The 112,044-nt window shown below is 37.3% G+C and overlaps 2 protein-coding genes across 9 annotated transcripts; both read right to left on the bottom strand.

The window, feature by feature from the left end:
- Nucleotides 1-12,461: 12,461 nt before the first annotated feature.
- LOC124103983 (probable G-protein coupled receptor 141) lies at nucleotides 12,462-25,676 on the bottom strand. 2 transcript variants are annotated; one of them, XR_006855341.2, is made up of 4 exons: nucleotides 25,358-25,676; nucleotides 24,321-24,437; nucleotides 18,734-22,885; nucleotides 12,462-16,154 (listed from the first exon to the last, which is right to left on the bottom strand). XR_006855341.2 is itself a non-coding variant. In XM_046460651.2 (3 exons), exon 3 carries the CDS (start codon nucleotides 22,851-22,853, stop codon nucleotides 21,966-21,968), a length of 888 nt encoding a protein of 295 aa, XP_046316607.1. In that variant the 5' UTR covers nucleotides 22,854-22,885; nucleotides 24,321-24,437; nucleotides 25,358-25,676; the 3' UTR covers nucleotides 12,462-21,965. The 2 variants fall into 2 exon arrangements, 1 of the variants encoding a protein (XP_046316607.1); XM_046460651.2 differs by having other exon boundaries at nucleotides 12,462-22,885.
- Nucleotides 25,677-50,408: 24,732 nt separating this feature from the next.
- Gpr141 (G protein-coupled receptor 141) lies at nucleotides 50,409-109,762 on the bottom strand. 7 transcript variants are annotated; one of them, XM_046460623.2, is made up of 6 exons: nucleotides 109,487-109,762; nucleotides 102,644-102,760; nucleotides 101,382-101,434; nucleotides 84,385-84,520; nucleotides 68,468-68,579; nucleotides 50,409-54,222 (listed from the first exon to the last, which is right to left on the bottom strand). In XM_046460623.2, the coding sequence occupies exon 6, from the start codon at nucleotides 54,206-54,208 to the stop codon at nucleotides 53,291-53,293; it is 918 nt and encodes a 305-aa protein (XP_046316579.1). In that variant the 5' UTR covers nucleotides 54,209-54,222; nucleotides 68,468-68,579; nucleotides 84,385-84,520; nucleotides 101,382-101,434; nucleotides 102,644-102,760; nucleotides 109,487-109,762; the 3' UTR covers nucleotides 50,409-53,290. The 7 variants fall into 7 exon arrangements, with proteins under 7 accessions (XP_046316579.1, XP_046316580.1, XP_046316578.1 ...); XM_046460624.2 differs by having other exon boundaries at nucleotides 102,644-102,676; XM_046460622.2 differs by lacking the exon at nucleotides 84,385-84,520.
- Between the last annotated feature and the right edge of the window lie 2,282 nt (nucleotides 109,763-112,044).

The following is a 112,044-nucleotide window of genomic DNA, read 5'->3' as shown; positions in this document are numbered from 1 at the left end:
AAGGGGGATTTTTGTGAAGGACAATAAACTGAGACATCCTGCATTAGTATTCTAAGCTTGCACCTTAAATTGCATGCATGTTAATAGGTTATACACATATTTCTCTGTCTTTTTGTTTGTTTGTTTGGTACTGGGGATTGAACTCAAGGGCACTCCACCACTAAGCCACATCCCCAGGCTTATTTTGTATTTTATTTAGAGATGGGGTCTCACTGAGTTACTTAATGCCTCACCTTTTCTGAGGCTGGCTTTGAACTTACTATCCTTCTGCTTCAACCTCCAGAGCAGCTGGGATTACAGGATGGCGTGGTTATGCCTGCTTGTGGCCTGCAGTAGGGTGAGAGGGAAGAGGACCAAACTCATCCTTTTGTAAGGAACCCAGTCAAGTGTTACCTAGTGATAATTAACCACACCTGTGATGACAGCATTACTCCTTCTGAGGTTGGACCCTCGTGGTATAGCTGCCCGTCAACACCATTGCTTTGGAGCTGAACTTTCCAACACATGAACTTTGGGGGATGCATTTAAATTACAGCACATGTAATGTCTGTTTCCAATGTTAACATCATGGTAGTTATGGAGACATTTGTAAATATCAGTTTTCATGCACATCTATTTCTTTACCGGTAGTTGTTTCAAAAAGCAGTAATTTTCTCAGTGTTTTAAAACATCACTCTAATTTTGAAGGGAAAGATAACGGTGATTATTTTTTCAAATAGACCACATAGATAGCAAAAGACTGACAATCTTACGTACTCAAATTTAAAACACTTTCTGCAAAACAAAAACAAACCTTGCCATGAAATAAACTCTAAAAACTATGTGGGACCAAATATTTTTGTAGTCATTCTCTACTTTGGTCTGGGTGTTTGCTCCCTTCTAAGTACATGTTGAAACTCAATCCCCTAAGTCTCATATTAATGGTATTTGGAGATGGGACCTTTGGCATATAATTAGGAATAGATGAGGTCAAGAGGTTGGGACCCCCGTTGTAGTATTAGTTGCTTTATTGGAAGAGGAAGAGAAACCCAAGCTGGCACACTGACTATGTCTCATTCTGTGGTGCTTTCCTACCTTTTGAGTCATGAGCTAAATGAATCTCTAATCTTTATAAATTTCCAAGTCTCAGAATTGAGTTATAGCAACAGAAAATGGAATATGCTCTTTATCCCATATGAAATATTGTAAACTTTCTAGTGTTTTAAGATTATGTTTTTAATGAAATTAACAGCTTGGATGTACTGTGACATATGTATAGGATAAGTTCATCTCCACTAGCCTGACTTGCTCACAACCTGAAGTACTGTAGTGGCTCTTGGCCAACTCTAGTTAGAATCCATTAGCTAAAGACAATATATGCTGTCCTATAACTATGGGACCCAATTGTTTTGAGTTTTTTTAGAGTGATATCTCAATCTATTAGCATTATTTAAGAATGGTAAATGGATCTAGAATTTCTACCTCTTGGTTTTGCTGGTGGCAGGGATGAAGAGGGAAACAGGGTTTAATGGTCAAGGCTATCACATAGCTAGGATGTGCCTCTGTGACTATGTCCCTGTGAGAGACACCCAACAGACCTTGGCTTCCTGGTACTTTTGCACACATGTGTGGCTGAAGAGCTAGAGACTGAGTATATTTTCTGTGACCCAGAAATTGGAGGACAAAGACACCATTGAAAAATTACTGATAATGTATATCAAGAAACACTAATAAAGAAGAATGTCTTTCTCATGTTTCTGATAAGCTTATAAACAAAATTAGAAATATCTAAGTTGTTCTTCCTGTAACTTCACAGATTAGTTTGCATACCTGGGAAAATTGTGGATCATACACTGGATCAAACTGCATAAAAAATTGAAATATCCAGGAAATATCTAGACTAGAGGCAGAGATTTTCATATAATTGGCATATAAGGAAAATAGCAGTAGAGGAATGGCCAAAGAAAGTGTGTAGTTTGAAATAGTGAGTGTTCAGGAGAGTATACAAGGAATATTGACATTCAGGAGTGGATAGAAGAAGTGAAGCTCATGAAGGAAAATGAGAAGGAATACCCCCCCAAAAAAACATCGAAAGAACAAAGAAAGATGATGTCCTAGAAATCAAAGAATGAGGTGATGTTAAGGCAGCAAATATCAATAGTTGTCAAGTGCTACCGAGTGGCCCAGTGAAACAAGGTGTGACCAGATAAAATGTGGATCATGTGGACTTAGTAGCAAAGATGTCAGTGTTGCTGTCATCACAGAGTTTTCTGTGGAGTGGTCCTGCAAAGTCCCTTGAGGAGAGAATGTAGAAACAGGAAGTGGAGATGTAGAGAATCAAGAGATCTTCCTAGAAGCTTAGGGGAGGAGAACGGTAAGAAGAGAAGGGACGGTTGCTGCAGGGATGCAGGTGATGGAGGGCTTGTCTATCTTTTTTTTTAACAAGGTTAAAGAAATTTGACTATACTGCATTTGACCAGTGATTTAACCATCAGGAGAACAAAGTTGAAGTAATAGGAGGTGGGAGGGCCCAGGTAGAGGGGATGTCCTGAGATAAGAGGAGACTGCTTATAAACAGTGCCAGATAAAAATGGTATCTCCAATCATTTCAAACTTCCTTAGAAATAAATCTACACATTTCTTCTCTATTTAGAACCCTCCATTTTCAAGTTCCTTTCTATTCTATAATGCTTCTATATGTATATATCTTTATATATTTTACTTTATGTATGTATACTAGTTTTATATTTATATCATTTCACTAGAAAAACAATGTCATTAGTAGAAAGAGATCATCTGGACTTGATTCAAGTAAGAGTTCAGATTTCTCCTTTTTTTTTCTTCTTTGTATAGGAGAAAAATCTTAGAAAATCAATCAGCTTACTTTTTTATTCATTTACTTACCATTAAATATTTATCAGGCAACAAGGCATTATTCTAGAACTTGAAAACACAGAAATAAATATCATTTTGCTTTTTTCCTCCATGATATCTCTCTCTCTCTCTCTCTCTCTCTCTCTCTCTCTCTCTCTCTCTCTCTCTCTCTCATAGTTTGCCAAGTGAAAAGCACCATGAAGGAGGCAGAGCTGGGAGGCTGCGAGCTGGGTTACCAGGGGAGTTGGTTAAGGAGGTTCATATCTCCATTTGGAGATAGGAAAGGAGAATCCTGGAATTTGGGCCCATAGCTTTTGCAACAGATAAATAGGAGTAATTAATGACTTTGTTCATTCTTCATAAGGACTGCAGGTTAGAGTAGAAGGTGATAATATAGAACTCAGCCTGATGCATAGACTAAGGAAGTTGAAGACAAAGGAAGCACCAGGAGAAAGCACTTGAAAGTTCTAGAATATGCTCAAAGAAACACCCGGGAGAAAACATTATGTGCAACCTCATAGAGGGATAGAAGACCTGATGTGTAAAGGGACCTGTGAGCACGATGAAGTGAAAGACCCACGTGAGGTCATGTGAGTCAGAAAGGCAAGCTGAGACTGCAACACAGGAGTCACCTACAAAATCTACCATTCTTGGTATATGACCATGCTTGATGTCTTGTCATCCTGGTCGGCCTTCAGCAAGAGCTCTGTTGCATCAGTCTAGCAGAAATTCCTTTTGCCCTTGACATTTCCTCATGACAATTTTCCCTCCAATGCCTGCCAGCCCAACTGTGTGCCTGGACTATGAATTCCCACTTGTCCTTGTTGTAGTTGAGCCCAATCTCTCTCCCTGCACCCATAGCAATAATTCCCCTTGAGCAGTCTTCCTTACCATCTTTAACGGTTGCCATTGAATAACCATTTTCGTTAACATCATGAATAAGACATGTAAAAGGAGGATCCAATCTGGAGGGATGCTCATGAGTTCAGGATTTTAAGGATAGCAAGACAAAAGGAAAAAATCATCACTATGATTGACAGTTAAACCAGGATTATTATAACCCACAGATAGGATGATTACCTGAGGAACAAATAATAAAGAAAAATATCTTCTTCTGTAATGAGGTTTGGATCCACATTTATCCTACATGATGAGTAATCTGTGAATAAAGATTATTAATTCAAGGAAGTTTTTTAGTTAATCTGCCCCCCAACTCATTTTCAATGAAATATTTATATACTGTTGTGACCTTGGGAAAGTTTCCTATTTTTCTCTAAGGTGTTTGATCAAGGTTTATAATAAAACTTAGAGACTTATGAGAAGATTCAATGATTTACATTATGTAAAAGGTTTAGAGAACCTCTTTATTGTCATGCAGAGATATAATGTTAAAACATTTTCATTAGTATTTCTGTGTGGAATAGATATATATTCTATCTAAACTTGCAAAAGTATCATTTCACAAAAAATTTTTGTATCACTGTTAAGTAAAAATAGAATAGAGATGGGGAAGAAAGAATGCAGGGGAGATGGGTGTAGACATGGGGAAGGGAGAAGAATTACACAGTTAAAATTTTTTCAGATGATAGATGCAGGTATCCACTTATACTGATGATTCATTGATTGATTTCTAAGAGAGCAAAACAAAATATGATTACTGCATCTGTATTTAGGTCATCTTAACATCATTATGTCATCTGAAACAAATTGCTCAGTCCACAGAATAAGAAAGGTCATGAATACTTATGGCATGTTGTTACACATTTAAATTCCTGTGATCCTGGTCCAGACGTAGTAACAGGACTGAATCCACTTTCCCACCTGAAACCATTTTAAAAAAGACAAAATAGAGGTGACAATGATTTTCAAGACATTGAATAGACATCAAGTAAAAAGGGACAGTGATAAGGAAAGATAGTAACTAGATGGGATAAAAGCTACCTTGTCAAAGTTTCCAGTTTGCAGACTCAGGAAAGGGAACCCAGACAGAACCAGAAAGAACAGTTCCTTGAGAAGGTCAAGATGAATGTCTAGACAGCTAAAATTTGCAGATCAGACTAACAAAAAGTAGAATGGAGAGAGAAGAACAGAGAACTACCAGCATTTACTGAGCCCCCATCCTCCTACCTGCAACTCAGGTGTTCAGCTGAGTACTGATTATTCTGGGTAAAGAAGAATATGAGAGGATTAATAGAAATGCAGAACATTCTAAAAGCTTTGGAAATAGTACATATTCCCACTAGACAGATTGAAGAAATTAATCTATGGGGTGTTGAGTAGTGTGTTCAAGACAATCTTGGCTGAATATTGAAGACTAAATATCCCATGATGGACACTGATGTGTCGTGCCTAGGAAGTCTTAAAGAAAACACTTGAAATCATCAAACTGCATTCCATGAGAAAGTATCATAATATTTATACAAAATACAAAATACCCAATATCCGATCAGGTAAAATTTACAATGAATGGTATTCAATTAAAAATTGACAGTTATGTGAGAGAATAGGAAAGTATGACTCATGCAGACAATAAATATCAACCAATAAAAACTAGTAAAAAAAAAAAGTGACATAGATACTAGAATTAACCAGTAAGGAAATTGCTATAGCTTGGATCTTTAATGTCCTCCAGGGCCCATGTATTAAAGGTTTTACTTCTAAATCATGGTGTGGTTCCTAGATATAGTCGTGAAAAAAAAATGAAAACAGGGACTGTATGTTAAAATAAACATTTTACAAATAATAGATTATTGCAACTTTTATTTGTCAATTAAAAATAAATTTTTAAAAAAGAAAATAGTGACTCAGATACTTGTAGACAGATGCTCACTATAGCATTATTCACCAATTAAAAGATGGAAATAATCTGAGAGTCCATTAAGTTTTGATTGAATAAACTTGTGGTATGTTCATACAATGCAATATTCAGCCACAAGAAGGAATGAAGTTCTGATATATACCACAATCCGGATAAACCTCGAGATCAGATACAAAAAGACAAGTATTATGCAATTACACTTATAGGAATTATCAAGAATAGATTTCATGGAGACAGAAAGTAGATTACAGCATATCAGTGGCTATGGAGGAGAGGGAAATTGGAAGTTACTGTGTAATGTTTGCAGTTTTGAACTGGGCTGTTGAAAAGGTTTTTTAAATAGGTAGTGGTGACAGTTGGACCACATTGTGAATATAATAAATGCCACTTAAATACATATTTTAAAATCATTAAAATGGCCAGGCACAGTGGTGCATGCCTGTGATCTCAGCAACTCAGGAGACTGAGGCAGGAGTTCAAGGCCAGCCTCAGCAACTTAGTGATGCCCTCCAACTTAATTAGACCCTGCCTCAAAATAAAAAAAATATAAAAATAAAAATGGCTGGTGACGTAGCTCAGTGTAAAGTGCCCCTGGGTTTAATCCCCAGTACCTCCCCCCAATCATTAAAATGGCATATATATATATTATACATATATTACCATGATTGAAAGAAAAAGAGAATCATATCAGTGACCTGAAGAAGAACTTCAATGAATTTGTAATTAGAGTCTTCAAAGAAGGGTTAAAATTCAGAAAAAGTTTTCTAAATGTAATAAAAGGTATAAATCCACAGTTCCACACAGTTCATGAACCACAAACACAGAAGATATGAATAGAACAACCCCAAGTTACTTCTGATCAAATTTCTCCACACCATAGACAAAGGTAAAATCTTCAAAGTAGCAGAAGAAAATAAGAAATATCATACACAGAGGACAAAGATAAGAATGTCAATATATTTCTTATCCAAAAAAATGTAAGTGTTGGTACAGTGCTTACCTAGAACATATGAGGTACAAGTTTCAATCCCCAGCACTCCAAAACACACAACAAACAACAGCAAAAAACAACAGAAAGAAAGAAAAATATAATAACATAAGTGAGAAAATAGAGGAGCAACACCTTTAAAGTACTAGATTAAAAGAAGCATCAATATAGAAATCTTTTTATTTTTCTCATCATTTATTAAGATAAATTTTATTGTGTATATTTGCAGTTTACAACATGGTCCAGTACACAAGTCGGTAGTAAAATAGTTACGATAGCACAGAAAATTTATCTATCATCTTACATTATTACTTATTTTTGGTGACAAGAGCAGCTAAAAATCTACTTATTTAACAAAAATCCCTAATGCAATGCAAGTTTTTTAACTCTAATTCTCATGTTATACCTTAAATAACAAATGTTTAGAGAATATCAGTGTGCATGATGGATCTCCTGTGTTCTACACTATCATTTTCTTACTAATTATTTTTGATAACTTTCATGTAATCATGTTTGTCTTTATTTTATCCTTATCTCCATATCTTGGATATATTTTCAGGAATTTCAGTTATTCCTTTATGAAATTTTCAATATGGTCTTGATCACTGAAAAACAAAAATTTTGGATGCTTAATCTTTGAGATGGGTCAGCTTATATTTCATTGCTGTCTATTTCTATACCATGAATAACCATGAAGTTTTGACTTTCTTTTTGTTCTTGTCTTAGAAGTAACTACTTCAGTAAAGAATTTTCTAAACATGGAGGTTTGCCAATAATTTTCTCTGGGCTTCTCTGCCCAGAAAAGCTGACCTGTTCAACTCTGTCTAGAAATCAAACAGAACTACATCAACATACTCCCTGGCCTTCTGGCTTCTGATTAATTCAGCACAACACTGAAAGATTAGAGGAGCGAATAAGTGTATTATTGTGGTGTTTATCCCACAATCTATTTTCTGCAGCATAGCCTAGGATGGCTGTGCTTTTCAATCTCAGGTCATGGGTCTTTCAAAGCTGCCCTCTTCATATTACTACCTTTTCCAGCCTCTGGAACCTTTAATTTCTGTTGTCATCTTAGGTCTCTAGATAGTGGAAGTGCTGCAGTTCGTAGCCATGGAGTGTTTTACTACTGTTTGTGCCTTCCCTAGGTTGTTCCCACCCCTTTGCAACTAGTATCTTATCATTGAATTAACCTCATGTGTGTGGTCCATCCTTCTCTTGATGGGACCTTGACTGTAGAGTAGCTGGATATGCTGGAACCAGTTGGCTCCCCCTCCCTAAGTCTGAAGTATTCAAGAATCCAGATATAGTAGTATTAATAAAATAGGAAAATAGTTCATCTTCCTTATAATTTCTTACAGTTGGATGATCTAAGAATGACCATAAGTGTATAGAATTTATTTAAATATTGTACTTGCTTTCAAGTGACAAAATAAATGGTTGGAAGGAAAAGAAAATTACCAGGGATCAGTAAATCAAAATATAATCCTTGATATGGATAATACTCCACCCCAAAATATCCATTTTTATCATCATGTATAGTGAAAGATACTCTCCCAAGCCACCACCTGGCCAAATTATGAGGGCATTGGTGTTCTCTGCTATCTGCATCTTCCTTTCCAGGCAAAAGGCTCATAAACAGACAACTGTTATCTGAGAACAGAATTCCAGATTTCATAATCCAAAACCCCCAGTCAGTGTCTGGTTTCATTCTTTGCTAGCTTAAAGTATGTCTTGATTTCTAATCCGAGGTTAAACATATAGATCAAGTAAGACCCATTCCTTACTCTCAAGTATCTTATGGCATTGGGATTGGGATGTATAAGAAAGAATCATACACAGATGAATAATTATAAGCCAGTTTGACAAGGGCAACAATAGAGCTTGCCTATATGTATGAATATGTTTGCCAGGTATCTGATAGCAATGTCTGACATGTTTTCTTGTACTTTCTTAATGGTCAATTTTTTAAAAAATTTCATTATGTGCTAAAGGTTTTGGAATGAAAAAAAAAATTCTAAGAGAAATACTGAAAGTATTCCATGCAAAGATGGAATGAACCCACAGATAGTCCATGGGAATGGGAAAGGAGGTCCTGACAGAAGAAGTTAAATGAGCTAAGAAGTCTGTGTATGCTGAAGAGCTGAGAAGTAATAAACATTCAGGGTCTAAAACAACTCATGTTTTGAACCTGATCTCAACTGAACTGATAAGATTTCACCAAATGCATTGCCAGCTGTTCTCTGGACTTGAGCACCTTGCTATGTGTGACCACCCCATCTGCCCCAATACTTTCTTTCAGTGGTTGATGCCCTGAATGTGGATTTTTAAGAATAGCTGCTAATGTGTCAGCATTTGGTAATCTGGAACTTGAATAGGGAGGGTAAAAAGAATAAAAAGAAAAGGAAATTGGCAGTGAGAAAAACCTTTGATAAAAATAAGAAACTAATGGAGGAAAATCTTCAAGAAGAAGCAATAAGATCCAGGTACAGGAGACTGGATCCCTGCAAAGTATTTCCAGCTTTGATGAAAAAGAAAAGCTACAGAATACATTCTTGCAAGATTCCAAACCAATCTTTTTGTTGTTGTTGTTTGTTTGTTTTTCTTTTGGGGTATTATCATCACTAATATCATCATTGTTGCCAACTTATGTTTAATATTTACCCTGGTGATATTCAAATGTTCTAGCATTCTGAGGTCATGCTTTTGTACTCCAATCATTTATTCAGTGATTCCGTCCCATCTCAAATATTTCCAAAAGTTTTCCAAAATTTAGAATTTCCTGGCACCTTTTTCTCTGAGCTCCAGTCAGCAGAATACCTGTTATGTTGTCCTATGGCGCCAGTTAGCTCTCCATTCTACTTTCCTCTGTTGCATTCATTCACCCAAAAAACCAATAACCCAAGTGTTTTGTAATGTTGAGATGAACTCCAAACACTTATGTAATTTGCTCTGTGCATGTTTTGTTGTAAGAAGAACATGGAGTGTAATCCTTCTTCTTACAAAAATATTAATCACATATTATCCAAACACATGTGTGAGTTATTTGCCTCACATACTGAACGTCAAAACACATAAGCCTAGAACTGACAGACACATTGAGTAGCCCAGAGATACTCTCTGCCAGCCTTTGAACTGTTCTCTGAAGCCCTGTCTGTCAACACAGGCACCACTGGAAGGGTGGAGGGACCTTCTCTCTCTCTTTGTGGGTCTCCTCCTGTTGGTCAAACCATCTCTCTCAGCAGCCTTTTCTAGAAAGGTCTGCCACACTTCAGTTAGTCTCCACATCAACAAAAGCCTGCTTCCATCCACATTGTACAACTAGGCTTTGATCTTTGGACTCTAGAAGAAATTGGAATTCACTCACTCACTATCTGCCTAATGCATTTAGTGTGTCTTCTATAGAATTATTCCCTGTGAGATTTAGCCCAGTTCTGCCATTCTTTGAGCAAGATGAAGAAAAACAAAATAATCTTCTTGTATGGCAATACACTCTATAATTCATCATTATCCTATTTTAACCATACAAAAACACTAAAAAAATGCTAGGCCAAAGTTTTGATATTAATAAAGGGTAAAACACAACACAGCACATAACAAAAGACAGATTAAATAAAATGTCTGAGGACTTCAAGTTTCGAGTTACAGGTAAGGAGCTTGGAAGTTGCCATACTGTCTTAACATGAAAGAAGCTGAACAAAACAAAACAAAACATAGCAATTGTTCTTAGATCTGTAAAAGAAATAAGGTCACAGGTGAAACTACTGCCCACCAAATTAGAGGTGTAGATAGGCAGATACAGAAAAATCACAACTTACTTAAGCAGAAACTCATAAAAACCTCCAGAGGAAATCATAGGAAGCCAGGAGAAAATTCTGACCTGCCTTTGACAAACTCATGGAGGCTCAGGTAGACAAATCCAAGCATTTTGGAAAGCCTTTAGGCTTCTGTGAGGTTTACCCACAGAAGTTTGGTCAGTTTATATATATATATATATATATATATATATATATATATATATATATATATCAGAGAGAAATCCCCTTGGGCTTCCCCCAAGGGAAGGGGAAAAGAAAACATTTTGAAATACATTAGAGCATTCTCTTCTTGATAAATTTTGCTCTCAGGTGAAACTGTTTAATTAGAGCCTTGTCTTTGCCCATGTCCTCTTGCTGGTCAAGAGGGTTTGTCACAGGAAATCAGGGAGTTGAAACTCCAAACCTCTGTTCTTGTGTTCTGATGAAAGAAGATTTAAAGTCAGACACCCAAGGTCATGCAAGAGGACTTTATTAGAAGTGAAAGTAATGTGAAAATAAAGTAAAAGTGAGGCTTAAGCAAAAGCATGCTCAAGGGAGAGAGTAGGCTGTCTCCAAGCAGAGAATAACAAAGGAGGCAATGCTATCTCCAGTTTTATTTGATGTTTGATGTTTACCAGGAGAACTGGGGAACACCTTTTGTACTCTTTGCCAGTCAGGTGTTCAACTCCTCCTTCATGTTGGGTGGTGGAGATTTTGATCTTAGTGGTCCTCTCTGGAGCTGTCATGGTAGCCATCCTATTTAGGGGACCTTCATCTACAATTCAGTCCCATGTTAATGTGGGCACTGGGGTCCATCGCTGGTCAGAAGTTATCTTAGTGCTCCTTCACCGCTAAAGGAATCTTCCATCCCAGACTTGGAGACACTTACAGCCATTATCCCTAGCTTTATGTCAACATCAATGGATGCTGTCAAGAGTTAGTCCTATTAATCCTTTCCTCTTGACATATATTCCAATTAGCTCCTTTTGTGTCTGATTATTTTCTACTAATTAACTACTACCCTTTGCTTTTCCATCTACTTTGGAAGTAGTTTAAAGAAGAACCCTAAAGTACTTTCCAAGAACCCTTGTGACCTTTCCTGCATTTCACTGCTCATTGCTAGCTACTACCTAAAAGCTCTATGGAGCTAGGTCTGACAGAACCATAGTAACTTCAGGGAAGGGAAATAATTCTAATCCACTCAGGCTAATCCACTAATCCACTCAGCTTCAGTAAGTTATCCTCATCTTGCCACACATATGGGGGAGGGGAACAAACTGAGAAGCATGTATGAAGTTCAGGGCACAGGCTCACTAAAAGGCTGAGACTTAATTGTAGGACTAGAGAATGCTTCCCCTCCACCACCCCTTATGAATTCATTACTAAAGGCCCATCTGTAGTCATTTCTTTTACCCACTATATCATGTTCAGCTATTGAGACAAAATTGCAAGACGTGCTCAATGGCAGTTAGAAGATACAAAGCAAGCATTACAGTTAGACTCGGACATGGCAAGGTTGTTGGATGATCAGACCAGGATTTTAAACAGCTATGAATAATATGCTACTCCCTAATGAAGAAACTAAACAATGTGCAAGAACATATGGGCAGTGTAAGCAGACACAGAGAAATTCTAAGGAAGAAACAAAAATGAAACAAATAACAACAAAATGCTAGAGATAAAAAATATTGTAACAGAAATAAAAATTGCTTTTGATGGGCTTATTACAAGACTGGATGTAGCTGAGGAAACAATCTCTGAGGCTGCAAATATTTCAATCAATTTTTATGGAACTACTGGACATCCACGTGCAAAATAAATAAGTAAATAAATAAATAAACCTAGAGTCAAATATCATTCACAACATTTACCTCCAAATTTATTACAGGACTAAATGTAAAGCATGGAAATATAAACCTCCTAAAATTTGCACAGAAAAAAATCTGGGTGACCTTGGGTTTTGTGGTGACTGTTTAAAGACAATGGCAACAGAGCATGATCCATAAAATAATCAGCAAACTGAGTTTTATTAAAATTAGAAATTTCTGCACTAGGAAATATACTGTGAAGAGAATAAAAAGACAAAGGGTGAGATAAAGTATTTATAAAAGAGATAGCTAATAAATTATCCAAAATATACATAGAATATTTCAAACTCAACAATAAGAATATATACAACCCAATTTAGGAACTGGGCTAAAAATGTTAACAGACACCTCACCAAATAAGATATTCAGTTGGCAAATAAGCATATGAAAAGAAGTTCCACATCCCTTTATCAGGAAATCAAAATTCAAATAACAAGAAATATCACTACTGAGCCTATTACAGTGGCCAAAATTCAGAATACTGACCACAGGAAGTCCCATTCAGAGCCTTTCGGAATGCAATACAGACACTTTGGAAGACAGTTTGACAATTTCTTATAAAATAATACATAGTTTTACCCTGTGATCCAGCAATCCCCCTATTGGTATTTACCCAACATAGTTGAAAACTTATGTCCAAAAAAAAAAACCTGTATAGTTGCCTTATTCAAAATTGCCAGAACTTGGAAGCAAATTCTTCTGTGAGTGAATACATAAACTCTGGTTCTAGACAGTGGAAATTATTCAATACTAAAAAGAACTAAAACAGGTCATGAAAAGATATGGAGGAAATTCAAATGTATATTACCAAGTGAAAGAAGCCAATCTGACAAGGCTTCATACTGCAGGATTCCAGATATTCTAGGAAAGGCAAAACTATGGAGACTGTAAAAAGATCAGTGGTTGTGATAATGAAGATAAAATGGTAACTATATTCTCAGCTTTGTGCTTTCACATGAGACAATTTCAGGCAAGATATGAAACTTAGGAAAAGTACAGCAAAGTTATTAGAAGGGGAAGAAGTGGAGGAAGCACCTTCAGGAAGAGAGTGAGTCTTCTCAGAAAGGAGGGTGACAATTCACTTTGTGTTTACTGGGGTAGGAGGGAAATTACTAGAAGGTCCAACCCAAGTATCATATCTCAGCTCTGTATTGACAGATTACATTAGCTAACAACCTAAAAGGCAATTCTTGTTTGTTTCCACCTGGCTGACAGGTCCTAATTAGAACTGGTTTTACAGAATTTATGGTAGGTGGGCTTCAGTCTCAATTATGCTGTCTGCCTAGGTCTGGGAATCTCTGGTCTCTGTTGTCTATGCAGGGTCTAGCTTAATATTTCTTAGCAATTATGCTCTTTGAGCAAACATAGCTGAATTTATCCTCCTCCTCTTGTAAGAGAACAGTTTATAGGGTTGAGATCAATCAAGAGGCCTGAAATAGCTATCTTGTCAGGTCTTGAATATCACTGAGGCAGAGCTGTTCATTAACTGATTTGCTTTGTACTGAGTATTTTCTTAAACTCCTGACCCATTGTTGATGTCTAGATGATATCTAAGAATTGCCAAAGGGTCATGGAGAGAAGGATGGCAGGTGTAGCACAGAGGATTTTTAGAGCAAAACTGTTCTGTCTGAGGCCATAATAGTGAATACATGTCCCTATACATTTGTTAAAATGCATAGAATGTACAACACCAAGAATGAATTCTAATGCAAACTATGGACTTTGGGGACTAATGATGTGCTAGTATAGGTCCCTTGATGGTAATAAATGTATCACTGGTGGGGAAATTGATAGCAGGGGATGCTGTGAAGATACTTTCCACTCATTTCTTATGTACCTGAAACTCCTGTCAAAAACTGTCAGTACATAAAAAAGTAAAATATATGACATCCAATAAATATTTGACCTCCCATGAGCCATTGATCCTTTCTGTCTCATAGATGTCATTTCCCCCAGGTCTATCTTTTTGCAGCCTCCTCTTTGCCTGCTAAACTCCCCCAGCTCTTCTTTTCTCTGAGTCCCTGAATCCCGTCTGAAACAATACCCAAACTCCTACAATTTTCAACTCCCCCCATGTAGACCAGCAGAGGAATTAAATCTGCTTTCTAAATCATAAAATTTTATCAAGATGCTTTCCTAAACCAAGAGCAGTTTTATCTCTTGTGAGAAAAACCTTGAGAAAGAATACCATCATTGCTGGAATGGTGTCTTAGGACCATGGGTTTCAGATTATGTCATCATCTATCCTTATCATTTAAAGATTAGTGTACATCCCCATTATATATTTGCTTATTCATAGTTTATACTCATACACGTTTGATCACCCACTCATGTAATATTGATAACAACCTAACTAGTTTATTTTTATAAAACATAAATAGAAATAAATTTCTTGTACTACTCTTTTTGCATCCCAATAAATTATTATTTTTCAAACTCTCATTCTCCATGCAACAGATGCATGATATTGACCATATGGCACATTGTGATTCAGGTCCTACATCTTTTCTCCTACTACAATTTTTCTCTCTTTCAAGTAATCTGTATGACAGTTCTGACTAATAGGCTCAGTGGAGAATCATATGGAAGTAGAAACTCTAAAGCCAGTTACCAGACACATATTCATTCGTAATAATCGTTGTATTTTCTCTGCCCTCCCCAAATCCAAAATGAGTTGAAAGCAATTTTTTATAAAATTACAATTTAATGGGATTTTATGAAAAAATAATTTAAAGAGGAGAATGGTACCCATTACATAAACTAAGCTCTGTGGAAATGCTAGTATTCAAAACAGAGTACTCAGGGGTTTGAGAAAGGGTTTAAGTAGATGCCACATTTTTTGCAATAAAGTATTGGCCAAGAGAATCTTGCCACAGCACTGCTATTTGTTAGAAAGAAACTGAGATGAGAATAAGGAGGCACTGGAATCACAAACCTCCTGCCAGGTTCTTCAGTGCTCTGACATGATGTTGTTTTGGGTAAAATGGAAGCCTATGGTCTTTCACTCAGGAGAATGGGAACGAGCTGGTGAGTCCACTTTAAGATCTGTATAAAATGCTGTTTAACTTCATCCAGCACTAAATTGATATTACTACAGACACCTCCACCTCCTCTCCCTATCTCATTATTTCTTTGAATATATTGGCATTCAAGATGGCTTTGTGGAAAGGGGAAGAGGACAGTTGAGTTGGGTAGGGCAAGCAAATGGACAGGATGGAACTGGTTCTCTTCCCCCACGTTGTCTCAAGGAATGGAATTGAATGGATTTGAGCTCCTATGAAGGACCAGTTAGTTTCTTTACAGGAAATGGTTATACCAACTGTTACTATTACTACTCAGTGGGATGGAGGGTATGGATAGGCTCTGCTGTTCAGTGCTCCACAAGTGTTCAGAGCCAAATTGGTAGGAAAATAGGTTTTATTCAAAGCCAGCTTTGAAGGAAGACAAAAGAAACTTTTTGTTTCAAAATTTCCATCTTTGGAGGCTCTGAGAGCTGGAAAAACTTACGAGTAGTAGCAAACCAGGACAAAAAGCACGAAATATACTTATGCAGATTTAGTCAGCCTGTGGTAGACAGGCAAGAGGAAGGGGCGATTTGCTTCCTTGGTGTCCTCCAGCCCAGGGTAGGCAGCTGTTCAACCTGAAGAAGTTGTCCATGATTTCAAAAGGACTCTTAATTTCAGTCTGTTTCAACAGAATCCCATCGATGATAAACTGAAGCATAAAATGTAACTCGATGGATAAACTTCATGAAGATGCTCTTCTCAGAGGTGTGGGCAGGAATAGGGAAGTCATCAGGGACATGATGTGTCCAGAGACTAGCACATCAAGGTCTGAAGAGATGGAGAGAACAAACTGTTGGTATTAACAGGACCCAGTGAGAGCTGGGCCACCATCAGGGGTTGTTGTTTGGAAAGGATGCAAGACATACCTGAACTGGGAAGGAGAAGAGAATAACATCTCAACTTCACTTCTTTCTCTAAATGTTATCTCCTGAGAATAACTCCCAGGAGCCAAAACCAACAAGAAGCCAAGTGGCAAGAAAGTCCATAACAGAGATGTTCGGGTTTAGATAAGACACTGGGAGAAGATTTATAAGTGAAATGACTGGGTTATGATAGGTTTAATCTAATCAGTGCATTGATTCCCTGATAAAGATTGAGTGGGAGGTGACTGTAGGCAGGTAGGTTGTGGCTGGAGGAGGTGGGTTTTTGGGACTTTGGGAATGAGCTTTTGGGGTTTATATTTTGTCCACTGTGTGGGAAGCTCTCTCTCCCCTCTCTGTTTCCTGAAGTGGTGTCCTTAGCTGCTTTCCTCTGCCACACTCTTCTCTCATGATGTTCTGTCTCAACTCTTGCTCAAAAGAATGGAGTTGGTTACCTATTGACTAAGATTGACTAAGACCTCTGAAAACTGTGAGCTCCCAAATAAACTTTTACTCCTCTAAATTTTTCTTGTCAGGTCTTTTGATCACAGCAGAAAAAAAAAAAAAAAACCTGACTGGCATAGGAGCCAGCCTACTGACTGCTCAGAGCAGGACAGAGCAGGGAAGTATGGAGAACAGATGTGGTGGGGCAAATGGAGCAACACAAATGGTTGGAAAAAGCGTAATCAGAAACATTCAAAACCATTTGTCAAGAGGCTTGATGACATTTTACACATGGAATAGAGGCCAAAAGCTAACAGAACTCTGTGAGACTCTTGGCCCAAGCAGAACTGCTTTGGGGCTCATCCAAGGAAGTACTGCTTGAATTTGGAAAGGAGACCATTTATTCAGTCTCTTCTTGGAACCCAGCAGTGATCTAGTGTCACAAGAACCACAAACACTGGGAGAATAAAAGACATTTAGGTATGGACATCAGAGATCTTGTGCCATTTTGTAGGATAATAAATTACCAATTATGAGTTTGAGCAAAGAAGGCAGGACAGGGCAGATCTACATGTGGCTACAGCTGTCCATCTGGTAGGTGGACTCACAGGAGGAAGCATTTCTGTCCCTTGGTTCTATGGGCCTGGATCAATTATAAATTTGTTAATAAAAACATGTATGGGGGCTGAGGCTGGGGCTCAGTGGTAGCGCACTTTCCTGGCATGTGTGAGGCACTGGGTTCAATCCTCAGCATCACGTATAAATAAATAAAAGGTCTATCAACAGCTAAAAAATGTTTTTAAAAAATGCACACATTTTTATTCAATCAAAGGCCTATTAATATCTGAGATATCCATCTTCAATATTTTTTTAGAGAGAGAGAGAATCTTTTTTTTTTTTTGTAGGTGGACACAACACAATGCCTTTATTTTTATGTGGTGCTGAGAATCGAACCCAGGTCCTGCCCATGCTAGGTGAGCATTCTACCGCTGAGCCGCAATCCCAGCCCCATCTTCAATATTATTAAAGTATTTGTTTGTATTTAACTGAGTAATATGTGTTGGTACCTGGGAATTAAATATGCACGTAGGTAAGAGAGATTACCTGATATGGAAATCACACAGATTGGGTCAAAGAAAATTAAAGGTAGGATTCCTCAGGGGGATGTAGTCTGAAAATTTTCCCCAAGGAAGGACCACCCTTAAAGTCAGTACTTATTTCTAGTACAGAACTCACGGACAGATCAGGGATGTTAGTAGGATGCAGAAACAAGTAGGCAGAAGTAGGAACAAAGTTTTGCTGGAAAATACAAGCTAAACCATCCCAGAATGCTGAAGGGCACCTGATCCTGCAGTATTCTATCCCTTGTCCTCTTCCCAGTATCTCCAACAAGCACAGTAAGAATGATAAAAATCGACTTCTAGAGTCTTTGATACACACTGGGACATTGTCAATTTGTACCTTATATAACCCAATATAATTTTCATGTCAGCTCTCTAAGTAGGTTCTACTCCCATTGCACAGGGGAGAAAATGAATATCAGAAAGATTAAAGGGCCAGCATCCTATAAGGAAAGGATCCTGAGACCCACCTCTAAATAATCTCTGGATGATCTGTATCTATATTGTCTAATACAGTGGCCATGAGCTATGTATGGCTATTGAAATACAACTTCTGAGAATTAGAATGTGCTACAAGCATTAAATACACACTGGATTGAAAATCTTCTCATGAATAAAATAATGCGAAGTATCCCACCAAAAAGTTTCGTATTGACTATATCTTTAAATGGTAATATTTTTTAATAAAATGGGTTAAATAAATTATAATCTTAAATTTAATTTAACAGTTTCTAATTTTTAAATATGGCAACTAGAAAATTTTAAATTATATATGTGGTAATTATTAATTGCTATATAATTATCCCTAGAATAAACCATTTCATTATATCTTATAATCTTAGGATCGGGAATTTAGATACGATGGAGTGGGCAATTTTTCTGCACCATGTGATATGGACTGAGGTCACTTGGTGATATTCACCTGACAGCAAGGTTGGAATGGAGAGTCCAAGACAGCTTCGTTCATATAGCTAATGCTTTGGCTGGAAGACTGGTCTTATCTGGCTCTTCCCCTCTTCTCCATGTAGTCTCCTCTCCAGGTAATCTCTCCAACAGACTTCTTCTATGGTAATTCAGGCTCCAAAATCCAGTGTTCACAAAACAGAATATGAAAGTTGACAATCTCTTAAAGCCTGTGCCTGGCATGTGTGAGGCACTGGGTTCGATCCTCAGCATCACGTATATTTTTAGCCTGCTACAAAATCACTGAAAGAGCATGTTAAACCACATGTTTAGGCCTCACACCTCGAATTTCTGAATCAGTGCGTCTCAGGTGGGACTTGAGAATTTGCATTTCAATAAGGTTCTATGGTATGAATGTGTTCCCTCAAATGGATAGAGATATATTTCCAATGCAATAGTTGGAAGTTGGGGCCTAAAAATAAATGATTAGATCATGAGGATTCTATCCTCATGAGTGTACTAATGTTATTATCATAAAAGTGGGTTAGTTATCTTGAGAGTGGGCTTATTAGAAAAGCAAATATGGCCTTCTCTTTCTCTCACATTCTCTCTTGCCTTTTTGCCTTCTTCCATGAAATGATGGAGCAAGAAGACTTCACCAAATGCTGATATCTTGATGTTGTATTTCCCAACATCCATAATTCTGACAAGCAAATTTCTTTTCTTTATAAATTACTTAGTCTGTGGTACTCTGCTATAACAACAAAGAGTAATACACAAGATCATAGGTGCTGCTCATAGTCAGGAACCACACATGGAAATCCAATAGCCAATATTTCAACATAATTAACAATTCTATCTCACCCCTAACGGTTCCTCTTGCAATATTTACCCCAAGGTATACCCATGTATTCTCATGTATACCCACTCCTTCTCATCCAGGATAAAAATAAAGATTCTAATACAATCACAGACACACTTCTGACTGCATCAGAGAACAGGCAAGCATGTGTTCATTATTACCAACAACAGAAGCAGATGGAGACTAGCAAGTGGGTTGTAAATGTCAGGCACAGGGTTTTATGTAGCAGTCTTCTACAACCTAAATAATTGGTTTATCATTTTACTTTTCTATTTCTGCATAAAATAGCATATTATCCCAAAACATAAAGTCTTAAAACAAGCATTCATTATCTCATAGTTCCAAGTCATCCATCTAGAAGCAGCTTAGCCAAGTGGTGGGGTTCAGGATCTCTCTTGAGGCAGTAAGCAATGTGCTAACCAGTGCTGCTGTCATCTTGAGGCTCAACAGGAGAGGATTTACTTCTGTGCTCACTCCATGCCCACTCAGAAGATCTGTTTCCAAGTTCATTCTCATGACTGTTAAGAGACCTCAATTCTTTGCCACCTGGGCTTCTCCATAGGCCTGATTCGTGGCATGGCGTCCCTCCTGAATGAAGCAATCCAAGAGAGAGAAAGAGAGACAGAGTGCCCAAGATGGAAGCTGCAGCTTTTTTACAACCTAACATTGGATATAACATCCATTTCTCTGCTTTATTCCATTCACAAGTCAATGAAGGAGGAGAAGACTATATAAGAATATGAATATTAGAAGACATGGATCATTGGAGGCCCTTTAAGGGACTGCATATGACATTAAAAATAAACTCATGGACTCCAGTATATGAGGAAGTTGAGCACTGAATAAGTCAATTGCAGTTCATCTTGAGATTAGTGCTTAAGGCACACTATATCCCTTAGAAACATTGATTAAATGCAACTCAAGTACACTGCTGTTTATCTTGTTCTATGACAACAGAATTATGAAATAGCTCTACTATAATATTTGAAGTATAATGATTACATTAATAATAATGGCAATTTCTTATAGGCTAGAATAGTAATAAGCATTCATTTAATTATTGATTTAATAATAAAGTATAAGGTCAACATTGATCAATAACATCTTAGGATTTCAAAATATACTGCTATATGGATCAACATTTTGTGTAATTTGAGAAACTATATTAAAATTTTCTTGCTAAAAGATGTCATGGAATTAGGAAAGAGGAGTAATATCATTCTGAGACCCACATGCCAGGCATTCTTCCAATATTTAACACATGTTGTTACATTGTTCAGCTTCATCAGAACCCTACAACACTAAAAACAGGACAGAGATTATAAATATCTCACCCAAAGGTTCATGGTTACTAAACACAGCTTTGTCCTGTATCTTAGGGCTTTATTTAGCTATATGGTTCATTAAATATAGTCTCAAAGATAACATCACTAGTAGTGCATGTCAATTTCTATATCATACAGGTAGAATTCAAGTTGATTGTCTTGGTTGTTTTTATTGAGCTTCTCTGATACCAGTGTTAATTTTAATTATGTAACGCTACTTTGTTGTACGGGGTGCCTTGAGAAATCATACAAAAAGTCCCATGGTCTCAAAGGTTTGAACTAGTCTGTGGGCATGCTTTGACTAAGTCCGGTTTCTTCTTGCCTTTTCATATTTCATTTCCTTCTTAATGGATTCATGTTTTGGAAGGTAGATCTGGGGAGTAGCCTCAACTTACAGAGTTTCTACTATGTCTGCATCTGCATTGACCCACATCAATTCCAGTCATTCCTCTAAATCTCTTGACTACTGTCTTTGAGCTAAGGCTTTCCTCGGAATACCAAAGCCTGTAGCTTTACTGGCAATCAGTAATTTTCAAGAGGCATCTATCACAAGTTGAATAAATTAAGATTTTTCTAAAGCCCAATTTAACTGCAGAAAAAAAAATTTTTAAATAAAATAAAATTATACGTCAAAAAAAAAGAATAAAGCCCAATTTAACTATTGAGTTCCTACTTTCAAGTTCTCTGGATCTTAAAGAATAGAAATGGAGGGAAAGAGCATTGTAGCAAGTGCAAATATCTGGAGAGTACTACCACCTGACCTTAGCTGAAGTCAGTATTACATTGGGAAAAAAAAAAGGATAGTGTGGTCAATTTGTATTGTGCTAAAAGATTGAACACGCACTATAGTAAATGTGGGCCTGATAATTGTTCTTTCAAGAAAGGAGAATAATCAATCCTTATTATTTTTTTGTAGAAAACCAATGTTGATAAAGAGCAATCTAAATTTGATGTGTAAGAGCAAGGAGCTTGAAAAATCTTGAAATCACAGCAATACCAGTCAACTAAAACAATTTTGTCACCCTATGGGGAGACTGATTACAAAGCAAGTGACATAGGAAGGTTTAGTGGATAACTCCACCTATAAAACACAGCATGTCCAGGCAACAGACAGTCGTTAAAGCAATACAAATTTCATTGTAAAGAACTAACTTAGAATCTTCTCTCCCTGAATAATTTTGAATAAAGTATACCCGGAATGCATGGTGGGGTATGAAACAGATGAGTATTACTAGGAGAAAGAAAAAACTCTTAATTTGGGCTCTATATTCTTGATGGGCCCACATGTCAGGCCAGAGAGCCTTCACCAGCTGAAGGATGACAGCCATCTGTATCAAAAAAAGGATGACAACCGTTGTCATCATAATGACAATCATAGAGTAGTTCATGATAATGATTTGCCTGCAGCTGAGATCTCTGTAGAACTCAAAGCATCTCTGTTTTTCTGAGTAACTTGGATCTGTGCCATATTGTAAAAAAAATATTGGCAAAAAAATAAGGCTACCCACCATCCAAATAATTATGCTTAAGACTACTGCATGGTACTTTTGTAATTGTTGTGTCTGGAGTTTTTTAAAATAGATGAGTAATCGGAATATAACAATAACTATATAGAAAAGAAAGGAGAAGTACATATGCCAGTATATGATGCTGCTAACCACTCGGCAGGCAAAGGTTCCCAGCTCCCAGATGACTGACAGGTAATAGCTGAGGCGGAACGGAAGGCTGACCAGGAGGATAGAGTGCAGCACCATGATATTGAAGATGATGGTGGCAATCACTGACTGACTATTCCTCTTGAACATCATGCATGACATTATAACTGTTCCAATAGTGCCTCCCAGTAAAACCACGCTGTAGAGTGTTATCAGAATCGTCCTGCAATATGCATCACAGTGGTCGAGGTCCATGTTTGAGACATTTGGCAAAGCAGTTGTATTGATCATCTCCATGTTTTGTCACGATGAACTTAGATCATAATTGCCTAAATCAAAGTTTAACAAAATTATGATGTATATACAAAAACTATTCAACAACTGAGCATTAATAGTACTGAATTTGGCAATCTCAGACAACTATTTACTAGCCCCAAATTTTGTACCAAAAACATATTGTCAGAGATTCTGCCTAATAATTTAAACATATTGAAGGAACAGAATCCAGCGAAATAAAATAACAAAATTACGTTTGTTTGAATGTGAACTTCAGAGCTGTGCACCTAGGTATTCTATAAACAGCTATGTGTATCCACACATGCAAAATTTAAGTTAGGGTCAAAGATCTTAGTAATTAAAATAAAGTTTACATATATATACATATCATGTATATCTATATCTATTTATATCTATATAGAGTTTTGTTCTTTTGTTTTTTTGGAACCAGGGATTAAGCCCAGAGGTGCTTTACCACTGAGCCACATTCACAGCCCTTTTTTATTTTTATTTTTATTTTCTATGTTGCTTAGGGCCTTGCCAAGTTGCTGAGGCTGGCTTTGAACTCATGATTCTCCTGTCTCAGTCTTCTGAGCCACTGGGATTACAGATGTGTGCCACCATGCCTGGCTCAAAATAATTTTAAAAGTCGAAACTAATACAATTCTTGATGAACAAAATAGCAAAGTTTAAAATCAAAGGAGTATCAGTGCACACCTAGTATGCATTCAGATCAGATTTATAAAGATCATCCTTCCTGCCATCACACTAATTTGGGGTGATGTGGAGAAAAACTGATTTGGGTTAATGTAGAGAAAATCCACATAAATCATGTGTAATTGTTGTAAGAAAATGTATCAGAAAGTATTTTAGAGTGTTTTCTGTGAGCAGCTTTTGATCCAGGAGAAGTTAATATATATATATATATTTCCTACATCCCTTTCTTCTTCTTAAACCTGATCTTTTCTTGAACTGCTATGTGACATGTTGGTAAAATGCTGGAGTTTGAAGATGGATCTGCTTAGTTTTTATTTAAGTTTTGCTGGTGTAAGGATTTAAGGAGCAGTGATCTTGCAGCAAGCAGTACAGAGCACTGGTAATCTGCCATCTTTGCACATAAGGGCCAATTCTGCCATTAGGTGCTAAAGGACAGGGCACGAGTCACTGTGGCTTCATGTAGCTTTAGCTGTGACAATGCTGTACTCCCAGCATTAGAATGTTCTTCAGAAATCCCATGAGTCAGTGTGTTTGAGACAATTTTAAATTTGAAAAAAAAAGAAAAAGAAAATAACAAAACAAAATAAGAACCAAATAAATATTATGATTCTGAAGGTGAAACAAGATGAAGGCATTTTTTACCTCTTTCTCCTTTTTGCAAGTAGGGACAGGTACAGTTAGGTTATAGAAAAATCATAACTGCATTCATAAGTATTTAATAAATCTCTGGCAATTAAAAAAAGAAAGAAAAAAAAAACAACTTTTCCAGACCTTAGTTCTGAGAGTATGAGTCACAGACATCAACAGCTCAAACTTCTCTCTTTGGAAGATCCATGTCATTTCCTCATGTATCTTCAGCACGCATGGCCAGAGGCAGAGTTTAATCATCTGTGTTTGAGTGAAAAGTTACTCCACAGAGCAAATCTCAACATAGTAAATCTTCTTGGAGTGAATAATTAATTTTTTGTTTATACAAACATCATTAGATCTAGTAAATGTCATACCTACAAGAATATTTTATTGTACTTTAAAACATAATGACAACTTCAATTTAAATTTCATATGTTAAAAAATATGCATTTTTAAAGAAGTGCATACAGATAAAACAGGATGTTTATAAGATTTTTTGGAAAGCAATAATTCTAATTAAATTTTAAAACAACAAAAATACTAATTTACTTTATTAAATTTTGGTCATCTGAAAGTCTAAACAAACAAGACATAAGTTTGAAATTATTTAAAAACAATGAGAGCCTAGATTATTGATCAGTTCCATAGTTTAAATAGACACACCTGCTAAGACAGTGTGCTATTTGAAAACAGGTAGCACTGCCACTTACCAACTGGCTAATAATGGGACAGATATTTAACTGGACGGTTATTACAATGGAAGTGATAGTACTTACTTTGTAAGATTTTTATGAAAATTTAGGTTGCATCATCTATAAAGAAACTTAGATTTTCTGACATATTACTTGTTGTCAAAAATGTCAACATCATATGTCCCTTTACAACATATACAAGGATATTTCATAAACATAGCACACAAGGAACATTATTTTTTTAGATGTGTCTCTAAGTGATCTTACAGATATTTAATTCATGGAGATAAGTTCACAGGAAAGAGAAAAGTGTGACGGTCATTTCTCTTTTTCTTTGAGATCTTACCTTTGCAATCACACTGAACCTCTTAACCTTATTCTTCAAAAGTTCATAATTCTAGTGGTTTTTTTCCTCACTAAACCCAAATATGGAAATTTCTAGATAGGCAATCTATCCACAAATTAATAGCTACCCAAATTACTTACTTGCTCTTTTTCTTTTATGACTTGCTTCTGGTGGAAGGCTCAAGGCACTGTGGCCTGCTGTGATCTACAGCCGGACAGTCAGTAAGGGCAGTTTGCTAGAACCAAGACTCCAGTAACCATAGCAGTCCTGGGATAAATGACGATGAGGGTATAGCTCAAGCTTAAGACTGAGGATGCACAAAGTTTAACAGCCAAAATGGAGAGCCCAGATAAGCCATCTGAGCCACAAACGGATGTTTATCTCTATAGTTAGAGGTGAAGCAGATTCAGAATTACTCCTATCAGTAAAAACTTTCATTTTCACTACTGTAGATGTATTTGCAAAAATTTCCCTCATTAAAATGAACCACTTAAAGGGATTTTTCCAATGTTGTTTCTCATCCTACTTTCATGTGCTACCCAAAATGGTCACATTCAGAATAAGAATGGTATGAGGAAGTACTTCCTGGGTGACTTTCATATTCTCAGAGTAAGCTCAAAATATTTGTACCTCTTACTTCCAATTCACAAAAGTTCCTTTTTCTCCTTGTATGGGCTGTTTGGAGATATGGTTCTTTTGAAGCTTGATGCTCTAGTTCAAAAAGAAGGCTCATTTTTCTCAAATGCCTTTCATTTGCTTACATGAACCTTTTCACTTTCTGTCCTAACTTCACAGTCGTTTTTAACAGTCCTAAGACATCAAAGCACAATTTTAAGGAAACACGGGGTTTTTGTACTACACAAAGATACAAGGTACCAATATGCCTTCATCAGTTGTGGGCCAACCCAGCCCTGAATAACGTTATTGTTCAGCCAAGGAAATTAAAAAGGACTGAAACTTGATCACCTGTAATGCAAGTTCATTATGGCCTGCATTTAGGTACCAACTGATAAAATTCTCATTTACTTTGGAAAAGAGTAACTATCCTCCCCACCTCTGCCATCTGTTACCTGATCATCCAACAGTGCTTGTGGCCACAAAGACATAAAACAACAGAATCTAAATGTAATGGGGCCATATGCTTAATTATTTCAAGAAGAATTCTCCAAGAAAGGTAAAATTTCCACTCTTATTACGAAAGGCAAATTTGTACCAACTCGACTCAGCTGGAAAAATTTCATATGGGACCAATTTTTCAACCAATTTTAAACATCTCTTCTTAAATCAAATTAATTCAAAAAATATAAAATCTGAATTATAGGCTTGGATTTGGACATATTATCTGACAGTCCTTATTTTTCAGATAAAATGTGTTCCTGGAATCTGCAGGATAAAGTACGTTCCCATAGAAACCATGCTATATTTAGGGTTTGCTTGTCTGAGGAAGGACAAACTGAGAAATAAGTTAGATGTGACCAACAGTGGAGCATAAAAATTCACAACTATGAGCAGCACACAAATTAATTGTTCCCACTGATGACTGGAAGATTTCTGCTAAAATGTATCTCTGTTGTATTTACAACACAGCTAGAGGAATACATGGATTTCATACTTTTTCCAACTACAGTCAAAATTCAACTTTCTCCTTGGGGAGTGCCAATAATTGAAAGAAATACAACAAATCCTTAATATTAGACATGTTTAACTCCAGAATAGTATGATCTTATTTAACAAATGAAGCCACCACAGTTCAGAGAGTTTAGGAAATTATTACAAGGCCACAGAACTAATTAGGAGACAGATAGGGACGTAAAACATGGTTCCTGTACCAACTTTTTATTCCACTGCAAAAAAATGATACACACATGGTGAGGAATTTGCGATAGTCTCTGATAGACATTAACAATCTATGGCTTAGTTGTACTTCTCCTCTGGAAATGAACTAAACCTTTAAATAAAGGTATATTTAAAAATCCTATAGAATTAAAATACTTCTTTAAATATGATTTTCCTTCCTTCCAAGCTGTTAGAGTAAGACATGAACATCAATGAGGAGCCTGTTAGTTTTCAGGAGAAAAAGTCAATCTGTCCTCATCTGGGGAGGTTGGAAGCAGAGGCTGCTGGGGATGTACCATCTGGCCCACTCCTGCCCTTCCATGGGAGATGCCATTTGAGATGGCCACTGGTGGGCAATGTCTGCTGCTGAAAGAATGGTGGGTGGGGGTTGCTTATGTGTCTGTCAAATTGTGACTGTGGAATATCCCTAGGAAAGGGATAACAAAATCAGAAATTGCTAATTCTCAAACCTATTTACTCTCACAAATCATAAACCATAACCTCTTCACTAGCATACTTGGTTCTTTGTTTTATCCATAATGTCCAGAGGCTCAGCAAGCCTTGAAACTGGAGGCAGCACCTGGACACTGACCTCTCCCCAAGTTTTTGTCTGTCTCTTCATCCATCTCTCTCTGTGGCTGTATGTACATGTTTCACTCCATGTCTCTGTCATGTAGGTGCAACTGAGTTTGATTGCATGGAGACATAGGATTGGGAATGAGACGAAAACAGATTATCCCATCCTTCTCTCCACTTTGTGGACAAAAGATGGAGATCCAGGAAAACCATTGTAATCCTTTCACTTCTTCCCCAGAAGAAGATGGCCCAGGCAGCATTTCTGAGACTGTTTAGGAGTCAAGTAAATAAACAAATTAAAAAAAAAAATAAGAAAACACGTTCTCTGGCATTTATTTCTACCATACATCAAGTCTTAAATGATAAAATCATAGTAGGCACACAAAAGTCTTTGTTGAGAGTTATAGGTATTAGTTTTTAGAGTGTTTGGAGGTACAGTCTGCCCTCTGTATTTGCAGAATCCATATGAGAAGATTTCAAATTTGGATGGAAAATATTCAGAGAAAAAATTGTGCTTGTAGTAAGAATGTATACACTTTTTTTTCCTGTCATTATTAATTCCCTAAACAATATAACTATCTACATAGCAATTACATTGAATTTAATATTATAATGTTGAGATTAAATTAATTAATACTGGAAGGAGTATGAAGGTTATATGCAAATGTTATCCCATTTTATATATGAGACTTGATTGAGACTAGATTTTGATATCCAAGGACTGGTCCTGGAACCAATCCTCCACTGATAGCAAGGGCCAGTCCTGGTGAAATGTTCTCTGTATTTGAAAAGTGAAAGAGATTAAAATTAGACCTTTAAAAATAAAACAAACCTCTTTACAGAAGGCTGACAAAAGGACCTTAATTCAAACCACACCATGCTCTGTTTCTTGGCTTTCTATTTGCTCCTGGAGTCAATTCACATCTTTGTGCATTGTGTCCTTTGCACCTCTGCCTGAGTGCTTTTCTCACTTCTGAAGGTTGTACTGTCCCTTGTCATTTAGTTCTCAACAATGAATTCACCTCTTGGGAAACCCACTACAACAACCAGTGTCAGGAGACTGCTCAGGCACTATCACACTGCCCTGACTGAATTCTTTACATATGATTTGTCATTGAATTTTGCTTTTATTGCCTATATATTTCTTTTTTTAAAATATTTTTTAGTTGTAGGTGGACACAATGCCTTTATTTTTATTTATTATTTGTTTTTATGTGGCACTGAGGATCAAACCCAGTGCTTCACCAATGCTAGGTGAACACTGTACCAATGAGCTACAACCCCAGCCCCAATTGCCTACCTATTTCTAATGGTTTTATTGTCTGCATTTTTTTCTGCTGAGATCACTTGATCTCCAGTATCTCAGTAGACTTAGCCTTGAAGTTTTAAATCAAACAGACCACATTGTCTGGCAGTTTGAAGTCTTGGTCAGTTTCAGTAGGTTTAAGAATTAGCAGTTGCTGATTTATTTACCACTTCCTAAAGCTATATTTCATAGGACCCCTAACTGTATTGCTGGTATTTTCCAGTGCTCAGAACAGTGCCTACCACACATTTGTTGAATTAATTCAATATATTGGATGAATGCATAACTATACATGATTTTCAAGAGAGGCTATGGATAATTTTTCTTTTGATGATAAATATTTAATGTTTTAAAGTTATTCGTACAAATTTCAGGGGTTGGAGTTGAATGTGAGAGCTGGCATTGAACAAAAAGAGGGTCTATCAAATTCAAGCACATCATCTTAGAAGAAATTGAGCTCAGAGAGGCAGCTTGAGCAGAGGCCACACAGAAAACCTGGCTCTGACACTCTCAGCCTAGCCTCCATTGTTGACCTGGACAGCTGTCCAAGGTGACAATCTCAAAGAAACTACAGCTGGAAGTTTCCCCATATTCCAAAAGGTATTGTCTGCTTTTGGAACTGTATCTCTTAACACTTTGGAAGCATCTCAGAGGAAGGACACATTTGATCAAGAATAAGGAGACATTTTGTTCAACACACTTTTTCCTATGATCTTTTTAAATCTTGATTTTAAGTGTTGCAGGAGAATCATCTCTTATGCCTTAGGTTTCTGGCCTGATTTTAGGATAGAAAAAGCAGTTTTACCTCTTTGAGAGTTATTTTACAGTGTGGTTTATTTTTTTTTTCTTTTTCTTTATTCTATTGCTTTCTGAAAGGAAGATACTGTTTCCTGAGAACACAAAAAAGGAACTAGTGGTTTTACTAACACTAAGAATGAGATGCAGCTCAGATCAATAGTTTAAATTCAACTGTTTTCTGAAATGATAGTTATCTTAGAATTTTGACTTCCAGAGGGAGTTCAATCAAGATACGATTCACCACGTATCTGATTTTAGCATGACAGGGACTTGGTGTAAATTCACACAGAGTCCTCTTTGGGATAGGAGAGGACAAATAAATTAAGGCCCAGAAATCATTCATTCACCATGAAGAGGAGGGCTGAGTAAGAAGGCAACAGTTGATAGACTTCAAGGTCAAACAAGGATTTTTAAAGATAGAAGTATTTTGCTTATTTATATGACAAAACTTAAAAATGCCTATCTTGAGCCGCAAGGGATACTGGCCATGGGAATATATTGAATGCTCCAATCCAAATGGGCCCTGTGGTGACCTATTTTGTGCTTTGAAAGTTCAAAGAACTCAAATAAATACCACTAGCCATCAAAGATTCCCGAGTCTCCAATCCTAAGGCACAGATCTCAAGCCTCCAAAGGAACCTCCCCATTTCCTTCTGGCTCAGTGGAAAAATAATTACTTTGTCTTTATTACACTAGTGACTACAGAACTCTTGGCTGTTTTGCAGGCTGTAGCTAGGATGAAGAGCAATTTCACTAATCATATTTTACTCAAAATCTCACCAGACCTTTAAAAAATACACCCTCATTTAGAGAGGCTAAGCTCCGGCGATTTTGCCTATCAAAATCTGACACCCTACCCAAAGCTTGAAAAGCAGTTTTAATTAAGTGCACAGGCCAGCCTCCTATTAATGGAAATAAAATTCTTTAAATTATGTTAATTGCCCTATTATTAGTAAATAAAATAAAGAACACAAGAGCTTGCAGATTAAAAAAAAAAGGAGAGGGAAAAATGTTCATAGAGTTCAGTGATAAGCAAGGCTGATTACGTTTTCCTGCTGCTTCAACACAAAGGCCCACTCAAGGAAAACAGCATGTGTCACATGCCAGGGTAGAACAGGGTTCAACTTCCCCAAGGACATGTGGTGCTTTGTCCACTCTCAGAATATTACCTTCTGGATTGCTCCAAATTGCTGCCTGACAGTTGCATCAGTGTCTTGTGCAGTGGCAAAGAACAGCTGACAAGTTGCTTCAACTGGACACTTGAGACAAGTGGGACAACTGGAATTCCATCTGATGGGTGACTTTGGGAAAGCCACAGAACCTTTGAACCCTTTTATTTTAAAGATGGGCACCAGATAATTGTTTTTCCCTGTCCTGAGAATGTCTGTGCCCGCCCCCCTCTCTCCTTCTCTCTTTCTTGGAACAAAATGTGAAACTGACAGGTACATCAAACACATCTTGGTTTGCTAAACAGTTGTGACAGTTGCCCTAGCTTATGCTGAAAGCCTTCACTAACTATATGGCCATAGTCTTCCTTTTGGATAGTCATAGTCTAAAAGCATTATGACAATCTAATCGCTCGGTGGGGACTTGCAAATGGCGCAGCTAGATGAGTTTGGCTTAGTTACAGGCACCTGGGAGAAAGACTGAGACAGGAAGGATAGCACTGAGGAAACGGTCTCCACCCAAAGGGCTTTCCCTGGAGAGACAATTGGGCAGTCAGAGAAAGTAACCGAATTGGGCAGGCTCCACCTAGTGAGAAGGGCAAGGAGTCAAGAGGAAACAGAGATGGTGGGTGTAGCTAGATAATGGCAGCAAGAGGCAATGGTCCTGTTAGTCCGTTCACTCGTGCACAGGCCCAGTGAAGGAGCAGTCAGAAGGTAAGGCAGAGCTTTCAGCTGTAACCCACATCAGATTCACCTGTGTGGCCTCCTGGCATGATACTTTCTAATGGTCTGTGGAGGGGACCAAGCACCCACTTTGGATAAGCTTCCAGGTTATTCTGATGCTGTTGGTCAGATGATCACATCTAAAGAGGGTGAAACCAGGCCTCATCTTTCCAGGCATCAGGGTAGCAGGCAAAAGGACCAGAGTTTACTGCAGAGTAAACTGAAATTCTCAAAAAGAAATGGAAGCAGTCACAGTATGTTAGGTAAAAGGCATGAACACAGAAGCTACCTAGGTGTGTTTACTCCATACATGTCCTGCCATACTTCTTGCCTGACTGTGGTCTGAGAGCCATGGCCCTACAGGCAGGGTTTAGAGAAAGACCCAGCCATTCAAAAGTCCAAGGTATAAACAAGCAGCATGTCAAGAGCAGCCTCACTAGGTGTGTATAGTCAAGAGATGACTCCAAGTAACAGAAAACCAATGCAAGTATCTTGAGTGAGATGACATATTTCTTGCCAACATTAGAAGAGGTTCTGGGTGGATGGCTCCCAGAGCAGGTCATTCTGGCACACTCAAGGGTGGCAGAACTCTGGGTGGATTTCCTTGTGATCCTCGTGGCTTTCCTCTTATGGCTATAAAATAGAGACCATTAACTTCCATGTCCAAGCCTTCATACAGGTTTCTGGAGAGGCAGAAAAAGAAACTGTATTTCCCTTAGTGATTCATTTCTCAGGAAGAAAACATTTCCTGAAGCCCTTCCCAGACCTTCCTTTACACCTGGACAGAACGGGTTATTTACTAATTCCTCAATCCATGTGAAAACCATGGTAGCTCACCCGCTGTGGCTGGAGATGGGTCTCCCTTCCCTAGGTCCCCTGCCCCCTAGAGCATAAAAGTATTGTGAAGCAGTGAGCAAGGGGGGAGTGGGCAGATCTCTTAAAAGGCAGCAGACTGACTGCTTGCTTACTCACCCCATGGAGGAATCTTACATGCTGGGAATTGTCGAGATTAAATTTATTGCATGAAATCCCTTATGGTTGGTTCATTATCAAATGATGGCAAAGAAATTATGGTCAGGGAGCTAAGCTCTGAATATAATTTACAGCACTGCCAGTCCTTCCTCCATTCCTCCTCCTCTAAAGCACAATGTTTATTCCCAGCACACACTCCTGTCCTGGCCCTGTGGGTCTTCTCTATGTCATCTCAACTCTAGAGTTGAGAGAAATTTTGCTGTCATTTTTTAACTGGGATGCTTTCTCATTTTCCTTTTTTAAGAACAAAGATTTCTTCTTCCAATCTCCTTTCCACTTCATTTTTATCAAGGGTCATCTCAGATGTTGCACCACTAATGTATTCCTTTCTTTGAGGGAAAACATCTTAGGAATTGCTGTAAAAAGTTGTCTTGTTGCTTTTTTTGAGATGACACAATGTCATGTTTTTATATATCCCTACAAGAACATTTATGCTAAATGATTCTGCAAATCATGTACCTTACAACTATTTAGATTTCCTCCTTGGTTCCACTCATGTCTTATAATTTTATTGTCTAGCTAGTAATTTTAAAGCTATTTCCAGAGAATAAATACTCTCAGAAAGATTCCTTCTTTCCCTTTTCTTTGGCAAATTGAAATTTTAAAAAAAAATGAAATGTGATCTCAATATAAAAATAATCTTAAATCTGTAAACTCAACAGAGGTATTTTCTTTCTTTTTCTTTTTTTAAACTAGAAAATGATTTTGCAGAACAGTTAGCCAGTGTATTTGTAATTTATCAAGAAACCTTGATAGCTGGATAATAAACAAATAATATTAACAAAAAATCCAGAAGTATTGGGGCTGGGGTTGTGGCTCAGTGGTAGAGCGCTCGCCTCGCACGTGAGAGACCCTGGGTTCTATCCTCAGCACCACATAAAAATAAACAAAACAAAGATATTGTGTTAATGTACAACTAAAAAAAATATTTTTAAAAAATCCAGAAGTCTAAGTGTGGAGCAATAACACAGAATCATAAAATAATCCTTTTTATTAAAATGAAACCTGTTGGTAATCTAGTGAAGCCATTAGTCTTACTTCAAGGCATCTATACCTCAAAGATGACAAACTTTGCCAGAGTCTCACCTGGAGGAGGATGCAGAGATAACTCTGGACCTGCGTTGGCTTGTAGCTTGGACTTGCTCAGCTCAGTGCAGCAGCCACAAGCTAATATGTCCCATGTCAGTGACTTGGGATTAAAAAACATGGTCATGCTCTTATCTTACACCATAAGAAAAATCAATTCAGAATGTATTAAAGACATAAACATAAAACCTGAAAACAAAAAATTCCCTATAGGAATATGAGGGGAAGGCTCTTGATATTGGCCTTGGTGATGATTGTTTTGGGTAGCACACCAGAAACTCAGGTGACAAAAACAAAATTAAACAAGTGGGACCACATCAAATTCAAAAGCTTCTACACAGCAAAGAAAATAAACAATAAATCCAAAAGGCAACCTAACAATTGGGAAGAAATATTTCCAAACCCTGTATCTGATAAGGGATTAATATCCAAAATACATAAGGAACTTACAACCAAAAGACTAATAATTCAAAAATAGGAAAAGGGTATGAATAGATAAACATTTTTTTTCAAAGCAAGAACATAAATGGCCAGCAGGTATATGAAAAGCTGTTCAACATTACTAATTACCAGAGAAATGCAAATAAAAATACAGTGAGATATCGCCTCATGCCGCAGTCTGGCTGGGCACAAATGCCCGCAGTCTGGCTGGGCACACAATCACGAGCCACCACACAGCTTGTAGATTCAAACAGCAACTCTTTATTCCCGAACTCACACCAGCCGTCTACAATCATGTTCTGGGGAAATCCAGGTTCTCTGCCCAAATCCACCTCCACTGGGCTTCTATCTCCAAAATATACTGTCTGAATCCCGTGAGAACTCAAGGGGAACTCAGGCAGCAGGATACGCCCTATTCCCAGCAGGAATAATCTTAAACCTTAAACCTGGAACCTAAACTGGGAACGCCCTAAACACGATTATCTTAAAACCGGGAACACCCTAATCTGCCTTGGTCCTTGAGCAAGGTCACCTACATTCAATGTCACTGCAGCATGTCAGCAACATGGGGTATGCTGGCAAGGAAATTGTCATACCTACTTGGCTAATGGCTCCCAGCAGCCTCATTCCTGTTAAGATGATAATTATCAAAAAGACAAGTTATATTACATCAAATGTTGGTGCAGGTTCAGAAGAAAAGTAAGCCTGTGTACACTCTTGGAAGGGATTTAAAATAGTGCAGCCATTTCAGTATAGAGGGTCCTCAAAAAATTAAAAAATGAAACTTTCACCTCTCTACTGGGTATATATCCAAAGGAAATGAAATCTCCACATTAGAGAGATGATTGCAGTATTATTCACAATAGCCATAGGAACAACCTAAGTACCCAGATGGACAAAGAAGTTGTCATATGTATCCATGTGATGGTTCATTATTTCTCCTTTAAAAAGGAGATAGCTGCCATTTTTGAAACAAGGATGAACCCCCAGGACATCATGCCAAGTAAAATAAGTCAAACACAAAAAGAAAAATATTGCACAATCTCACTCACATTTGCAATCTTAAAGAAAAATTGAACTCTAGCTCCATCCATCTACCTGCAAATGCCATGATTTTTTTCTCTTTTAATGCTGAATAATATTCCGTTGTGATATATATCACATTTTCTTTATCCATTCATCTACTGAAGGGCATCTTTTTTTGTTTCTTTTTTTTTTTTTGAGATGTTTGGTTCCACAGTTTAGCTATTGTGAATTGTGCTGCTGTATGCTAAGTGAAGTTAGCCAATCCCAAAAAACCAAATGCCAAATGTTTTCTTATTTAAGGATGTTGATTCATAATGTGGTTGCGGGAGGGGCAGCATGGGAGGATTAGATGAACTCTAGATAGGGCAAAGGGGAGTGAGGGGAAGGGAGGGGGCATAGGGGTAGGAAAGATGGTGGAATGGGATGGACATCATTACCCTAAATACATACATGAAGGCACGAATGGTGTGATTCTACTTTGTGTACAACCAGAGATATGAAAACATTGTGCTCTATAGGTATAATATGAATTGTAATGCATTCTGCTTTTATATATAACAAATTAAAATTTAAAAATAAAATAAATATGAACCCAAAGAAAAAGAATTGGGGAGGTATTTGGAATGGAAAAATTGGTCAAATGTTGGGCATGTGGGTGGAAGGATACAAAGTAGCAGTTACATAGAAGTATAGATGGCTAATGTACATTAGGAGCACTATAGACATCATTACACTGTACACTGAACATTTTCCAAAAGAATAATTTTAGGTGCCCTCACTACAAAAGAAGACAGAGGAGGAGGAAGAGGAGGAGGATAAGGCAGAAGAGGAAGAAGAGGAGAAGTATCTTGATTTCTTGATTAGTAATCATTTTTCTGTTTACTTATATCAAAATATTATGTTGTATGCATTCAATTTATAATTAAAAATAAAGGTAGGAAAAGGCCACATGATGAGGTTATGCAGGACATGATGAAGAAGGCAGGATGCAACCTGTATGTCTGTGCTTCCTGAACCTCCACTGGGTTGCTGACCACTTTGAAAAGCCAATGAAAACTATAGGTTCTAGACCCTGAAAACACAGGCAAACAAGGTATATAGAATAATTTCTAACTTCAGGAGATTCCTAGGCTTCTGAAGTAAAAGGCAGTGAAGCATTTTTGGCAGGAGAGTGACACGGTTAGACTCCCCACCTGCTTGAGTGCTAGTAATTATGCTTGGCAGAGTTCTCCACAATCCCGTGCACAAATGTTTTCTCTTAGAAAAGTTTTGTCAACTAAAAGAGAAGAGTAATCATGTCATGTAAGCTCTAATGAAACTTTATCCAGTGATGTTTCATTTAGGATCTGATTCTACTAAATAGAAATTCACATACACTGTGAGACATTTTTCTCTTACACTTAACAAATACATTAAATCTAACCTAATTGTTTTAATTCTGCTATGTATCTTCTGGGGAAAAATTGTCTTTAATTATAATCATCCTCTATAAATATCCATAGAATATCCAGCAAAGCAGTCTTCCAATCATGTAGATACAGGGAAAGAGGGGTTTGATTTCTGCTTCCAAGAAAAGTAAAATCTTGAAGAGTGTACAATGTTCAGAATCCGAATACTTCACCCAATCTTAGTTTGTAATTCTCTCAATTTCTCTGCAATGTTCAGGTCTCACCAAGAAAGAGATTTTATTTTTGTTTTGCTTTGTTGTTTGTCTTTTGTGTGTGTGTGTGTGTGTGAGTGACAGATTTTCTTCTACATTCTTGCATAGAGACTTTCAGCTTTCAGCCACAGATACCTGGATACAATCACATCTCTTTTATGTTCTAGATGTGTATTCTTAGGCCAGTCACTAAACATCTCTGACTTGCAGCACTGGAATGAGTAGATAATAAGACCCAACAGCTCTTTAATAAAACTCCTGCTGGGCACGGTGGCAAACACCTTTAATCCCAGTGGCTCAGGAGGCTGAGGCAGGAGGATCTAGAGTTCAAAGCCAGCCTCAGCAACTTCACAAGGCACTGAGCAACTTCGCAAGGCACTGAGCAACTTAGCAAGACCCTGTCTCTAAATAAAATAGTAAAAAGTGTTCGGGATGTGGCTCAGTGGTTAAAATCCTCTGGGTTCAATCCCCGATATCAAAAACAAAACAAAACAAACAAACAAAAATTCCAATCATCAATGAACTAGGAGACAACAAAACACTAACAGAAACAACAATCCACAAACATGAAGCCTGCTGAGACCACTAATGCTTACCAGTCACCCTGATCCCCACTTCCTGCCTTTGCAGCTTCCTCTGCATTTAGGTACAGTCATGTCACCAAGTTCTATATGCTAGAATTGTGAGCACCAACTTTCAGCTTACACAGCTAGGGCTTTTATATTTCTCATAATCAGGCCATATTTTCTTTCTTTTCTCTCCCTTTATTCCTCCCTCCCTCCCTTCCTTCCTTCCTTCCTTCCTTCCTTCCTCCTTCTTTCTTATTTTTGTACTAGGGTTTGAACCCACCAGCACAAAAACACTGAGCTACATCCTTAATTTTTTTTAAAATTTTGTATTAATTTTTGTTTTGAGACAAGGTCTTACTAAGTTGCAGAAGGTCTTGTTGAATTGTTGAGGCTGGCCTTGAACTTGCAATCCTCCTGCCTCATACCCCTGAGCCCCTGGGATTACAGGTAGCATCTGACTCAGATCATCTTAACGTTTGCCTGTTGAATTCCAAAGAAGGTGGGGCTTCAGGAAAAACTAAGCTGATACATATTTTTAAGTTCTGCAAGCTCACCTTTACCCCTCTTGGGGTAGCTGACTAGTGGGGAAGCAGTCATCATCAAAAACACAATGACAGAGAAATTATGATTATGAGCACTTTGCTAAAATCCTAAAAAGTGAGGGATCAAATGTACTCAAAATATGAAATATTTCATAAGACAACAAAGTCAAAGTGACAAATCTAAACAGTCAAGCCAGCAATAATCCAGGACGACTCCTTGACAAGGGGAAATCAAAACTAAGACAGCTCTCTGTTCCAGCCCAGACCCACGCTTTTCTTTAACAAACAGATGGCCCCATTTAAAGATAAGTAAGGCATGAGAAAGCAGAATTAGACTTTAGCATAAATATCAAATAAGCAGGGAGGAGGAAAGGCATTTAAACAAGGCAAAGGAAGAACATCATCATACAAAGAAATTTCCGAAGAAAAATGGAGGAAAGAATCAGATAAATAATTACTCATGAGTCTCACAGAAATTTTAGATGGAAAAAAAACTCTCAAATTAAAAGTTCAAATAAAATGCTGTTATAAAGTGGAAGGAGAAAAAAATGAGTTTTCAGATCTTAGAAAAGAAGTGAAAGACAAGAATTTTAAATACGAGATGAAAGTCATGTGTCAATTTAAAAAATGAAATGGATAAGGAGATAATCAAGTATAAGATAAGCGGAAGGAAATCAAATTAAATGAATTAGGAAAGAATAAGGATCTAATAAGATTAAAAGACATAAAGTTATGGAAAGCAAAGATTATCCAATGGTGATATAATTAGTGTTCCTGAAGGTGTGAAATAAATGAAGAGAAAAATAACAATCAAGGGCTGGGGATTATCTCAGTGGTAGAGTGCTTCCCAGGCACACATCAGGCCCTGGGTTCAATACCCAGCACCACAAAAAAAAAAAAAAAATTAAATACCCAAGAAAGAAACTCTGAAGTAAAATTTGGTATGGTATGAACATGAAAACTGAAGATTACATTTCTCAAGTAAAAACAAATAAAGTCCTGATCTACAAATATTAAGAATTATCCCAGTAAACTTATGGAAATCAATGTTTTTTTAAATTTTTTTATTAGTTACACATGACAGTATAATGATCTTGACATATCATACATTTGAATCAAATGGGGTATAATTTCTCATTTTTCTGAGTGTACAGGTTGCAAAATCACATTGGTCATACAGTCACGTATATATATACAGCAATACTAGTGTCTATTTTATTCTGCTGCCCTTCCTATCCCCCTTCCCCTCCCGAAATCAATATTTAAAAAAATGAATATGATGTCTCAATAGACAATATCTCCACTGAGTGCCATAGGGCAAGGCTTTAATCCCAGCGTCTCAAAAGACTGAGGCAGGAGAACTGAAAGTTCAAAGCTCCCCTCAGCAATTTATTGAGGGCCTAAGCAACTCAGTGAGACTCAGACACTAATAAAATACAAAAAGGGGCTAGGGATGTGGCTCAGTGGTTAAATGTCCCTCAGTTAAATTCCCAGTACCAAAAAAAAAAAAAATAGACAACATCTCTTGACCTACTTCCTACACACACACACACACACACACACACACACATTCACACACAACATAAAAACCTTCAGGAAAGTTTAGATTTGTGTAACTGTTATTCATAGCAATATTCAATTCAAGGGGAAAGATGGAACATTATCTTTAAAGTTCTGAGAGGCAAAGGAAAGTTATCAACAGATTGTATGCCCGTTCATGTTATTCTTCAGGTATAAAAACAATCAGTGTACCTAATGATCATGGGAGGATGGCCCATTAGCACTTAAATAATCTATATCATTTCCCCTAAGCACCCCAAACTCAGTATCCAAGTAGAAGAGTGGACATAGTGATCAGAATTTTATTTTAAGCCCCTTAGTCCTTCTCTGAGCAGATTGCTGGCTCTTGCTTCTCACAGATCAAAATTCTCAAAGCCTTGCCTTTAAATGCAAGAGTCAAATATTCTCTCATATTGGAGGAAATCAAGGAATAATGAAGATCAATGAAATTGCATAAACAAAAGTGTAATCAAAATGGGGAAACTGGTCAAATGACTAGTCATGTTGAATCCATTTACAAATCTAAAACTAAATAAATGTGTGTTATTATAAGAAACAATATAGGGCTGGGGATGTGGCTCAAGCAATAGCACGCTCGCCTGGCATGCGTGGGGCCCGGGTTCGATCCTCAGCACCACATACAAACAAAGATGTTGTGTCCGTTGAGAACTAAAATAAATAAATATTAAAAAAAAAATTCTCTCTCTTTCTCTCTCTCTCTCTCTCTCTCTCTCTCTCTCTCTCTCTCTCTCTAAAAAAAAGAAACAATATAACATAGTATCTCTGAAAATGTGCTCCCTGAGTTTGAATGCTCAGATGTACTAGTTTCAAATCTCTGCTGCTAGGTTTACTTGCTCTGTGTCCAAGGTAAAACTACTTAATGTATTTGATCCCCAATTTCTTCATCTGTAAAAAGGGAGTTGTACTAGCCCCTATGCAAAGTGCTTTTGAAAATATCAAATTAATCCCTTTCCTAACGCTTAGCACATGTGAGTGCCTAGAAAATGTCAGCTGTTTCTGGTTGTCCATGAAACCCCTGGGAAAGACCCCATTCCAAATTGCATGAGGAAGCTTCTGCAATGCATGATGAGAAGTGACACAGGAGAACTTGGCATTGCTTTAGAGTCAGATGAAGGCCAATTTTTGGATCCCACCTCTTCCTTGTTCCTAAACAACACTCCTTATTAATACACCTGTGTCTATGGTAACCACTCCCATCCGATAGGCAGCATTTTATAGATGAAGGACCCACCCAAGTCTAGAAATGTTAGGTGGCTGACCGAGATCCTGCAATTAGCCAATGGAAGAGATAATGTTTCAACCCCAGATTTTTGAAAACTAGACAAACACTTTCTAATGAACAACATTGGCATTTATAAGCCAATTTCTTAATTTTTCTGTGGCTTCATTTTTTTTCTTCATCTATAAGGCTGGAGATGTATTAGTATTATGAACTCATTTGCATTCTCTCAATTTGACTTCTCTATAATATGAATTCCTCTTTCTGAAAACCACCAGTAAAAAGGGGAAAATTTTAGCTTACGACAAATAAATATACTATGTGCCACCACCCACATTCCTCAGCTCTCTTTCCCATTCAAACTCAGAGAAACATAATCCTTCAAAACAGCAGTCTGGGCAAACAATGTCCATTTGACTTAACAGGTTCTCTGAATGAAAATTTTTGATATCCTGAGTAGCTGATGAAATCACACAGCCTCATAACACAGGCTGAGCATCAACTCATTTCCTAACAGGCAGGCCTAGTCAGGGATGAGCTCTCCTCTCTGCTTTATTACATTTACTTTTCATTTACCTGGAGATGTTATTAATTTTAAAATTTAATCAAATTTGCTGAGAGACTGTCTAATTAAAATGCTCTCAACAATTTTGTCAAAATTATTAAAGGTAGAAACAGTCTATTAAGGCCTGGGGCACTTTTCAGATTTATGCTCTACTGGACCAACGCAGAAAATCAAAAAGAGTCATTATAAACTCATCAGAATTATAGGATTTCTCCAAGAAAACAACTTATCATCTTGGAGAGAATAATCTTACCATTCTTCATAAGCGACAGAAGAACATTTTGTTAATGGAAAAAGCGCTCCAAAGAAATCTAAGCATAATGGTTTTATCTAAATACATGCTGAGTTGTCTATTTAAGGGTGATTCACATCTATACCCCTGCTGATTCACATGATGCCCAGAGTGGCGGGCACTATCTCCACATTTCACATATACCATCTCTCTTGATATCTGGAACCCAAATAGTCCTGAGTTCCATGTGAACAATGCCATGGAGTAGGCTTTCCTGCTCCTGTACTAACCAAATCTAAGGCAAAATATTCTTCCTCTTTCTTTCTAACCAATGCTGAGGACAAGCAGAAGTAAATCAGCTGATTGCTCTTTAAAATACTTGCTCCAGGGGTACAACTGATCCTTGGGATCCATGGGATCCATGTGAGGACCTCCCTCCAATTCTGAAACCAAAGGATACTAAAGTCTTCTATTAAATGGTACAGTATTTACATATAATCCACATACATCCTCCCAGGTACTTTAAATCATGTCTAGTCTAGACTACTTACAATACTTAATACAATGCAAATACTACATAAATGATCTTTATACCATATTCCTTAGAGAACAATAACAAGACAAAAAGTAGTTTGTATGTGTTCAGTATAGATGTAATCCCCTTCCCTGAACAGTTTCAATCTGCAGTTGGCTGAACCCACAGACATGAGTGGGGAGGGGGCTACTGTGTGAGACTGTGAAGCAACCCAGTCATTTATTTAATAGAGCTAACAGAATCCTCATTTAAACTCAATTTAATATCCTGGACTTTCTATGTCAACTGAAGCAAAGTTATTTCATAACATTACCCAATCCCAATCAATTCCCCACTTTACCTGGACCTTTCAAACCACCCAGCCCAGGCTTTAAGGCTCAATAAACATTGTGCCCAAATTTCCCCTTTAGAAACCCTACTGAGACTCTTTCAAGAGCTGACTTTGCTTGATCAGCAAGTATTTCTGATGGTGTTTTGAAGAGCTATCATTTGACACAGTGAATTCCCACAGTAACCCTCTGAGAGTTGAATGTTTTAAACTGCCATTTTCGAGAAGAGGAATTTGAGATTCTGAGAAATTCAGAAACTGGCTCAAATTTCATATGCTAATAAACAGCAGATCAAGGATATAAATCAGAGTGAGTTTGCTGAAATATAGGAATTCATTCTCTCACCTATACACACATTCTTTCAATATATATATATATTTATTGAATGCCTTTAAGCCCTAGTTCATAGTAACAAACAAGGTTTGCATGGGCAGAGGAAGAAGCTTCCTTTGTGATATTTAAATTGTAGTGAAGGAGAGAGGAAATGTAAGTCTGAAAACAAGGAATAAATAATAATAATTTAGGGTAATGATGAATGCTTCAAAGAATATGAGATAATCTGAAAGGTAAGCAATGAGAAACTTTAGTTTTAGAGGGGGCAATCAGAGTGGTCTCTTCTGAGACAACATTGGAGCGGATGTGGACAATCTGGAAGGAACCAGCCATTTGAGGAAATGCCTCCAGTTTGAGGGAACAGCAGATGCAAAATTTCAGAGGCAAAAACAAAGAAACAAAGAAGTTGAGAGGGAGGCCTGGGTCTGATCACAGAGTCTACCTTTTAAGCTGAGTGGTTGGAAAGCCACTGGGAAATTTTCGGTGGACACTAATGAGATCTAATTTGTACTTCTAAGCAGTAAATGGCTTGGCTTGTGTGTGAAGAATTGACTGTAGTGCAGCAAAAATCGAAGCAGGGAGAGGGAAGCTATGTGGTGGCCCAAGAAGGTAGTAGGAGCAGACACGGAGAGAAGTGGTCAGATAAGAGGCATGTTTCAAAAGTAGACTCATCAGTGCCAGACGGCTGAGGACAAGCAGGTGTGAAATACAGACAGATCTTCTGAGTGTTGTATCTTGTCTCCAAATGCACTGCTGTGAAACCAGCATTTCTCCCTTGCCAGTAGGCATGAGGCTACTAAACTTCTAAATTAGAAGATGCTGAAGAGACCCTGGGGAGGAGCAGGCTCTTCTCCCTGGTTATGTAATCTTGCTTAGCAGTCTCTTGAGGTCACCATATATGCCACCTCCCTGTAGGCAACTTCCCCTGCACCTCAGAAAGCAGCCTCTGACAGCACAAAACTCCTTGGGCAAATTTCCAGCATGGTCTGAGATGCAGTTTCTACCCTGAGGCAGGTTGTTCTAACACCTTTATGTGGAACTGTGGAGAGTTCCATCAGTACAGAGGCTTTGTAAACTTTTCCATTGTCCAATGGGTCCCCCTTGTAACCTTTCCAACAAGGTCCGCATTTCAGCCATAGGTGGTGGCAGGTGGTGGTGGGGTACCCTTATCCACATTTTTTTTTTTACCACATGCTCTTCCTTACACTTGAAGATAGTGACTGTTCCTGTATCTTCTATTCCTGTATTCTTCGGAGTTCTCTTTACCTCTTAATAGGTAATTTCTTATTGTTCTAATCTCCTGCCATAGCTAGTGATTTATAACATTCAACTTCCCTGCTCAAGTTACCATGTAGTTTCTGTCTCCTGATTGGACACTGATGGATACAAAAGAGTAGAAAGAATAATTCTTGGTACTTGATCTGAGCAAATGGGTAAAAATGTGGTGTCATTATTGGAACGAGCAAGGCTCCCGAATGAAAGAAATCAGGGTTCTGCTCTGGGTAAGTTAAATTGAAGCTGCTTATGAATATAAGCGGAAATTTTAAATTGGAAGTTTTGTATTTATGGCCAGAATCCAGGAAAGAAGACAAAGAACAGAGATATAAATTGGGAAAATCAGCATATAGATGAATTTAAAGTCACAGGACTGTCTAGAATTTTTCCAGGAAGTTTATGAAAAGGTAAGAACTGGGAACTGAATCCTATGACACACCATTTAGACATTGAGGAGGAGAGAAGGAAAGAAATATAAAGAAATCGAAAAGGAATAACTCACAAGGTAGGAGAAAACCTAAAAGCAAGAGGCATTCTAATAAATGAAGTATTTCAATCAAAGGAGATTGCTCAACAGTATGATATATTTCTTTGAGACTGAGCAAGATGAAGACTCACAGTTAACTATTGGATGTGTAGACTGATATCATTAATGACTTGACAAGATTGGCATGGTAGAGTGAGGTATAAAAGAAACATGGGAATGGACCAAAGAAGTAGCAGATGAGGAAATGCAAAGATGGCAGACAGTGCTTTTGAAAAGTTTCCTTAAGCAAAACTTAGCAAAGCAATGCCACAGCCTCTGCTAGCAATGACAGAGTACTGGGAGAGGTTTTGTGTCATCATTCCAGCATCTCTTACCCAGTTGTAGACAACTCATGGAAAAAGAGAAAATGACTCTACAGCAGGTTGATGTGGCAAAGGTAAAGTCCTGAAGGACAAGGGGATGGGACCCAGGAAAGGATGGGGATTGTCACAACACTCACGTTTTATCATTTTGGAGTATTTTTATTTAAAAAGATGATCCATGTTGATCTTTTAAAGAAGTGTCTTATATTTAAATGTCCTAAAAGGTTTTGTGGCTTCAAAACAGCATGGTAGAGAAAATCCATTTACATCATGCATTACAGTTGCATTTATAGTTTCATTTAGCTCAGTACATTTGAATCAAATATGCAAACTCTCATATTTCCTAGTCACTCTATACGATTTTCATTGGCAGGCAGGCTGGATATTATTCTTGCCATGCCATTCTGTGAACTTACAACACCATTCAGGGCATGCACAGTTTTACCCTGTCAGGTTTTTTCAAGAACATTTGAACAGACCAGCTGGAAAGAACTTCACTTTGACACGTTTAGCATTCTTAATCTTTAAACATCCATAAAAGGCAGATTTCATCTTATAAATTAAATATGTCACAAGTCAGTGCTTTTGGAGCGGTTCAATGTGTGTTCACTTCTTGAATGTTCACAACTCACTTAAATCTCAAATAAAAAAATTTTAAACTTTGGCAGATCTTCATGAAACAATGTGTCATCCAGGATGATGTTACCAACAGCAACAGCAGACACAGGGCTCTTTTTATCTCTATAAATGTGCCAAGATGGGCCAAAGGGTATCTAAAACCCAGGAGTGGAAAACTGACTGATACTGTCAATTAAATTGTCCCTGTGTGGTTCTTATCACAAACATCATCTTGAAGAGGACATAATTCTAGCCTTATAATTATCATTTTTTATATTTCTATTATGATGTAATACAAATAAAGTTAATCATAAAAATATATTTCATAATATAACATTTAATAAATTTCACTTTAAGATAAACTCACTATGTTATTATTGTTATTCTTATTGCCCTGGATAAATAAAGATTTTATTATGGATCAGCACTACTCATCTGTAGACTGATAAGGTTACCCAGAGGTTCATTACCATTGGTGGAGGAAGTTTATACAAAAGGATAGGGCAGTTCCCCCACCCCACCCCCAAGAGGCATGGTGAGTACACAGGGCTGGTCATTTAACACAACAGCATTAGTAACCATAATCAAGAAGCTGGCTCTGGTTTTCTGTAATCCCTGCAGCCTCTCACCTGCCCTGGGGCTGCTGACTCCAGAAGCTGGCAATCAGCTTCCCACCTTAATAAGCAGATGCTAGGAAGAAATCCCTGACACAGGGAAGAGAAGACCTGGGTGATCTCCTATCACAGAGAAATATATGAACAGGGACAAAAGACAATGTGGGACCAAGTAGCAGAGAAAAAAAAAATCACTTTCGAAAAGAAGTCTGAACAAGATAGAAAGAAATTGTGGGCCATATTGGTCAATAGTGAAGCATTCATAAGGTTAAAAACACACGTTTCCTATAGAAAAAGAAGCTAGATGTAAAGGAACAGGTTGATGGGTTAGGATAAAAATGAAAATAATGAAAGAGGTAAAAAAATGAATTTTAAAAAATTTCAGGTCATAATGTTGTAAAAGTCAACATGCAATAAAAATTTAAATGCAAACCAAAATTTTGAAGATGATTCAAAAGGGGAGGAGGGACGATAACTCTTTCAAAACAGGCTCTCTTCCAGTTCTAACTGCAAGGACCAAGGAAATATTAACTTATATATAATGGGAGCTGGGGAGGCACAGAAGATGAATACAAGAAGCTGGGAGCTGGAGCCGGCTGCCTTCCTACTACAACAGTCTCCTGGACTTAGTGCTTAATGGAGCCTATTCTAAAAGGAAGCAGGATTCACCAGCAATTCACCTCCTAAAAAGATGCCTTGGACCCAAGATGAGAAAGCAGAGCTGCTCTTCTACCTGGGGAAGATGCTGGTGTTTGAGAAGCAATGGTTCTGGATCTCAGAATTTGAGAGGAAAATCCTCTGAAGTTCCCTTATTTACACAGATATGAATACACAATGATTTGTCTTCTTATGAAATTCACAGGCACAGTATTTTCCATCAAAATTTAATAGGTATTGACCTTCCCTGACCCACCTTCATGCTTCATCTTCTGCCATTTCCACGGTGAAAGAAATTTCTTAATGCCTTCCTAATTGGTTTTTAATTATTTTCCTCTTAGTGGTAAACATTTCCCTGGCCTGACTTTTGTGAAATTGTTTTTTTTTTTTTTTTTGTCCTTAAATTTTTTTTAAAGAGAGAGAGATAGAGAGAGAGAGATAGAAAGAGAATTTTAGTATTTATTTTTTAGTTTTCGGCAGTCACAACATCTTTGTTTGTATGTGGTGCTGAGGATCGAACCTGGGCCGCACGCATGCCAGACGAGCGCGCTACCGCTTGAGCCACATCCCCAGCCCTTGTCCTTAAAATTTAAAACTTTGTCTAGGACATGTAAGGTCTTTCCATTTGCTTGCCCTGTATTTGGTAGGTTACCCTGAGGTTCTGAACAGGACTGAGTAAGAGGACTACCTGAAGTTTTCTATGTCTTCGAATATCTTTTTTCTTTCTATACTTTTTCTCCATCAGTTCATGGCCTATTTATGTTCCTGTTACAGATACAACGTTATTTTTTTTCTAATAAAAAAAGTTTGACTATCATTAACACACATAAAATTTTCCATCTTAACCATTTTTAGGTGTATAGTTGGGTAGTGTGTCTCATTGCCAAGCAGAATGCAATTAAAGTCATGAAATTTTGAAAGACAGGGGACAGATCAGAGAGAGTGACAGCCAGCTGGACTGTGGTGAGAAGTATTTTATGTGTAGAATGGCACCTCATGCAGGAGCTAGCCTAGAGTCTTTCTATGCCCTTCTGAATTTGAAATCCTGTGAACCTGCAAGAAGGTGGGGAGACTTTAAGAAGACCTGCAGAAGGCTGCTGTAGACTTTGATGATTGTCTATATTTGATAAATAGGTGATACCCTCCTGAGAACAAACAGGAAAACTTTTTCCTTCTAAATTCCTTTTTTTTTTTCATTTCTTACTTAATTTAGGGATGAGCTTGTCCAAAATCACTGTTCAGGCAACCAACAATCACATCTTTGCTCCTACATCCTGCCCTCGGTGAGGTCTGTGACTCAGGCTACCAAAAAAAGTTAGGAGAGACTTGAAACAAAAAGAATGGATTCTAGAATCTTCTTACCTCCCATTGAAAACTTTCTTGTGTTCTGCCTCTATTGCCTTATCTGCCTGCCAAGAGCTGACTTCTTCTTGCTGGAAATTCCTGAAGGAAACTCACTGAAGTTCTCCAGCTCTCAGCCAGGGCTCCTGGGACCTGGGTCTCATTTCTGCAAAAGTTCCTGCTGGTTATCCAGATTCCCCTCATCTCTGATAGCTGAAGGTGCCCTTGCACGCTGAACTCTTAGGGCATTATCCAAGTATATCTGCCATCACTGAGCCCCTTTATCATAGAACTCGTACCACTGACTACTTTAAGAATGCTGGAATAGTCAGCCCCTCTCACAATGAGAATTTTCTGTTTCCACTGGTACCAGTGGGTAGGAGAATCCTTTCCCTGGGCCTTATTTTATTAGAAGTAAGTGAGCAAAGTCTATCTAACCTAAGATACGACAGCATCACAGTTGTTCATCTCATTGATCTTACACCCCACCCCAGAGTTGATGACCAAGGATGGATTAGCTTAATGCCTTCCTTCAGGAAGATCAACCTCTTAACCAGGAATACCATTTCAATGGCAGCTTCATGGAGGAGAATTTGGAAGCCAGAAGGGATTTTCTGGCATCTCTTGAATCACTCTACACAAAGGTCACTTCACAATTTTTACAACTGAAGAGAGTTCCTTTGTCTGTAATTTATATGAAGTTGAAGAGAAAGACATGATGGGGGTAATCACTGACCCTTTCACAAGGAAATTAAAAAATGAACTGCTGGGTAGAGAATCTTGTAATGGGTGCTAGAAGCAATCTTTCTGCCCAGACCTCAAAAACTGTCATTATCCCTGGATTCAGAATCTGATTGATACTGACCTCAAGCCAATCTAAGAATTATAGTTCAGTTCAGAGAAACATCTTTTACTCATCAAAAGAGAAAATACACATACATGTTTTCTTTGCATTTTCCTAAAAAATGGATTTAGTCACTTCAGAAACAAAAGAAATAATTTAGAATCGAATCAAGTTGAGGTAAATATTCTCAAAATATAAGAATGTTTTCCCTGTTCATCATGTTAAAATTGGTAAATCTCCCTTTTAAATTGACCCTGCTTGTAGTGGCTCAGTTGTTTTCAAAATTCTCAGATGTCTTGCTATTTACCACAAATATTAAGTAACACTTGCACCATTCTCAAATGAAATTAATAGATAATTCTGCCATTTAAAAATGAATTTTGTAACCTTCCTATAGTAATAAGGTACACAGTATATATATATATATATATATATATATATATATATATATATACACTATATATACAGTGTTCTAACTACAAATGAGTGATAAGAGGAAAATGATTTATAATAAAATAATATGTATGTCAGTGTATACTCAGGCATAATCACAAAGACAGACAAAGCAAAGCATCCTGATGTTGTCATCTGCATTGGAATACCTACTGAATACAACTGAAATTAATGCTTGCAGGTATGTTGCATTGTATTTATTGTCATACGTAACATTGCTATCAATTGTGTAAATTTCCAAGGAATGAACAACTATTGGTAAAGTTCTGGGGGAACCAGAATAAAATCTTTCCTCAAAACTCATGGATTTGGTACAGGAGTACTCGGGCACACCTGTGGCTCAAAAGGCTGGTGCAGGAGGATTGTGAGTTCAAAGCCAGCCTCAGCAACTTAAGAAGGCCCAAAGCAACTTAGCAAGACCTTGTCCCAAAATAAAGAATAAGAGGACTGGGGATGTAGTTCAGTGGTTAAGCACCCCTGGATTCAATCCATGATAAAAAAAATCCAGATTATCTGAGAGAAGTTAAACCTCAGTTGGAGACAGAATCTAAAGAACCACCTGACGATCTATCTGAGGCTGAAGTTAATGCCACATTGGACATAAGATTTTCAGAAACTTCAAAAATTCTAACTTCAAAAAATTCTTACCATACAAAAAATACTATGCATTTATAAAACTGAATAAAAATCAAATGTTCTGATTATTTTCAGTGCATTTCAATTTATGAAGTTTTGACAGATCATTCAAATAGAGAGAGAGCAAGACCTACACAATTCTTTTCTATGTAGACAACTGTATCCAAGTTAAGATACTTGTCCTTGGCTCCACCTTCAAGTACTAGTAATCCTCTCTTAAAATGATGATATCCAAAAATGGTCCTTGGGATCAATGTCATCCCCATACCTGGGTTAGATCAGCTCTTATACCAATTAAAGACAAAGAACAGGCAACTTGAAATTATTCTATTTATTTCATTAACACTGATGAATAAGATGTTTTATTTTACAGAGTGTGCATTTTCATATTTGGATAATATTTCTTTTATGGGCCCACATAACTAGGTCTTTTATTATGATAGAGAGAAGCATAGTTGCCTGACCTCAACATATCTAAAATCTGGAAAAGGTCAAAACACAAACTGTAAGATAGAAGATATTATGATACTAATAATATAAGAAGAGAAACATAATGAAATTTTCACAAATAATTTTTGAAGGTAAAATATTTTACTCTATTTCTTTATTTTCTTATACATTTATTGGACATTACCAATTTTCTTAAAGTGTTCATGTCTTAGTAATTGTCTCGCAAACGTTATGGAACAAAGAGAGAAATAAAAAATTAGGAAAATCAGAAGAGAAATCACATAATAAATGAAAGCAATATAATTAAAAAGAGGAAAAACATGACAGATAAAAGAAATTTAAAATAGGAAAAAAATTGGAAACTAGAAATGTTCCCAGTATGTTGCTGTTTTTTCTTCCTCAAAATTAATTTCTATGAATCGCAATTTTAATGCTAGAAACTCACAGAGCTAATTCTTATTCCCTTGATGTATTTGTGGATCCATAAGGTGACAGCCAATTATGGAAAACTGCTAAATCGTGAAGATATACCTTGCTGAAAAAAAAAAAAAAAAAGTTCTCAATTCATTCTGGTCTGGTGTATTGAGAGCTAAATTATAACCAAAATAGTAGTTCTATTCTTACCATTAGTTACTGCAGGTTTTCTGCAGCATTAAAAACATGCAACTGGATTTGTTTCTTGGCAAATTTAGATTATAAAATTTTGAAGGCAATAGAAATATCAGCAGGAAGGAACTAAAATCCACGAGCATAGTATCAACCTAGCCATTAATAGACATTCGTGAAATAAAATGTGGCACATATCACAAGTTACAAAACAATGGCAAAATGCTAATCAGAATTTTGCAAAAACTTCAAATTATTTAATATTTTGAAGGTTACATTTTTTATTATTTTTCAGTACATTTGTTCATTCATTCCTCAAATTCAGAAAACTTTCTTGATAAAGTCTTATCTCATACAGTCTAAATTAATGGTTACTCCATACATTTACCAAAAGTTTTTAAGAATGTAGTTTTCATTTTTAAAAAAATATATAACTTTAAGAATGAAATGAACTTCAAAAATTTCAATAGAACTTTCTGTATCAAAAGAACATTTAAATTAACTGTAGCCCAAGACATCTAGAAATTCTTCCAAAATACAGAAAAGGAAAAAATGTTAATCATCTCTCTTGGGAACTCATTTTAATGCCTAGCAGCACATTGATCAGGAATATTCTCTAGGTTACAGTTTCACCATTGTTTAGATATATTCAGTAACCTTATAAATGATTTTTGGAGGAACAGTACAATTGGTGATCCTGAACACAGACCCCTATGACCTTAAACTTGACCTTTCAATAGACAAATCTAGAGGGATGGGAAGGACAGTGGAAGGAGATGAACATTATATCTTATATACATGTATGATGACACTTCTGGTGTGACCCTGCACCATGTCAGCCAGAGGAAGGAGAAATTGTGCTCCATTTATGTACAATGTGTCAAAATGCATTCTATGGTCATGTATAACTAATTAGAACAAATATAAAATAAATAAATAAAGTAATGTTCTAGAAAAAAAAGGACATATCTAGAAATCCTTGTTCTAGCAGTAGTCCACGAGATCTGTTTCTCTTCATGTCTAAATACTGAACTTCTCACCAGTTATGATTACCCAGAGAAATTTCATACTATTTCTCCCTTCATCTCTTTTTGCCAGTATGAGTTGGATGGATCATCTTGCCTGGTGTGTTGAGAGCTAAATTATAACCAAGATTAACCTACCTAAGGTGAAGAGGCATGAAAAGAACTAGACAGCTGAGTCCAGTCCAAACCCCAAGAAAAGACCATGCTTCTAGCTGAGGAAATTAGAATGAGCTAATGAAACTAGTACCTGTTAGACCAAGCAAACATTTCACGCTAGAAAATAATGCAATTTCATATTTGGGTAATATTTCTTCTGTAGGCCCACATTAGTCAGCCTTTTATTATAACACAGTATTATAGAGAGAAAAGCATAATTGCAACTCCATGTGGAGTCATCATCAGTGGTCTTTGTATGGGCATCTTTTGGAGACCACAAGGATCAAGTAAAGATTGAGATGAGTGCTCTGTAATTTTATACTACTTTTGTTTGGCTGGAGCAAATAATGAATGGTATTCTTATTGTAAGCACAAAATGATGGATGCAGACCTCAAAAGATTCAGAGATGCCGTTTATTCATTCACAGACTCAGGCACCATAGGGGTTCATTTTCTGGATGAGAAAGTGGCCTTCAGTTACAGAGGATACAGTGAGGGTGGTTTAATCATTGGAAACTGTGGATGTGCCCTTTGGACAGTCAGGGGCTAGTGGTGCAGGTTAAAACTTTAACTCAGGAAAGCAGTGGTTAAAAAGGTTGAAACTCATTGTTACCTGGAGAGATGGAAGTCCAGATCCTGAGAGATGTATCCTCAAATCTCACCCATTGCTTTTCTTTCTCTGGGATTCACTGTTTCCCAGAGTTTCCATATTTACTGAGTCTCCATTTAGGACTAATTTGCAATGGGGGAAGGTCCAAGTCCATAGCCCAGCATTCAGAAGCCACTCCCTTCCTTCAGGGCCCATTGTTATTGGGAAAGGACTTACCGGTAGGTTAATGCTTGGCTAGTTTTCTCTCCCTCCTCTGGAGCTGCACCATCTCTCCGCTTTTCTTCTGGGGCTATCTGGTTGGAATATTATTTTCCATAGCCCTCCACTTACCTCCCTGGACTATTTTCACTCCCAATACAAAGAAATTACTATGGTGGTTCATGGCTAACGGCACAAAAGGCAATTCCATAGGTCAATTATCTTTTGCTTAAACCAATGGCTTCCCCCTAGAACAAAGAGCAGCAAATCACAGCAGCTAATGGCTGTGACGCTCAGGAAGATTTCATTGTAAAATGCAACACTGTTATTGCAGCCCTTGGTTTGTGCCACAACATGCAAGTAATAGATCCTGAAGAACTGGTAGGGAAGAAAACAAATAAGGATGATGCCTATGAAGAATAGATTCTTCAGCTGAGCCCAGAACTCCTGGTGGGACAGTAAGGAGTGGCTTAGCTTCCGCACCATGGATATAGTGATGAAGATCTGGAAGACCAAGAGAATCACTGCAGTGGTTATGACAATAATGACTATTATGTAATTGATGGCTTGCACATACTCACGACCAAGTTCCTTATGGAAATTAAAACAGTGGTTTTCATTGTACTCCTCATTATTTCCATACTGAGAAATGACCAGGGGTACCACAATGACAATCACCAAAAGCCACATGCCTGAACTGGCAGCAACTGCATGTAGTTTTCTGTAGAATTCCACTTTGTCCTGGCGCTTGAAGAAGATGAGGTACCTGATAACCAGGATCACCAGGTAGAAGAGGAACGTGAGGTACATGTGGATGTGCAGCATGGCACTCACAAATTTGCAGAAGGGCAATCCAAATGTCCAAGTCTCCTTGATGAGGTAGGACAAGCGGAAAGGTACTGTCAGCAGAAAAACACTGTGGACCACCACCAGGTTAACGACTGCTGTGGTCGTCACGGACCGTGTATTCATTTTCACCAGCAGGAACAAAATGGAGATGACACCTGTCAGTCCGCCAATGAGCACTACAAAGTAGAGCCAGGTTAAATGAGGAGTCAGTATAGGATCACAAGAGGAATTCCTGGAGATATTGTAACCAGCCATTCTTCAGACATCGCCTGAAAAAGAAAAAACACTGATAAACTTCCAGAGTTTCATTCAGAGTACTTTTAAGGCACTGACAACAACGTGGCTTGCAATTTATCTATTTACATGATGTAAACTTTATGTGCCTTAAGAATGAAGATTATGTCATATGCATGTTTGTGTATCTTAAACCTAAAACACAGCAAGTCATTGTTTCAGTCCATTTCTGTTGCTATTAATACAATACCACACATTAGGTGACTTTATAAAGAAACTAGGTTTATTTTGGCTCATGGTTCTGAAAGTCCAAGGTCAAGGTGTTACCCTTAGTGATGGCCTTCTTGCTGCAGACTTTCTAGGTGTCACGGAGACAAGGAGCATGCATATATGTCTATGCCTCTCCTGGTCTCTCTCCCTCTTTTATAAAGCACCAGTAGGATTCATTTATAGGGATGCCACCCTAAAGAATTTATCTAACTCTAATCCTCCCCAAAGATGCCACCTCTGAACCACATGATTGGATTAAGTTTCCATCCTCTTAATACCTCACAAAGGGGATGAAATTTGAACACGTGAAACCTTGGAGAATGTGCACTAACCATATCTAAACCATAACAGTCATTGATTCTTAATTTTTACTAGGAATAAAAATCTAATCTTAATCTTTATGATAGATGCTACCAGAAAAACACGCACACACACACACACACACACACACGGACAAGGCAATCTGCATAAATCTTAAGAGAATTACAGACCATGGGGAAATACTAGTACTATAATAACCAATAGAAAATATTTTTATACAAGATATTTTTTAAGCATGATTCTAGTTCTCTAAATCCTTCCACCAGGAAGACTCAAAGAGATTCAAATTGAATTGTTCACTCAGTACCTGACCTTTGTAATACATTTGCAATTATTCTTATTCATTCTTTGAATATCTCTTCATACAATGGAGATGGATTGAAAGATGAATGGATGGATGAAATGATGTAAGATATTTTAAGATCATGATTTTAGTTGTTTAAATCCTTCTAACTTGCTCTTAAATGACCAGAGAATATTCACACTTAATTCATTTATGATACTGATTTGAGAAAAATTTAGATAAGTCAAGGCAGCAACAAGAAATAGGAAGATTTATCTGAACTTTTCATTGTACTTATATTTTCATGTAACTGGGAGATCTGACTGTTAAATTTAACAGAGCCCCTATCAAAATGGGCATGCCCTTCCCATTCTCCTAGTCCCTGCATTCAAATGTATAAAAGGGCAATTGTCATTCCTCCTCCAGACTCCTGAAAGATCCTCTCCCCAAATTATTCAAACCCTCATACTCCATCTTCAACTTAGTTATTATTAAAGATTTAGAAGTCTTTCAATTTCACTAACAAGTTATATCACATTTCCTACTTAAAGGCCTTCAATGGCTTCCCATTTAAGATAAATATCGATATCTTTCCGTGTCTAGAATGTTCTGGGTTACAACGGCAAAGACTGGTCCTTTGAGACCAGACTCAAGAAATAATCAAACTTTGATGGAATGCACATGAGGACATGAGTGGTACAGAAGAGCCTTAATCACGCCCAGCTTTCTGACTTGAACAATTGCCTTGGTAGAGGTCTATGTACTGACACCAGGGAAACTCAAATAAATTCAAATTGAATTTTTCACTCAGTACCGAACCTTTGGAACATATTTGCAATTATTTTTCTTCATTTACATAATGGAATATGTCCCAGCAATACAAATGAACCTACTTTTGATATACATAACACTGATGAATCACAAAAACATATTAAATCATATATATTCTCAAGAAGGTGACAGTGCCCTAAAGGTGCAAAAAATATTGTCCTTGATGTATTTCATGGTTTAGATATAAGGTGTCCCTCAAAAGTTCATGAGTGTGGGGTGCAGTGGCGAAAGCCTGTAATCCCAGTGGCTCAGGAGGTTGAGGCAGCAGGATGAGGAGTTCAAACCCAGCCTTAGCAACTCAGCAAGCCCTAAGCAACTCAGTGAGACCCTGTCTCTAAGTAAAATACAAAAAGGAACTGGGGGTGTGTCTCAGTGGTTGAGTGCCCCTGAGTTCAATCCTGGTACCAAAAACAAAACAAACAAACAAAGAAGTTCATGAGGTGAGAATACTAGAACATTCAGAGGTAAAATGATTGGTCATGAAAGCCTTAACATAATCAGTTCATTAATTCCCTGGTAGAGGTTAACTGGGTTGTAACTGTAGGCAGGTAAGTTGTAGCTAGAGGAGATGGGTTGCTAGGATTGTGCCATTGGGGTATATATATTATTTCTGGTGAGCAGAGATTAGGTCTCTCTCTGCTCCCTTATTGTCATGTCCTGAGCTGCTTTCCTGCCTCATGCCCTTCTGCCTTGATGTTCTGCCTTGCCTCCAGCACAGAGCAACAGAGTCAGCCACTGATGAACTGAGACCTCTGAAACAATGAGCCCTAAGTAAACTTTTCCTCCTCTAAATCGTTCTTGTCAGATCTTTTGGTCACAGCAGTGAAACAGCTAACTAAAACAATGTGTGAGAAAATATCATTCTATGTATATAAAGTATGGAAATGTATATATGTACATATATGTATAGACAGACAGACAGACAGACAGACACACACACACACACACCTGGCACATAACCACACAGGTATATCTGTGGTATTAAAATTTCAGAAGGAGGTAAGAGACAATTAGGGGAAAAAAACCTAAAAGTGCTGTCTAATGGCACAGTAATTTATAATCAGTTGAGAAACACTGTGCTCAATGAAAGATACCAGCCACAAAAAGTGCATACTGTTTGATTTCTTTTTCTAGAAAAGGCATAACTAATGTGAGAGAAAACAAATCCATGTAGGCCCTGGCCCAGGTCATGGGGAAAGAGATCCGCTTCCAAGCAGGTGGAGAGGCTTATGAGGTTATAGAAATATTTTATGTCATATTTGGTTACCACCACAGTTACTTGACAACATTTTTTAGATTACACACTTAAAATTGAGAGATTTGTTTGCATATACTTATACCTCAATACATTTTTTTTAAGTAATAATAACCTAACTCCAGGAAACTTCTATTTTTGTAAGCATGGAATACAACTTCAAAGAATCATGACTGGGTATTTCCTTAGGGGTTGCCTCGTGATAGACTTGATCTATGTGATGTGTCATCTCTACTTTGCCTCTCATTTTTCTCTGTGGAAAAATAGTTCATCAAGTAGGGATTACCCTGCATTAAACTCTGAGTCAGAACGGCTGTGCCGCCATGACTTCTGCTCACCATTTCCTTCAGACATTGGCCTAGTCAGACTGACTTCTGAAAGAAGGGAGTAAAATCAATAGCACATCACTTAAATCCTCTTTCTTTATTGTAAACTGCTGCAATCTCTCTCTTACATATATCAGAAACACATGTTAAATAATTGTCTCTGCTAAGACTACACTATATTGCCATATTTAATTTAACCCTCATGATAATCTTGTGAGTAGTGAAATGTATTATCATATGGAAATCTAGGTGATAAAACTGAGTCCTGGGAAGGATGCCATTTGACTAAGGTTTTCAGAGCCTGTCTGTCTGTCTGCCTCTCTCTCTCTCTCTCTCTCTCACACACACACACACACACACACACACACACACACACGATACACACATTCCAAAACATTATTGTGTGTCATGAAGAAGCATTGTGAATATGCCAATTCCAAGTTTCTAAATGTTAACATAAGCAGGAGGGAAGGCCATCAAGAAACTGCTCTGCTTGCATGGCTGTCTGCCAACATATCAACAGAGCAGCTCTTTCTGCTTCTTGGATTCCTAACTCTCCTACCCCTTTTTCTTGGTTTTTAGCAGATCCCACAGGTTAGCTCAATCAAAATCATTCTCTTTATTGCCTGCTTTTGTTATAGTTTTTTTTTTTTTGCAGCATTAGTGCTTGCATATGACTTCATTTACTGGTCAGCTATTGGATTGCAAAACATGGAGGCTGATGTCAGCCAAATGAGAATGTCAACGTGCAGAGAGATTAGACTGTTTGGCAAGATAGTAGTGAAATTGGTTACTCTGGGACAGCTATGGCATAATTCTTGTATTCGTTAATATATAGCCTAGATTTCAAATATTAAGATAACATATTAAATATAACTTCAATCAGACATTATATCAAATGTAAATAGAGTAAACAGTCCAATTAAAATACAAAGATTGTAGACTGAATTCAAGAATCAGGATCCAGCTATATGGCGTTTACAAAAGATATTTAAAATGTAAGAATCACAATAAAAGCAATAGATTCATTATAAAATGTCACATTTATTTCTAATAGTGATTCTTCTTTAAGACCTACTTTTATTAACATACTTGAGCCTTTTTTGTTTAGTGTTCATACTTTACATATTCTTCCATCCTTCTAATAGCAGTATTTATGATTCTTACACTTAAAATGTGCCATTTGTAAACAAAAATTACTTATGCCTCTCCCCTACAAATCCTACAAATTCAGATCACTTAACGTCATTTATCCCACCACTCCATTTTATGGTTTTCACGCATATTAATTCTACATGTCTTTTAAACCCCATATTGACATTTAATCCACAGTCATATGTTTTTCCCACTTAGTCCTTATTCATTGCTCTGTTTCTTCCTGCATTTCTGTGTTTCCATCCAGGACAATTTTGAAGAACTCCATTCACTATTTCGTCTAATGCAAGTTAATTCTTTCAGGTTGTGTGTGTGTTTGTGAAAATTTTTTCATTTTATATATATTATTAGGATTGATTGCAAGGCATAAAAACTTAGGTTCACACTTTCTTTCAATACTTTGAAAATGTTATTACATTATCCTCTAGCTTTCACCACTGAGACTTCAGTCATTAACATTGCTACTGCTTCTTCTATTATGATTGTCTTTTTTTTTACTTTAGCTCATATATATATATATATAGTGTTTTATGTTATTTTGTGCTTGTAGTGTTTTTCTCTGTTTATGCTGCTTGGAGGTCCTCATGGTTTCTTAAATTTATTGGTTGATGTCTTTAGTCACTTTGGGGAAATTTTTAGTACTCTCTTTGCAAATATTGTTTTGCCACAATCTCTTTTCTCCTATAAGAGTTTAATTATATTTATACTAGATTTTCACTCTTTCTCTAACCCCTACATTTTGCTAAATTATAATGCATTTTTCCATCCCTGCTTCCCCTGGATATTTTCAATTATTCTTGTTCAGTATTCCTGTCTTTGGTTGTGGCTAAGCTGCTGTAAAACCAACTTGTGGGTTCATAATACAAGATATAAAGTATTTTCAGTTCTAGAATGTGTAATTATTACTTTTTATAAATTTTATTTTGCTTATGGAATTTGCTCATAATCTGTTTCATTTTCTTTATTTTTTCCTCTATTTTCTTAAATTTGTGAACCATATTTATTTAAAAGCTTTGTTAATAGCATCTGTAGATGTATTTCTATTTTTTTTCTCTTGATCTTACCTTTGGCACGCCTAGTAATTCACTATTATGTTTTGCATATTTTGTTTCTAATAAGATAAAGTTTCCAAATAATATTTTTTTTCCTCCTAGGAAGGATCACCCTTTTCTCCAATATACTCAGATGATTTGAATCAAGGTTTGTTTGCAGGCCTAGTACGTTTTAATCTACCTTCAGGTCTCCTTGGCCATCCTATATTTTCAACTGTCATTAAAACTGTTGTCCTTGATCCCTGTTTTCTGATATATATGGACTGGCATCTAATCATTTTCTTATAAAATTTCCGATGTCTCTGCTATGCTTTCCAAAAGTTTTCAGGTCAAAGATCTTAGTCTCCCACTCCAAAAAGTTCCAGAATTCATAAAAATGTCCCCACAAATTGGTGAACAACTTCAATTCTCCAATCACAGCCCTGAGTTTAAAAAATGTCACTCTTGTAAAAAGGAGCTGCTTAATGCAGCTCACCTGTTTGAGGTTTTCTTTGTTCTGGAATCTCAACCTCTTCATTCATTGCCTCCGCTGCCTGCTGTCTTCAAGCAAATAACTTCTGTATTTTATTTAGCTTTTGAGATTATTTTGGCTTGAAGCTTTCATCAGCCAATAGCCATTCTATCCCAAGAAGATACAGAAACTAATATAAATTTTAATGTTTTAAAAGTGCAATAAATCCTTACAGTCTTGAACTCAAGAATTCAACAAAAAAGGTAATTTCCATGCAAACATGCAAAGATTCGTTCTCAAAGTTTCATAAAATTTATATTTTATGAAATGAATAGGTTATAGTAATGTACTTTGGAAATTTGAAGTATACTATCTCCTGCGTACAGTAGGCATTCTCTATAACATCCTCATTTCACTCTCTGAGCTTTGGTTACAATGATCTTGTTCCAGGTGCTCCAATGCCTCAAGTTTCGTTCACCTCCTCCTCCTCCGATCCCCCCTCACTCCCTCTTCCCCCTTCTCCTCCTTGTTCTTTGCCTTAGGAGTACTACCTCTTCTCTCAAACCCCATTACCTAGCTATCTAAAAGACCTTAAAGCTATTGTTAATTCCTTAGGAATGCTGTGTGTCACACACATACCAGGTAAGGTCTGCCTGACCTTCTCTTTCAGAATTCTCTCTAAAAGTAAATAATTACATGAGTAAATGAGTACTGGTTGCTGGCATCTCTCCACCCCTACCCTCAAATTATAAATTCCATGAAGAGAAGAACAGTGTTCATTTTTCCCATTTTTGTTTTCATAGCAGTAGTCAATACACAAAAGATGGTCCCTAAGTATTAAGTGAAGGAATAACTAAAGGTCCATCTAAGAGCACAGTGTACTGCTTCAATTCTTATATCTGCTACTGTTTGCATTGTTTCTATGAGGAAATTACTTAATCTGTATGAGGCTTATTTTGCTCATCTAAAAATGTAATCCCTATCTCATATAGAATTATGAGACAAATTAGATAATTTATGCACAAAGTTAAAATATATATATAACATGATCACATATTAATATTAATTGCTCTATGAAATAAGAATAAACCCAAAGTATGAAGTGGAAATATCTTCCAGCCTAACTATCCTCTTTGGCTGCTAAAACCCTGCAACTTTTTGCTCTCCTGAGAGGAACATAAAACTGATTTGACACAGCTGAAACAACAACAGTCATGGATGCCAATCACAACACCATCTTTCTGTGGCTGTCCCCACCAATGTCCCTAGTTCATGTGCAAGGATAAATGCTATGTGTTCTGGTGACTCACAATAATTCCCAGGATCTAATGTGTCTTCGTTTCCAAAAACCTAGGACATTCCTTGCCAGGCAGCATGAGAATAAAAGCAGGTATGGCCACATTTGCTAACCATTCAGCTAGCCAATTACATGGAACCAGCACCACATCTTTCCAGCCCAGACCTATCCACATATTATGTTACCCATTGTTGACTTGCCACCCAACATCTGGTTTTATTCTCTGATTGACCTGACAAACTCTGGCTCACTCCCCACCAAAACCCTGACTCAGATTCAGCAATCCTCACCTCACAATTGAGTGTTTCCCAAGTAAACTTATTGTCGGTACTTTCTCTCAAAATTATCTTGCTAGATAATACTCCTTTCAAGTCTCAGCTTCCACATTCCTTCTTGCTTCTTTCCTGTGGCTGCAGTTCCACCTCAAATTTTGGAGCAACCAGTTCCCAATCAGGAAGGGTTTATACACATCTCAGGAGATTCTGCAGGAGCCATTTGCTATTCCAATCCTGTCCTTATGGCCCATCCAGTTCTTGCAAAAAAGTCTTACTCTGCTTCCTTATCCCATTTCTATTACTGGTACCCATTAGCTGTTCTGTTTACCTGTACAGGGGCCATCATGATCTTCATAACCTATTGTTTGTCCCTGTATTATAATCTTGATGGCCAAGCTCCTTGATCCCACCTGCCTGTGAACACCTCCCCTGAGGCTGGGTCCTGACAGGTTTTTCCAGATGCTGCCTATGAACCTGAATGGACCTAGCTTGTTGCTATGTTCTTATTTCTATTTTTATGTTGTTTTGCCCACACTTAATCAGGACATTGTGTAAAACTCCCAGATGATCTGCCTCCAAGTCAGCTTCTTCATTCTGCCTGGTAGATCTCAGCTAAAACAATCCTTGAGCTAAACTGGGCCTGCGCTCTTCCACTCTGCCTGCTGGGGGCATACTCTCACTTCACATCACTCCTAAGAAGCCAGGCTTTGACTCTCCTAGGTAACACAGTGAGAAAAAAGAGGGGAAGTTAAAAAGTCCTTTCTGCCTAGAGCATGTTCCCTTTTTTATAAAAAAGAAGTCTCTTCTTCTTTGCCTCCTTCTATAAGGAACTTGCTCTTTTATTATTCTCTTGGAGACAACTTTATCCTATATAATGAACACCCTACATCCAAGATGACTCACAAGCTTTTGAAAGCCAAGCAGGAAGTAGAATAGGGCCAAAGGAGGAAGACGATGCAATAAAAACTATGGAGATCACAGGTAGTCCAGGAGGCCAGATAAGGATTGAAGCCCAATTTCTTCCACAGGAGAAAAAACAAGAATGTATATGTGCAAAAAGTATTCCTCTGCATCTAGGGATTGATGGGACTTTTTAATTACTGGACCTGAAATTACTCTCTCTTCTTTCTTTCTCAGAGATGATTCAATCTTCTGTATGGATGACTAGCTTGCAGCCATGACTAAGCATGTCCAAGAACACACTAACAGAGCTGGATGGTGACCTCCCCACCTGTGAAGATTCAAGGTTATTGCTACATTTTCACATAAGCCTCTTCTCTCATCCACAAGAAGAAATAGGCATGTGTTAACAGTAACCTTATTTTATCAATATTGCCTTGAAGAATTGTATTTTCCACATGGAAGTTGAAACATTGAAATACAAAACTAATTTTAATCTGGGTTTTTATTTTAGTTGCATTATATTGATCTTGAAGGTCAAATTTCTTTGTACAGTGATACAAAGACATTTTCAATAGCAATTGATAACAACAGCAATTCAACCAAAATGAACGTGTTCCTTTGAACCTAAACTATTAAATATTACGTTATCTGTTACTTTGCGTGTGTGATAGATTTGGATGCCTACAAAGGATGGAGGAAACTTCAAGCATCTGCACATAAAAGAAAGTTCAAAGCTTAAAAACCTTGGAAGGAAACGTCTTCATTACAATAATTTGAGCACACACAAAAACAATAAATGCTGTTCAGAAATGTGTTCAATGTTTCACTTCAGAATAATAGCTTGCAAATGAGAACAGGCACCGAGGCTGTGGGAAAGCCACAATGTCTGAGAGATGCCGTGGGCTGTGAAGCAGTGACTTACTGGGTATGTGACAGACAGGTCTGAGAGATGAATATCAGGACCTAGGTACTCGGAACAACTATAAGTGCAATTTATGCAAAACTCGCCAACTGTGATGAAACAAACACTCTCTTAAATGAGAAGCCATTTCTTCTCCTGGGTATTAAGTTTGGATTATATGAATTTTAATTTTTCAATATTTAGGCCCAAATTTTGTTATTTTCCCTGAGCTTTGGGATACAGACACTTTGAAGAGGAAAAAAAGGGAATTAAAAAAAAAAACTAGGAGGCATCTAGAATAGAATGTTTTAAACATACTTTTATTACTTAAAAACTCCACCTCACACCCAATTTTCACAGAAAAATAATAATAACATATGCACTAACCCAGTATTTGGCACAAGGTGAGTGGTTAGTGTTTCTGTAATGATTCAACAAACTCATGAAAGGAAAAAAATAGGATGTCAAGAAGATGATGGAAGGAAAGAAAAGGAAGACAAGAGAAAAAGGGAGGAGGTGGGGAAAACAAAGGAAAGGGGCAGGAAGGAGGAGGAAGAGGATAGAGGAAGAGAGGCTCTGATGGTCCCAGCAGCAATGCTGTTGTCATTCTCAGGCTCTGAGCCAACTATGGTATTTTCCTGGATTTGGGTCTTTACACCAAGAAGTGATGAAAACCTTTTACCTATTTACCTAGTTGGCTGTTTAATACAATATGAACCATACTCCAACAAAGGCAGCCAACTCATTTAAGACTTGTAAGAAGGCAATGGATGTCTTAGAAACAATCCATTACCAATACAAGGAACCAGGGATTTAAAAAAAAAAACATTAACATTTACTTTATCATTCAGTTTTGATATCTCACCCATGTGTCTTCATTGTATTTCCTCTTTCCAAAATATTCTGCCCTATTCTCATGCTATTATACATCCCTGATGTGCAAGCTCAGATTCCACATCCTTCAGGAGCCCTTGCCTAGCCTTGCAGACATTTTCAATTGCTTTCTTCCTTCCTTATTTCATATTTTAGTCCCTTGTGGACCTCTTGATTCTGAATTTCTTTCAATGTTAGCATAATTTTCTAAAATAGTGAACACAAGTTGTTAGTTGAATGAATAAAATAATGATGAAAAAATCATTGACCTCATTACTTTCTTTGATAGAGCCACATTTGGGTCTAAACCAGTAACTAATGTCAGGATCCCAGAAATAAACGATGGGTCCTGAGCAAGCTCTCCCAAGGAAGCATGGCTACCTCTCTGGCAATGTGTCGACCACCTCATCCTAGACATGAACCTCTCCCTCCTAGGCAGGGATCTCTTCTTTTTCTCTGCAATTGAATTCAGAAGTCTAGAATTAAGTCTTGCCTCAAACTCAAGTTTGCTTGAGTCCCGTCCACTCTCATTTTCCTACTTAAAACACTTTGGTTTCTAAAAGAACATATTTAATTCTGTATATATCTTGATAGATAGATAGATAGATAGATAGATAGATAGATAGATAGATAGATCCATCTCCTGATTTACCTATTAGCACAATATATTGGAACAGGGTCCATTGGTTTTTGTAGCTCTAAACCAGCCTCTCCCAATCCTGGTAGAGCAGTAGGATTCTGTCATCTTGCCTGCATGATTTTTTTCTTGTTTTGTTCTAATTTCAACCCACACACAGGAGAGCTCCTTGGATTTACCTAAGACTTGGTTAATGGCAGTTTCCTTGTGTCTTGCCAGTTCACTTCCCATTGCCTTGCCCACAATGTTTCTTGGGCCTCAGTGGTCATTCCCCATTGCCCAAAGACTACCCCAATCTCAGAAGTGAGACATGGAACTGGTTTCTGTGGTTGTTTTACAAAAATCTACGATAGAACCAACATCAGAGACCAGCCTACTAAATTAGATTCCTACAAAGTTTTCAGAATCCTCCAAAATAATGTTAAGCAATCCACATCCTTATAAGTGTATAGACCACAGTTACCAGGACTTCTACCCTTTTCAAAACAAAAGAGCACCTATAATCTTGGATTTCTCACTTCACTTATTAAACAAATAATATAATTTTTAAATGTTTATTGTATAGTAGGTAGGAAAGATTCAGAAATGGAGTAAACATCATTGCATTTATATCTCTTTCCATTTGGCAAGAGAGATAGAGATACGTAGATTATTAAAGAAACCCCTATAGGGAAGTAAAAAAGTGCTGTAAAATTTCAGAAAAGAGGGTAGTTATTTTAAGATCTAGTCACAGTGAAGGTATCAAAATGGGTACAGGTATTTGATGGGTACTTAATCTTGAAGGATGAATTGAAGTTCTGGACATAGAGACAAGATAAAGCACTCAATCAAAGAGTCAGAGTAAAGAGTGGATGCATGTTTAGGGGATTACCAACAGCCAGAAACACCTGAAATTTAAAATATATTAATGAAATACAGACGAGTGTCTGCAGATGAGGCTTACCCACTATGTTGCCACACTCAATATTTCCTATTCTATACTGAAAAATATGAGATGCAGTGGATTTTATAATCTCAAATAGCATTCAACATTTCAACTTCAAAATCATTTTGATAATAAAGGTAGAGTTAGAGAAGGGCGAGACAGAAGCATGATATCATTAGCTGGCCATTATGTCAGTCAAGTTTAAATAGTATAAGGATTAGCATCAGTCAGTGCCAGTTCCAAACTAAACAAACATTAAAAACATGGGTTGGAAAGGAAAGATTGTGCTCGAGATTCTTCATGGCAAGTGGTGAGATCATCAGATCAAGTACAAACATAAAAAGACAAGAAATAATCACTAAATGTTTTAGGAAAATAAATGCCACATTAGATGGAGACCAAATTCCTCAGGCAAAAGAACCAAGACTAATTAGTAAGCTAAAAAGGCAAAACATCTATAAATGCCCTCAGAGGAAAGAGAATGATGTTAAAAAAAAAAAGACTCCGTTGTTATTGAATTTTTTTTTAAATGTCCTACTTCACAATCAGTGAGCTTACAAGAATATTCAAAGAGATCTACAAAGATGGAATAATAATAACAAAAAGGTCAAGGGATGAAAGATAAAAAGAAAAGGTAAGAAACTCCTAGGGCAAAACTAGAAGTTCCAACAATCAGGAGACAGAAAAATGAAGTGGAATACTTAACTAAGTAAGAATATTTATTATGCATAAAAAGATGAAATTTTTGTTTTGAAAGAGCCTACTAATACTGTGCTAAACTAATAGAAAATTCTCATATTTAGACAAATGAAGATGGAATGTCAAATCACAGAGAACACATTTTCATATTCACATTGATGTTTAATGAGCATCTCAAACTTCAAAGCTGGATACCACTCCCACATTCCCAGAGAGACACAAAAGTTGTTCCTTCAAAGTCCTCCCAGCCTCTGGTAGTAGTGACTTTACTTTCCAGTTGCTTGATTGAAAGCTTGGCATTCCTCCCTGATTTTTTTGTTTTATTCCCAAATTCACCACCATTTCTATCCCCGTCACACATAATAGTCCACATAGGATCTCTAGGTAGGATTTTTTTTTTTTTTGTAGAGGACATTACTGGTATAATTGCAAAATATTAACAGAGCCTATAGATTAAGTAATAGAATTTCATCTATGCTACTCTCCTAAATTTGATCATTGTATGCAGTTATATAAAAGAATATCTTGTCTTTAGAAAAATGTGCACTGCATATCATAGGGATAAAAATCATCATGTTCTTGGTTTCTTTTCAGATTGATCCAAGAAATTATAATATACATATTACATATAATATGTATATAAACATGAAAAGTCAATGTGGTAAAAATTAAAATTGGGGATTTAGGCAAAGCAGGCATTGAAGTTTTTTATACCCATGCTTACAACATTTCTGTAAATGTCCTGTGTAAAAATTATCTCTAAATTATAATATTACAAAATATTAAATTAAGTAAATCTGGGATTGGTGTACCTCTCACCACGCACATTGCAATGACTGTGGTTCAAGTCACATCACTGATTCCTGGGATCATAACAGCAAACTCAGGAATCCTCTCTTATTCTACTCTCTTACTGAACTGTTTCTTTTACAGTGTATTCACAACTCTATAACCAGAGTAATCTCTCTAAAGGTAAAGCAGAAAATGCCATCCTTCTTCTCCCAATCCTCAATGGCTTCTCATCTTACTCAGAGTCCAATTAAGATTTAGAAATGGTCTATACAGTCCTTCTGGATGTAAGTGATCCTTCTCATTCTCTATGTCTTTGATACTACCTCATATAAGTTTCCCCTTCATTAATATATGCCAAATAAACATGATAACTACTTGCTTTCTTCAAACAGGACTGGCATGCCCTGCCTCAGGTTCTATTCACATGAAGTTCTTCCTATGTGGCTCCTCTTTTCCCAGAAATCACACTACTTACATGCTCACCTCCTTCATGCCTCCAGTCACAGATTACTTTTTCAGTAATTTTCTTTAATGTTGATACTTAGCCACTTCTAACCAGCACACCTCTTATGATTTGGATGTGAGGTGTTCTCCAGAAGCTCCTGGGTTAATGCAGGAATGTTTGGAATCAAAATTATTGTATTTTTACAATCGTTTACAATGATTTACATCTAAAGAATTGAATCCATCCATCCCAGTTTGAATGAACTAACTGGGTGGTGATTGTAGGCAGGTGGGTATGGCTGCAGGAAGTGGGTCACTGGGAGCATGCCCTGGAAGGGTTTATCTTTTCTGTGGCTGTTCCTGTGCTCCCTACACCCTATCTTTCCCTGCAGCCATGATGATCTGCCTCACCTTGGGCCCTGAGTTATGGACTCAGCTAACTGCAGACTATCCTCTGAAACCAAGAACCAAAATAAACTTGCTAATGACATAGCACATGGTTTTTCTCCTGTGTTTGTTTTCCTTGTTGCTCCTTCCACTGGAATTCAAGCAACATGAGGACAAGACATCTGCTCTGTTCACATTTTTACCTTTAGAATCTGGAACAGTGCCTTTGTGTAAGAGCCTCTTGATAAACAATTGCTGAATGAACGAAACCAGACTTCTTCCAAGTTCCCAGAGAGCACAGAAACATCAGAAAATCTACGAAAAAATTATAAACAGTCATCAGAGTTTGACATATTGAATGCTGGAAAAATATCTGAATGGTTTTGAAATACTATTTTGAATTGGAAATTCTCCTTTCTACCAAACTAGTATTCAAGAGAGTGAAGAAGAGAGGCATGCTCTGACACACAAATACTCAGAATATTTATCTCTCTGGGATATCCCCTGAATTAAGAATATATATTCCAGCTAAATGAAAAAAAAACCCAAAAAGAAAATATATAGGATGCCAAAAAATACAGTAGTAAGCTAAAGTGTAAATGAAACAACACAACTAAATCTAAAATGTTAATGACAACACAAAATTAAAATTCCTATGGGTTTCAACATAGTGAGAGTGGGGAACATAAAACAAAGGGTGTATGCCAACATTTTTGTTTTACCAGGAAGGAAGTTGATATTGCCATTTAATTGTCGATAAATCGGAAAGTGTGAGATTAAACTCTTGATGAAAATTTCAGGGCAATTGCTTGGTGAACAGAAGTTGGTATCTGGCTTACAAATTACTCAAAGGAAAACATGAAGCACAGCAAACCCAATCAATCCAATCAGAGGCAGGAAGGAAAAAAGAAAACAGAAAACAAACAAGCAATCATAGTGCATAAACAAGTTTTAAAAGAAAATAATACAAAGTCAACATCTGAAATTATGCTCAATATGAATGATTTATAATTTGTTCCTTCTTCTACTTATAAAAAGGAGAAATTATCTCTACAGGTTTGTGAATATTCTAAATCCCAATTGAATTGTATGCTTTAAAAGGGTGAGTTTTCTTTCCCCGTGCATGTAGGAATATGTAACAAATCTCATTATTATATACAATGTGCCAATAAAAAATAAATTAAAAATAAAGAAAGGATAAATATTATATTTGGTGAGTCATCTCAGTAAAGTCATCATTTAAAAAGAAAGAGAGAGACTGTGTCTAACCTGAACCTTGGTGATGAGGAAGGAGAGGAAAAAATATAAAGAACTAAGACAGAGCAGGTGGAGGTAACTCAGTGGTAGATCATATGCTTATCATGCGTAAGGCCCTGGGTTCAATCCCCAGCACTCCTGCACCCACATCCCCCCAAAAAGACAGAGACTCAACAGTACTAATGACTACCCTCAGGGCAGAGCAGAGAAGTACTATCTGGACAGCTCAGTGGCAGTACTCAAGAGCTCTGGGAGACCCAGATAAAAGGTTTTTCTGAACTTATCACTCATTCTTCTTTGCTCCTGACTCTGTCTTTGGATTCCTTTTCTCCTACTGCACGCTGAACAGATGGGCCCATGGATCCTACCCCTGAGCACTCCATACAAGGGAACCAACCCTACTCATAGTCTTCACAGTGCTTCCCACTATCATCTTGCTTTTTTCTCACCCTTCTCCAGACCCATCCCTGTTCCCACTGTGTCTCCAAAGCAGAATGGACAATTGTCCCATAGATCAGAAGGCAAAAATCACAGAAGCATAGTGATAGAGTGAAGCATGGTGATCACAACTGCTGTTAAAGTGAGGAAGACACTGAGCCCATGCAAGGACCTTAACACAATTGGATGTCAGCTAAATCTCAGGTCCTGGGTTCCATTCCAGAACTGTTCCCATGATGTGGCACTGCTACAGGTGGACTCCAGAGACCACCTGTAGGTGGAAGCCAGCATCTATATGGCAGAGCCCTGATTTAAGTCCACCCTGATACTCCCCCTTCCAGGACAGAGCCAGGATGAATATCCAACACAGCTAGAAGAGACAGAACAGATTTCCTAACATGAGATTGTTGGTGGATAAATGGCAACCCTGCCTTCGAAATAGCCTTACAGCCAATTACATTTTGTTATTTTTGCTGAAAAAGAATAGCAGCAGTCACTTTAATCACTCACTATGGGAAAATCAAACAGCAGTTTATCCAAAATGTATTGAGAAAAGACTCTGGGATGACAGCTCCCACATTAAGGACCATCTCAGGGTAGCTAAAAAAAAAAAAAAAGAACGAAAGAAAGAAAGAAAAACAAAGCTGTCTAAAAATATCAGGAACAGGTGAAATACAACAATAAAAATCAACTGCAGAAATCCATTTGCGAGAATGATATGCCTAAGTAGCATACAAAAAGTTCCCCCCACACACGACATTTTTCTTTTCCTTTTTGCACTCTGTCATAGTCATCTTCCTATTCACAGACTGTTACAGAAGTTTGAAAGGAATCTCTTGGGTCTTCCACTACAGTGGCAAACAATTGCTTAGTTAGGCACCTTTGAATGAAAGACCTGCAGCTAATCAAAATACCCATTTCCACCAAAGAACAACATTATACCATTTCTCTATTCAATTCTATTATTTCTCCTATCACTTGAGGAGTTAAACATGGTGCTGACTTTGTAACTGGTGATGATGTCTTTTGGTTAACTAGAAGAGAAGCAGAAGTTGAGGTCTAAACTCCGTGAGGTTGAAACTCGGAGGCTTTGTGTTTTTATAGACAGAAGCCTAAATTGCTCGGCAAGACACATCTAACACCTGTTTCACCACCTGCTTCTTTACAAGGACCAGTCCACGAACTTTCCATTCCTGGGAAGAGCTTTGCACAGATCTTTGGTCTAGAAGTATGGAGATGTTCAGTGACTTCTGATCCTCACTGATGTCCCCCAGCCCATTATAGTTTATATATGAGGTATCCCCCAAAAGCTCATATATAAGACAAGTGCAAGGTTCAGAGGTGAAATGATTTGTTTGTTAGAGTCGTAACCTAATCAGTGGATTAATTTTTAAATGAAGGCAGGTAGGGTGTGGCTGGAGGAGACAGACCAGTAGGGACATAACTTTGAGATTTATATTTTGTCCTTGGTGAGTGGAGTTCTTTCTGTGCTTCCTGAATTCCATGTTTGAGCTGCTTCCCTCTGCCACACCCTTGTGCCATAATGTTCTGCCTCACCTCAGAACAAAGCAATGGATTTGGCCATCTATGGACAGAGACCTCTGAAACTGTGAGCCTCAAATAAACTTTTCCTCCTCTAATTGTTTCGGTCAGGTCTTTTGGTCACAGTGACAAAAAAGCTAACTAAAATAGACTTCTACTAGAACTATTGCTTCAAATTAATTTCTTGATTTCCAGAGATTGTGAATTGTTCTTAAGAAATAAGTCTGTGAAGTGGTGTCTGGAATTCTTGGGTGACCTGTGATGCTGTGGCAGATTTACCAGCTTTGCCATACCATCTCGCCTACCTAATCCCCAATCTCAAAAGATAGAGAAGCAATATGCCAGAGAAACATGTTTATGTAAACATTTAAAGGAGAAGGGCTTCAGACAGACAAATGTGGATATAGTACTCCTCCCTCTCTGTGGTTTCACTTTCCACAGTTTCAGTTATCCACAGTCAACTGTGATCCAGAAACATTATATGGAAAATTTCCAACCTGAACAATTCATAAGCTTTAAATTGCATGCCACTCTAGGTAGCATGATGAAATCTTACACTCCATCCCTCCCAAGACATGAATCATTTCTTTGTCCAATGTGTCCATACTGTTTATACTACCCACTCCTTAGTCACTGAGTAGTTATATATACTTTCAGATGTCACAGTATCACAGTGATCATGCTCAAGTAACCCTTAGTTTGTCTAATAACAGTTCCAAATCACAAGAAAAGTGATGCTGGTAATTTGCATATGCCAGAGAAAGGTCATAAAGTGCTTCCTTGAAGTAAAAAGAAGAAACTTCTTGACCTATGAAGGATAGAAAGAAAAACTTATGCCAAGGTTGAAGTTGCTGACATCTAAGGTTAGAAAACATTTTCACTCTCTGAAACTGTGAAGAAGAAGGACAAATATTGTACTAGTCTGCCTGTTACACCTCAAACTGCAAAATATATTGCAACAGTGAGTGACAAGGACTTGGTTAAGATGGAAAAGGCATTAAGTTATAGGGTTTGCTGTATCTGCAGTTTCAGCCAGCCAGGAGGAGCCTCCAAACCAATCCCCTCAGGAGGGGACTATTGTATTCAGCAATAAACTCCATGAGGCACCAAAACATAATGAAGCAAGAACAGGAAATCACGAAAGAATGCTATTTTCATGAGCATCCACAGAATCATGGTAGACTATTACTAGACTATTTCACTAGACTCATCTCTAGACTATTTCATGCATTTACCTGTCCACCTGCTTATCTGCTTCAACAGCAGTTTTATCTCCCCTTAGCGACTCCCAGAATTTTATTTCCTTTTCTTTTCAGTGTTTCTGTCTTTTATCTTATTACAAAACGAGGCAACACAATTAAATAAAGAAAAAATTAAATAAGCAGAAGAATTTTCCACTCTTTCAAATATTTTTGTATATTCCCTGCTAGTTTCTTTCTAAGCATGTTAGTCTGATAGTTATAATCACATTGTACCTCAATTTTCAACCAAATATTTTTCACTAGCAATTTATCAAAGTACTGAGCCTTGATGTCCCTGTACTTTTCAATGATTACATAATATCTCATCAAGTAGATGCTTCCAAAGTTATTTAATCAAATTGGCAGGGATGGTGTGTTTCCAACTTACTGTTGTTATAAGGAACTATGATAAATGCTTTTGCAATTTAAGCATTTTACATATTTTGGATGATTTCCAGAAGGTAATGTCCAAGAAAAGTGTGGTCATCCAGCATGGAAATATTTATAGATATAGATTTATAGTGCCAGATTTCCATTGAAAAATACAAAATATGACTTAAAGTCAAAAGTTTATTCCTGCTTTCTAATTTAAGTTGTTCATATTAAGTGGTTTTAAAATATGTAACCCAGATGACTTCAATCAGCCAACAGTCTTTACTCCCTGTTCTTGTAGGAAAAATTCTAAAATGAGCAAGAGGAAAGTACCATCCTCAAGTAACTCATCAGCCCTTGAGACATACATTAAATTCTCAGGCTTCAGTGAGCTAAGCAAAGGGTAAACAAAAGTTCTAAAGGTGTTTTTCTGTTCAAATGGTGCCTCTCTTTCACACCCAGAAAGTGCCCAGGTAGTACCACTGGCTTCCATCTTGGAGGCAAATATAAGCTGCCAGTAAGTTTAGATGTCATGCAAACAGAAATGCTGAGGAGGACCAGAAATGGAAAGTGATTTTAGCAAATGTGAACCCCTTTATTGAGGGAAAGAAGGCACTCCATTTGGAGAATTAACCAAAATCCATGATAGGAAAGCACTACACTCCCAAAGTGAACTTGATAAATCAGCTCATTCAGATCAAAGCTAATTTCTTCAAATCAAAGCTCCCGAGAAAGTAGCCAAGTAAATCTGTTGAGGATCATTCTTATTCCATTCCTAGTCCCAGATACCTCTGGGTTTATCATTTCTCACCCATAATGAGTGCATCTGTGGCAGCACAAGTGGTTGATAATTATAGAGTGTCAGGTCCTGAGTGCCTTGTCCATTCCTGACACTATGATGGAATTTCATGTTACTTGGAATCCTCTCAAACCATCTTTTCATCCAAAATATTAGATGAAGAAATTGAGGCTCAGAGAAGTTAAGCAATTCTCCCAGATTTTCTCAGCTAACAATTGGCAGCACTGAGATGAGACCATCAGGATATTTGACTCTGAAGCCCATGTTCTGTATCACCTGACAGGTACAATGTCAGAGCCACTGACATTGCCATCCCCTGCTGGGGAAAAAAAAAAAAAGAAAAGAAAGAAATGGACATTCCTTCCCTGCTTCATCCATACTCTCTGTCTGAGCTGAGAATTCTCAGCTTATCAGTCCTTGGTTTCTCACTGCAGTGTTTATTTCTGTATGACCAGTTAAAAGGATCTTTAAAGGCAATTAATTTGAATATTAGCAGGAGTCTTGGAGAAATAATTAGAATTGGTTCACTTGGTATTCTCTAAAGCCAATAAATGTCTTGAAAAGCAGTTCATCAGCTTGCAATGTAAGAAGAAAAACAAAACTGCATTAAAATTTTGATTACCAAAATTAAATTTGTCCTAGAGAGAACACTGAGCCTTTCTTAATTTCTCTTTATTTTTTTAACGTTAGGTCCTTGTCTCCCCTTGTTTGAGATTGGAAATCATGCCGAGAGATTGTTATAATAGGCCCTACCCACCTGTTTAGCCCCAGATGGTTGAGTCCAAGGAGGACCACATGTAGCCACAGAGAGGCACAAGGACTGTTACCCTGTGCCCAGCCATCCACACATGAGTGGCCAGATATGGCCCCCTTATGGAAGTTCCAGACCTGAGACGTGTCATCTTTCCTCTTCCTGCCTTCTTCTTGGCTCCTGGTTCACCTCCCCGGGGTCCTTTTGTAACATCAGCCTCACTGAAACTCACCCAACTGCCCTCAATCTATACTCCTTTCTCTTACTTCATGGATCCAGCCATAGCTTAGATGTTCCTTTCTGACCAAGGACCATCCCAACACCAGCCACCCCTCAGAAACTGGTTTTAGCCTGGCTCTGATGCTCTCAGGAGCATTTCCTCACCTCTTCCCTCCAAAAATTTAGCTCTTGCCCCCATACACAGGAATTGGAGTCTTTTCTGGCAAAAATCTTGGGAAACAAGAAGGATTGTGTCATTAATGTTTTTTCAATTTCCCACTGAATTCTCAACTCCAGCTGCCTCTGGGCTGCACATTCTAAACATAGCCAAAGTGAACTCAGTTTAGACAGTGTGTTTTCATCTGACAACAGTGACTCATGATTGACAGACATGTGCAGCAAAGGGTGAGGGGTGCATGTCAATATTTTTGCAGAAAGTAACTAAGCTGCTAGGAACATGTGGGCCTCTGTATAAGAAGGCCAGAACCAAAATAGATCCATTATTAAACACAGTGAGATCCATATTAGATGATAGAATGGTTAGAAGAGCTAACAACCATCAATTCTCTATGCAGATATTCAAACATGGGTTGGAAAATTTTTTGACAGATTTTTGTACAGAAAACTTATCACCAAATCTGATGGTCAGATAAGGTGGCCAATGCTGAGATTCTATGACATGATAAAGGCCTGGACTTTGTAGCCCTGTCTTCCTCTTTTTCTTAGCTCATACCAACTTCCATCTTGTACTCAAATTGCAGAACTATTGTCTGATAATGCTAGTTAGCAAGAAGCCAAAGGCATTGTTTCGCGGTCCCACCTCTGATTCTGTAACATCTGAACCAGCTAAGGCTATGTGGACATTTTGAAGTACAAATTGCTGATGCTTATATCACAGCTTTTCTGGAGTATAGGAGAAAATTCAGATGATCTGGTGAAACTCCCCATATACAAACTGTAAAGCTTACTCTTTATGCCTCCAAAATGCTTGCTCCCCACACCCTGATCAGGGAAGCCTAAGATAGCAGAGTACGGTGAATCAGAGCCCTGTTTGAGACACTGCATCCTCAAATTCTGTACTACTTGCCTGCATTGAAAACTTAACAATATTCTTTAGCTACATTTCAGTGATCCAGAGAGATCTTCATACTCTCTCTCATCCTTGTGATCTCAGAAAAGCCAAGACTTAAAAGGATGCGGATGGGGTTCTAATACCAGTTCATCTATCATTCCTGCTGAGAAATGTTTCCTTTGACAACTAGCTACTTTTTCAGGAAGCAGCATGAACAGAAGTCACTCTCTCTGTCTTAAATCAAGCTCATCAGCAAAAACAATTTTCTGACTCATATTTTCTCTAAAGTTTCTATTTTATCTTGAATCACTGTTTGCTTTCTTCATGGCATTTAATATGATGTCAAGTGGTAAATATATTTGTAGATTTGCATATTAAGTGGAAATTCTCATCATTAGACTAGAACATTCATAAGGGAGGTGACCATGACAGTTTAGACCATCACTAGTTTGTCTCTGGGCACATAGAAAATAGTAAATATTTTATTGACTATTTGCTTAAGGCTTCTCATATCCCTGGCTATTTATAATCTTTTCAATATAATGGATTTATTTTAGCTGAGAGAGAGAGAAACATAAGTACTTTCTCAGGCTGAGACCAGAGCATTCACTTCCTGGTGCATATTTTATTACACAATTATGTTCAGGAACCATATGAAAAATTTTACTTAAGATACATGTGTTAGCCTAATTGATGTGTAAAGGTTGTACAGTAAATGAATGAAGGATACAAAATAAAGAAGAACAACTATCCTCAAGCAGTTTATCGTTTAGTGAGGGAGACAGACCCATGGAGTAGAAATACATGAAGGTAGCATAAGACCATGCCACGAGAGCAGAGTGGTGGGAGAATAAGCCAACCTATGAGAAGGAGTAACCCAGGAAAGCCTCAGAAGAGAAGCTGATGTTAAAGTAGAGCAGGAGGGTGGAAAGGACTTGGCAGATAGAGAAAGGGTGAGAAAGAAAGTGGAGACAGGAAATATCAGGGGATGGCACTGAATTAGCTCATAGGGCAAATACCAAATGCATGTTAATGATCAATGTGATCTTCTCTGTTACAGTCTAAAGCATATCTATCAGCAAATATACAATCTCCATGTAGACTTTGACTATCTCATCCTAGTTTTTCAGAGACATCCTCAATCCAATTAACTTTTGTGGGGGAACAGATATTTCCGTGAGAAATATATTTGCTATTCCTCTTTTTAGTTCTGTTTTAGACCGTATGCTTAAGACTCAAAGAAAGTATAGCTTTCCCTTTCATTTACTTGGAAACAGATTTTTATTCTTCTTCTCACAAAGACTCATCCATGTTTTCCCTGATGATATCTACTCTATGTTCAAGATATAAAGTAAATCTGAACCTTAGTTGAAGACATGCATAATTAGCAAGGCCCATCTGTTGTCAGACAGTCATGGGCTGAACATGGCCTTCTTTCCCCATCATGGAAATCTGAGGCTCTCTGGCCAAGGAACTCGCCTATGTCTTCCTGGGAACCTTATATAAATCTAGACCCTAGTCAGTGTTCACAATATTCTCAGCCTCTTGGCAGGCATGTTATCCCTCTACAGCATATGAAGGAAAACGTTCCCCTAAATATTTAGAAATAAAAAATGTCAGTTGAAAACTTAGCTGTCACGTTCCATTTTAGAACAAAAGAGATATAAGGAAAGTAGTTGAAACATCATTTAGAAACAGAAATTCTTAAGAGGAAACCACATAAACTGGAGAAAAAAAAATCCCCAAACATTGCAGTGCATTAGTTTCTTGAACAAATGGTATTAATTCACCGAAAAATACAGAAGTTACCACTTTCAGCCAACAAGAAATTGAGCAAATTATGTTATGTGCATGTATGAGGATATGATACTGAATCCTGCTACTGTGATTATAACATACCAATTAAAACATTTTAAAAAAGAAATGATACTTTGGTCTTCACTTTCTTCACTTCTTTACTATGCCTACAAGGTGAACTGATTCCAAATAAAAGAGTCATTTTGACTCTTTGGAGTCCTTTGTTTTCTACTTAAGACTTGAGCATTATTTGTTTTTCTAAACTCTCTGTCTATCCTGTTACCTAACAAGATTTATTTTTTTCTGTGTCCCAGTTTCCCTCACCAACTTAATACACGTGGCCAAAATATTCTTAATTAGATTTTCATGCTCTATTATCATTTCACCCCTCCAAGAACATTTCATCATTCCTCCCAAAAAAGTAACTCTCCTACCTGCCTTAAAAGTTAGTCATACTTCTTTTATATCATATCATTTCAAGTTTTGACTACAGCTATTAATTTAGCTCTTCTCCATAACAAAATACAGATACCCAAGGTAAGAACTATGTCTTATTCTTTCCATTTCCCCCACAATTCTTAGCGGGACAGATATCTCTTTGATTCAATGGAATAATAAATGATATTGTAGACAGTTGTGTTTGTTGGTCTCCTCAGCCTCCATTTATGCATAATTTATGCATAATTTATACATAATTCCTCAAAACCCATTTCCATTTTAATATGTCCCTGTCGTTCTGAAGGAGTCCATGTCTCAGCCCCATGAATGGGTACTCAACTTGGACTAAACTAAATCGATCACAATATTTTATCTCCCACCTCACCACTAATCATAATCATAACTATTGACTTATAATGGATATATGACCTAAGGTGATCCAATCAGAATGATATCAGAACTCTCTGGAAATGCTACACAAAGACACATTCTCTTGTCTTAAAACAGTGGGATATGTATATTTGAAGCCTAGCAAGGCTGCAGTCAGTTATGTTATGACCATAACATTAAACATAGTATTAGTTTAGTATTAAACTAATACTCACTTCATGATGCTAATATCTCTTGGTTGCAGATATGTAGGTATCTAAGAACTGGAAGAAAATAAGAAGGAAAATCTACCAAGTTTTGAACCCTTAAAATTCTGATTAAATAAGGTTAAAATAAAGTCTGTTCAGCTTTAATTAATCGAAATGCTATGATTTAACAAGACCCCTTAGCTACAATTCAGTGATCCAGAAAGATCTTCATACTCTCTCTCACCCTTGTGATCTCAGAAAAGCCAAGACTTAAATGGAGGTGGATGGGATTCTAATACCAGTTCATGTTTCGTTCCTACGCAGGAATATTTGAATATGGAACCACTAATGAGATAAAATAGGTAAAGCAGCCACTCCATAAACAGAAATAGTTTCCCTGTCGTTTCCTTCACATCTAGAGGTCTTTGTCAAAAAAAGAAAAAGAAGGAGGAGGAGGAAGAAGAAGAAGAAAAAAAAAGAAAGAAAGAAATGTATCAATAACCAAAAGTTCTGGTAATAACATGTTTTGAAGAATTTAGGATAAACATCTTCTAAATTTCATGAGGATAACACTAATTCAAATGAGGACTTACTGGGTTCTTTGAAACTCCTAATGCTTGAGACACAGATTAATGGGAAGGTGTTGCAAAAAATCTAACAGCTTACATCCTGTTTCTACACATCACAGTAGCAAAGCATGGTGTAACACTGCTTTCTACACTAGTAGAAGATCAAAACAGCACAAAAGAAATTTGTGGTTTCTTGGGCTATATCTTTACAATGCAAAGTGTACATTGGAAAATGAAGATAATATAAGGGAAGAAGCTGCAATTTTCTTTATTGAAGTTTACTTAGATAAATTTAAGTTATCTAGACTGTTCTTATAACTTAAGTTGTTCACAAAGTTATGCAATCAGCAACAATTTACCAAGACTGCTAATGTACTAAAAATTCCTATAATAAATCTAATGCTATAGAACATAGTGGACTATGTGACTGCATAGTAATTCTCCTTTACTAATATATCTTTAGGTTGTTGAAATATAAGGAACAGCCACTTTTTCATTATTCTCAAGTTCTTATAGAATCTTATAAAGAAAATGTAGTCCTTTAATGTCCAAACCAACTGACTAAATCCATTAACAAAATTGTGGACTCTCATACTTTCAATTGCCATGATTAAATACAGTAATTTAAATGATAAAGTAGAAAAATATACTGAGCCTGCATCCCAGCCTCACCACTTAATGGCTGTGTAAATCTCTTCATTTCAAAATATTAGTACACTCAGCTTCGGAGAGAATAATAATAATGTGTGCCTTGCCAAACCCATAGGCTCTTAAGAGAGTACAAAGGATCTGCTACCAAAATATCTGGCATAAAAATCTGTCCAGCACTCTGTCTCAGCGGACTATCTAGAAAACGAAATGTGTATGGGAGGTGGGGGAAGATGAAGCAAGAAACATGGAAAAATAGTAGAAAAGCCATTGACTTTGCAGCTGAAAAATCTGTGTTTGAATTTCAATGCTATTACCTCTTTGGTCTTAGCAATTCATTTAATCTCCCTAAGTATAGTTTGTGCAAAGGAAAATTCATTATCAATATTGCAGGATTGTTGTGATCATTAAAGGAGACAATAAAGAGATGCAAGGGATCCAGTTTAGAAACTTGCATTAGGAAATTCCATAATAAACACTAACAAATTACACAGAATAGTCAAGGAGAGAGAGAAATAAGGTGTCAGTTATACAAATATGTGATTGACAGGTATTTTACAGAGTGAATTGAAGGCTCTTTAGCAGCAACTCTGAAGACAGTGTATATTTAATGTGATGAAGCAATGACAAATACAGTGTCTGAGAATTTTAATTGACTAATAACACTCTAGGCAAGCAAGTACAGCATTGGAAGCATGTGGAACACAGAAAAAGTAATTAGAACGATCTAAACAGCAAAAGAAGAAAAGAAATTTGAACAAAGACCAAACAGATATAGACAGATGGGCTAAAAGTTACTTCTCTTTTTTTAACAGTTTACTCATATCAAAGCATTATTAATTATCTTAGAATATAATGATATTGTATCTGCATTTCCTTAAATGGAACAAAGTTGAACTTAATTGATAAAACCTGTGTACGTTTGTGCTCAGGGGCCTGATTTGCCCAATTCTTTATCCATCCCTGATTGCATAACTTGACCACTACCACCACAGGAGACTTAGCAGTTCCTCCTACTTCAGAAACAGCATGTGCTTCTGGCCCTTGGCTTTGTGTTTGCCAGGTGACTTGCTCTGGCCAATAGACAAAGGTGGAAGTTATGGGCCTTAAGGGTTAGTGTTTGTGCACATACCCCTGTGTCTCCCTCATTACCATGAGAAAAGCATGCTGGACTAGCCATGGTCCCAGGAGAAGACAAAAGATTCAGGGAGTGAGGTTCCATCATTCAGAAGAGCCCAGCCTCAGTCCACTGATACCAGACATGGGAGCAGGCTGAAATCTGCAGAGCCACCCAGCTGAGCCAGACCAAATGACTGACCCTTAGCCAAGGCACAGGTCTATGAAGATAAATAATTGCTCTTTCATGCTATTGTGTCTTGGGATAACTTATTACACAGCATTTTGGTGGCAGTAGCTAACTGAACACAATGTTCTTAAGAGGCATCTTGATTTTTAAATTATTGTCCCCATCTGCTCATGAATAATTCCCAGAAGGGCATTCACTCTTTGTCATCTTTCAGATATCAGGTTTGCTTTTGAAAGAAAAAAAAAAGGCCTCTGATGCATGACCTGACACACTGATATATATCTAGAGAAAGAGAGAGAGATGGGGTGTATGCTGAATGCCATTCTAACTTCTGTGATTCAAACAAAAGCAATATTAAGTAGGCAAAAGAAATCCTCTTGCTATCCTTCTTGTCTTTGCTCCTTCCATCATCTGGATTATCTGTCCCATGTGTTCCCCATGCATACACGTCTTGAGTCCCTTAACCACTCTCAATCCTCTGGTTCTTCTCTCTACAGCAGCATACATCACCTATTAGGGCAAACCCAGGGGAAAGGTAGGAGATAAACCTTTGTTTCCAAGAGGGTCACAGGCAGGACCCCAGTCACTGCAAGCTCACTTGTGTCCCAAGGCCAGTCAGTGTCTTGCCCACTCTTTGTCTTGGTGCTTCTCTCTAGGGCAGAGTCTGTCTTCCTAAGACCTGCCCATTGGTTTTGAGATTTTACCACTAATTAACTAATAGACAAGAAATATGAAAGATAGATTTCTGGAAAAAGTTACAAAATATTTAGAAACTTCAAAGTCCTAAAGTGGTTTTTAGTTGGGGATTCTGGAATTGAAGACTGAGTTCTTAAACCTCCAGCAATTCTGTCTGCATTTAATGAAACCCTTGGGCTGTTGTTCAGAAAATTCAGTGTAATATTTTGTCTGCAGTTAAAAATTTGCATCTCTGAGACACCTAGTTTGCTAGATCACTTCCTATTCAATAACATTTAAATAAATCCTGTAAGAAGTATTTCTGGCAAAAACCAGGAGACAGGCAGAGGCTGTGGGATTTCAGAGAAAAAATTGCCTGCAGCTAGGAGACTTGCAGGAAGCTCCCAGGTGAAGTTTGAAACAGGCAGACGTTGAGATCAATGACTTAAATTGGCCAGGAGAGGTAGAATTTTTCTAAAGGGCTTGATTTTTAAGAGGAGTTGACCCAAAGGAATGAATATGGGATGGAAAATTGAAGATCCCAAGTATATTTAGACTCAGAACAGCAGGCAGATCTTCTCCCTAAAAAGTCACTCCAGAAAGGTACGCACTGGGTCAACCCACTGTTTATCTGTTCCTGATTCCCTTGATTATTCCAGCATCCTCTCCCAGGTAGCATAAAGTGAGTTCATCTGTACTTGAACAAGACTTCAGCTCAGGAGAAAACTTACTGTGGCTGTTCATAAGACAACATGTAGACCAGTGGCACTCAGTCAATGTGCTGGCAGCATCAACATCACTAGAGTCTCATCCAGACCTGCTGATCAGGAGCTCTGGGGCAAGGCGCAACAGTCTGGTATTATTAAATATATGGTGCAGGTACATCCTGGCCATGTTAAAATTTAAGAATCAGTGATGTAGGTCACTTTGAACCAGTCATCTCTCTGGCCATGATGCATCTGCCTAAAAAGTAAGAAGCCGACTTGGATGATTTCAATAGATTCTTGTAGCTCCATTATTCCTCAGTGTTATTCCAAATAATATCAGTCTCTTCTTCCCTTCTTTTTTTTCTTGTTAATTCATTGATGTTGCAGAATGTAAAGGAATATTTTGAGACTCATATCATACAGTGATACATTCCCCCTCTCACACTTTAAAGGACCTGAAATGCCCTTAGTTATAACAATCACACCGACTATTGGACTAAGCAAGTACAGAGTCCTAATGCCCAGCGGGAGGAATAAAAGACTTATATAAATAATAAATAAATAGCAATTAAAACTGTACAAGCAAAAGAAAAATATCCTTCTAATACTTGTGAGTTCTATCCAGAAATAATAACCATCACAGTGACAATAAGCACCCTTGGCATTCACACTATAAGCATTTATTAAAAATCATTTCCCACTGAAAGTACCCAGTATGCCTGCCAGAAAGAAGGAGAGTTGAGACTATACTTTTAAAATATATGTATGTCCTTGGAGCTGGGGTTGTGGCTCAGTGGTAGAGTGCTTGCATAGTATGTGTGAGGCACTGGGTTCAATTCTCAGCACCATATATAAACAAATAAATAAATAAGAGTCCATCAATACCTAATAAAAATTTTTAAAAATACGTGTCCTTGACAAATCAACAACTTTGTAAGGTGTAAATTTTATGTTGACTTCTACTCAAGAAAAATGGGGAAAAACTGAGATAATCGGGAAAATTTAAGGAGTATCTAATTATTGGAAGATTTTAAAGAATTATTTGGGGCAACATAATATTACAATTTTTTAAAGTCATCTTTTAGAGATATATATGGATGAAATGATGTATTTGTGGGGGTTGGAGATGAGCTAGAATAAATCAAACCAGAGCACCCTTGAGTGGAATGTGTGTAGCTGAGTGTAGCTGAGTAATGGGTATAAGGAGTTCACTACTCTCTACTGCGTATTTAAAATTTTCCATAATAACATTTTAAAATTACTAATCTGAAAACATAAGAATAAGGGCAGAAAACTGTCAAATTTAAAAGAAAAAAAGCAAATAATGATGAAAGTTAATGACACTTTGATTTTTCTATTGTGAAAAGTGACACATGACTGAAGTCAGTGCCTCCAAAGACACACTGGCTGTGGCACTTCCTCAGGGTCACCAAGTATCCGCAGTTTCTCTACTGGGAACCCATTCTTGTTTTGCTCTGTGCAGACAAGGCTTCTGGAACAGAGAATCCATGCTGTGAAATAAATGCTGGAAGAATGCTTGATGCAGGCATGCAGGGCACACAGAAGGCATTTGAAACTGCTTAACTCAATAAAAAATACTCAAAGTGGAAGAAAGAGACACAAGCTGACAAAGGGCAGGCACGCTTTGGCCCCTGCCATGCTCCCTGCCCTGTATTCAATAGCCAAATCTCCCTCACTTTGAAGTACTTACCTTGGCCCATTGGGAGTTACTTGTGATTGTTGGGTCTCTGCCCTTGGAGGGAAATTCGTATCGCAGACTTCCTGTGACAGATACTTCTTTCATTCAAGTCTTCAATGAGTTGTCTTGACAAGGTACAGTGACCAGGCTGTCAAATAATTTTTTTTAATGTTTGTTTATTTTTCAAATAAACAAACATTAAAACAAGTAATAAGATCTTCATCTATCAAATCAGTGAATTAAACTATTGTGACAATCTTCAATGTTTGCAAAGATGAAATGGTACCACTTTGCTAGAAATCAATTTGGCAATGTGTGGAAAGTTCATTAATAGTAATTGTGCTCTTTGCTATAGGCATTCCCTCTTCCAGAAATTACAAAGAATAATACCAGCCATATATACAAAATGTGTACACTTCATGCAAGGAGATTTGCCCATAATAAGTTTAGTATATTATACTATATTCATATGTTCTAGTCTTTTATTAAAATGATACTTACCAAGTAGATTAAATAAAATAGAAAATTCCCATGAAAAACAAGGAAGATAACATTGTATACATTATGATCTCAACTATATAATCTGAATGTATGCATTTATTGAAAGTAACTGTACCACAAATTTAAGTATGGTTTCTTTGGTTGAATAATAAATGCTTTTTATTTCTTTATGTAGGCTTTTTTTCAATGTGTTCCACATTTCCTGCAATAACCAGAATACTATTTTCATAATATAATCATTAAAATATTTCTAAACTATTTGTTCTCTCAATATTTCTCTATTATACAAAATTGCCCTGTATCTCTCAATTGATTATAATAACTTTGATGACAAAAACAAAACAACAGTCCTAGATTCACTTGGCATAGACGCTTTAGCATGTAAATCTATATATAGTTTTTCTGAGCTCAGTTAAAAATGTGGTTTAATAACATCTCCATCTCAGGGTCATTTAGAAGATACATAAAAAGATACTATCTATGAAAGAACCATTGTAAACCTTTAAAGTCAGAGTTTCCCTTGTGTATCAAATGTTGAGAAGGCTTAGATGAGATGCCATCCTAAACATGCATTGTACTCTGTGAAATGTTTTTTTAAAATATTTATTTTTTAGTTGTAGATGGACACAATACCCCTATTTTATCCATGCATTTTTATGTGGTGCCGAGGATCGAACCCAGGGCCCCGCAGGTGCTAGGCAAGCACCACACGGCAGAGACACAGCCTCAGCCCAGGAGCCATTATTAAGACTTAGTCAAATGTGTTCTTTGAAACTTTGCACTTTGACATCTTCTAACTGCCCCACCATTCTGGAGAGCTCCTGCATACTGAAGCTAAGGGTTATGCAAGGAAAGGACCTGAGCTGTATGGGGTCAGTACCTTTCAGCCCCTCCATGCTCTCCCTCACTAGTTCTCTGAAGCAATAGGCCTTCTCTGAGGAGGAATCCAGGCTTTTCTGCATACACAGTGCACTATTACAGCTTTCAAGCATGACACAATTGCTCACTTTTCCAGATCTTACAAGGTCAGCTTTAGCGTTTGCTACTCCTTGAAAATGGTTATCTTGCTTTGCTGCCACCTCACCAGTACTTCCGTTAAGCTGCAGAGGAAGAAATGTGTCTTCCAAGTACAAAAATAAATTCAAGAACAACAACTCTCTACTTAATTAGGATGTAGACTGCTCTCAGCCAGCTTTGTCTCTAAGACATTTTTTAGGAGATGGTTTGAAAGAAATGCGGAGACTAAATTCAGGAGCTCAGCTCAATGACTAAATTAATTCTTTACCTGGATCCAACCATTTATCTTCATTATGCTTCAACATGAGCACTTAAAAATGATATCTTTAAATCTCTTCAGCTACTGTGATAGTTCAAAAGAGCTAACTTGTGCATCCAAAGCATCTTGGAGATCACTTATTAGCTTAGAGGTCATATACACTCCAATGTTCTCTTCAATTTGGGAAATTTCTTTAATGTCTAGAAACATTCAGGGCCAAAGTATTCACAGTATGTTTTGAGAGGCTACCTGTGGTCTTGTTAAACAAAAATAAGGCTGTAAAGGTTTGTATCACATCATATAGATATTTATTCCTGTATATCCAGCCCTACTATTGTTATAATCCTGTTTTTAGGAGCATTACAACGTGAATGTTGTTTCTTTACATCTAATATTTTGCTCATCAACTGAACACTCCAATCTTCTTTCTTTGCTCTCAGCCACTGTCTTCCTCTGGACCCTGATAACTTGTCTTATTCAAGCAAGTAACTAAGGTTTCCAGCATAGTTTATTACTATAGGCTTTGGCTCTGGAACCTGCTTTTATCATTTAATAGACGGATCATCTTGAGCAAGTTACTTAATATTTTCATAGTTAACATTTTCCTTATCTTTAAATTGAAGTAATTATAGGATTACCTATTTCATAGTTGTTGTACTATCTTATATACATATGGATAATCTATATGAAACAAAATAGAACTTTGCAAAGACATCACACTCAATGGATTTTTATGAGAGTGATAAAGATAATGTGATTTCTAGTGCTTCCATTATATAACCAGGCTATTTGGACACTTGAGTTTTCCAATGACCTTCATAAATTATAATGCCAAAACTAGAAACATAAAAATGTTATAATTAGGGGACTGGAGATATAGCTCAGTGGTGAAGCACTTGCCTAGCATGCACAATGCCCTGGGTTCCATCAACATCACACACATACACACACAAATGTGGTAATTAGAAAATCTCAGAATATAGTGGAATGTTTATCATTTGGGTATCAACTGGCTGAAATTGAGCAAGGTATTTGATCTCTCTATCTCATGCTTTCCTCATGTAAAGAACAGGGATGATGAGTATCTCCTCTGTAAGGTAGTAAGTATGTGAGACTCAAGGTACTAAGTACTAAATTTAAACATTATTTTAATTTTAAACACTAGATATTATTGTGAGACGTTCTGGAAGGTACAGAGTGCAGCTGGATGATGCCTGTCAGGTGATATTTTCCCCACAGGCACAGTGCCTGAGGTTGTGTTGCCTCTGAGAAATCTCACACGGGTCTGACCACAGCTCTGCCTGGCTCAACCACCAGACCCTTTAACAGGAAGGAGGTAGAAGGAAGCATAAGAAGGGAATAGGAGAGGGAGTGGAAGTGAAAGAGAAGTGGAGAACATACCCGGTGGGTGAATGGTTGCTCTCAGTTGGGCGCAGGTAGAGAGCCACCCCTACACAGAGGGGTATCTCTTACTTCCCTTCACATATGCCCTGCCTCTTTGCAAGGGTCTATGGTCTTTATATGAAAAGGAAAAAAAGAATCCACCAAATTCATGCTGTCAATTGCTTATAGAGACACAATGGTGTGGAGAACAAAGAACATGAACTTTGGTATAACCAGATATAAAATATAACATATTTTCCTATTTTCACAGTTAAATTTTCATGATGCCCAATATAAAACTTTTCCCTTTGGATAACAGAGTCAACTGAGACTCTGCCAAGTGTAGCCTTTAATTCTTTTGACTAGAATCTTCGCACAGATTCTTTTGCCATTGATCTGTGAACTTTAAATAAAGTTCACTGACATAAAACATAAAGGAGCTACAGGAGGTTAAAAAAAAAAAGATATTCCTACTTCTTCTTGGTACTTACAGAAATCTGGAAAACTGAACAACATTTTCTCCACTGAGAGTTTAACCTGAAGTCTTCTTGAATCTGGATAAATGCTTTTACAAACATTTCAATTTTCTGAGGTTACAATAGTCCCAAGTCCATAATGCTCTGAATGTTGGAATTTCACCCAACCCAAAGCAGGTGGTCCTCCATCTATAGAAAGATTTGCACCATTTCTCCCTTTCTATGCATCCCCTAGAATTCCTAGCCACAGGGTTTACTCTTGATGCTTCCAATAATAAAAGGTGACACATGACAATTTGAGGAGGAAAGTGAAGTGAAGTCATTATTTTTTCCTGTATCAATAGCATGAAGGCTCTGGGGTTTGGGAGAAAGGAGACCTGCAGTTCTGCTGGTGGGTTTCAGATCTCCTCCAAACCACCTAGTTGAAGCTAAGAAACTATAATCTTCAGTGGTGGTTTCCCAGATTCCTGTACTTCCAAACAAGAGGGATAGCTTTTCCTAATCTCCCCTCTCTTGACCCTCCCAATACTACTGCAGCCTATGAATCCCAATGTTAGAGTCCTTCCTGTGTGAAATACCTGGATTGAATTTTGTTTTCTCCCCAGCTGATACATTAATGCTGGTTGCACTGTAGAATTGCATGGGAAATTTTTTAATTCTTATATAGGGTTCTCACATCTGAGAGTGTGGCCTAACCATAGATAGCTTTTTTTTTTTTAGTCATACCTGGACACAATATCTTTATTTTGTTTATTTATTTTTATATGGTGCTAAGGATCGAACCCACTGCCTCATATGTACAAGACAAGTGCTCTGCCACTGAGCCACAACTCCAGCCAACCACCCATAGTTTTTATTTTTTTATGAGTTCACATTTTTCTTTTTCTTTTTTTATTAGTTGTTCAAAACATTACAAAGCTCTTGACATATCATATTTAATATATTTGATTTAAGTGGGTTATGAACTCCCATTTTTACCCCGTATACATATTGCAGAATCACATCAGTTACACATCCGCATTTTTACATACTGCCATACTAGTGTCTGTTGTATTCTGCTACCTTTCCTATCCTCTACTATCTTCCCTCCCCTCCACTCCCCTCCCATCTTCTCTCTCTACCCCATCTACTGTAATTCATTTCTCTCTCGTTTTTTTTTTATTTTCCCTTTCCCCTCACTTCCTCTTATATGTAATTTTGTATAACAATGAGTTTTTAAAAGCTCTCCAATTACTTTCCATGGACATTCATGTATGTAAACTATCTTCTCAATCTCAAATTCTAATTTTCAGTCCCAGACTTTGATCTATTTTCTGTAGAATCCTTATCTCATAAATCAGGTTTATGAAGTCAGAGAGTTCTCTTTATTTCTTTCCCTCAATATGTCTTCCTAACACATTAAGGAAAGGTCAGGAAAAACAATTTCTAATGTAAGAACCCTAGATTTAGGGATATACCTTCCTTAAGAAGACTAACACAAACCTGAATCCACTTGCTATATTATTCTTCCAAGAATTTCCTCTCTACTGAGGTCATATAAATAATATTATAAATGGATATAGTATATTTACTAGATGTATTTATGCTGCAATTTAATTTATCAATGATACAAGTTTGGTGATCATAACAACATGCAGAATATGGTCCTCCATTGTTACCCACAGAGAATTGGATCCAGGACCTCCTGGGGATATCAAAATCTATGACTATTGATCTCTTATATAAAATTCAACAGTATTTGCATATAACCTATGCATGTATTCCCATATACAATCATTTTTTTGATAACATGTAATACCTAAAACAATGTAAATGTTATGTAAATAGTTTTATATTATATTATAAAACAACGACAAGAAAAAGTCTATACCTGTTCAGTACAAAGTTTTTTCCCTTATAGTTTTCCCTGCAGTTTTCAACCTGCCTCCAATTTAATCAAAGGATGTAGAATCTGCAGGTTTGGATAACCAACTGTTCCCTTTTCTATGGAAAATATCCTTTGAAAGAGCAAACCACAAATTCAGACGAATTTGGAGGATTTATTCTGTCCCAAATTTGTGGGCTGTCTATCTTAAATCAATAAACATTCGTAAAGTTGTAGATTGAGATGTTCTGTTCAGAGCTTTGACAGAATGTCCCATTCCTCAATCTTTTAAAGTAGTATCTAAATAATACTAAAATTATGTTCAACTATACATATTCATTTATTTAGCAAATATCATCAAAGCAACTATTCCTACCAAGTATTGGGCTTGTCACCGAGAACAAAATAAAAATTCAGCTGTGGAATTTGTAGTGCAGGATAGTAAGAGTAGATCTTAGTTCACAGTAGAAAGTAACTTGAAGTGCCACATATCATTTTAAACTTTTGAGCTACTTGAGATTGAACCCAGGACCTTGAACATGCTAGGCCACTGAGCTATATTTCTAGTCTATAAAGAGCATTTTTTAAAATTTGATGGATGTGTTAAAAATAGGTCTTAAAAAGTCTTAATGAAGAAAAAATAATTTTATAAAGCATAAATCTAGAAGGGCAAGCTAGTAAGTGAAGACTGAAGGCAGTGATACTCTAATTACTCAGAGATCCTGAGAACCTTGAGCTCTCATGTTATTAGTCCAGTGTGTACACAGTACATAGCAAAGAGAGTCAGAGTTCCACACAAGGTGTATTTCAGATTGCACTCAACCACACAAACACATGACCTAAAGAAAGAAAAATTCTTGGAGAAAATCCCACCCCAGAGTAAGACAAAGTATACTTACTTCCTTGTTCCAACTTTAGGTTTGGGTGGAAGGGAAATGAATTCGACCCAAACAATACCAGCCAACACCATCATCATTTGGAGAGAGGAAACTACACAATGAGTGGGACCCCAAAATTTCATGTTGAAAATTCAGTTTGACATGGCTCAGGATTTCTGGGTATCTGGCAGAAGGTACCTGGTAGAAGCGTGTGTGCGTACACACACACACACACACATACACACACTTTCATTTAAAGTAAATTATTTTTAAGTGATCAGGCATTTAAAAAAAATAAAAAAAAATACTTTTGGAAATTTGTGCTTTCGAAAATGAAAAATATACAAATAGAACTAGAATTTCAAAGGACATACTAGACAAATAAAACAAAAATTAGTGAACTGTACAATAGAGTTATGTAATGTTATGTAAATAGTTCCTAACACATTAAGGAAAGGTCAGGACAAGCAATTTCCTGGAATTTCACCCATCCCAAAGCAGGTGGTCCTCCATCTATAGAAAGATTTGAACCATTTCTACCCTTCTATGCATCCCCTAGAATTCCTAGCCACAGGGTTTACTCTTGATGCCTCCAAAAATAAAAGGTGACACAATGACAATTTGAGGAGGAAAGTGAAGTGAAGTCATTATTTTTTTCCTGTATCAATAGCATGAAGGCTCTGGGGTTTTGGGAGAAAATCAGCAAAATGTACAACAGAGATGAAAAAAATTGCTCAGGACACAACACAGAAAAAAAGTAGGGGTAAGCACACCGTACCAGCTCCTTAGCACTTGACACATGCTACATTTTCTCTTGCAACCCTTACAATACTGCTGCAAAGTAGATGCTGTTCCGTCCCCATTTAGAAGGGAGGGGACCCTGAGGCCCAGGAAGGTTAAGTGACTTGCCCAAATTCATACACCTACTAAGAGATGAAGCTGTAATTTCAACCCAGAGAGTTGGCTCTCTCTAGTTTTGCCTTTTAACAAGTGTGCTATGTTCCTGTAGAGAAAATGGAAATCACAAAAGGGGAGTTGCATAGAGGTTAAATTTGTCCCCAAATAAATCTTAGAGCAAAATAAAGAAAAAAATATTTTTGAGAAATGATGGCTGAGAATTTTCCAGGATTGATGAAACGCATCAGTCATCAGATTCAGTAAGGTCAAAAATGCATAAGTGGAATGAATAAAAAGAAATCATACCCGGATTCAGCATAGCAAAGCTGTAGACTCCTAAAGAAGAAGAGATGCTAATAATAAAGGCTGCCCATTACAAAGACAGATCACTAAAAAGAAATCATTTGCAGAGAGATCATTTGCCTTCTTAAAAGCAGCATGCAGGCCAGGAGGCAGTGGAATGGTATCTTTAAAGCAAGGAAAATGGAAGGATAATAAAACCAGTCTGCCCTTATTAGAGGAAGATGTAGATGACATATGAAGAAAGAAGGGAAGTTATACACAAAGAAAAAAGATCTTTTGGCGGGGAGGGTACCAGGGATTGAACTCAGGGGCACTTGACCACTGAGCCACATCCCCAGCCCTATTTTGTATTTTATTGAGAGACAGGGTCTCACTGAGTTACTCAGTGACGCGCCTTTGCTGAGGCTGGCTTTGAACTCAAGGATCCTCTAGTCTCTCAGCCTTCTGAGTCGCTGGGCACAAAGGAAAATTTAAGTTATAAAGAAAATAAGTTAAAGAAACTACAAATATATGGATTAATCTAAATTTATTTTATTTAAAATTAACAATAATAACATCTTCCTCATAGGATTAAAATACAATACTAAAATATTGGGCCATAGTGTTATAGATTCTAAGTTCTGTATATTACTGGGAAAGAAACTAAGACATTGTTTAACTCCAGTTTCCTTTAAATAAATTTATATAAATTTCATATTTATTTGGTAGCACTAAAAGGATAAAAATAAAATATGTATCATATAAACATTAAAATACACAAATACAAAAGAAAATGAAAAAATTAGATTAATTCAAAAGCAAAGAAAATGAAGGATAGAAAGACGAAAGAAGGAAAGAGAGAGGAGGAAGGAAGGAAGGGAAAGAAAATGAAACCGACAAAAATGTATAAAATAGCCAAAAGTTAAAAGTTACAAATAAAAGCATATTTTATTAATACGTAATTTGTAGACAAACTTCTATAGTTTTTCTTAAAAAGATGATCAGACTTTTATGTCTAAATCTCAATTAGAAATCCATGCTTTAGAAGCATCTTAAATAAAAAGACTTAGAAAGCTTAATATATATGTATTATATATATATATATACACACACATATATATGTGTATATATATAAAACTATGCCTGGCAAGTACTAATGAAATAAATAAGTAAAGTAGCTGATGTGTCTACATTGTCATTATTATAGAATAGGCCTTAAACTACATGTGACAACCGCAGATATAGAAATAGGTATGGTCTGTTGTCAGGGAAACAGAAAACAGTTCTTCCTAAAAAGGTCAATAAGTGAAATAAATTGCAGGGGGAAAAATTTTTTGACCAATGTTTACTTAGCATCTGCCTATTCCTGGCCCTAATCTATGGGATTTATTTACATTCTCTCCTTTTAATACTCTGATGACACTAGGCTATGAATTACTACCTCCAGGCTGTGCGGTTGTCGAAAGCTTCCTATGTGCCCGAGCAGGAAATTGAGTGCAATTTTGTCAAGCCAGAAAATTTGCCACACAAAAACTCAGAGCCTTAAAGATCTCTGTATAGAATTCAGGATACTCCGTTTAAATTTAAAATATAGACAAGCAACAAATAATTATTATTCTGCAAGTATCCCATGCAATGTTTGAAACATACTCATTTTAAACATTATTTAACATTTATCTGAAGTTCAAATTTCACTGGAAGTCCTTTTGTCTTATTTTTAAATCTGGCACTGAGCAGGGGGTGAAATAGAGAGAGGACAGAGCTGAGCTGAGATATAATGATGCTTCTGAAAGATCTCCGCTTGGGTCAAGAAGCAAGTCCCTCCTCCACGCCTCTCTCAACAAAGCACTCAAGTAGAAATATATACACACATGTACATGTATATGCATTTATGTACAAAATTTATGTATACACAACCATTTTCCTATGATTGTTTATTTATATTTATTATTACTATTATTTAATATTACTAATATGTCATAAATTAAGGTTTTAGAGAAGGAAAGAGACATAGCAAAATATTCATACATTCCTTCTTCCATATTCCATTTGCAGCATTAGAAGACTTGTTTATCCTTTTTAAACTACAGTGAATAACAAGCTTTACTGCTCTTAAGTTTGCAAACGGGACTCCAGGAGTATATTCACTATAACATTGTCCCACCACAATGACAGTTCCATGTACCATCAGGTCTCTATTTGCTTTGCAGCATAAACCAAGGACACAAATTCTGTCTGGACTGGAAGTGTAAAGCAATCCAGGCTGAGGTTAATCAGAGATTTGCTGGAGCAAGTGAGGCTTAAACTAAGCTTAATGATAGGAGAAAAAGATGAGCTGGATTTCCTATAACAGAGTATTTTACCTTAATGTCAATATCAAAGATTTGAAGATCTAGCTTCAAATCCCATCTTAGGTAGATAATGTAAGATTGTTGGAGTAAGTTCTGCATTGAATTTGTTTAATTTGCATTTAATTTAATGTTTTTAATTTCTGCATCATTTTGTTTAATTTGCATGAAAAATATCATTAGGAAATATTCAACTCTAAATCCTAAAAATATACACCTGTACTGGTTCTCCACATCTGAAGAATGGGGAGATTCTAACTGAAAATTCCTTTTGACTAAGAGAAGTAGCAGAGCATGTGTCAGAGAGTTTGAGTGAACTTTTCCCAGGACATACATCACTTGAGGGCAGAAGGGGAGACAATCTGTCCTGGTGATGGCAGGTGCTCTTTGCATTCAGTTGGGACATTATGTTTTGCTTGGTGAAAGTGGTATCTGTAAAAAGGGAGTGGTCCTGCTGAGGCCCTGCAGACCATGAGCCTCAAGAGCTCCAGTATTGAATTTCAACCTCAACTATTACCCTCTTGTCCTAATTTTTCAAAAAGTTAAGATGTAACAAAATATACTCTGCACTAAATTTATTCTGAGCACGTAATCTCACTTTGATGGTTCAGAAGGCGATCCAAGGATCCCTTAGACCATCCACAGATTCTGTCATTTATTAAAATTGAGGTCTAGAGAGTAGTGGAAAGGATGTGGGGCTTAACTCACAATATCTGAAAAACTGAGAGCAAGTTGCTCAACCTCTTAGAGCCTCGGTTTCACTAACAAGATTTGTCCTTTAAGGAATAATGAAAAGAATCACTCCTGCAAGGTAGGCGGGCCTGCGACCCACCGGCAGAAGAGGAGCAGCGGCCTGCTGAGAGGCTGAGCCGCCCCCTCCCCCTGTGCCGGCAAAGTAGAGGGAACTGTGACCACGCACAGAGCAGGCCCAGCGGCCTGCTGAGGGGCAGAGCCGCCCCCCACCCCCCGCGCCTGCCAGGTAGGAAAACTGTGACCACCGACAGAAAAGGCCCAGTGGCCCGCGGCGGGACAGAGCTTCCAATCACTCCTGCAAGGTAGGCGGGCCTGCGACCCACTGGCAGAAGAGGAGCAGCGGCCTGCAGAGAGGCAGAGCCGCCCCCTCCCCCTGCACCGGCAAGGTAGAGGGAACTGTGACCACGCACAGAGCAGGCCCAGCGGCCTGCTGAGGGGCAGAGCCGCCCCCCACCCCCCGCGCCTGCCAGGTAGGTGGAACTGTGACCACCATCAGAACAGGCCAGACCTGCAACCGAGAGACAGAACAGGCCCAGTGGCCTGGGGAAGGGTAGAGCCGCCCCCCCCCCCCGCGCCTGCAAGGTAGGCGGACCTGCGACCCACTGGCAGTACAGCCCCAGAGGCCTGCAGAGGGGCAGTGCCGCTGCCTGCGCCTGCAAAGTAGACAGAACTGCGACCACCGACAGAACAAGCCTAGCGGCCCGCAGAGGGACAGAGCCGCCGCCCGCGCCTGCAAGGTCGGCGGACCTGCTACCGACCGGCAGAGCAGGCCCAGCGGCCTGCCGGCGTGGTAGGCACATTGCCCCAATTGGAGGAGGGGCAGAGCCGCCGCCCGCGCCTGTGAGGGAGACTTTGCAACTATACAAGACCAATATAAATATATAGGGGGAAAATTCAATAGCACAACAGTTTCACCAAGTAGAAAGGAACGCAAACAGTATGAAGAGACAAGGAAAGAAAGGACCACAAGCATTGCAGGTCAACACAACGTTAGAAGAGGTAATAGCTGCAGCAGATGGAATGTCAGATAAAGAATTCAGGATATACATGCTTCAGATGATCTGGAGTCTCAAGGAAGACATCAGACAGCAAAATCAGACAATGAAAGATCACTTCAACAATGAATTACATAAACAAATCCAAGAAGCAAAAGATCAACTATACAGGGAAATAGAGGTTATAAAAAACAAACAAACAGAAATCCTAGAAATGCAGGAAGCAATAAGCCAACTTAAAAACTCAATTGAGAATACTACCAGCAGAGTAGAACACTTAGAAGACAGAACATCAGACAAGGAAGATAAAGTATTTCAACTCGAAAAGAACATAGACAGCTCAGCAAGACTGTTAAGAAACCATGAGCAGAACATCCAAGAAATATGGGATAACATCAAGAGACCAAACTTAAGAGTCATTGGGATACAGGAAGGGACAGAGTTTCAAACCAAAGGAATGAGCAATCTATTCAATGAAATAATACGAGAAAACTTCCCAGACTTGAAGAATGAGACAGAACCCCAAATCCTAGAAGCCTACAGGACGCCGAATGTGCAAAATCATAAGAGACCCACACCTAGACACATTATAATGAAGATGCCCAACATACAGAATAAGGAGAGAATTTTAAAAGCTACAAGAGAAAGGAAGCAGATCACATTTAGGGGTAAGCCAATCAGGATAACAGCTGATCTTTCAACACAGACTCTGAAAGCTAGAAGATCCTGGAATAACATATTTCAAACACTGAAAGAAAATGGGTTCCAACCAAGAATTGTGTTTCCAGCGAAATTAAGCTTCAGGATGGAAGATGAAATTAAAACCTTCCACGATAAACAAAAGTTAAAAGAATTTGCAGCTAGAAAACCATCTCTTCAAAACATCCTTGGCAAAACATTACAGGAAGAGGAAATGGAAAATAACAATGAAAACCAACAGTGGGAGGTAGGACACTAAAGGGGGGAAAATAATCAAAGAGGAAAACAAACCATGTTTAGTAACATAAATAAACAAATATGGCTGGAAGAACAACCCATATCTCAATAATAACCCTAAATGATAATGGCTTAAACTCACCAATCAAGAGACACAGGCTAGTAGAATGGATCACAAAACAAGACCCAACAATATGCTGCCTACAGGAGACGCATTTGATAGGAAAAGACATACATAGGCTGAAGGTGAAAGGTTGGGAAAAATCATATCACTCATATGGACTTCGGAAACAAGCAGGAGTATCTATACTCATATCAAATAAAATAGATTTCAAGCCAAAGTTAATCAAAAGGGATAAAGAGGGACACTACATACTGCTCAAGGGAACCATACACCAACAAGACATAACAATCATAAATATATATGCCCCAAACAATGGTGCAGCTATGTTCATCAAACAAACTCTTCTCAAGTTCAAGAGTCTAATAGACCACCATACAATAATCATGGGAGACTTCAACACACCTCTATCATCACTGGACAGATCTTCCAAACAAAAGTTGAATAAGGAAACTATAGAACTCATTAACACAATTAATAACCTAGACTTAATTGACATATATAGAATATACCACACAACATCAAGCAGTTACACTTTTTTCTCAGCAGCACATGGATCCTTCTCAAAAATAGATCATATATTATGTCACAGGGAAACTCTTAGACAATATAAAGGAGTAGAGATAATGCCATGCATCCTATCTGATCATAATGGAATGGAACTGAAAATCAACGATAAAAGAAGGAAGGAAAAAGAATACATCACTTGGAGAATGAACAATAGGTTACTGAATGATCAATGGGTTATAGAAGACATCAAGGAGGAAATTAAAAAATTCTTAGAGATTAATGAAAACACAGACACAACATATCGGATTCTATGGGACACATTGAAAGCAGTTCTAAGAGGAAAATTCATTGCTTGGAGTTCATTCCTTAAAAAAAGAAAAAACCAACAAATAAATGATCTCATACTTCATCTCAAAATCCTAGAAAAAGAAGAGCAAAACAACAGCAAAAGAAGTAGAAGGCAAGAAATAATTAAAATCAGAGCTGAAATTAATGAAATCGAAACAAAAGAAACAATTGAAAAAATTGACAAAACTAAAAGTTGGTTCTTTGAAAAAATAAACAAAATCGACAGACCCTTAGCCATGCTAGCGAAGAGAAGAAGAGAGAGAACTCAAATTACTAACATACGGGATGAAAGAGGCAATATCACAACGGACACTTCAGAAATACAGAAGATAATCAAAAATTATTTTGAATCCTTATACTCCAATAAATTAGAAGATAGTGAAGGCATAGATAAATTTCTTAAGTCATATGATCTGCCCAGATTGAGTCAGGAGGATATAGACAACCTAAACAGACCAATATCAATTGAGGAAATAGAAGAAACCATCAAAAGACTATCAACTAAGAAAAGCCCAGGACCGGATGGGTATACAGCAGAGTTTTACAAAACCTTTAAAGAGGAACTAATACCAATACTTTTCAAGCTACTTCTGGAAACAGAAAAAGAGGGAGAACTTCCAAATTCATTCTACGAGGCCAACATCACCCTGATACCTAAACCAGACAAAGACACTTCAAAGAAAGAAAACTACAGACCAATATCTCTAATGAACCTAGATGCAAAAATCCTCAATAAAATTCTGGCCACTCGGATACAAAAACATATCAAAAAAATTGTGCACCATGATCAAGTAGGATTCATCCCTGGGATGCAAGGCTGGTTCAATATACGGAAATCAATAAATGTTATTCACCACATCAATAGACTTAAAAATAAGAACCATATGATCATCTCGATAGATGCGGAAAAAGCATTAGACAAAGTACAGCATCCCTTTATGTTCAAAACTCTAGAAAAACTAGGGATAACAGGAACATACCTCAATATTGTAAAAGCAATCTATGCTAAGCCTCAGGCTAGCATCATTCTGAATGGAGAAAAATTGAAGGCATTCCCTCTAAAATCTGGAACAAGACAGGGATGCCCTCTCTCACCACTTCTGTTCAACATAGTTCTCGAAACACTGGCCAGAGCAATTACACAGACGAAAGAAATTAAAGGCATCAAAATAGGAAAAGAAGAACTTAAATTATCACTATTTGCAGATGACATGATTCTATACCTAGCAGACCCAAAAGGGTCTACAAAGAAACTATTAGAGCTAATAAATGAATTCAGCAAAGTGGCAGGATATAAAATCAACACGCATAAATCAAAGGCATTCCTGTATATCAGGGACAAATCCTCTGAAATGGAAATGAGGACAACCACTCCATTCACAATATCTTCAAAAAAAATAAAATACTTGGGAATCAACCTAACAAAAGAGGTGAAAGACTTATACAATGAAAACTACAGAACCCTAAAGAGAGAAATAGAAGAAGATCTTAGAAGATGGAAAAATATACCCTGTTCATGGATAGGCAGAACTAACATCATCAAAATGGCGATATTACCAAAAGTTCTCTATAGGTTTAATGCAATGCCAATCAAAATCCCAACGGCATTTCTTGTAGAAATAGAGAAAGCAATCATGAAATTCATATGGAAAAATAAAAGACCCAGAATAGCAAAAACAATGCTAAGCAGGAAGTGTGAATCAGGCAGTATAGCGATACCAGACTTCAAACTATACTACAGAGCAATAGTAACAAAAACAGCATGGTACTGGTACCAAAACAGGCGGGTGGACAAATGGTACAGAATAGAGGACACAGAAACCAATCCACAAAACTACAACTACCTTATATTTGATAAAGGGGCTAAAAGCATGCAATGGAGGAAGGATAGCATCTTCAACAAATGGTGCTGGGAAAACTGGAAATCCATATGCAACAAAATGAAACTGAATCCCTTTCTCTCGCCATGCACAAAAGTGAATTCAAAATGGATCAACGAGCTTGATATCAAATCAGAGACGCGCCGTCTGATAGAAGAAAAAGTTGGCTACGATCTACATACTGTGGGGTCAGGCTCCAAATTCCTCAATAGGACACCCATAGCACAAAAGTTAATAACTAGAATCAACAAATGGGACTTACTCAAACTAAAAAGTTTTTTCTCAGCAAAAGATACAATAAGAGAGGTAAATAGAGAGCCTACATCCTGGGAACAAATCTTACTCCTCACACTTCAGATAGAGCCCTAATATCCAGAGTATACAAAGAACTCAAAAAATTAGACAATAAGAGAACAAACAACCCAATCAACAAATGGGCCAAGGACCTGAACAGACACTTCTCAGAGGAGGACATACAATCAATCAACAAGTACATGAAAAAATGCTCACCATCTCTAGCAGTCAGAGAAATGCAAATCAAAACCACCCTAAGATACCATCTCACTCCAGTTAGATTGGCAGCCATTATGAAGTCAAACAACAACAAGTGCTGGCGAGGATGTGGGGAAAAGGGTACACTTGTACATTGCTGGTGGGACTGCAAATTGGTGCAGCCAATTTGGAAAGCAGTATGGAGATTTCTTGGAAAGCTGGGAATGGAGCCACCATTTGACCCAGCTATTCCCCTTCTCGGTCTATTCCCTAAAGACCTAAAAAGAGCATGCTACAGGGACACTGCTACATCGATGTTCATAGCAGCACAATTCACAATAGCTAGACTGTGGAAGCAACCTAGATGCCCTTCAATGGATGAATGGATAAAAAAAATGTGGCATTTATACACAATGGAGTATTACTCTGCATTAAAAAATGACAAAATCATAGAATTTACAGGGAAATGGATGGCATTAGAGCAGATTATGCTAAGTGAAGCTAGCCAATCCCTAAAAAACAAATGCCAAATGTCTTCTTTGATATAAGGAGAGTAACTAAGAACAGAGTAGGGTCGAAGAGCATGAGAAGAAGATTAACATTAAACAGGGATGAGAGGTGGGAGGGAAAGGGAGAGAGAAGGGAAAATGCATGGAAATGGAAGGAGACCCTCAGAGTTATACAAAAGTACATACAAGAGGAAGTGAGGGGAAGGGGAAAAATAATATAAGGGGGACAAACGAATGTCAGTAGAGGGGGCAGAGAGAGAAGAGGGGAGGGGAGGGGAGGGGAGGGGAGGGGAGGGGAGGGGGGATAGTAGAGGATAGGAAAGGCAGCAGAATACACAGACACTAGTATGGCAATATGTAAATCAATGGATGTGTAACTGATGTGATTCTGCAATCTGTATATGGGGTAAAAATGGGAGCTCATAACCCACTTGAATCAAATTGTGAAATATGATATATCAAGAACTATGTAATGTTTTGAACAGCCAACAATAAAAAATTTAAAAAAAAAAAAGAAGTATAATATACTTCCAAGAATTAGATATTGTGTAAAACCATACCTTATATTACAAGTTGAAAGTAATTCTTCCAATGAAGACAACTTTTTAAAATCCTAAAAAAAAAAAAAGGAATAATGAAAAGAAGGGGCACAGAAACACAGAATAACCATCAGATAGGCATTTTAGCTCCCCTGGCCACTCTTCAGAGCCTGAGAAGCAAATGGCATGAGGCACCATCCTGATTTTCTGCCATGTTTAGAAACAAGCCATTTATCTAAAATAAATAAATTGAGGCTTGAATAAATAAAAGCCTGTAAGATTTATATTTACTCACATTTATTATTCATATTCATAATTTACACATATTTAATTATTCAAAGCATCTTTTAAATATGTAAAATAGCTTTCTAAAAACATCCCTCTTGATTTGGAATTTCTGGTTACTTAAAATCTAGATCAAGAGTTTGCAAACTGCAACCCAAGACCACATCACATCTGCCACCTGATTTTGTAAATAAGGTTTTGTTGGAACACAACCACACCCTTTCATTTATATATGATCTATGGCTGCTTTCTTGCAACTTGGGCAGTTGAGTAGTTGTGACTCTTCGCAGAAAACAATCCTCAGTCCTTGGCTCTAGATCTAATTATTTTTTCTGGTTGTTAAGTAAAGTCAAAGGCAAGCCATTGCTAGTGAGAGCACATGGAATTCATCCATGTGCTCAAATGGTGTTAAAAGTACAGCTCCACAGGGCATCGGCTAGAAGATTTTGTTGCTAAAGTCAACTAGATCTGGCTTCAAATCCCACCTTATGTAGATTATATACTTGTGAGACCATTGGGAGGATCAAAGCTTAGCTTGATCGATGCAGTAACAGCTCAATAAATGTTTAATCTCTCCACTTTTCTCTACCTCTAAAATTTTAGGTAAATAGCTGCTTTTTCCCTACACTCTGGTCTAGTCCAGCTGTATGGAAAGTTCAGGTAAGGTCAGTCTGAGCCCATGATAAAATGAGCTCAAACAAGGCCATAGCATACTTTTATCTTAAGCATAGACAAAAAAAAATGACATTACTGGACATCCATAAAAGACCAAATATCTCCTTTCTTGGTCAAAAGCAGTGATTGCCATTTCTTTACCCAGTCATAAAAACGTCTCTGCTTTCTGACATCATCCAATACAGAGTGAATGCTTACTTTTCTAACTCACCCAGCTGAAAACACAATTCTGTAGTAGATTGTTTCTATCCTGCCAACCCCCCTGCCCCATGGCTTCCCATAGTGTGTGTTCTCCCTTCTTGCAATGAAGAATAAACCCTTACCTGTTCAGTTACTGGTGTCCCTGTGGTCTTTAACTGAAAATTGTTGATGGACAGAAAAGTGAGATAGGATATTTCAGTTTGATTACATTTGCAGGTGTCAAAACATCTAACTGTACACTGGTGGTAGGAAAGAAGGGAAATAATGATTAATAATTCCATATTCTAGGCATGTTTCACACATTTTTCCTTTTGGTCATCACAATTGTCACAAGTTGGATATCACTGTGTCCACAGGAAGCAGAGGTTTGATGAAATTGGCCAAGCCACATTATCTGGGACATGACAGATATTTTTGTTTCTTTGAAGTTTACAAGAGCAGAGAGAATCACTACTGGTTCTTGTTGTTTTGTTTTAAGAAAGAAAGGACAGGCAGCACAGAGTACAGGGACTGGCCTTGTCTCCTGTGACTCTTGTGTCTTCTGGTATACTGCACACTGTTGGGCACTAGGACCAGAACATGAAGATTGTCTCTCTGAACATCTTAGAAACTTGTCTAGTCCTCCTTATCTTAAACATAAAACCTCAGAACAGCTATTAATTATATCTTTGGTAATAGCACTTATTACAAAGGGTTTAAAAAATGGGATGAGAGAGAACCATCCACCTAACGACCAGCTTTGGTAACCCCTGAGGAAACAGTCAAGCCACTGATGCCCAGAGGCTCATTTCATACCACTTTGTGGTAATCCATGGAAAGACTCTGAAATGGGTGTTGATAACAAGTAGCTCAGGTGATTTTGATACAAATGTATGTTAAGAATGCTACCATGACACATCTGACTGTCTGATTCCTTGTTGTTTACTCAGAGTTCATTCATAATTCCAGACACAGAGTCATTATCTCCAGCTACTCTGTTTGCTGACCTCCCACCTCACTGAACTATGACAGCACTCAGGGGCTGCATTGGGCAACTCATGCCTGTGTATGGGGCTGCTAGGGAAAACTCTAGACTTGGAGTCACAATTCACTTTCCTGATCTGCAAGACCAGCCAGGTGACCATCAGCCTTGATCTCATTTGTAATGTAAAGGGAAAAGGGTCTCAAAGCTGGTCTGGGTCAGAGCTGTACAGTGTAATTCAACTCAGCAACACTTTCTTATGGAAGCAATTTACATTCTTGATAAAAGGCTTTACATTTCTTCCCCATAAACTTTTATGGTATTAAGAACTATTCTAGAAAACTAGCTACAAACAAGCTACACACTCATTCCTTTGGCTAATGGTATTTATTCTATATTCTTCATATTTTTGCTAACCAAGTTTATGCTAACAAATGTCAATCTGACAAAGATAATCTAACCACTTTGCTTTTCTATAAATGTCTTTGCCAAGGGCAAAGATTTGAATTGGCCAGTTTCAGATCTTTTTCAGCAAAGAAAATTGAACACTAAACTTGAATGTTCTCTAATTTTGGGGGGGAACAAAGGTAAACAAGAATTACTACACCCACCTGCTCTTTATAAACCATAAAGCACTTGACAATGTATGATTTTCATGATGACACATGATCTATACATCTGTTTTACAGGCATAAATCATGTCCCTCCAATAAGATTACAGTCTCCTGAGACACATAGATTATGAATCTTTGAATCTCTCCCTTCCCACCCTGTATGTGTGTATGTGTGTGTGTGTATGCGTGTGTGTGTATTCACCTTAAAGAATAAAACTGATATAATAATAATCCTATTTTACTATTAAAATAAGTAATTTTTTCCTGACAACTCAATTAAAAGAAACTAAATATGTATTTGTTCACTTTGCTTCTTGGGAAGAGATCTGAAATGATCAATTCAACAATTTCTCTTGGTAGAGATGTTTATATGATAGATTATACATACATGGAACACAGATATGGGGAGGAGAGAGACAGAATGCCAGGAGAGTGAATTCAATGTGACCATTGTTTTTTCTACTTTGCATCTCACATCCAAATGTCTTCATGAAGTCACTGAATAGGACAAAGGCTCTACTCTTGAAGATACCAGCTCTCCTCTGCAAGGAGATTACAACAAGATGATAAGACCTGCACTAGAGTTATCTTTTGTGCAAGGCAGCATAGATGCAACATGTGAGTGTCATTGTACTGAATGACACAGAGAGATGTCAGCAACTCCATCTGCTCATATCAGTGGTTTTTGTGCTGGGCAGATGACTATGAGCTCCACAGAAGAAAAAGAGGTAGCTGCATTGTAGGCACTGATCATGACATTCTAAAGGACAGAATGTGCAATGTGTTTTCAGGGGCAACAGGTTGGAGAACAGTAATAGATGATGCATGAAAAGTACATGGAGGAGCATTCTCACACTAGTTTCCAATTCTTCCAAACCAGAGGTGGCTGGAAGCCAGAATATATGAGTAATTTATTTTTCCATGTGACTTCAAGAATAGAAGCAAGAAATTTGTCTTTACACAAATCAGCAATTTATTCCAAGAACTCATTTATACAAACGACCTAACATAGTCAAATTCATAGAAACTGAAAGTCAAAAAGAGATTACCAGGAGCTTGGGGAAGGAGAGCAGTGGCTCAATACATACTTTCATTTGGGGATGCTAAAAAGTTCTGAAAATGGATGATGGTTGGAATTGCACAACAAAGTGAATGTCCTCAAGTCCCTGAACTGTATCCAAGATGTTTAAAATGGTAAACTTTGTGCACTTTCACACAGCAATAATAAAAATTTACAGACAAAGAGCTTCCTTCATGGCAGATCCTCTCTAGGAAAGAAAGGTTGATTCGGGTGAGGCTTTTAATAGGGCAAATGGAAAATAAGTGCCACTTTAATATAATGGAGCTACTTCAGACCCAGAGAAGCCACATTTCTGTTTAATGGGCCTTTTTGTCAGAGATGATTTTAATATGAGCTTGATTTTTTGTTGTTTTTGTATAGTTTCTTTTTATCTTGGCACCCTCCAGCTGGGGCATCACAGGTCTGGGTGTGGACACAAAGGCCAAAAGGAGAGAGAATTTCTTACCAGGAATTGTGAGTAAGTCCCAGCAGCATGGGTCCAGGCCAGAGCTAAAGTAAGAGGTGAGGAGACTCCAGGAAAATGAAGTGCTTATATCTGTAGAAGGCATTCTCTAACTTTATGTGTTTAACTTCCTTCTACTATGCTGTAAATCTTAACAGCTGTCTTCAATCTTCAGTACAATTCAGAGGCCTGAAAACTGCAGCCCAGAGGGGCCCTTGTTTTTTTAAATAAAGTTTTTATCTGATCATAGCTATTCCTATTAATTTATGTACTTATTGTTGGTTGTTTTCGATTTTTGCACTATGATTGTGGAGCTGACTGGTTGCAACAGAGATTGTGTGGTTTGTGAAACCTAAAATATACACTCTATGTTCCTCCAAGAAGCGTTTGAAAAATAGTTTGTCACAGATTTAATTAGTTGTGTTTGTGAGGAAACACAAGGGCTTTGTCCACCATTTAGAGGAAAGACGTGGGAGAGGTATACAGGTCATCAGGCAGGAGATAGAGATTGGGGAAGCAGCCAGCAATGGACACTTGCTACCCATTTGGGACCTGAAGAACCCACAAACCCTGCCCAGGGAGTTTCTGAAATCCTTGTTTAATGTACTAGGCTTCCTGTCATCACTTAAGTGAGACCTTGGACCATGAGACACATTTGTGTTATTTATCTGTGATCTCATCAATGAAGATTTTGGATTTTTGACCATATCTTGGAAGACCTCAGTCCTTAAGAAGGCCTATGAATATGTCCTCAGTACAATTGCTAAACAGGTGAGCAAAGGGTGTTATTGATTATACTGATTCCACACAGCCTCACCAGAAAATTCCATCCCATAGTAAGCAGTACATTGCTATTTTCCCACAGCTTCTGAAGGGAATGGGGGAGGGGATAAGGACTCTTTTATGCAAAGAGGTGACAGGCATAACACAAGATATATACAAAGCTGTGCAGACTTTTCATAAACATTTCCTAAAGATTTTAAATCAGAACATTTAAATCTCTCCTGAGAAGTGAAAGAACCATAAACTAGCTAGTATAGATTAAGTTCCTTTTTATTTTTTTTAATGGGATTATTCTGGCATAAGAAGGGACACACATCACAGATTCTTCCCCTGCCCCACAAAGCTGAGGGAATCCCTGACCAATAGCACTCTGACTTTGGCATTGTCGATGGAGGAGACCACAGAGCTCAGTCTGAGCTTCTGTATCAGGGACTGCAGTGGTGCCCTCCATTCTATTTGGTCTGACTTTTAGATTGTCGATAATAATAATAATTATAATTATAATAATCCTTCAGCCAGCAATCCTTTCTACCAGAGCTCAGGGCAGGAAGTGCTCAGATGTTAAGGTGCTGAAAGCAAATAAGAAAACTTGAGTCTCTGGCCAGTTCATCCCAGAAAGTGGGTTACCTGAAACTTTGTAGGAAAGATTTCTTTTACTCATGAGTTAAATTCAACAGATGTCACTTCTTAAAGAAAAGTGACTTAATCCCCAGGAACTTCAATCTTTAGTTAACCAAGTATTTTGAAATGATGGTTACATTCAACTTTAAAAAGAGAAGCAATCTTTGGGCTTAGCAACTACTATTTTTAAAGTATTTGGGGTTCCAGACCTTCAGCAAGTGTAGCACACAATCTCCACGATGGTGTTCTTATCTTTTCATTCATTTGTACAAATACCTATTTCAAGGATGTTTGGTACTTACTGTCCACAAAACACTACTCTAGAATACAAAGGTAGGAATGGTATGGCTCCTGCCCTTAAGCAAATCATATTTTTATGAAGAAGGTTCTGTTTGTATTAAATTTGATTATGATCCTCACAAATCATCACTAACATACAAAATAAGATGGGGAGATAAGAAAACGTGGCAAGGAATTTGGTCTACCTAATGAACTAGCCTTGAAGAAAATTTGCAAAACAATATTTCAGAAATATTTGCCTAATGATGGAATTTTCTCAAGGTTATTTGAAGGATATCACCTATTTGCACATATTCTAATCTTTTAAAAAATATTTCTGACACATTAGTCATAACATGCTACATTTCTTACAATACTAGCACAATAGTTTATACATAGTAGATACCAATGAACACTTCATAAGTAAGTTGAGTTTTAGATTTGAAAAATTGTTTTTGAAATCAGCTAGTCCTGTGGCCCTTTACCTAAATTAGATTTTGCACCATATTAAAAAAATATGATGTAATCTGTAATTTTTCCCCATTAAAACAAACCCCACTATTTACATATGCTCACACTTTTGTGTACAGTGTGAGGGGACTGGTGAATCTCCTTAAAGACATCCATGAACTGCCTTGGCATCTCATGAACTCAAGCTGATCATATCAGATCTAGTCTGTCTTTCTTTTTATAATTATTGAAAATCATTTCCAAAAACATGAGTTGGAAAATAATGGCCCATATGTCAAACCTGGCTCACTTCACCTTTTCTGTACAGTCAGTGAACTAAGAATGGTTTTCATGTTTTTAAATTGCTATGCAATACTTATATATCATCCTTGATTTTATCTCTTGGCCTGTAAAGCCTGAAGTACTATCTAGACTTTTATTGAAAAAATTTGCCAAACTTCTGACCCAGAATAGTTCGGTTTTTCTCAAATTATTCAGCCAATTACTAGAAAACAGTACTAGAATTCATACTGCCTGATTCCTCCTTCAATGGTCTCATTACTTCTACTAGTTAACTAAAATATTGATAGTTAATGGATTGATTGATTTAAACCCAATGAAAAAGAAAATAAGGAGTTGTAAAACTAGAGTGCTTAATAGCCGGACATGATGGTGCTCAGGAGGCTGAGACAGGGATCATGGGTTCAAAGCCAGCCTCAGCCAAGAGCTAGATGCTAAGCAATTCTGTGAGACCCTGTCTCTAAATAAAATACAAAATAGGGTTGGGAATGTAGCTCAGTGGTTGAATGTCCCTGAGTTCCATCCCCAGTACCCCCAACCCACCAAAAAAAAAAGAAAAGAAAAGAAAAAAGAAAAGAGAAGAAAAGAAAGAAAGAAAGGAAAAGAAAAGAAAACTGGAGTGCTTAATAAGTAATTTCTCAGATAAACAAGTATGCTTATGCGGGTGTGTAGGAAGCTGAAGTCCAGTGAATTTAGTGACTCATCAAAAATCACACTACAAAGAAGCAAAACTAAACTCTTAATTTCAGGTTGCGTGTTGTTGATTTCATTTTTAAAACTTTATATTTCATTCCACATATTTGAAACACATTACTTTCTATAAATAGTAAACAATGGCATAAAGCCGTTTTATGTAAAGTAAAATTATTTGAAAGAATATTGTTCTTAATTTTTATTTAAGTGATTTTTAAAGTTATTTTCAGATCCTTTATGTCATGTAGTAACAAGAATCAAATGAGAAGAATTACAATAACTATCCACAAGCTATTTTAGAAACAGTTCTTTAGAATTTCCTAACTACCAGGATTACTATTATTTCTTTCTATTGATTCGGGTTATCAGAATGATTTCAGACTACATGCAACAATATTGCCAGTTATAGAGTTAAAATATTTTGATAATGAAAACAAAATTAACGTATCACTTAAAAGTTAAGCATCTGAATAGTTGTATGAATACCAGGTTATCTATGATGTTTTTAGGCAAAAAAAATTTTTTGACAGTTTCTGAAACCACTTTTGTCCAACTTTAAACTAGATTGGAAGTACAGAAAATTCTTTCTTTAATGAAAGGAGTCATGGTCACAGTAAATAACCTCCTTTTTACAGCAAGTGCTTCTGAAGATTCTGAATTACACCAGACCCACAGCTCAGCATGCCTTCTTGAGACATCACTGTCATTCACATGTCCCTATCCCAAGTCTCCTGCACTTACCTGGAAGAGCAGTTTTCTCAGGGTGCAGTGCAGAGATGGGCTACTTGTCTGACTTCCAAATAGTATTCTTTGCTAACAGCAGGGCCACTGCAGCCCTCCCATGCTCTGCTGCATTCACAAAGGCCCTGGACAGCTCACCCAACAAAAGGAAGCTGAAGTGTTCCAAGTTCCTCAGGGTGTCAACAGACTGCAAAACCTCAAAACCATTTCAAGCACACTAGCATTGAAAAACCAAGCTCTTAAAGATGAACAGTCCAAGTTGCAAAATGACAGGAAGGCTGACTGTCCTGAAATATTTATTAAGGGTGGGGTGTTCCTTATTATTTGTCAGATGTTGTTTATTTTATTTGAGCTAAGCTTTGTAGAGAATGAAGGTGGAAAAAAGATAATAATTAGCAATAATTTAGCAAGTTAGTAATATTAGCAAACACAAAAGTAGGAGATAAACTGTGTATTGTGTTTAGGGTAAAAGAATATATATACATATATATACATATGCATATATGTACATTTACATATTTAAAATATGTATACACATATACTATATATATTTGTGGGTATCTATCTATCTATAGATCATTATATATAGATAGCTGGATATACACACAGAAATATATATGCAATATATATCCATATCTATGTATATGAAATTTACAGAATCATTTTGTATCCCTGTGGCTTCTCCTCATAATTTTGGTGGTTATATTCTGTATTGATTTTATTAACAATAGCCTTAAGATATGATACTATAATCATCTCATTTAATTATAATTAAGAGCAGGGACATTTAAAACCAGAGTATATTAGAGTGTCAGGAGAGGGGAGTGCATTTGTCCACAGCCTCACTTTTAACATTTAACATAATCTCCAAAAAAAAAAATAAAACCAAAAACCACACACACAGTCATAAAGATACACTGAAAGTATTGAAAGAAAAGTATGTCTGTCAAATAGCTCTAATTTGCCTTCCAATCTATGTCAATGACATAAATTAATACTTTATAAATATTATAATGATTTTGTTGAACATCTCTGCATTTTTAAAAAGAAAATGGAGGCAAAAAATTGGCACTGGCCTTAGGTTCTGTCTATTTAAGGGCTCCATTTAGAATTATAATTTTGGTAATTTCTGATTATTTCTGAACTTCTTTACAGTGCTGGGACATAATATTTTTGGCCAACATTGTGCAATTCATTTTTGGTCAACGTTCATATTTTTCATTCAGCAGATATGCACTCTTACTATTATGTGAGTGAAAGTCTTATATGATTCAAAAATAAGTCATGCTTGAGGGATTTCAAATTTCAGTATTTGTAGAAAAGATTCTTGCGGATAAATCCTCCTACCGAGAACAGCTAAAAGAAATTGAGTGAAATAAAAAATCTATTGGTTTGAAGGCTTTAGAAAGCTCCCCAGGCAGTTAGACCTTGAAGAAATAAAATCCTCAGGAGAAAGGAAGTTCATATAGGTGAATCTGGTTGTCAACTCTTCTTTTTTACCAAAGTCCAGCTAATTTGCAACTGGATATCTCGAAATGGAGCAGAAAGGGATGGCCGAGATGCTCAGAAGCGAAGAATATCTAGTTAAGGGGAAAATGAGAGAAAACGAAGGAAATGGTGCTCTTATAATTATCTCAGTTTTTTATTTGGAATTATGAAAGGTCTTGGAACTAAAAAGATTTCACCATAAAATGGAAGCCCAATTTCTATTGAATTAAATAAGGTAAGTAAGTGATCCCTGCATAGATCAAAGAAATTTCACCATCATAACAGCCTCACCAGCCCATTTGGAGCATGATACCAACACCTAGATCAGCCAACTGGCTCTCAAACTCTTTATGCACAATGTTCAAATTTCAGCTGCTATTAGCAGGCATGCCAGAAGATAAGACCAAATAACCAAAACCTTGAAAATAAACAGAAAATAGAAACAAATGCACAAGGAGGTATAGAATTCTTAGACTTTAAAATAACTGTAATTAATAGTTTAAAGAAAGTAGATGAAAACAGATAATTTTATACTAGAATCTATTTTAAAAAATCAAATAGAAATTATGAAACTGAAAAATAAAATAAATAACTAATAGGAACTAATAGGAGATTAGATATAGAATGTGATTAGATACAGAATATGGTTATCTCCTATATTGATTTTATTAATATATAGTCCTAATATATGATACTATAACCATCTCATTATAATTAAGAGAAGGGACATTTAAAACCAGAGTGTATTAGAGTGTCAGGGGAGAGGAGTGCATTTGTCCACAGCCTCACTTTTTACTTTCAGCATAATCTCCAAAAGCAAACCAACCAACAAAGAAAAATAAGTCAATAGAAAAGTGTAGATTGAAGATCACAGATGAAATAAAAAGGAAAAAATTATATAAAATCATATGAAGGACATAAAAGACACAGAAAAAGCCTAGCATGCTTATAATTGCTTCCCTAGAAGAAGAGAAGAAAAAGAAATTGGAAGAAGCAGTAAAGAGGAAATAAATGAAAAAGTTCCATCACTAAAAAGTGTTATGACCCAAGAAACACTAAGAATCTCAAAC

The sequence above is a fragment of the Marmota monax genome, unplaced genomic scaffold, assembly GCF_021218885.2.
Source record: "Marmota monax isolate L192 unplaced genomic scaffold, Marmota_monax_Labrador192_F-V1.1 WCK01_AAM20220418_F8-fsc00107, whole genome shotgun sequence".
Taxonomy (NCBI): Eukaryota; Metazoa; Chordata; class Mammalia; order Rodentia; family Sciuridae; genus Marmota; species Marmota monax.
Note: the sequence above shows the minus strand (reverse complement) of the source record. Positions and strands in the feature narration are given on the sequence as shown.

What these genes read in the sequence shown, in the direction of transcription:
- LOC124103983 (XM_046460651.2), bottom strand. Translation starts at nt 22,853, where the DNA reads ATGGAGATGATCAATACAACTGCTTTGCCAAATGTCTCAAACATGGAC.
- Gpr141 (XM_046460623.2), bottom strand. Translation starts at nt 54,208, where the DNA reads ATGGCTGGTTACAATATCTCCAGGAATTCCTCTTGTGATCCTATACTG.